This window comes from Callorhinus ursinus, unplaced genomic scaffold (genome assembly GCF_003265705.2).
Source record: "Callorhinus ursinus isolate GAN/ISIS: 27379988/994484 unplaced genomic scaffold, GSC_fseal_2.0 scaffold1, whole genome shotgun sequence".
Lineage (NCBI taxonomy): Eukaryota > Metazoa > Chordata > Mammalia > Carnivora > Otariidae > Callorhinus > Callorhinus ursinus.
In genome coordinates, this window is record NW_027397063.1 from 139285452 (window position 1) to 139414515 (window position 129064).

At 44.8% G+C, this 129064-nt stretch overlaps 2 protein-coding genes and 1 long non-coding RNA gene across 9 annotated transcripts; 2 read left to right on the top strand and 1 right to left on the bottom strand.

The window, feature by feature from the left end:
• Positions 1-27887: 27887 nt before the first annotated feature.
• On the top strand, positions 27888-33064 carry LOC112823189 (uncharacterized). The gene is made up of 3 exons (XR_003207959.2): positions 27888-28004; positions 28246-28404; positions 32289-33064. It is a non-coding gene; the product is annotated as an uncharacterized lncRNA (long non-coding RNA).
• A 39730-nt stretch (positions 33065-72794) lies between these two features.
• On the top strand, positions 72795-73292 carry LOC112823194 (small ribosomal subunit protein uS10-like). The gene has a single exon (XM_073892654.1). The coding sequence runs from the start codon at positions 72795-72797 to the stop codon at positions 73290-73292; it is 498 nt and encodes a 165-aa protein (XP_073748755.1).
• Positions 73293-76283: 2991 nt separating this feature from the next.
• On the bottom strand, positions 76284-120776 carry LOC112832942 (zinc finger protein 621). Of its 7 annotated transcripts, none has more exons than XM_073901681.1 (5): positions 115958-116305; positions 101317-101470; positions 100715-100828; positions 97635-98620; positions 76284-77885 (listed from the first exon to the last, which is right to left on the bottom strand). In XM_073901681.1, the coding sequence occupies exons 1-5, from the start codon at positions 115979-115981 to the stop codon at positions 77013-77015; spliced, it is 2151 nt and encodes a 716-aa protein (XP_073757782.1). In that variant the 5' UTR covers positions 115982-116305; the 3' UTR covers positions 76284-77012. The 7 variants fall into 7 exon arrangements, with proteins under 7 accessions (XP_073757782.1, XP_025739571.1, XP_025739584.1 ...); XM_025883786.2 differs by lacking the exons at positions 97635-98620; positions 100715-100828; positions 101317-101470; positions 115958-116305 and adding exons at positions 79686-79790; positions 80585-80711; positions 90227-90312; positions 91001-91102 and having other exon boundaries at positions 76284-78073; XM_025883799.2 differs by lacking the exons at positions 97635-98620; positions 100715-100828; positions 101317-101470; positions 115958-116305 and adding exons at positions 79686-79790; positions 80585-80711; positions 90227-90312; positions 90609-91069 and having other exon boundaries at positions 76284-78073.
• Positions 120777-129064: the final 8288 nt, after the last annotated feature.

Below are 129064 nucleotides of genomic sequence, written 5' to 3' on the forward strand. Positions count from 1 at the left end.
GGGAAAAGCTGAGAGCTTTCCCCCTAAGGTCAGGAACGCGGCAGGGATGTCCACTATCACCACTGCTATTCAACATAGTATTAGAAGTCCTAGCCACAGCAATCAGACAACAAAAAGAAATCAAAGGCATCCAAATCGGCAAAGAAGAAGTCTCACTCTTTGCAGATGATATGATACTTTATGTGGAAAACCCAAAAGACTCCACCCCAAAACTGCTAGAACTCATACAGGAATTCAGTAAAGTGGCAGGATATAAAATCAATGCACAGAAATCAGTGGCATTCCTATACACCAACAACAAGACAGAAGAGAGACAAATCAAGGAGTCGATCCCATTTACAAATGCACCCAAAACCATAAGATACCTAGGAATAAATTTAACCAAAGAGGCAAAGGATTTGTACTCAGAAAACTATAAAATACTCCTGAAAGAAATTGAGGAAGACACAAAGAAATGGAAAAAGGTTCCATTCTCATGGATTGGAAGAACAAACATTGTGAAGATGTCAATGCTACCTAGAGCAATCTACACATTCAATGCAATCCCCATCAAAATACCATTCACTTTTTTCAAGGAAATGGAACAAATAATCCTAAAATTTGTATGGAACCAGAAGAGACCCCGAATAGCCAGAGGAATATTGAAAAAGAAAAGCAAAGCTGGTGGCATCACAATTCCAGACTTACAGCTCTATTACAAAGCTGTCATCATCAAGACAGTATGGTACTGGCACAAAAACAGACACATAGATCAATGGAACAGAATCGAGAGCCCAGAAAGGGACCCTCAACTCTATGGTCAACTCATCTTTGACAAAGTAGGAAAGAATGTCCAATGGAAAAAAGACAGTCTCTTCAACAAATGGTGTTGGGAAAATTGGACAGCCACATGCAGAAGAATGAAACTGGACCATTTCCTTACACCACACACAAAAATAGACTCCAGATGGTTGAAAGACCTAAACGTGAGGCAGGAGTCCGTCAAAATCCTAAAGGAGAACACAGGCAGCAACCTCTTCGACCTCAGCTGCAGCAACTTCTTCCTAGAAACATCGCCAAAGGCAAGGGAAGCAAGGGCAAAAATGAACTATTGGGACTTCATCAAGATAAAAAGCTTTTGCACAGCAAAAGAAACAGTCCACAAAACCAAAAGACAACCGACAGAATGGGAGAAAATATTTGCAAATGACATATCATATAAAGGGCTAGTATCCAAAATCTATAAAGAACTTATCAAACTTAACACCCAAAGAACAAATAATCCATCAAGAAATGGGCAGATGACATGAACAGACATTTTTCCAAAGAAGACATCCAAATGGCCAATAGACACATGAAAAAGTGCTCCACATCGCTCGGCATCAGGGAAATCCAAACCAAAACCTCAATGAGATACCACCTCACACCAGTCAGAATGGCTAAAATTAACAAGTCAGGAAACGACATATGCTGGCAGGGATGTGGAGAAAGGGGAACCCTCCTACACTGTTGGTGGGAATGCAAGCTGGTGCCACCACTCTGGAAAACAGTATGGAGGTTCCTCAAACAGTTGAAAATAGAGCTACCATACGATCCAGCAATAGCACTACTGGGTATTTACCCCAAAGATACAAATGTAGTGATCCGAAGGGGTACGCGCACCCCAATGTTTATAGCAGCAATGTCCACAATAGCCAAACTGTGGAAAGAGCCAAGATGTCCATCGACAAGATGAATGGATAAAGAAGAGGTGGTATGTATACACAATGGAATATTATGCAGCCATCAAAAGGAATGAGATCTTGCCATTTGCAACGACGTGGATGGAACTGGAGGGTGTTATGCTGAGTGAAATAAGTCAATCAGAGAAAGACATGTATCATATGATCTCATTGATATGAGGAATTCTTAATCTCAGGAAACAAACTGAGTGTTGCTGAGTGGTGGGGGGTGGGAGGGATGGGGTGGCTAGGTGATAGACATTGGGGAGGTTATGTGCTATGGTGAGCGCTGTGAATTGTGCAAGACTGTTGAATCACAGATCTGTACTTCTGAAACAAATAATGCAAGATACGTTAAGAAAAAAGAAAAAGAAGAAGATAGCGGGGGGCGGAGAATGAAGGGGAGTAAGTCGGAGGGGGAGACGAACCATGAGAGACGATGGACTCTGAAAAACAAACTGAGGGTTCTAGAGGGGAGGGGGGTGGGGGGATGGGTTAGCCTGGTGATGGGTATTAAGGAGGGCATGTTCTGCGTGGAGCACTGGGTGTTATGCACAAACAATGAATCATGGAACACTACATCAAGAACTAATGATGTAATGTATGGTGATTAACATAACAATAAAAAAATTTAAAAAAATTAGACTTATAGGGGCACCTCGTGGCTCAGTTGGTTAAGCGTTTGCCTTCGGCTCAGGTCATGATATGGTCCTGGGATAGAGCCCCACAGCGGGCTCCCTGTTCAGCAGGGTGCCTGCTTCTCCCTCTCTCTCTGCCTGCCACTCCCCCTGCTTGTGCTCTCTCTCTCTCTGTCAAGTAAATAAATAAAATATTTTTTAAAAAAAATTAGACATATAAAAGTGTGTGTGTGTGTGTGTGTGTGTGTGTGTGTTAGGAACTGATGCAAAATTTATTTCTTACTGTGGGACACAACAAAAATCTTGAAAGCCATTGTAGTAAGCACCACGGGATTTCAGGGACAATGGTTTCATTTAACCCTGGTGAAATCTAGAAAGACTAGACCTTAAGAGGATTCAAAGGGGGTAGAGAGAAGACAAAGAAATATGAAAAATTGGAAAGTGCACTGTGCATCCAGAAACAGTGACATGTAAAACTAGGGCTGTTACTTCCTGAGTTCATTCCCCACTTGTCTGTTGGAGTTTTGTTTCTATCTGCTCGTCGCCCTACTTCAATGGGGGACTTCTGTCAAGATGCCCATATCCAGTCTGAGCTCCAGCCGAGCCTCATGCCTAGCAAATATTCCACACTTTCATGACGGAGAATTGCTCTGTAACCAAATTGTAGAGATGAAATGCAAAAAACTTCATAGCATTTGTGGGGGAGGAGGGAGATTCCCAGGAGTAAGCTAAGTCACTTGAAACAACTGTACATTTTCATACATTTTTCAAAATTCACTTTGAGACTGACTTTAGACAGATAGGTACCAAATGACTCTTGACCTCTAAGTACCCAAAAAATGCTCAGGAGAAATCAAGGCCTTCCAAAGCACTCAGTTGTGGGCCTATCAAGGACTGGCTAGAGGAGCTTAAATCCAAATTAATTACCCAGATAGCTCTACTTTAGAAGTTGGGCCACAGACAAACTCATCAGCATGCAATAGCAGCACCAGTCCCACGGTGAGAAGAAAAGGAAGCCGGATAATGAGGACAGTAGATAAAAGGGAGGCCATGGAGGAGGATCTTAATTGTATCTTAATTGAGTCACACACTTTCTCCTTCATGCAGATCCCAGCCTTCAAGTCAGAAAGAGAGTGTCCTCTCTGCTTGGGTGCTTCTTGTGTCCCGGCCATGACTCGTGTCCAAGGTCATCATACTGTGGCTTTCCATTAGGAAACAAGTGTATCAGTTAACTGTTGCTGCAATAATGCTATAGAATAAACCACTCCAAATCTTAGTAATAATCACTCATGTCACCCACATATCTGCAGGTCTGTGGGTCTGCAGGTCAGCTGGAAGTTGGCTGATTCAGGCTGGGATTGGCCAAGCAGCTCTGCCTCAAGCTGTGGATGTAGCTTGTGAGGGCTAACCCTCACTGAGGCTTGGCTCATATCTGCTCCACAAGTATTGGTTTCAGGGCCCAGAGGTCTAGAAGGTCTTCTCTGATGCACAGGGAAAGAGCAGAAAATCTAAGGCCTCTTAAGACCTGAGCTTGGGGGCGCCTGGGTGGCTCAGTCGTTAAGCGTCTGCCTTCAGCTCAGGTCCTGATGCCAGGGTCCTGAGATCGAGCCCCACATCGGGCTCCCTGTTCCACGGGAAGCCTGGTTCTCCCTCTCCCACTCCCCCTGCTTGTGTTCCCTCTCTTGCTGTGTCTCTCTGTCAAATAAATAAATAAAATCTTAAAAAAAAAAAAAAGACCTGAGCTTGGAATTGGCAACCTCTCACTGCCATCCATATATCACTGGCCCAAGGATGTCACATGGCAGAACTGAAAGGGGTGAGGGCCACACTCCACCCACAGTGAAGCCATGGCAAGGGTGAGGACATAGGGCAGAGTGAGGGATGCAGAGCCAACAATTCCATCTACCAAAGCTTGGCTCTGCCTCCAAACTCAAACTGAAGCCACGATAATTGATAGAGAGTCTGGAATTCTAATCCATTGGTTGTATTTCTGATAATTAGGAAGTATGAAAATGAAAATGACATGCTCACACACCTGGCCACCACAAAAACTGGAGGACAGTGATGGAGTACACTATGCACTTCATTTGCGCTTTGCAAGTAGTCATTGTAGACCATTGCACTCACGGGCCTACATTGTCAGGATTGGTTATTACTTGCTATCCAGAAAGGTGTGGTGTTTCCTCTGACATTGGAATATGAGGGTAATTGCAGGTTATGTGGTCATTCCCAGGAAGAGAAGAAGGTCTTACTTCAAAGACAGATGTGCTGCTCTACAATCATGAATGTTTCATAAGCATCTCATTCCTTTTACATTGGCTCTGGCCTGTGTGGTTGGCTGGCAAGGCTACTTCTGAGAAGGAAAAAAGTCCCCATTTCTTTTCTGAAGGTGGAGTCCAAAGAAATCCTTTTTTGAGTTGGATTAAAAAAAAAACAGAAAACTATCCCAGACTGTTCCAGCCTGCAGTGCTTGGAGTCAGTTGTGACAAAATGCATTCCCGGGCTTTGTGAGTCACTCCTTGGGTGGGTGCAGGGTCACGGCACCCAGACCTGCAGCTTGACCCTGCACGAAGGTGCCCACCCAAGGAGCAGGTGGGGGCTGAATTCCACTCCGTCTTCTACTCGCCAAGCCAAGCACCCAGACTAGGGACTGTATAATCCCAAAGGAAAGGGCAACTTTGATAACCTGCCCACAAAGGGCATATTTTGGTAATCCACAGAAAGACAACTTATTTGACACAGAAAGACAGCTATTTTGGATTACTCTTTCCAACTCTTCACTACTCCCACCACCGCATCTGCATCCACATCCTTTGCCATGTGACTCTGCACTGCCCCGTCACTGAAAGAGGCAGGAAGTACATCTCCATCCCACCCACGATGGGCTTGACCATGTGACCTGCTTTGCCCAGTAGAATGTGAGTGGATGTGAAGTGAGCAGAGACTTTAAAAGCACTTGTTTCATCTAGCTTGGCCTTTCAAGCCTCTGCCATCTGCCATAAGAAGGCCTTGCTCCCAGGAGCCTCTGGTACCAGAGGGAGGAGTCCCATGGTGACCCACAGTCTGAAACAGAGCCACCTGCACTGCCCCACAGATCAATAAGTAGAAACAATAGGTGTGTGCTGTTTGTTATGTAATAAAACCTGACTAATACACATGTTATGCAATTCATGCAACAGGACAAACTCTCCTCTCAAAGCAAGAAGCCTAGGTCATCCAGTTAGCAGAAAGCATCCAGGGGTGAACAGAAAATGTGAAAGCTCAATAGATAACCCACCAGAGGACTGGGCGGAGATGCACCTCTTGGTGGAATGGAAACTTGAGGACACCAGACGAGATTAAATGGGAATGATGCCTAGCTAGATTCTGGAGCTGAGTTTCCAGGACTTTCTGTGGCATGCCTGAGGCTTCCATTGTGAGTGAGGCGGGGCTGTGGGGAGCTCTGAGTGTTCCCAGGTACTGTGATGTCCATTTAGGGGGCCCCAGCCCAAGTACTGCTCTCTGAAGCAAAGGTCACCATGCTGGGCAGGATTGTCTGCTCTAGTGCCCGCACGGTGCTTTCCTCCGGGAGAGCTGCGACACACTCCAAGTTCAACCCTCTGAGGAGGGCAGACTTTTTGTCTGCAGGAGCCTTTCTACTGAGTCAGCCAGTTTTTAATGAGGGCTATACCCCAGACATTGCTGCCACCTCGCCACTCTTATTAAACCTTGATCGCAGCTCTATCCAGCTGCAGTTGATTTGCCTTTAACCAACGCGGACGCATTTCTCACCCTTCGTCGTAATAAACTGAAGAACAGACAGGTTTATTGGCGTGTGGGAAGAGACTTTGGAAAGGAGAAAGGAAGGGAATTCCTCTGCTATACTGCTTCCAGCCCCCAAAACAAATACCAGAGTCAAATGCTTCATTCTCAGAGGTCAGTTGGGAAAATGAGCCCATGTGCAACATGGGTCACACTTAGATAGAAAGAGACGCAAGACAGCCAAGCTCTGTATGGTCTCCTTTCCAGGTGTGACGGTGCTGGACTCCAGAGGACAATAACATCTGGGCTCACCCCATTTAAATCTGTTTAGTACAGTATCCAGAAGAAATATCTTTGCTAAGAACTTTTTGAATAAAGTTATGTGGTCATTCCCGGGAAGAGAAGAAGAAGGTCTTTCTTCAAAGAGAGATGTGCTGTCTTTGTAACAAAAAGTCTCTTAACTTTTTGTTAAGAATAAGTCAACCAAGGGGCACCTGGGTGGCTCAGTCAGTTAGCGCCCAACTCTTGACTTCAGCTCAGGTCACGGTCCTGAGATCGAACCCCATGTCAGCTTCTGCGCTGGGTGTGGAGCCTGCTTGGGATTCTCTCTCGCCCTCTCCCTCTGTCTCTCCCCATCCCCTCCCAACCCACACATGCACATGTGCTCACACACTCTCTCTCTCTCTCCAAAAAAAAAAAAAAAGAATAAGCTGACCAACACCATGTAAAGAAAACTAAGGTTTGATGAAACAATGCATGTTGAAAACCTATCATGGGGGCTTTCCCATGAATCACTGTTAATCCCTCAACAACTCTTTAGGACAAGTGTCATCATTCCTGATTCAACATATGCAGGAAGGAAGGTCAGAGACATGACATGATTAACCCACTGTCACCCAGCAACTAAGTGATAGGACCTGAATTCAAACCCAATGTTGGTCGGACTCCAGAATTTATATTCTTTCCCTCATACCAGACTGACATAAGTTAATCTTCATATTTTATATAAAGCAGATATAAAATCTCAGTCTACAAACACTGTTGTCTAACAAATGTAACTTTCTTTAGTTTTCTATTATTCAACTTAATTTCTCTTTCGAGCTCATTCCACAAGGGGGGCAGTAACTTAAACTCAAGCAATTGCTTGCCCCTGCCCTTCCCAGGTTTGTGCAGTAGGCCTTCGGGATGCTCCACACCACATCCCGCTGGGCAGTTGTGGGGGACAGGTCCACACAGGGCCATGCACACTGCCAGTACCTAAGTTAAGCATATGCCACCACACCTCTCTTCTCTGCTGCCTCAGTAGGGAGATAACTAGCCTCTTTGCCCTGTTAAAAAGAAACCACAGGTCCAAAATGGCATCACAGGCCAAGTCACCAAACTGGGGCTTAATACCTAATCTAATTGCAGTTCCAGCCTCCCCCAGAAATGTGTTAACCACTCCAGTCAGGAATTTTCTGATCAGCACCAATGAGGTACTCTGTCACATGGGCCCTCTCCATCCCCCAAAGGAAGATGAGGTAATCTACAGGATAAGATCCCTTGTCCTTCCCTCTAAGGGAAAGTGACCTTGCCTGAAACAATCCTTTTCCTTTGCTAATAACTTTCTTGCCCCACCCTCCTTTGTATAAAAACCTTCCATTTTGTACAACTCCTTGGAGCTTCCCTCTAGCTGCCAGATGGGATGCTGCTCAATTCATGGGTCAATTAATAAAGCCAGTTAGATCTGCAAATTTAGTTCGTTGAATTTTGTTTTTTTAACAGTCCTCTGGGAAGACAATTTTGAGGCTTGTTCTTCAGAGGGCCCCCTGAGAAACCGAGCTCTAAGTGCTTCCAGCAGCAACCTGATCATTAATGCCCTCTTTATTGGCTTCTCCTCCTTTCCTGACTCACTCTTCCCACCCATTCACTTCCACTTCCTGGGATCTCCTCCCAAATAAACTACTTATGCATGAATCCTTGTCTCAGGCTCTGCTTCCAGGGAACTCAAACTAACATGCTGTAAGTCCAAGTTCGTGGAAACTTCCACAGGGCCAAGGCATAGCAAGGGCAGAGCTGGATGGAACAACTGATCAGTAAGTCACCTGTTCCTTAGGTATCAGCTAAGCCAACCCCATCTTATCATCCCCGGTCACCAGGTTGCACAAACTGCTGCTGAGTTGTCCCTTGTTCCCATCCTCTGGCTACCTCAGGCCCAGTATCTCTCGTCCCTATTTCTATGCCATACCATGTGGGGGTGAGAGAACCCTTCTACCAGGCTGTCATAATATGCCCCATAGCCATTCCCACCCCTCCCCAGGGCTCTACCCAAGAAACAGAACACAGAACCCACTCTTGGGTCTCATCTGCCTGTTTCCCTGATGCTCCACTGAGAAACCAGAACTGCAGTCCCTCTCTCTAGGAACATCAGAGCCTGTGCTTTCATCTCTTTCCTTCTGGCTCCCTTCTTCCCCAAGCCTGGGAGAAGCCCTCTTGTCTCAACATTCTGCTCTCCCTTGTGCTGTGTCCCCTGAGTGTTCTGTCTATGCTGGGGTTCCCCCCGCCCATCCCCTGAGGGTTCTGGGGAATTCTCTCACGATGGTATCCTAGTTCCTTGAAAGGTGGGGAATGGGGGGGGAACCTCTGTGGTAAAAAGGAGTGAACTGAAAATATAAACCTCAGTTTACATCTTTTTCAATATCATTCTTCCACATTTATGAGACACATTACAAACAATCCATAGTACAGTGCAGTGCTGGTATGGAATCCCAGTATTTCTTCACCAAGTAATTGGAAGAAACCCCCTCGTTTCCTCCAGATGTTTCCCACATCCCCTACCATTCTGGGCTGGCTTCCTCATTTCCTGATGTTGGGGTGTCTGTACTACGAGAAGGGGCTCCCCCATCCTATTCATACTCTGAGTTCAGGCAAAACCAACTACAATTCTGAAGAGATCAGCTTTCCTTCTAGACAGCCTTTCTGTAAAATGACTGTGATAACAGCGAGTTGCCCCAGGACCATCTCCTCTCCCTCTGCTCCTGTCTTTCTGTTTTTGCCACGGAGGGCATTGGGATGGGAACATATTTTGGCTCCTGTGGCAGCTGTCCGCACGCCCTACCTGTCCTTCCTGTCTCCAGAACCTACCAGGCCCAGTGGAGTACACAGCTCATCCCCACACACATATTCTCTCTTTTCAGGCTTGTGTCCAGACCAAGAAGATTCTATCAGTTCTCAGGAGAAACTGAGGCACAGCTGCTACTGGAGATGGTTTTCAGATTCACAGAATCACTGACTACTCGAGGCCTTTGACTGTCTTGGGAAGTAGAATTCCTGGTCAAGAGGAGACATTGCCTCTGCCTCTTCAAGTGCCCTGACCTTGCAGCCCAGTTAGGGTTGGTGGGTGGTTTGTGGCTTCTGCTTTTAAGTACCGCTCAAACTCTCTTCCTTTCAGAACCTTTCCCTCATTCTGGTTTTGGGGATGAGAAAGATCACCACTTGTACTGAGCATTGCAAGCTGACCTCTTATAATTGACAACCCTCTTATAATTGAAAACCTGGGGGAAGCTGTGGCCAGCGCTATAATAACAGAGGCCCCAAAGGCTACTGCACCTGGCGATACAGCCCCCAGAGCCCCAAAGAACACTTCAGTGCCCTCTGATGAGGAAATGTCCCCACTAACCTGGCTCACTCTCTCTCTCTCCTCTGGAGGCTTCTCAGGGCTGAAAAATCAGACTAACTCAGCTTTCATGCTCATTTCCACCTATCCTCTCGATTACCAGGTCCCTGGGACAGGGCCTCTTTGCTCCAGGTGCTGCTCTTTCTGCCCACCTGGAGTGACAACCCTTTGAGGTAATGAGTTTCAGATGGCCCAGACTGGAAAGATGAAAGCATTGGCCAGTCCCAATGATGAAAGCCTTATGTTGGGCTAAAGCCCCCTTCTTGGGAACCCCTCCACCTCCCCATGCCAGGAGGTATCCCCTCCACTCACTGCCCTCCTAGTTCTTTCCTTCACCCCAGGGAGGAGCAGATGCTAGGTCAGAACCAGGATTGTAGACTGGACACCATTGCTACTGAGGCCGGCCAAGGTCTCAGGCTCCACTGGCTCCTATTCATTCTCCCAGTAGTAACCTCTCATGCTGTCATACCCAATCCCAAGTGACCTGGAGAATAAGAGAACCAAGGCCCTAGAGAACCTGCCTCTCCGCAGGCAGGCTCAAGCACTTGAGTATCACAATTTACATTCAGGGACATCAAGGAGTGCCAGATGTCATGGGGTGAACGGTGTCTCCTCCAAAGATGCATCCACCTGAAACCTGGGACTGTGAACTTATTTGAAAAAAGGGTCTTTGCAGATGTAACTAAATTTGAGATCGCAAGATGAGATCATCCAGGATTACCCAGGTGAGCCCTAAGCCCAGTGGGAAGTTCCCTTAGAAGAGTCAGGAGAGGAGGAGATACAGATGCAGAGAAGAAAGACCTGTGAAGACACAGAGGAGAAGGCCATGTGGAAAGGGAGACACTGGAGTGATGTGGCCACAAGTCTAGGAACTCCTGAAGCCACTGGAAGCTGGAAGATGCCAGGAAGCATTCTCCCCCAGAGCCTCCCCTGGCAGGGATAAGTCGAGGCTGATTGAAGGTTAGCTCACAGCCTGTCCACACCATCTCTGGAGCATTACATTTTCACAGTTCCCCACCACTGAGCTCCCTGTAAGGCTATTTCTTCATGGTGGGTCCCTGCCAGGTATGCCTGGTACTAGGGTCAGTGAAGAAAAGTCAGATATGAATTTCAGAGCTGGGACAACCCATGGGGATCTGCCAGTCCCCCCCACCCCCAACCCTCTTCGATTTTACAGATGGGAAATAGAGACCCAGAGAAGTTAAATGTGCCCAAGTTCATGTAGTAAGTTCGTTCCTAAATTCCCTGTTCCCCCGCCTCCTATTTGTATGCTTCTGTTGTTTAGCATCATCACAATGCTTTGGGGTACATGACACATCCCCAGCAGATGCAGCCGCAAATTCTCCTCATAGCACAGGTGCTCACTAAGTGTGCCCTGAAAGGAGACGTTGAGACTTTGCCGTGGCACAGTGTGCTCTGTCCTCACCTCAGCAGGGCACAGCTGAGCTGGGAGTGGGTTTGGGCAGAGAACACTCTGAGGACAAGCTAGCCCAGGGTTGGAAGCCTTAGGCTCCAGTTGGGGTCATGCCAACAGGGCACAGGCAGCTTCCATGGGTCCTGCATCCATCCTGGGCCATTCAGCAAGGATCTCTATTCCTTGCCTTCTATCAGCTTCTCAGCTGTGGGAGGCCTTCCCTTCCTCTGACCTTCCACATCCTCTCAGCCCTCTTCCTACTGCTGCCCACGCACTGTGTGTCTCAGTCTGGGCTCCCTTAAAACCAATCCCTGAAACAAAGACCAGGGTACAGGTAGTTTATTTGGGAGGGGAGCCCCAGAGAATAGGGTAAGAGGAGAATTGGAAGTGCAACGCAGGGAACGGAGGAAACCCAGTGAAGAGCACATTTCTGAGCAGTAGTGGGGCTTAGTCATGCTGGGGGCCCTCTGGGATATGAAGGATGTGCCTCCGAATCATCCCACTGGAGAAGTGAAAGACTGGGACATTTACACTGACTCCCGTCCCCATTGGTCATGCATGTGAAGGGCACAGCTCCCTCCAGGCAGGGCGAGGTTCTCTGGAGGCACATCTCGCACTCTGTGCCCGGCTTCCTATGAGGTTGCTGTTCAGCCCTACAGAGATTACACCTCCAGAGCCATCAAAACGGTACACTAGTAAAGGAATCCCTTCCATTTCTGAAGGCCTTATTTCCAAAGCCCTTTCACACATGTCATTCTATGTCGTCTTCACAGCAACCCAAGGAAGGTGTCACAACCCCAATTTTACACATGGGGAAACACAGGCTGGCGGGGGGTGGTGGGGCCTGCCTGCCAGGACGTGGCAAAATGTCAATAGAAAGATCAGGGTTGTTCTTGCCAAACCATATGGCAACATGCAATTCCACTTCCATTGTTTCCTCCCCCTGGAGAAAAAAAATGTGCCCATCAGTGTGTCCCCTTTGCCATTTACCTGACTCCTGGGGTGGTGACAAAGCCTCCTTAGAGGAGGCTACTTTGGATAAGATGAAAGGCAAAACAGAAGATGCCTGAAAACAGCAGCCTAACAACTACCGGGAATCACACCTGGTCAAAATCGCCGTGCACCAGGGGCTTGCAGATGCTTTGCCACACTAGGCAAGTCAGCTCATCTCTCCCATCCCCCTCCCCGAAGCAGAAGGCTTGGTGGGAAGGAGGTGAGCCCAGCAGGCCAGTCCCTGGGGGCAGGGGGTAGCAGGAAGCTCAGGTTTATATGCCTGAGAGCAAAGGGTAGCAGGGGAAGGAATGTGCTGAGCTTCACAGCAAATGAGTTGACAATGCCAGGGGACCAGGTTGGGAGCTTCAAGGTGGGGTCAGAGGAGGTGGAGTGGGGGCTGGAGGAAAGGGGACTCAAGAATGTATCCTTAATGGCTCAACCCCTAAGAAAGAATCTTAAGCCAACTGGGGCGCCTGGGTGGCTCATTCGGTTAAGTGTCTGCCTTCGGCTCAGGTCATGACCCCAGGGTCCTGGGATCAAGCCCCGCATCAGGCTCCCTGCTCGGCGGGGAGCCCGCTTCTCCCTCTCCCACTCCCCCTGCTTGGGTTCCCTCTCTCGCTGTGTCTCTCTCTGTCAAATAAATAAATAAAATCTTTAAAAAAAGAATGTATCCTTAAAGCACAGAATCAGAGCAAGGGGATGGAGACTTCTGCCGTTTCATCGTCTCCGAGATTGGGGTCTTACAGCCCTAACTGGGTTTTCACCCTCCCTGGGTGCATAGGTCTAGGTTCCCTGGGCCATTTAAAGAGGCCCCAGCATAGGATAACAAGGGGCCCCACCTCTTCCTTTGCTCATTGAAAAGGGATGTACCAGACAAGATGTTTACAAACTGCACCTACGGAGCCTGGCGGGGGACCGGGGCCTGTCAGAGGTGAGCAAGGGAGTAGGTGGGTGCAACGGGACCCCAAGGGAGGGCCTGGGTCGCCATCAAATTCCACTGGAGGAGCACTCCACTTTCATTTGACATCATTTGAACGTCATTCTCTTTAAAGAAAGGGTCCTGAGGCTAAAAATGCTTGAAACCAAGGAACTACACAATTTTTAAGAAGCTTTCAGATTCGAATGGCTAAAATGAACAAGTCAGGAAACAATAGATGTTGGCGGGGATGTGGAGAAAGGGGAACCCTCTTACACTGTTGGTGGGAATGCAAGCTGATGCAGCCACTCTGGAAAACAGAATGGAAGTTCCTCAGAAAGTTAAAAATAGAGATGCCTGGGTGGCTCAGATGGTTATTAAGCATCTGCCTTCAGCTCAGGTCATGATCCCAGGGTCCTGGGATCGAGTCCCGCATCAGGCTCCCTGCTCGGTGGGGAGTCTGCTTCTCCCTCTCCCTCTGGCTCTTGCCCTGCTCATGCTCTCTCTCTCTCTCTCTGTATCTCTCTGTCTCAAGTGAATAAATAAAATCTTTTTTTAAAATAGAGCTACCCTACAATCCAGTAATCACACTACTAGGTATTTATCCAAAGGATACAAACACAGTGATTCCAAAAGGGCACATGCACCCCAATGTTTATAGCAGCAATGTCCACAACAGTCAAAATGTGGAAAGAGCCCAGCTGTCCATCAACAGATGAATGATAAAGAAGATGTGGTATACATACATATACCGTGGAGTATTACTCAGCCATCAAAAAGAATGAAATCTTGCCATTTGCAACAACATGGATGGAACTAGATGCTATTATGCTCAGTGAAATAAGTCAACCAGAGAAAGACAATTATCACATGATCTCACTGATATGTAGAATTTAAGAAACAAAACAGAGGATCATAAGGGAAGAGAGGAAAAAATGAAATAAGATAAAATCAGAGAGGGAGACAAACCACAAGGGACTCTTAACTCTAGGAAACAAACTCAGGGTTGCTGGTGGGGGAATGGGGTAATGGGTGATGGGCATTAAGGAGGGCACGTGATGTAATGAGCACTGGGTGTTGTTTGCAACTGATGAATCACTAAATTCTATCAATGAAACTAATAATACACCATATATTAAATAAATTGAATTTAAATAAAAAAATATTTAAAAAGAACCTTTCTGACTCTAAAATCTAGGCTATTTTTGAAAAATAAATAAGGTAGTCTGGCTACTATGGAATCAAAGGGTTGGCTTCTCTCCTGATGGAAAGGATTTGCCTGGGAATCATTTTGTTCCCATTCTGGTGGCCATCTTGGTGCCATTTGGATTGGTCTGAATTTGACTTTGGTATTTGTAGAGAATAACATGAGTGACTTCAGGGACTGGAGCTCTGATTTGGTGATCTCGGGCAGGTTCTGAAGGACACAAGTTGCCTTCTTTCCCAGAGGGTCAGCTGTTATGCAAGAACAGTAGTCACCCACGTGCTGAGCTCTGAAGCCCTTTTTCCAAAACTGGAAATCACATTTAATCCTCAAAGCAATCCTGAGAGGTAGGTGCTACCAATCCCATCTTCCAGATGAGGAAAGTAAAGCTCCAAAAGCTTGAATGATTCAACTCACTCAAGGTCACCGACCAGTAGGAGCAGAACTAGGAATAGAATCTGTTTTTCCAGCACCACAGTTGCACTTTTTGAGTATAGAGATTAGTCTGGAAACTTTGGCCTTCAGTTGGGTAGCAACCTGCTGTTGGTACCGCAACCACATGCCTTTTCCCTTTCTGTCTCAGTGCCCACCTGCCCAACTTCTAGCATCTCTTTGCCTGAGATCTGCTTTCTCCGGACACTACAACCTGCCCGCCCAGAGAAACAGACCAGAAGTGCCGGGGAATTTAACACCCCACTTCCCACAAACAGTCAGTGGCGGATAAATACACCAGCTCATCCCCACTCTCCTACAGGTGTTGCCTGTGATCACCTCCCAAATAAGCCACCCACACTGAAATCCTGGAATCAGGGTCTGCCTTGGGCTAGACAGGCTACCCTAGGGTCTAAAGTAGGGCTCACAAAAACATCAATTGTCTCCCTTTCCCCAGGGGTTGTTGCAGATTTCTGAGGCAGAATTCTTATAGCCTGCGAAAAGAAAGGTGCCTGAGTAGGAGCTGACACCAGCTTCTATCCGAAACCCATAAAACATGCTACATCCCATACAAAATGCACTGCGAAGTCATTTTAAAAAATGAAGAAGATCTCAATGTGTTGATATGAAACCATAGCCAAGATATATTGCATCGTGAAGAAAGCAAGTGACAGAATGGTGTGTTTAGGATGCCACCATTTGTGGATTTTAAAGGGATTTATACACATATGTATGCAAGAATATCTCTGGGAAGATACACAAAAAAAAAAAAAAATGGGGGAGGAAGCCTGGAGACAAGGACTATTCCTCCTTTTCATTGTTTGAACCAGCCTCGCCGGATCCCTACGTTACTTTTAAAAGGGGGGGAAAGGTAAAGGAAACACTCTATTAAATTAAACAAAGAGGCTCATGAGAAATAATCTATGTGCATCATATTTACCTGAGGAACTTGTAGAATCCGGCAGCTCCAACCGGTCAGGGGATTCTAGAATCTGCTTTTCTAATCAATTCCCAGGTGATTCTCATGTCTGTGGACTGTGCCCCGAGGAAACCCAGCACAAAACGCTAGCGCATCCCAGGGCCTCTGAGGAACGGGTAGGTTGGAGTCGGGCAGTGCGGGGGGCATCTGTGCGCTGCCGAGGGCTGTCCCTGGGAAGGCAGCACCTCTGCTCACTGTGACACAACACTTCATAAGACAGGGCGGTACAAGCCACTGCCCTTCCCTGGCTCACCTCTCAGGTCCGTGGCGACCATCTCCCTGGATGGCATACCAGGCAGCTGGTTACTTTGCTTCCTCCTCTCCCTTTGTAGAGGATGCTCCCCTAACCCAGACGGTGAGCAAAATTAGATGCAGTTTAATTTAAAAGGAAAGAGGAGGATGAAAATCACAAGCTGCGTGAAAATAAACTTGAGCCCAATAGACTTTTGTAGCAATCTGCAAAAAACCCGAACAGAGACCGACAAAAAAGGCAATGGCAAATGATATCCAAAACTATTTAAAATTAACTGGATAAGGGGCGCCTGGGTGGCTCAGTCGGTTAAGTGTCTGCCTTGGGCTCAGGTCATGATCCCGGGGTCCTGGGATCAAGTTCCGCATCCGGCTCCTTGCTCGGCAGGTAGTCTGCTTCTCCCTCTCCCTGCTCATCCCCCTGCTTATGCTCGTGCTCTCTCTCTCTCTCTCTCTGACAAATAAACAAAAAAAAAAAGTCTTTAAAAAAAAAAAAAGAAAGAAAACAACTAACTGGATATCTGGTCATAAAGTGAGAGTCACCAGACTCCCAAACTTGAGGTGAGAGTGGACTTTTAATGAATCCTGGGGACTCACAAAATTCCAGTGACCACTGGGGAGTGAAGAAGTCCCCATGAAAGGTTGGCTGTGATGTAGTATGTGGTCCATTAGGTTGGTGTCCTGGGACAGGGTAGACTTGAGGAGCAGGCAGAGAAGAAAAGTGGTGGAACTGATTGTTTGCAAGCCAATCCGGAATTTTCATTCATATGAGCCCCAGATAACCGGGCCAATGTCGTTCTCAGGTATGGTCAAGTGCTTCACACACTATAGCAGGCACCAACTGTGGGACATCTAGGAGGCAAAGGCACCAGGAGCCCTGCCAGGCCCCAGCCTCCTGCATCTGCCACCACCCCCCCTCCCCTACTTCCCGCCCCCACACACCCGGGGAAGAACAGGGAAGGAGGATGGGGTAGCCAAATTAAAGATGCATGCTGGGAATCAGTGATCCAGCTTGGAGACAGGGACCCTGCTGGACCCCAGGCCCACAGCTAAAAGGAGAGCAAAAGCCAACTTTGCCACAACGTGATAATGAGCCAGCCTCATTATAAGATTAGCTGCCAGGATGAACAACACTCTCTTAATAATGCACGCATTGCTATGACAACCACCCACTTTGGTACCTAAAGATAACTTCATTGTGTGGCCATGTTTCCTTGTTTGAAAAGAAATGCTGTTTACTGTGAGCTGCACCATTCTGCTCGTCCCTCGGGCCTCTAGCTTTGTGCAGAGTGTGCGCCTGCACGTGTGCGCGAGCAGGGCCGCGTGCATGTGTGCACGTGAGTGTGCGGCAGGGGTAGGCAAGGAGCCCGGGGCCCCGCGGCAGTCCTGCCTACGAAGATATCGTCTGGGGCTCAAGGTTTGGTAAAATTTCTGTCGGGCCCAGGCACCCAAGCGTGTTGACATAATTATTCAGGAAGACAGGCTTGGCCAGGATTAATACTGTGATTAATTATGGTGGGAGCCTCAACAAGCAAGTGCATGCTCGGGAGGGTCGGGGAGGGACGTGACAGAGCCTGGCTCGCCAGCGCGCCGGCAGGACGGCCGACGAGGGTGTTGAGTGGGGAGCCGCACGGGCCTGACTGTAATGAGAAATGAGCAAAGTGCTGAAAAATTGATGGCGCCCGCAGATTGCTCAGGCTGGCACACAGCGGGGGCCCTGCAGCCGGCGCGCCGAGCGCGCTATGCTAATGTGGGCGCCGGGCCCGGGGAAAGGGAGGAAGAAAAGCCCGCACAAAGGAGAGAAATGCAAATGACAGGCACGGAGATCAGTGCCGAGAATCCCGGATTAACTGCTGGAGCTGGTGCTCGCCTGAGTTTAACCCCTTCCGGACTGTGTCGGGGCTGCAGGGGGGTTGCTGCCCCGAACTCCCGTCTGGATCTGGGTCCAGGCCGAGGTGGGGATGCCGGAAAGCGGAGTTGGGAAAAAGCAAGAAACTGGAGGAAAGAGGCTGGTTCCTCCACGGTGGTGACCTCTTTGGAAAAGGTCGCGGGAGGGCGGGGGGGGGGGGGCAGTTAAGGAAGTGGTGTCTGGGGTACGAAATGCAGGGGCCCAGCTAAGTGTTTCCTGGTTACAGGTGGCCCTACAGGCAGCCAGAAGAGCTTCTACAACGTGGGCAGAGAGAAAGGCGGGGAAGAGAAAGCACCTGCGCGTTGGACTGTCCGGCGCCCTGACCTGGGCGGTGGGTGTAGAGCTGGTTACATCATTTAGGGGATTTTGTAAGTATCAGATGTCAGTATCACCTGTCTCAGCTACTTCCAATCAAACAGGAAACGAGGAAGAAAAGAAAATGAGGCTGGAGCAGCCTAACAGAGACCTAGTTCAAAGCTTCCCAGACTGGCCTTCTCTGAGAAAGAACAACTGGTTGAAGTGTTTCATGAATAGTGGGGATCCCAAAACACAAATGGGCATCTTGGTGCCGTGGGGGCCCTGCCTGCTTTGGGGCCCACACTGTCTCAGAACGTCACTGTGGTTTGTGCTTAAGGAGAGGAGAAGGTGCTAAAACACAGATATACTTGTCCGCAGTCCCCAGGTAAGAGGTTAGGGGACACTCCACAGGGAGTCTTTGTGACATCAGGACCTTAGACCAGGAGCAGTAGGAAAGAGGATCCAAAATTCCAGGCAATAGATTCCATGCAAAGATGGGCAGATTCGGACAGATGCTGCTGATGCAGGTTTACACAGACAAGAGGGCCAAATATGTCCGTTACGAGAGAGAAAACAGAATTTGATACTCCATTTATGTAATAAAATTGAAGTTATTCACCTATCTTTACATTCATTTTCTAAGTCTGCTCAAAACAAGACAACAGGCCCAAAATGAAGTCCCTTATGCTAAACCTCCTGTCACCAAAGCAAGACTTCACTTAATTACAGTTTGGGTCTCCTGGAAATGGAATCTTAATCCAGTCGATCGGGAGTCACCTGACCAGCACTAGTCCTGTCATCTGCCTGATAGACCCCCACCCACCCCTACAGGACAGTGACCTTGCAACAACCAACCTAACCTTTTGCCTAGTATAACTTCCTTGTTCCTGCTCCCTTTTGCCTCTTAAGTCTTTCATTTTGTACAGCTCCTCAGAGCTCCTTTCTTTCTACTAGATGGGATGCTGCCGATTCATGAATCATTGAATAAAGCCAATAAAATCTTCAAATTTGACTCAGTTGAATTTTGTTTTTAACAAATCCAAATGCCTGTATACCCAGCCACTAACAGTAGTTCTCACCATGGGATGGGGGGATTTGAACTTTCTCTTTCGTGTTTGATTTTTTTTTTACAATATTCAAGTATTAAGAAAAATGCATATATATAGTCATTTTGAAATAAAAAAAAAATGGCAAACTAATTGGGAGTCATGTGAATCATGAGCACTGCCTTTCTGGTGGCCTAGTTCCCTAACATAAGAAGGCACTGTTCCCACCCCCCACCCACATATGCAGAGGAGAGGAAGTTTTAGTACAATCTTCCCCAAGGTCTCTCCCCTTTATGCATGGCACTGCTAGAAGAATTCTTGCCTGTGAGCACAGAGCTTTCCCATCTACCTCCACACAAAGCATGCCACTTGATCCCCATTATTTTTTTTTTAAGATTTTATTTATGTGACAGAGAGACACACAGCTAGAGAGGGAACACATGTAGGGGGAGTGGGAGAGGGAGAAGCAGGCTTCCCGCTGAGTAGGGAGCCTGATGCAGGGCCAATCCCAGGACCCTGGGATCATGACCTGAGCCAAAGGCAGACACTTAGCAACTGAGCCCCCCAGGCGCCCCTTGATCCCCATTATTAATCCATGTACACATGGAGGCACAAACCGGCAGGTCTGGGGGAGGTTTTAGAATAGCCCTTATTGGAGGCAAGGCGGGAGTGGTGTGACATGTCTCTACTGCCTGTTCCATGTCCACACTGGGCAGGACACTTCATAAACAGGACTTCTGCTCGGCTCCAGCTTGTCATTTTCCTGATCAGGGAACTTTGTGAGCCGTTATGACTCGCCTCCAGAAACCGTCCGGGGAGCGTGTGGAAAAGGCGCGCTCCACCACGGAATGGGGCCACACCATATGTGTCGCATCTCCACGGATCCCGGCCCACCTCCCCACCCCCGCTCAGAATCTAAAACAGCCGCAGAGCACCCACACCTGGGTTGAGAAAGGAATGAAATCCCCAGCCAAGGAGGAGTGGGTGAATGTGTAGATATGCACACACACAGCAGGAAAGGAGGCCATTTGGGGGGGGGGGGGTGGCTGTTGTGTTTTTTTCCCCTGGGACAAACAAAACAAGGCAGATTTCTCTGCTAGAGTTCCTTTGAACCAGAAATTACAATCTTTGCTCCAAGAGACAAGGGGATTACAGAACATCTTAAATGTCCTCCTTTTCTCCTTTTACTGCAAAGCTCCAATGAACTCCAAACCCAGGGGTATTCACTGTAACACAACAGATTAAGCAAATAGGACTGGAGAGTCATTTGGGATCTTTTTCCTTTACACAAGCCCCCCTGTGAGGGCAGGGCTTGTGGGGAGAGCGAGGAAGAAGCCGCCTTTGCTAAGGCGGGCACAGCTTCACTAGGAACAGCAATTAATTCTAAAAACATCTGGAGCATGAAATTTTAAAACGCCAGAATTACAGTGGGTCGAGTTGGTGCCTCGAATATTCTTTGCACGATGCCACAGGAGAGGCCGGGGAGCTTTCCCAGGAGGTAAGATTTATCTTCTTTCTCTACCGGTCCTGAAACAAAGTCTCGGGATTTGAATCCATTTGGTGCAGGATGCCCCCACCTCCACTCCGTCCCTCTGATTCCCAAACAGAAAGAAACCCAGAAATCACCGTGGATTGCTTATACATCAACCCCATGGAAAGGCTACCCGACTTTTGTGCTTTCTGTTTCACGGATGTGTTCAACTGACATTAAAAAGAGAGAGGGAAGAACTAAGCCATTCTCTGCTTTTTAGGAGTAATAGTTTACACCTAGTTAATGAGTAAAAAAAAAAAGAAAAAAGAAAAAGAAAAAAATCTTCTTTATACAGGAATGCCAGCTAATAGTTGTGGAAGGAAAGAAGAAATTGGAAAATCTACCAGTTTGCAGCCCGGAATGAAATAAATGCTTCAGACAAGGATCATCAGGGAGAGTTAAGCCATTCAGAATAAGAGTAGAATAAAGTCATTTTTAGTTCCGTGGAAGGGAGAAAAATTAGCTCCCATCTGTCTTTTCTTAGGAATCCAATAGGATGTGAGCCCCCACTCCCAAAATAAGGAAGTAGACATGTCCTCCAAGAGACAATAGAGCCCACAGAGAGGGGGAGGGGGAGAAGGCATGGAGAGACCCGTACCCCAGCCCAAGAGGAACAGGACAGAAGCCTCGTAGGCACTGGGGCAAGATTTGGGAGATCTTATACTTTCCATGAGAATTTGAAGCGAAGGAGGCAATGAGACCAAACAGTGGAAAAAGAAGAGGAAAGCTGTTTTTTCAACCCCGGGGAAAATAAAAACAAACCCGTGCAGGGAAGTTACCGTCATGCCCCGCACACTGGTGGGCTCTACAGTGAACAATGTTTATGTAGTCATGACAATGCAATGTCTGTTAATGACTTTCTCCATTTAAAACTGACCTAGAGGGGCGCCTGGGTGGCTCAGTCATTGAGTGTCTGCCTTCGGCTCAGGTCATGATCTCAGGATCCTAGGATCGAGTCCCCCATCGGGCTCCCTGCTCGGCAGGCAGCCTGATTCTCCCTCTCCCGCTCCCCCGCCTGTGTTCCCTCTCTCACTGTGTCTCTCTCTGTCAAAGAAATAAATAAAATCTTTTAAAATAAATAAATAATTAAAAATAAAACTGACCTAGAGGGGCACCTGGGTGGCTCAGTTGGTTAAGCATCTGCTTTCGGCTCGGGTCATGATCCTGGGATCCTGAGATCAAGCCCCACGTTGTCAGGCTCCCTGCTCAGCAGGGAGTCTGCTTCTCCCTCTCCCTCTCCCTCTCCCTCTACTCCTCCCTACTCAGGCGTGTGCTCTCTCTCTCTGTCTCAAATAAATAAATATAATCTTAAAAAAAAAAACTGACCTAGACTCCAACAAGGAGACTTCAGGATCGAAGAACATAATATAAACCTCCGCCAGCTTGATAACATGGACATTTAAATACAGACGATGGAGTGGAAGGGGTAGGAGATCTGTAGGGATGTAAAGCTCATCCTACAACATGAGGGAGAAGTTGCTATTATGGACCTAACAAGAAATAAAATCCAAGCAGATTGCTCCAAAAGTGACAAATGTAACCCAGAGAAAAAATAAAGAGTGATAGTATTATACTGGGACATTGGGGAGAGATGGAGAAGCAGGGGAGGGGAACTAAGTCTTCATCTGTCATGGCAGTAGGTCAATAATTAATGTCCAAAACTGATCAGTCTATAAATTGCAGCAAAATATATTTAAAAATATAGAGGTAACTTTCAGAAGAAAGAGCTAAATGTACTTATAGGAGCTGTCTCCGAAGAGTGGGGTCCAGGCTGGGAAGGGATGAAGAAAAAACAGTCGTTTCTCTTCATAAACCCTTTTGTACAATTTGATTTTTTAACCAAGAACATGTGTCACCTCGATTAAAAGACCTATCTTTGAATATAGTTACAGGAAATTCATGGAACCATTAATTTGGGGATGATTGTCTTCCCGTGTATATCCATTATCTTGATTGGAAAAACGTCGACATAGAATTAACAGAATGGCAACTCAACAATTAACATGGGAATGATTGGCATCCATCAGTATGGGGTCTTCCCACTCTCGTGTAGGTGTGTCTCCTAAATTATTCTTGTCTTCTTTCAAGTCTCTCACTAAGAATGTGGTTGTCTATATATTGTTTCTGTATATTTCTTGTTGGCTGAGACTTTAACATTTGTATTCCTGTTTTAAATAGGATTTTTAAAAAAATATTTATAGGTGATTATTGCTAATATAGAAAAATCATTGATTTTGCTATTTTAAAATATGACCCTCCTACTGTAATCTTGTATTGCTGTAAATAGTTTTTCAGTTGGATCTCTTGGGGGATTTTTAGTTACTAATAATATCATCTATGAGTAATGATTAGACGAGCTTTAATTCTGCTTATTCCTTTGCTCTGTTTACTCTATTCTTTAAGTTGTCAAATGGCAGTGGCAATGATAAACAACCTAAGCATCCTTATTCCCTCTCTGATGTTAGTGGAAGTGCATCTCGTGTTCCATACAAGCAAGGTTTTGAGCTAGCTGCTATCACAAGGTAACAATGCCCAGTGGTCAAGAAGATGGGCTTTTAGATCAGACTGCCTGGTCCTGGGTCAGATCTGGACCCCCCACTTTCTTAGCAGCATGACCTTGACCAATCACTTAACCTCTACACCTCAGTTCCCTTGTCTGTAAAATGGGATAACAGTGCCTACTTGACTGGGTAGTTGAGCTCACTAAATGCAAAACACCTCTGCGATGCATGGGCACGTCTACTGGACGTTACTTTCAAGAATCTGACTAATAATATATAACACACGTTCCATATCATCTTGTTAGATTTGGCCTTTGATTAGCCCCTTGTGGCTACTTTGGACCTGACTCTGCCATTAATTTTCATGGCTTCCATTAGCTCAGCAGAGCCTTGCTGATTCCCTGGGGTTTGGGTAGAACTTTGAGGTGGTGTGTGCATTCCACACGAAGAATCAGAAATGTCCCCCTAGAACCCTGTGGATGTTCTCTTCTGTCTTCTTTGTATCTTATTAAGAAGGGAAAAATCAGACTGCCCTGGGGTGAGGTCACAGCGCTAGCTCTCAATGTGTGGTCTTGGGCAAGGTCTTAACTTCTCTTGGCTTCTAGCTCCTCATCTCCAAGTGGAATGAGAATGTCTGCCTCCAGGGGCTTTTTTGAACATAAGAGGGGTGAGCAAAAGCACACACCTACCCTGGCATTTCTTTCCACTTCTTCACCCAGGGCCCCTTTGTCCAAAATCAGAAGTAGTGAGTGGCCTGGACATCGGGAAGAAACCAAGCTCCTTGTGATTAAGCCCAGCTCCACCTCAGGTGGGTATAATTCGGTCTTTCCAGGCTCAGCTTCTTTTTTTTTTAAAAGATTTATTTATTTATTTCGAGAGAGTGAGAATGAGAGAGAGAGTACATGAGAGCGGGGAGGGTCAGAGGGAGAATCAGCTTCAGTGGGAGTCAGAGGCTCCCAATCTTGATACCACAGCTGAGCCGCCTCGGGAGATGCTATCACCTCTGAAAAAGCAGTCCCTTCACCGTCCCTTCACCAACAGCTCTGAAACCCTCAGCCGAGGGACTTGGTGTGTGACACAGGGATATAGCTTTCTCCCCCACAGAGATCAATTCTCCCTCAGCCAGAACCTGTTCAAAGACCTCAGACCTTCCAGAAAGGCGCATACAGCTCTATGCAAAGTATTTTTATTAATATTTGGACAAGACAAAGGAATGCATTACCATGCAGCCACATCTGCAAGCAGCAAAGACATTCAAATCGCTCTGAGTCACCCCAAGCAAATGCCACAAAAACACAGATAAAAGCCCCCCTGCTGACCGTCCGGGTTACTAGAATACCAATTATCAGCATCTGTGGGCTCGTCCACTTGGCATATGTGTGCGGCTTTGCTCTGTCCTGCTCGCCAAAGCATCCTCATCCAGGACACAGAGAGGAGCGCAGAGGTTCCGATCAGCAGCTCTGCCCCAGCCTCAGATCTGCATTTTCATGAAGGCTAACCTTGGGGCTTTTCCTGACAGGCAGCTGGAGCCATCAGACCCCCTGTCAGGTGGACAGTGTCCTTTATTTGGTTCTTCCCCCTACCTTCCCCATCTGTCCCCACTCACTCAAGCCAGAGACCTGGTAACACCCTCAGATCCCTCTATGCATCAATCACCAAGTCCTATCGATTGGATTTCCTAAATCACATCCAAATGTGTTCATTTCTCTTTCCCTCCCTCCCCAGTGCTTCCTGAATTACTACTACAGCCTCCTTCTTGTCTTGGTGCTTTTAGCTTCTCCCTCGCCAATCCATTTGCTGCAAAGCTAACGTGATTGTGGGTCTCCATGCCACCACAAAGGGCTTGCCTCCAGATGAGTTCCAAATCCATGACATTCAAGACCCTGTATGATCTGCCCCCAGCCAGCTCTCCTTGCCGTCCTGTGCCCAGTGCCACACTCCACCAGGCTGAACATGGTCCAGTTCTATGGCGCTCGTCATCTCTTCCCTGACTGTTCCCACTGCCTCTAACCACCTCCTCCTGGTTCCCTCCCATTCACCCTCAGATTCCACTCAAGTGTCATGTCTGCAGAGGGCTTTCTTGGTCCCACCTACCCTGAGGGCCAGAGCCACTGTGATGATATCCATCTTCCTCTCTGATGCCCACCTTCCTCCGGACCATTGTCCAGGAGCCAGGAGCATGAGGTGACGTATTTCCTGATAGTTTCAGCCAGATAGAGACATACTCAGATGTTTCCTGCAGGAAACATTCCAACCGCTGTAATCCCTTTGCCAATTAAAGGGTTGGGAAGGACTCTACGGGAATGTCATGGGACCCCCAAAGGTGAGAGAAGCATAAGAAAACCCGAGCATCTTGGGAGGTTGTTTGAGGACATGAACTAAAAGTATATTCAGATCCCAGCAATGACATTCACAAGCTCTGCTATTGGGCATGTTACTTAATTTCAACTGTTTCATCTGAAAAATAGGGTAATAAGTCCTACCCCATGGGCTGGTTGTAAAGATTAAGAGATAATGCAGGCAAAGAACTTTGCACAGTGCCTGGGACACAGCCACTGTTAGTGGCTAACATTAGTAGGATGGTGGCAGTAGTAATGGTATTTAGTAGCAATAATTATTCCATGCACACCAAGTCCCCCTAAGACCTTCCGAGCCATCCTCTGCATTGTTCTGCCCTGGAGGGGCTGATGGAATTTAGAGCATGTGTGACTCAGAGTTTTGAGCTTATTGCATTTAAAGCTGAAACTTCAGCTCTCTGCACATAGATATTAATCTCCACTGAAATATTGGAGAGCTTTAATTAAGGCGATCGGGCTGATTAATGATTCCCTCTGGGTGAGTGCCGAGGCACCCAGAAGTGGAGCAAGGGCTTTCCTGAAACACATCCACCAATTTGCAAATGATGCCAGGTCTTCCCAGGCTGTTGGCTCTCAAGGCTGTACCCCCATCCAGGGTGCCCGTGGCTACTTTTGCGGTCATAAATATGCCCACCTATCAAAAGGAAAGACTGGGTCACCGAGCCTTGGTGATTTCTTTATTCTAACTCTTAATTCTTCCTCTGCAAGAACTGAGTAAATAGACGGGACTCGAAATGGCTGCAGGGCTTCGGGGTTAAGGAACTCCAAGTTCTCACTCCATTGCACTGTAAACTTGAATTAGATAAAGCCCTGGGACACAAGGTTCAACTGCCCCTGAACCCTGTGGTAGGTAGACCCTCCCCGGACCTAATTTTGCCCTCGGCAGTAATCTCCTCACCTTCCAGATGGGAAAAAGAGCAAAATGTATGTTTATTCAGGACCAGCACCTCAAGCCAGACCTTGTGCTGGGTGTCGGGACTCCAAGACTGGGTGAGGGCTTTAGAGTCAGGATTTGAATCAAAGAGTTGTTTTAAGGATTAAATAAATTAATTCATGTGCTTAGATCAGTGTTTCTCACACTGTAATGTGCATACAAATTATCTGGGGATCTTGTTAAAATGCAGATTCTGATTGAGCAGGTCTGGGGTGGGGCCCCAGAAACCATCTGGCTTACGAACTCTTGGATTATGCCAGTGGTGCTGGTCCAAGGAGCACACTTAGAGAAGCTGACAGCTTAGAAGGCTGCCTCACTTAGCAAATGTTGTATGTGGTAGCTATAATTGTATGTGCTCAATCACTGTTTGAGGAGCAGAACTGAGCTGAAATTTATACAGTCTAATGATAGTATATTCAGTATTTTCTTATCTCTTATTTTATTTAATCGCCATAATTCGGCAAGGCAGAAATCCCTGTCCCCATTTACAGGTAAGGCATCTTAGGTGTCGTTCATCTATCCTGGGAAGTTCTCTGCAATTGCTTCTTTGACCATTGTCTCTCCCTTTCTCTCAGACAAATTAGGACTCAAACCAGACTGTGTGTAACTTCATAATCGATACCTTTCTGTACCACATTCTTTGTGATTTCTTCATGTTTTTTCCAGTTCATTAATTCTTGCTTCAGCAGTCCTAAATATGCTGTTGAACACACCCACTGAGTTTCAAATTTCCATTGTTAATTGCCATCGGTTTGTAAATTTCCATTGTTAGGCTTTCATTTCATTTCCAGAAGTACAAATTGGTTATTTTTCAGTTCCTTCTGGCCATTTTTACTCTCTTACTCCTTTGTTCATATTTTCGATTCCTTTTTTTTTTCAATTCCTTCTTTTATTTCTTTAAAAACAGTAGGAATATTTCTTTCATATTCTGTATCTGATAATTCTCATCTCCGAGGATTTACTGAGTCTTTTGTCAGGTATGTCGTTGTGATATTATGATTCATAAGAAATGTATTTGATCTTCATCCCTTCCTGGCATGGATGGAGTTCCTGCAACCCTTGGAATTTCCCAGGTGATAAGAAAAATAAAGGTGTCTTTGTTACTCCTAACAAATTTCTTCCAACCACACCTGAGTTTACTAAATTAAGGAAATGAGTTTTAGAAAATCCCCAAGGATGGAGACTAGTTGCCAGAGGAACCACCAGGTGACTAAGGGCCTGGAACTTTCAGACCCACCCTCTCGCCTTCGCCAACCTCCGGGGAGCGGGGTGGGGCTGGAGACTGAATCAATCACCAATGGCCTATGACATAATCAAGCCTGCCTATGTAATAAAGCCTCTGTAGAAAACCCTCATGGAAAAGGTAGGAGGGCTTCTGGGTTGGGGTGTCAGGGGAATGGTGTAGATGTGGAAGGAAGCTCCACACCCTTTCCCCACACCTTGCCCTATGCATCCTTTCCATCGGGCCGTTGCTGAGTTCTATCCTTTTAAAATGAACCTGTGATCTAGTGAGTAAATTGTTTTCCTGAGTTCCATGAGCCACCCCCACAAATGATCGAGCCCAAGAAGGGGGTCCTAGGAACCTCCAATTTATAGTTGGTTGGTCAGAGACACAAGGGACCACCAGGACTTGCCGTTGGCGTCTGACCTATGTGGTAGGGGGAGGTGGTCTTAAGGGACATATTCCTTGACCTGTGGGCTCTGACGCTATCCCCAGGTAGACAGTGTCAGACTTGAGTTAAATTGTAGGACCCCCATCTGGCATTGGAGAATTGCTTGGTATGGGAAGAGCCTCACACCTTTGGTGACCAGAAGAGAAGTACTGAGGGCACTAAGAGTACTGAGAAACAGAAGAGATTTTCCTACACAGGTGTTCCTACTGACTTTCTCAAGGCACCTTGTCTCCTTGTAAGTTGTACAGTTTGTTTTTATCATGAGTCCAGAATCATAGGAATTACATCAGGGGGAATTATTTGAGTCTGGAGAGGATCTCCATTTGCTTCTTCAGGTGTTGGGGGCTTGACTCTCTTGGGCCTGTGTTAAATTAAAAATTCTCAGGTTGTTTATTTCAAACCTTGCATATAATGGTATTCAGGCACCATCCCCACTCAGGGGCCCGCCCAGGTCCACAGATTCACAGAGGATTCTTTCCCCCTGTACTCAGGATCAAGACTTAGCTGGGACAGACAAGTTTCCTTGCATTATCCCTTTGCAAGGAGGGTTTTTCCTGGTTTATGTTTTCACTGAGAGTGTAGACCTTTGTGGATCATAGCTTCACATGGAGTGGAAAGAAGACTCCAACTCTTGCCAAGCCCAGTCTCTTGCTTCCATTCATGTCTGTGGTCTCAGGTGCCTCCAGACAGCCAACAACATCCGTGCTCACTCACATACTTGCATTCCCTCTCCCACTTCGTCCCTAATGTCTAATGACCTCTTCATTTTCTTGCAAGGTCATCTTGCATATAAAATTATGTTTCTCATGTTTTATCTAGCATTGTTAGTAGTTTGTAACAGAAAGGTTTTAGAATGTCTGATCTCTCATTTTGCCAGCACAGGAATCTCCTCTTTTACTAAACTCACAGGGCTCAGTAACGATGATAAAGTGTGACACACACACCACACAGCAGGCAAACTACCAAGAGTCTTTGCCTTTTTAAAGGAATAAGAGATTGGATATTATCCACATTAAGGTGTCTTGGGGATAATATTGCTCTGGGGGCTTTACCAGTAAACAGAGGAAAATGGCATCACCGGGAAAGGTTCCATAAAGCATATTCCTGGGAGAATTTTCTTCTTGGAACAGTGATAAGAACTTGCATCCACCTGTCAGGGGGTAGTTTCTGTATACTCCATCTAAGATGAATAAAAACACTCCATTGAAGATCAATGTAATGATAATGGTTACAACAGCTTAAAGTTGCATAAAGGGCATTGTTTACAGGGTACTTCTATTATACTTATTTTGTGTCCCCTTCGACATATGTCCCAAATGGACCCCCAGGTTAAGGAGCTATGGGTGGGAGTACTAGGGCACCTCCTCTGGGATCGGAAACCCCCACACCAAAAACAGTGTAACAGAGCCTTTTTGAAGAAGACTTTGTACAAGCCACCTGGAATCCAAGAACCTCTGCTTTTTTTCTTCCTTGAATTTAGCTTCATCACATATGCTGAAATCTATCGGGAGACTGGGACTCTTTCAGGGTCACTGGTGTTCACCAAACTCAGAGTTCTCATAGTCTTGGCCATCCCATACATTTTGCCATAGATTCAACCCAGGTCCATTGGAGTTCATGTCCAGCACCCTTCCATTCCCATTAACTGCCCATCCCCCAGGGTCTTACCACAGGGGTGGGTTATTGGGAGACGCAATCCAACAGGGAAGGCTGTGAAACTCTCTCAGTTGCCCCACAATCCTACCACACAACACAGGACTTCTCAAACAGCAGGCTCTCCACAGCCTCAGGACACTGCTGGTGCAAGGACAGTGGCCTTGTGGGATCAAACTCTAGCTCTCAGCAGACTTGTCCTAGGCACCTGGCCATCAGTGGCCCCACTGTTGCTCCTTTTTTTTTTTTAAGTTTTATTTATTTAAGTAATCTCTACAAGCATGCAGGGCTTGAACTCACAAACCCTAGATCAAGAGTTGCATTCTCCCCCAACTGAGCCAGCCAAGGCACCCCCATTCTTGCTCTTTTTGAGCAACACAAGCATAGAAGGAGCAGGTCTGGGTTGGATGGGTATTCCCAGGACTGTGGAGAATGACGTGTTGTCATGCTGTACACTCCACATAGCGTGGGATCTTTATTCTTTCATTACTCTGATTCTTGATCTCAAAGGTAAGGGACATTAATTTATCTTTCCTTATCTAAAAATCTTTAGTTCCTCTCAATCTTGCCCAATATAAAACCTTAGGAGATCTTGGCCTTTTCCCTGACAGCCTGACATGACCCAGAAGATTCCAAGGCACGGTTATAAATAATGACCTAACATTTCAATGTTGATGATCAGTTCTTATTCACCTTCAGAACATATCACAATTCTAATTTCAACCAGGACAAAAATACTACAAAAATGTCAGGCATATACAAAAAGTAAGAAAACCAAGATCACTTAACGCATATGAGGAAACTAAGGCTCAAAGCAGGTCAGGAATTTATTGCAGGTCACAGGGCCAGGACACAAGATCAGGCCAACTGTACCTAAATCTGTTAACTTTACCAGTATGCCATGTTGCTGTCACATTGGGTAGCTCACTTCTTCAACATCATTCCATTTTATAAGGAAAGATGACCCTGATATAAACTTCACAGGTAGTATGGAAAAGCCAAGATTTTACCATGATGCCATAGTTGGAATTAGCACCAAGTTTATCTAAACAATGGAGAAATTAAAGAAGAACAGAAACAACAGAGACAGAGAGATGGAGAAGAGACTCTTCGTGAAGTGATTACTGTCTTTTTTTTTAAGATTTATTTATTTTAGAGATACAGAGAAAGAGAGATTGGGGAGAGGGGCAGAGGGAGAGAATCTCAAGCAGACTCTGCACTGAGTGTGAAGCCCGATGTGGGGCTCAATCCCACGAACCATGAGATCATGACCGGAGCCCAAACCAAGAGTTGGATGCTCAACGTGACTAAGCCACCCAGGTGCCCCTGATTACTGTCTCGGATTCATTTTCTTTTATGGGTTTTTCACTTTACAGACCTCCTATTAATCTGAATTAGGGGACACACACACACACACACAGGCGCACACACGCACACCCCTGAATAATCTAAGAGAAATGTGTCCTAGGAAGGCCAGAGAAGTCTCTGTAAATAGAGACATAGCATCTCCAGGGGGTTCTCTGTCCTGAAGGGAGTGCAGGAGAGACACAAGAGAACCAGGCAAGGACTCTGTGTCCAGATAAACCCATGGCCCAGATAAGCAGAGGTCAGATAAACAAGGCTGCCCCGTGATCAGCTGCCTCTCCTGAGCAGGGTGGCCAGGGGTCAAAGAACAAAATACATACCTGTCCCCAGGGCAGGTTCCGTTGCTCCAATCATTCGGGCAATGGTTTATCAAGAATCTGGCCCTTTCATTAGACTGAGCCATGGACCAGGAGCCAAGAATTCAACTCTCAGCCCCACCCTCCTACTGATTCACTCGCCACCCCTCACAGAGGGTAGAAATGGCTGCCCATCAGCCTTGCTCAGCGCCACAACCTGATGTGTGATAAAAACTGAAGCAACAAAAACAACTGACATTTACGAAGACTGAGTTTGTGCCATATTCTTCATATACATGATCTTGACCTGCCCACAACTCTGAGGTAGTTATGATTATCATCTCACACATATGGAAACTAAGGGTCAGGGCATGAGATGACTCATCTCCAGTCACGTGGCTGGTAAGCAGTAGGACTTGGACTTGAACCCAAGTGTGTCTGGCTCAAGCACCCCTATGCCACGATGGCTCACTGTTGTTCTCACCTTCCTCATGTCAGTTTCTTTTCCCAAAGAAGAGCAGTGGCTCCTCTAGGAGACTGGCGTTACCACTGTTCTCCTCCTTCTCTCTCCTACTGCCCCTCACCCCACTGCTTACTGGGCTTTTAATGGTGGAACCTGGGGAGTAAGACCCAAATTTGAAGAGTCAAGCCCAGCAGTCTCACTCACCCATTGTGGGTTTAGGAGACTATGTGATTATTTATTTTTCAGATGATACCCTTGTTTTCTGCAGAAGCACAGACTGAAGAGGATTCATAAGAAGATTTTCAGAGTGTATGTTTGTTATGTGTTTTGTTGTTTCCACAGCATGCAGAATTTATGAGCATTTAAGAAATCAGCCCTCACTGCAGAGTTCCTTCAGTTCTTCCAGCTGCCAGTTCCTTGTGATGCAAAGGTGTTTCTGCTAAATCAAAGGATATTTAGAACAAACACTCCATGGAATATTTGCAAAATCATGTGATAGGAAGCCAAGCATCCCAGCCTCGGCTGCTTTGAAAACCCTAGAGTCTAGAGTACCTGACACACCAGCAGGCTGATATCCCCTCTCACTTCCTCTCCTTTTCCAAGTCTGGCTACTGAGATCTTTCTCACACGCTCTCAGGGATCCTCAAGGGCGAGTCAAGACCTATATGTCAGTGCTGCCATTTGTACAAAACTTAGCATCTCCAGGACACACAGAGCCTTCTACTACAGAGTCCCAGATTGATAGTAAATTCTGGTAGATTAAATGAGACAAAAATGTACCATCCCCATTATTGGGTTTGGCCTAAACCAAACCCATCCCAGAGCCCAGAACAATTTCTGAGAATAAATGGTGCTTAAGGAAGGTCTAAATCTTTTGGCGGCATAACCACAACCACTCTCTAAAGGTTGTGGCAAGGCAAGGAGACTTCTTTTCACCCTGGTCCTTTTACCACTTCACCACCTCTTTCAATCCACCATTGAGGGAGAACAACCTAAAGGTTACAGAACACTTATCCAGAGTTGAGACCCTGCATTGTCAGTTAAAACCAGAAATCTCCATGGTGCAACTCAGAAGGAATTGAACCCTAAGAATAAAGCTATAATTGACAAGAAATAAAGTCAGCATTTTGTTTATGTAAGAAAGTCATCTTTTTGTATAACATTGAAGGAAATTAATTCTCACAGCGGTGAGATGTATTTAATTTTAAGTTAGTTTAAAAGAAAACAAGCAACAACCCAGGTTGGAAACTCTTCCCCTGCCAACATTCTGTATTAGGGGTTTCCAGAGAAACAGAACCAACAGAATGTGTGTGTGTGTGTGTGTGTGTGTGTGTGTGTGTGTGTGTCTAGACAGAGAGATTTTACAGAATTGGTTCACACAACTTAGGAGGCTTAGCAAGTCCAGAATCTGCAGGGTAGGCCAGCAGGCTGGAGACCCAGGGAAGACTTACAGTTTGAGTCTATATGTGGTTTCCTGGCAGAATTCGCTTTTCTCTTGGGGTGTGCAGTCTTTTTTCCATCAAGGCCAACATTACTACTTATATTTTTCATCCCCCACCACATCCTTCATGCAGAACCAGAGTACATTCCCATCTTTGACAGAGCTAAAAGGACCTGGGGAGAAGAAAAAGTCCTTTCTGATACTGAGCAAATGCCTGAGACTAGATTGCTGGGAATGTGTCAAGGGGCGGCGGGGGGGGGGGGGGAATTGGGCCATTAGGAAGGTCCAGAGCAACAATAGGACATATGGGTCTCAATAGGACACAGGCCCCAACCATAAACCTGACAGTGAGGGCTCATGGCGTGAGCAGTAGCTAGACAAGAAGCATGCCATCCAGTGCATACTGTTTTACATATATGGGATCACACTTTTCAGATGGTTCTATAACCATATAGCCAAGAACAATCTAGATCGGTTGATAGCTAACCAAACCCCCAGCCATGTGAATGAGCCCAGCTAACATCAGCAGAGCCTCCTAGCCAACCACCACACATGCAATTGCAATAAATGCTCAGTGTCATACACCACTGCGGTTTTGTGACTGTTACACAGAATTTTTGTGGCGATAGCTAACTGATACACCAACTTTCCAGGTCAAGAAATGGGCTGACAAATTCAAATGTTGACAGGGAAAGTCAGGTAGTATAACCCTGTAAAGAGGTAAAGTGAAGTCTACATTAAACTGGAAAATATATGCCCATCTGAAGGGGATAGCTGGTACTCAGCTCAACTAGTCATGCCACGTGGAAATGTTGATTTGGTACTGCTGAATTAATGTTTCAAGAGAGATGGAGACTCAGATGTTCCTCGGAAATGTGTTATTTTATATGTTTTCAATACATTTTATTTTTCTCAGAAAACTGAGCAGTAGTAACAAAAATGCAAATTAAAACTCAACTGAGATATCATTTCTCTTTCTATCCAAAAGACTAATAAAAATCTAGAAGTTCAACAATATACTCTCTTGGTGAAGCTTTGGCCAAACAGACCCTTTCATATATCACTAGAGGGAATGCAAAATGGTGTATGTAACCCCTATGGAGAGAATTTGGAGATATTTAGTAAAATCGCATATTCATTTACCCTTTGATCCAATAATCATACTTCTTGGAATTTATCCCAAACATATATTGCCAAAACTACAAAAGAGATATATGCACAAGGTCGCTAATTGCAGTACCAATTGTAATAGGAAAGGCAGAAAACAACCAAAATGCCACAATCAGGGACTGATTGAAAAAATTACGATACATCCATATGATAAGGAATGAAGACTATTTCTATCATCTACTCTGGAGTGAGTTCCAACTTACATTGCTAAAATGATTTTAAAAAAAAAAAACTAAGGTGCAGAAAAATGTGTATCATATTCTACTATTTCTGTAAGAAAGGAGGAGATATATAGATATATTTTATACAGATTAATTAAATATTAATTAAATTTTTCAATGGAAAATAAGCCACACAAACATTTTAAAGGGTTGTCTATAGGGGAAAAGAAGGTACAGAATAGGTGAGAGAGAGAGAGAAGCTAGACTTATTTGAACATATTTTGGTTTTTAGATATATCTTTAATGCTATGTAATTTTTTATATAATTTTAAGACAATTAAACTTTAAAATATTAATCCCCAGATATGAAAAAACAAAAGGAATTAAGTGAGCCTAACTGTATATCCACTTGGGTGACAAAACAACACAGAAGCTATAGTAATTGGACTACATACTTTTAGTGGAATATATCCTAAGTACAAAAAGAATTATAAAAACAACAACAGAAAGTAACTGTTTCAATAATAATATTGCTGGTGGGAGTGTGTGGGTTTGGAATTCTAAGACTGATACATGAGTAATGTAGGATAAAATTGTTGAATAATTACATAATATTCCAATTCTATCATCCATGCTATTTTGGAGAACAAAGATTTTGGGTGTGGGAAGAAGGAAATGCAGACGTTGGAAAAGTTTAAGTAAAAACCATGTAATCTTGAAACTGAAAAGGAAGCATTAGTTCAAATTCATAATGTATTTTATGATGATAGATAGATAGATGATAGATAAATGATATGTAGATAGATAATAGATGATAAGTAGAAGATAGGTAGATAATAGATAGATGATAAGTAGATAGAAAATAGGTAAATGATAGATAGATAAATATAGATAGATATAGATAGATAACTATCCATATTTCCTAGTTCTTTCCCCCTGAGACACAAGACGCTGGAAACAACAATGGGTCATGGTCCAGGTGCTGTGTGCAGGTCCTCTGTGCACACCTGGCCCTCTCGGGAGGGCAATGAGTTCCCTTAGTGCTCATTTTGGGGTCTGTAGATACCATTTCTCACCAAAAAGAACCAAATGTGCTTGGAGGAATAGCTAATTCCAAGTCTGGTACAGGAAACAAACGAGGAGCCTAAAACATTTAATAGTATCAGAAAACAAGAAAATTTTCAGACTGATGGGGTTATCCCAACTTGCAAAGGTTCCCATCGGCCAAAGATGGGGCAATCTGAGCATCAATAATAATAATCTTTAAAAATAATAATAAAATTAATAAGAATAATCATTGCAATAAATTTAAATGCATTGAATATGTTTAAATTCATGGGTTCATAATTTTTTAAAAAGCTAATTGGAAAAATGCAAACATTGACTAGATGTTCAATAATACTAAAGAATCTAGAAGTAATCATGGTAATGGGGGTTATGTTTTTAAAAGAGTCCTTATATTTTAAAGGTATATATCATGACCCTAATTATCCACAGATTCTATATTTATGGATCCCCTTCTCACTAAAATTTATTTGTAACCCCAAAATCAGTGATCTCAGCTTTTTTGTGGTCAATCACGGACATGGGCAGAGTGGCAAAAATCTGAGTCACCTGACATGCACCTTCCCAGCTCAGGTTGGACAAAGGGATGCTCTGCCTTCTTGTTTTGGTTCTCATACTGTAAAAAAATATTCTTTCTGTGGTCCAGTTAATGTCACATTTTTGTGATTTTTTTTTTTGTAATTTCACTGTTTAAAATGGCTAAATCAAGTGCTGAGGTGTAATCTGGTGTTCCCAAGGGCAAAAAGGCTGTGATGTGCCTCATGGAGAAAACACACCTGTTAAATAAGCCTCACTGAGGTTCAAGGCATAGTGCTATTGGCTGTGAGTTCAGTGTCAATGAATCAATAATATATATTAAATAAAGTGTCTTTAAACAATGTAAAACAAGGTTATGTATTTATTGGTTGATGAAAATGTGGCCAGAGGCTTGCAGGAAGGAACTTCATCCTCACGTCCACTAGTAGTAATACTAATTCAGTATTCACAGAGACTATATAGAACATAACAAATAACAAGACTCGACCTACTAAAATAGTAGTAGATTATACAGGGCAAAAATACTGTGCAATAAGAATAAGATATGTCTGCTGGACCGGATTAAGTTTACTGGACCCAGTTCTTTGTCTCTGGTCTATTTCATTCCCCTTAACTAGTGCACAGAACAGAATCTTCTCCATTTCAATCATTCCCCAATTGACAGACATTTGAGTTGTTTCCAGTTTTTCACTGTTAAGATCAGTGCTGCAGTGAACATCTGCACAGGTGGAAAAGTTTCTCTTGAGAAGACATGCAGAAGTATAATTGCTGAATCACAGGGTATGAACATTTTACATTTTAATAGACACTGCCAAATTGCCTTCAAAGTGGCTGTACCAATTAATACTCCCACCAACAGTGTGTGCAAGTCTGGGTTTCCCACACTCTTGCTAACACTTAATTCCACAAGTATTTTTGGAATCTAGATCCTGTGTGAGGTTATGGGGGGGGTGAAAAGGAAGCAAAGCAGGTAGAAGCTGCAGGAGACATGGTGTCATAGGCCCAAAGACACACTGCTCATCCTCTCCAGAGAGTCACAGAACAGGATGATGGAAATAAAAAGCAAGCAAAGGATTTTCAAATCTCATCCAGTGGCTTGCTTATCTTAAACAATAATCCACAAAAATTACTTAATTAGATTTGGAGTGTTAATTTGTGCTAAGATGTGACAGGTAGGTCTAGCCCAAGGCTGTATCAAGGGCAAATCCTGTTTGCTTAATTTTACAAATAAATTACCGATATGGATATACATTTGGCTGTGTGCATCCAAAAACTAAATAAGTAGCCCTTAAGATGTGCATGCTACTTAGCCAAGCAATTATTTCCTGCATATATTTTAGGGAAATGAATCTGAAAAATGTACAAAAATGTAAGTGCAAGGATATTCATTCACAGCATTGCTTACTATCTCCCAAAATGGAAAACTACCCGACAGTACAAAAATAAGGAATTAAATAGTTAAATATTTTAATGATAAAATGTTCAATAAACTGAACTATTAGTAACTCTTACGCAACCATCAGAAATGATTTATTTGTCGCCATGGAAAGACATTTGGAAAGTAGTATTGTTAAAAAAAAAAAGCCACCAGCATCCACGTATTTGTTCATTCACTCACCAAATATGTGCCGTGCACCTACTGTGTGCCAGGCACCATGCAGCCAAAGTCATAACAACTGCAGATGGAGTCCCTGCTCTCCAAGCTAAGCTGTCTTTTGCTTCTCTTGCCTCTTTTGTGAACTACATAGGTTTCTCCAGCCTGGATCTGAGCAAACTACTGATTGTTTGCTATTAAGCTCCTTGTGATTTCAGAAGCACTGATGGATTGCTTCTAATTCTTACACCATGTAGGATGATGCCCCACTTGGTTAAAGTGTCTGCTTTGTAATATCGTGTGTAGACCAGTGGGAAGAGAGTCTATCTTACCCACAGAACCAGCAGAGCAGAGTTCCTTCTCCCGACACCATTCTCTGAGGGAAGGTTCTAAAGCATTCTAGAACAGTGGAAATACCATAGCTCAGGGATATCACAGTGCTGACTCGGGGTCCCTGTTTTGCTTTCCCAGCACCTGACCTAACATCTTCCAGTTTCAATGCATCCACCCGCATGATGAGCGCCACAGGTTTGATGTGAAGTGAGTCCCGAGCATACAGATGATGCCGGGTGCACAGGTGCCGCCTCCAGATATTAGGTCCTTTCTCATCCCCTATTCTCTTGTCAAAGATTGTTTCTTTACAGAAGTCATCAGTATGAAAAGCAGAAGGAAGCAGTACTTCAGCTGGGATGGTTATTTTCTTATTTTTTAAAAAAGATTTATTTATTGGGGCGCCTGGGTGGCTCAGTCGGTTAAGCATCTGCCTTCGGGTCATGATCCTGGGGTCCTGGGATCGAGTCCCGCATCGGGCTCCCTGCTCAGTGGGGAGTCTGCTTCTCCTTCTCCCTCTGCCCCTCCTCCTGCTTCTGCTCTCCTCTCTCTCTCTCATGCTCTCTCATGCACATGCTCTCTCTCTCAAATAAATAAAAATCTTTTTTAAAAAAGAGTCTGTTTTATGGTTTGCCATTTCTTCTTCTCTGTTCATCTGTTTCATTTCTTAAATTCCACATATGAGCAAAATCATATGGTGTTTGTCCTTTTCTGACTGACTTATCTCATTTAGCATAATACACTCTAGCTCCATCCACATCGTTGCAAATGGCAAGATTCCATTCCTCTTGATGGCTGAGTAATATTCCATTGTATATGTATACACCACATCTTCTCTATCCGTTCATCAATTGATGGACATTTGGGCTCTCTCCATAGTTTGGCTATTGTATATAATGCTGCAATAGACATCAGGGTGCATGGACCCCTTTGAATCTGTATTTTTGTATACTTTGGATAAATACTTGGTAGGACAATTGTTGGATCATAGGGTAGTTCTATTTTCTTTAAAGATTTATTTAATTATTTTAGAGAAAGAGTGGGAGCAGCAGAGGGAGAGAAAAAGAAGCAGACTCCCCACTGAGCACAGATCCCAACAGGGGATCATGAGATCATGACTTGAGCTGAAACCAAGAGTCAGACCCTAACGAACTGTGCCACCTAGGCGCCCCAGGGTAATTCTACCTTTAACTTTTGAGGAACTCCAAACTGTTCTCTGGAGTGGCTTCACCAGTTTGCATTTCCACCAGTTTTGGTTCTCATACTGTAGTCTAGTTGGGAGAAGGTAAGCCTAGTTGGGAGAAGGTAAGCCTGGGTCTGCTGGGAGCCACTGTGCTGAGAAATTCCTCCTGGAGAAAAAGCCCAGCCAAGTAATGGGAAGAGAGAGACCAAGTCCTAATAACATTGGATGAGTGCACTGGGTCCAACCTTACCTGAAACCAAATCTATGCCTGGACTCCAGTTATATGAGGCTAAATCAATATCCACAGCTTCCCTCTCTCCTTCCTCTTTCATTTGAGGCTACCCCTAAAGAAGACCCTGAAATAAGGATTCATATGCAATAAAGAGTTTATGTGAGAAGCAAACCCAGAAAACACCAGCAGGGGAATGGGGAAGTAAGACAAGGAAGAGAAGCTACATTATGGAGCAGATAAAGGCCAGCTTGGGCCGAGTCCCATTCAGGAACTTCAGGACACTTTTTTTTTAAGTATTTTATTTTTAAAGATTTTATTTATTTATTTGACAGAGAGAGAGGGAGCGAGAGAGCACAAGCAGGGGGAGTGGCAGAAGGAAGGAGCAGGGAGCCTGATGTGGAGCTCAATCCCAGAAGCCTGGGATCATGACCCGAGCCGAAGGCAAATGCTCAATTGACTGAGCCACCCAGGCACCCCAGGATCTCCAGGACACTTTGTGGAGCACACAGTTCAGAGCCATCCTGCCCAAGGGGCAAGGGAGCTGGGGTATTGGCACACCTCTCCTGCCTGTCACAGTGTCAGGCTACTCCCACAGGGCATTGACGACCCTTCACTTCCAGCCCACATGAGAATGCACAAAGCAGGCCCCTCAGGCAGCCATGGGGGCTGGCAGTCGGCAAACTGGTGTGCACTGCACCAAGGGGCAATGGGGGGGATACAGTACTTTTTTTTTTTTTTTGCAGGGGTGGCTGGGGTCTGGGGCAGGTTAAGCTAGGCTTCCCGCCATTTACAAAGGAAAAATATCCTGACTCATATATGTGATCCTTCCACCCATGTCGGAGGAATCCTAGAAAGTGGGATGAAGTAGCCCTGGATCCCTTCCTTGACCTAACCCCATCCCAGACATGACACCATCCTGGTTACAGAAGAAACTCTTACCAAGGATAACATTGACGGCCTGCACCGCCACTGGCATGGCCAGCTTGTCCACTGAGACACCACAGAGTGGTAGAAAGGGTCAAACCTGTACGCTTCCAGAGTCAGTAGGCCCTCCGGGAAATTGTACCATGTCCCATGGCTCTCTGCCGCATCGGATGTCCTACACCCCAGGCCCGGCCCTGGGCTTGGGTGACCACCCACAGCCACTGCAATGGGCCACCAGCAGGCCCAGCAGTCCCTTGGCACCTGCCCAGAGCAGTTGTCATGAGCTTACATCTTCAACATGCTTCCCACCAAGAGAGCCGGGGAAACCCCGGCCCCCAGCCCTCCCGTGGCAAAGCCGGAAGGGTGGGGGCCAGGAACCCAAGCTGTAGTCATAGCAGGTCTCTCCCCCAACATAGAGGGACGCCTGGGATGGAGGGAGGAAAGGGCAGCACGTTGTCTTCTCCTATCAGTTTGCTTCAAGGTGATAAATACCTTTTGTTTCTATTGTAAACGAGATCTTTCTTTTCCATTATTTTTTCTAAGTGGTTACTGTTGGAAATAGGAAAGCTATTGATTTTTGTACATTTATTTTGTGACTGGTTGCCTTACTGAACTCTCATTATTTCTAATAGTTTTTCAGTTCAATTCTCCCAAAGGAGAAAAAAAATTGTAGACGATGTGACAAAACTGACAAAAACGTGTGAAATCGGCCACCATTCTATTTGTTCTGAGGCGTGTAAAAAATCAAGATAGAAGCAAAATCCCACTGGTGCTACACGAGAGTCATGTGTCCCCCCACCCCACCTTCCCATACCATTTCAGTGCCCCTCCACCTCACCGCCCCTGGGGAAAGGCCACACTCCCCTGTGGTAAAGACAGTCTTTGAAAATCAGACTCAGAAAAGTCCCTGTCAGCCAGGGGCAGGTGTCCTGGCTGGGCGGAGAGGCCCAGGACAGGGCTGGCTCTCTCAGACTACCCCCAGGCTGGGGTCCCTCACTCCAGTCCCTTGTCCGGCTTCCAGTCAGCCCCCCTGCAAGCAGCCCTCAGCCCTAACTGAGCAACTACTGTGTGCCAGGTCTGGGAATGTCCTCGGACACAAGGTTTAGTCACTTCCTCAGTTCTTCCAACTAGAACATTCTGGCAGATGCGCCAGTTTTGTTTTACGAGATCGACCGTGGGTACTCTTGGATAGACATTTTGTTACCGACTCAGGTTTGCCTGTCTGAGAGGTAGCTACACAGCCAATGCCTTGCCAAGGTGGCCTGCCATTCCCTTTATGCGTGCTGTGTGGCCTTCCACTGGCTTCTGTGTGATTTTGCTTCTGGAGGGACTGCCCTCAGGCAACCAGAGCCGCCTGCCGACACTGGCAGAGATAGGAAATGCCTGGGAGTTAGCCTTGCCCCAAGGCGGCCCTTAGCCAGTGCCTGACAGGTGCGGAGTCTCAGGCTCCCAGGGCTGCCCTGTGGGGCCAGGACGAAGCCAGCCCTGGGGTGCTGCGCCTGAGCTCTGCCCTGCCCCTCGTGGGCTCCCTGCCTCCCTGACCAATCCTCTGCCGAGCATGTCTTCAGTGCATCACATGCACACGGTCCTCACCTCAGGGTTTGTTCTGGGGAATCCAGCCTAAGACACAAGAGTGAGCATCTGACTCCCATTTCCTCATCTGTCAGGTTGGCCATCATCAGAAAGTCTCCTGAGAAAATGAGTAGGATCTTGTCATGGACTGAATTGTGTCTCCCACCCAAAAATTCCTATGTTGAATCCCCAACCCCCAATGTGACCGTATTTGAGACAGGGCCTTTAAGGAGGTATTCGGGGCTAAAATGAGACCATTAAGAGTGGAGCCTTGATCCAATGGGATTAGTGTCCTTAGAAAAAGAGACACAGGAGAGCTCACACGCTCTCTCTTGGCCCTCCGGGCACCGAGGAAAGGCTGTGTGAGGACACAGAGAGGTGGCAGCCACCCGCAAGCCAGGTGAGGAGGCCTCAGCCTAAATCTGAAGTTGCCAGCATCTTGATCATGGACTTCCAGCCTCCGGAGCTGTGAGAAAATAAATATCTGCTGTTTGTCTGTTGTTTGAACCACCCAATCCGTGGTATTTAGTTATGGCAGCCCAAGCTGACTGAGGGAGTCCTTCACCTGCGGTCTGGCTGGGATGCTGGAACGGCCTCCTGCCCCTCATTCAAGTGACCCATCACCGCAAAACAAAATTACGAGGCAAGTGAAATAAAACCGAAGCCATAGACCAGAGGCTGGCACGTTTCTCCTGTAAAGAGCCGCACAGTAAGTACCTTGGGCCTCACAACTATTCCCTTCTGCGTGGCGGTGCAAAAGCAGCCAGACAGTATGCAAATAGTGGGTGTGGCTCTGTGCCAATAAAACTTTATTTAGAAAAACAGACCACCGCGGGGCAATAGTCAGCTGATGGCCCCCATGGTCTCTTTGAGCTGGGAGTCTAGCAAACCTCGGATCCAGCCTCAGATTGCAAAGATGAGGATGAAGGCAGAGGGTGGAAAGGACTTGCCCAAGGCCCCACAGGGAATGAGTGGCAGGCAGACCCGAAAGAGACACCCCACTCCCTGTGTCCTTTCTGTTGTTCAGAACGGAAGCTTACGTGGGTGAGCTGTATCCCAAAGGCTTCTGCAAGTGTTGGTGATAGAAGGTGACATGATGCCCTCGGAGGAGAAGGGAAGGGCAAACGTCAGCAGAAAGCCTGGAGCAGGGACAGCCAACAACCTTCCCTCCTGTGGAGGGGCCTCGGAGCCGGCCCAGTGAGCCGTGGGGCCCCTGGCCCACCACGAGGCCGCAAGGATGATGCTGACCCAGGAGCTCCAGTAGCCCCATTGCTCTTCAAAGGAAGATGAAAGGCCAGCCCCTCTCACTGCCAAGCCAAGGTGAAGGGCCGAGAGAGAAATGTCCCACTGGCTGAGCACTGCAGAGCAATGGGTGAGGAGAGACCCCGGTTCACACCACCGTGACGAGAAGGCTCACCTGAACAGGTGCGACTCAGTTCATCCACTCCGGGGCCTCCGCTTTAGGCAGGAAGCCGTGGACCTACTTTGAGACACCAGTGGTGCAAACTCTGACCCATCGTTTTACATTTCACAGAGACAGCAGCAGGCTTGTAGCCTCAAGAAGTGGGGCCAGGGGCCCCAGGGTAAAAGAGACTTGGCATATCAGGATCTGTGCCCCCCCGCCCCCCCTCCGTCTCCCTCTCTGTCTCCTCTTCATTGCCACTGACCCCTGGGCTCAGATGACAGCATCTCAACAGATGCAGGAAAGAGAGCAGCTGGTTCGCAGCAATGACCTTCCCAGAGCCCTGAGACTCCCTGCGGAGCCCCAGTGGTTCCTCAGGGCCCACTCAGCAGCCTCCGATCTTAAAATCTCCAAATCAAAGCCTCAAGTTGTAAAGAAAGAAATTTTCCGATTCAGAAAGAGAAGGAAAAGGGGGCATTTGGGGCCTTACTGAGGACAGATCCTATTTGGGATTCTGTTTGACCATCTCAACACCAAGGAAAAGTGAACCAAACATGCCACCAGCACCCTAGAAGCAGATTTTTTAGAATATTCCTATCAACAAGATTTCAGTCTTCAATTATCCCAAATTAAATAAAACCTAAGCAGCAGGAGTTATTGTAGATACGCGGGGTAAAGAAAGAAAGGGAGGTGGGGGGAAGAGCTTTTTATCACGTGACTTTTATGCAGCAGAAACTTAATGAGAAACACACCACATTTCCAGAACCCTCTTTCTAGTCAGAGCTCCCGCTGAGATAAAAGGTCACACAAGAAGAGAAGGAGGGAGAGCGGGTGGCGGAGCAGGGAGGCACTTCTACTAGAAAGATGGGCCCGAATTTCACAGAAGCTGCTATCAGGCCGGAGAGTCTAGACCAATGATTTTCTTTGAATGCCAGATGTGAAGCGCTTTCATAAAGGAATCTCAGACATCACCCATTTAAAAACAAACCGACCCAAGCTGCATTCACCGATGCAAAGGAGAACTTTCTATCCCAGGCTGCAGAGAAAGCCAGCTGGCTCGCCTGGGAGAGGCCCGGCCCCGGTCTCGTGTCCCGTTGCTGCCCCCTGCAGGCCGGGAGCTGCAGGGCGCCCGGGACGCCGGCCGAGGCTGGGTCCGCAGGCTCCGCCAGGCCTCTGCCAACCGGTGGGTGGAGGCTCTGTGTCCCTATGGCCCAAGGTGGCAGAAGAATGGTCCTCTGTGCCATGCCAGATCGCAGCTGGAAGGACTGAGCTGGCTTGCGGCAGCGTACCACATATCGTCTCGCTCAGTCTTTAGCCCTGCAGGGTGGACACATGGACCCCTTTCTACAGGTGAAAAATCACAGGTCCCAAGAAGCCCAGTGCTTTGCGCAGTGAATGCAACTGGTTGATGCTGTATCAGCGTTTGCTGCCAGTGCCCCTTCCAGGGCCCTGCGTGCTATGGCCGCCAACGCCAGGATTCCCATCTCAGGGAAGATGAAATGGTATTTCCAGACCAGACCAGAAAGGAGGAAGCCCTGCCTGTGAGCCCTGTGGCCTCAGGCTGGGAGTGACCAGGATGGTACACCTGCTGTGAGGCTGGAGGGAGGCTCCGTAATTCCCATCCCCCATCCCAGGGCTCAGGGAGGGTCCTGGCCACTCTCTGGCCACTGGAATCTCCTGCTGGCCCTGCGTTTCTCCCCCTGTTGTAGCTGTGTTGGGCTGCGAGCGGCCCCCCTCGCCCCTAAACAGGGACTGAGTCTGTAAAAATCATTCTGAGATGACCAGAGACTTCCCACTTGGCAGCCGGTACAAATCACATTGCCAGACACTCGGGATCAGTGAACTTTAGAAGGGTCCGGGCATGGCAAGGAGCCCCCAAGTGATTCATGTTTAATCTAGTGTGAAAGGACCTCTGCCCCCATTGCCCTGGGCAGCCCAGCCCTGCTCTGCACCCTCTGACCTGCCTGTTCCCGGCTGTCGCGGCAACCAGACCGGCGCGCTGGAGAGCGTTGGGTTCTCGGACGGTGCTGTTGACTTAAGACTCTGTAGTGCACCCTTTGGCATTCCTTCCCTTTCTGGACCCTCCTAAAGGGGCCCACCCACCTCTCTGACCTCATGTCTCCCCAGGGCTCCTTCTTCAAGGCCAAGCTGTTTGCCCCGCCCAGGGCACGCCCCATTTTCTTCCATCTCCGGGCTTTTGCACAAACGGTGCCCCTGCCTGTAAGCCCCCTCTGCCCCTCCATCACTTGCCCGATTCTGACTTAGCACCATGTGAGCGTGTCCCTGCTGCAAACAGTTCTTCCCAATACCGCCCCCCCTTCCCTTGCCACCCACTCCTGCCATTCCTGATGGCAACGTCACCGTGCGATCACTTGACCACCGGTTCATCTACTTGAGTAGGCTCTGGCTGGAAAGCACTTAGCAAATATTTCACCGATCCCCTAATCTCTTTGCATCTGGATGTGACTCCCCTGTGGGGCCACACTTGCTGAATTGGAAGCTGGGACATGGGATCTGACCACAGGACAAAATATTTGCCTCTGGGATTGGCCTGGGAAGAGAAGAGGTTTCCTTGGGTCCCCACTCCCTCCACAGAGCCCTCCAGGCAGCAGGGAGAGGAGCCAACTTTGTCATTCCAGTATGAGCGGGCCAGATGTGCCATCGTGCCCATGGAAGTGGCCAACCCAGGAAGGTGTTCCTCAGCCATGGTTCCAGGTCCATCCCTAGCCTGTCACCCACTGGAGGCACCTCCCCTGCAAGGGTTGGCTGAGGTTATTTGAGAACACAGCTGGGACCTGACGAAGGAGCTTCCCACAGTGGTTCAACTCCTTTTGTTTGCTCCTGGAACTGCTCTCTGGAGAATCTGGCTGAAAGAAACCTTGTTTACAGTTCCAGTGTAAAATCTAAGGATAATTGCATCATGTATCAGTCATTTACACTTTAATAGAAACAAATGAGTACAATCTGGTCAATGAATCTCAGCATCTTGGGGGGACCGGGGGTCTTAACCACCAGTACCCTTCAGCTGAGCCGACCTCCTTCTGCGGCTTCTCTAGCTTGGTACACTTACAAAACACATCCCCCAGCTCCCTCTCCTCACACCCTGACTCTTAATGAATTTAAGTTCAAATGCTAACCGTGAACCTTGTGAAAACAAGCATCGCTCCATGAAATTGCAAAACCCGAAAAGGCACAAGGTCCAATGCCCATCTGGTACAGACCCTTCCTCAACTCCTAGATGCTGCCTGTGACCTGGCAGGCTCCCAGATCCCCTGGGGCCTTCGAGAGAAGACAATGGAGGGAAGCTCCATTACAGGCAGCCTCATTGGCCCGTGATGGGAGGTAACAGCCCTGAGGCGGTGAGGAGGCTGCCAGCCCGAAGAAAAATGTCTTGTATTCTCCAATTCTGATGCCTAGTGTGATGCCAGCCAACAGGGCCCGAAGAGGACAATGACAGCCCACCTGGGAAGGGTCCCTCTCCCTAAGAGCAACCAAATGGTGCCTGGAAGTAGGGGGGGACCCCTCACCCTCTTTCACCTTCCCCGCAGCAGGACCCAGAGAGCAGAGCACCCCTGTCCTAGCTTTTCCAGTTCTCCCCTCAATCGCCCTCCCCTCTTCCAGTCTGCCCCAGAAGGGAGAAGTCGATGGGGAGTGAATCGGGACAGCAAGACCCAAAGAGGAGCCTCGAGGCTGCAGATGTGTATAAACAGAGGTGAGAACCACAGGGAAAGTACTTCTAAGCCTCCATCTGGTCATAAATGCAATATGGAAAATAAGGCACATGGTTTTCCATGGCGGCAATTTGTCTTTGATCAGGAGAGGCCATCTAGGGCAGTGGTGAAGGGTAAGTTTTGTAGCCACAGCTTGGGTTTTAAGTCCCCCTTCCCCATCACTAACTAGCCTGGTAGGGATAGGGAAGCACTGCCTTATGGAGCACTGGGGAGATGTTTGAATGATGAAGCACTTTGAACCTTGCCTGGCACATGATAAATGCTACCCCAGAGTAGGAAAAGGAAAAATAGCAAACTAAAGAATTAGTTTGACTACTGACTGCTGACTGCGCCAGCAGTCGGGCCACAATGAGCATAGAGAGAGCCCTTCACGGTTTGCAAAGCTATCTTGGTTCTGTTCTTTCATGTGATGCTCACAACGGCCCTGGGAGGTGCAAGCTGTAATTATCCCCACATCACAGATGAGAAAACTGAGGCTTCAAAGTGCCAAGAGGCTTGCTTGCCATCCACACAGATTTCCCAATGGATAGCAAAGCAGAACACCGAAAAAGGAGAGTAGGTCTGCTGTGGCCATTTGGAAGGTCGCCATCAGGAAACCCAGAAATATCGTCCTTGCTGATTTGCATGCAAGCGCGTCTGGGGTCTTGTGGGCGCAGGATTGTGTCTTACACATGTGGGGGAGTCCAGCTGCTTGTGGTCCCCGTGAGTAAATGTAGACAGGGCAAGGACGAGAGCCCACTGCCCCTACTCCCAGTCTCCTTGCTAGTTTCAGGGCATAGAGACCTAGTGAGGCCAACAGGGACATTCAGCCGTGGGGCTTGTAAATGGACGAAGGCAGATTTTGGCAAGGCTGCAAGGGGAAGTGGTCGCCCTGTGTGTGTATCCAAGTCTCCCTACTCGTCCAGATTTCTGTTACAGACATCAGCACCTTCACCTATTCTCTGTGCAGATGCGGGGAAGGCAAAAGCCTCCAGTGGCCTGTTTACGCCTGCATCTGAGCTCCACCTAGCGGCAGATGTTGGGCATGGCGTCCAAGGGCACATTTCCTTCCAAAGCCACCTTCCTACATTTAGCCATTTTGTGTAAAGTAAAATGGACACTATGCTCTCAGCATACCTGTGGCCATGGTCCTCTGTAACCCTGTCCTATAATCTGCTGTGTGTCAGTCCCTTAGGTTTAACCGTGCTAGGCAGACGGAAGGCGCTAACTGGCTCATTGTAAACCTGGCCCATGGCTGTTTGGAGCATCTTTGAAAGACCCTTGTTCTCAAAGCCTACAGGGCTTTCTGATGTCCCAAGAGCTTGGCCGGGGCTGAACCGGCAACCACTTGGCATAGTGGAAAGAATACAAAAGTAGACATCCAAATACCTGAGTTCTAATTGCACCATCCCCACTGGAGCACTAGGTGGACGTGGATAAGTCACCCATGGGCTCCAAATCTACCTGTCCCTATCTGGGCAACTAGGATCAGAGCCATCCTGGATGTTGCATCACGTCGTGGTGAATGTGCTAAGCAAATAAGTGACATTTCTCTGCAATAATCCAACAGATGAGCCAAGAGAATTTCTACACACTATAAAGAAATGGATAGCAATTCTTGTGCCCTGCTTTTCCTTGCCTGTGTAGATGCTGGTTTCTCCACAGGGCATGTCCTTTCCCCCACTCCTCCTGGCCAACTCCTCCCTCATACACCATCACCTATTCCAGAAGACCCTCTCTCCTTCCACCCCAGGCTGAACTGTCCGCCCCCCCACCACCGCCGGCCCACATCTGGGCCCACACACACACCGCTATGGCTCTCGTCACACTTTGGTGTTGTTCCTTGTCTCTTACCCCAGCTAAACCATGTGCTCTTTGAGGGCATGGACTGGGTCTTTTCGGCTCTTGTATCCCTGCTGCCCAGCACAGAGTCCAGTGTACAGTAGACTCTCAATCCTGCTTTGTGTTGCAGGACTAAAAACAAATGAACTAAATAAACCAATACTACTCTAGGTCATAAGGATGTTCTCCTCTGTATTCTTTCAGAGGTCTTCTGAAATCCACCTGGATTGTGCATGCATGAGGTAGAGGTAAACATAGACTTTTTTCCCATATTCATAGATAGTTGACCCAATGCTTTTATTTAAAAGGACCATCTTGTCCCCACTACACTGCAGGGTTACCTTTGTCATAACTCAGCTGACTGTATATGCATGTATATGTCAGTTTCTAGACTCTCTCTTTTGTTCCATTGGTCAATTCATCTTCCAGCTTCCTGAGCCAAAGACCCTGTTAAAGATTTACTCTATGCAAATAAGTAACAAAATTTAAGCCAATAACAACCTCAAGCAGCACCACGCCTACCTGAGAGCCTGAGCAGTGAACAGAGCCAGCGTGAGTGGCCAGGCTGCCGGCTGGGGCTGCCATCAGGGAGCTGCAGGTGAGCAGCCAGCAGAAGAGCCCTCTCAAGGAAGGGAAAGTTACACCAGCCTCGAGAGTCTGTGCACCTCGAGGGACCAAACAAGGCGGGGACTGTCCCTGTAACAAGCACAGAAGCAGAAAGCCAAGCCAGGACACCAAGTCAAGAGGAAGCCAGGCATTGCCTGAAGTCCACAACAGGAGCCCAGAGAACTTGGGCACCGGCCTGAGCTGAACTCACAGATACCTGCTGCTGTGGCATCTGGCTCCTAGTCCTGCAGGCAGCTCTTAGGGAAGCTTCCCTACCAAGCAGCTCAGGCATCAAGAGGCTTCTGACAGCTGGGGCTGGGAAGACGCAGAGAATCCAAGAGAGAGAGATGAGAAATGCCCAGTTCCTCTTTGCCTTTGCCTAGGCAACTCAAATGAATGAAGAGGCCCCCTATGGGGACAGTGGGGATCTGACACGTGGCCCTCCCGAGGGGCCCCAAGGGCTGGCCACAAGGGAATGGGGCCCAGAGTTACCAACTCTTCCAGTTTTCCGAGAAGCTGCAAATCCAAATTCGTATGCAAGATGTCTAAGTGTTGGTAGCTAATTTTTTTAAATTATAAAACCTGTGAACCACCTACAACACATAGACAGGCCATATCTGATTTAGTATCTGATCGTTCTCTGATTAGTATTTTTGGAATCAGTAGAGGAAGAAACAAATTATTTTACCCTTGAGTCCTGGGTGTTGTTCTGATATTAGGAATAGAGTACGGTGGGGGCGTCCCCTATACACTGAGAAAATTTATTGTGAAAATGAGAAAAAAAAGAAACATGGCCCCCTGCCGGGTTACTTTTCCAAGCCTAATTGCATTTTAATAATCTGGAGCTAATTCTGAAGGTAATAATTGTTTGGTTCTCACATTGGGTTTGTGTTGATTATTTTGGAAAATGTGTTGAAGCTTATTTTATTTTCCAATCTTGTACTACTTTAATGAAAATTCATTACCAACAGAGCTTTCTGAACTGGGAAGGAAGAAATTGAAAACAGTCATCTGTATATAAACAAAATAAACGGGCATGCTAAATAAATTCTTTTTACATGAGGTATCTGGCCCGTACTGATGAAATACGAATAAGGGGATATTTAAGGCCTAGAAAGAGAATAAAAAACTATGGAGCGAGTAAGTAAATGAAACAACATTATTTCAAGGATCATTTGGGACACCGAGGTGGGGGTGGGAAGAAGTGTTAGGTTTGGAATCATAAGATCCAGCTGAAATCCAGATTCGGCTCTTTCAAGTAGTTTAACCTCTGGATGATAGGATTATATATCCCTGCCCTCTGAGTCATTCCTTTGGTCAAAAAAAGAGAGAGAAGCAAATACATTACCCATAAGTGAACTTGTTCAAGTTTACCAAGCTTTCTTTTCCCTCTGACGCAGTGATCAGCAACATCCCAGGTGGTGGACACTTTGTCACCCAGAGTTCTATAATGAAAACAACAAGGATGCAGAAGAGAGTCCCAGAACAACACACCACGGATGTGCATATAAGCAAGAAACAAACCTTTATTATTTTAAGCCGTCGAAATATGGTGGCCTGCTTATTACTACAGCAGCACCTAGCCCACCTCAACTGATACCAGTCTGTAAGCCTGATTTCTTGTCTTAAAATAAAATTTACAAGCACCCACCTTAGAGCATATTGGCACGTTACCTCCCCCAGCAATGAGTACGCCGAATTACTCATATTTCTCCCCATACCACATACCTTACATCCTCTAGTCCCCATTACACTTTCCACATGTAATTCCATGTTGATGTTTTCATTATAAGTTTCCTGAAGATAGGAACCCTGTCTTTTCATCTGTATATCTCACATAACAACAAACAAGATGTGTTTCTTGGAAGAGAGACAAAATTTGAACAGGGTGCTCAACTGGTTAAAACAGGTTTATTTTTCACTAGTCATCAAGTAAATACAAATTAAAAACCACAACGAGAAGTAATTGCATGACCATTAGAATGGAAAATCAAAAAGACTGGTGACAAAGTGTTGCTGACCGAGGCTGTGGAGCAGGCAGAACTCACACCAGCTCATGAAAGTGTCAAATATACAACCACTTAGGGGGCACCTGGGTGGCTCAGTTGTTAAGCATCTGCCTTCAGTTCAGGTCATGATCTCAGAGTCCTGGGATCGAGCCCTGCAATGGGCTGCTCTGCCTCTCCCCTCTATCTCTCCCCTCTGCCTCTCCCCTCTGCTCGTGCGCTCTCTCTCTCTGTCAAATAAATAAATAAAATCTTTAAAAAAAAAAAAAAGAAAAGAAAAAGTTCAATGTACACCCACCATGTGATCTAGGCATTCTACTTACAGATATTTATCCAAGAGAAATAAGAGCATATGCCCACCCTGTTAGTTGTCTATTATTGTGTAATATTACCACCAGCTTAGCAGCTCGAACAGCACACGTTTATTATCTCACAGCTTCTGTGGGTCAGGAGTCTAGCCACAGCTTAGCTGGGTCCTCTGCTTCAGCACGTCTCACAAGACTGCCATAATGGGGCCCGCCCGGCGCTGGGGTCTCATCTGAGCCCTGACTGGGGAAAGACCCCCTTCTGAGCTCATGGGGTTGTTGGCAGGATTCAGTTCCTTGCAGGCCCCCAACTGGGAGCCTCAGTTTCCTCCTGGTTATTGGCCAGAGTCTGCCCTCAGTTCCTTGCCATGTGGGCCTCCTCATAGAGTGCTTACTTCATCAAAGCCAGCAAGAAAGTCAGTAGAGTCTGCAAGCAAAATGGAAGATATGATCATAACGTAATCACAGAAGGGACACCCCATCCCCTTCGCCATATTCTATGGGTTAGAGGCAAGTCACAGGTCCCGCCCACACCCAAAGGGAGGAGACTGTACAAGAGTGTGAACCCCAGGAGGGGAATGTCGGGAGCTATCTTAGAGTCTTCTGCCACACTCACGCAGACTCATTCACAAGTGTTCATAGCGGCTTTATTTCAAACAATCCCCACCATGCAACAACCCAGCAACAGGAGAAACAAACTGTGTAAATACACAAGTGTTACTATTCAGCTATTAAAGGGAATGGGCTATAGATACAATATGAATGGATCTCAGAGATATGCTAAGTCTAAAAAAGAAAAAGAAAGCCAGACACAAAAGCACACATACTGCATCTACACCATGGTCAAGAACAGGCAAAACTAATCTATGCTGATAGAAATTAGGAGAGTGGCTGTGTCTGGGTGCCAGGAAGTGACTGGAAGGGGCAGGCGGGACAATCCAGCAGATGTAAATGTTCAATACCTTGTTTTGGTGGTGGTACATGGGTATACACAATTGTCAAAACTCATCAAATGCTTAAAATATATGCATTTTACTGTGTGCTAATTATATTTCAATAAAAGCTTTAGTCTCTTACTGTCATAATAGATTTTTGGTTTGGGGTTTTTGGTTTTTGTGGGGTTTTGGGGGATTTTTCTAGCTTGAAGAACACTTATCCTGGTCATCAGCTACAACAATTCTAATTTTTAAATTTTCACTTCTAGGGAGGGGGAAAATTATTCAAAATGTGATAGCAAATGGAAAAAAATGTTAACAGAACAGAATATTCACGAAGATATTTTGCAATATAATCGACAGACCTCTTGGAATATTATTGCAAAATAATGGCCAAGGGAGAGGGCTCTGCTCAAAGATGGCCCTAAAAGTATGTGGCTTTTTCTAGCATCATCATTATCATTAAATACAGAGCACAGACAGCATTTCAAGTTGGTATGGGCTCTTGCACTCAAAGCAAAATATATCATTCAAGGCACAGTAAAAGACATCCTAAGCTCATCCTCCTGCTACAGAAAGCGACAGCATTTGGTGGGGGCTGGAAAGAGTCCAATCGCTGAACAGCCCAACCGCAGTGCAGAACCACAGCCCAGCATGCAGGGCCAGATGCGAAGGGTAGGCCAAAATGAAAGCTATCAACAGAATAAAAGAACACACAGGCAGGAAAACAGCAGGAGGGCAGCAGAAACAGAGGCAAGCACAGGGAAATATACCCAGAACATGAAATATGCTGTTAGTGATTTGCATGTTGGATTGGGCTGATACACACCATTTTTGGAATAGGAAATTAAAATGGGAAAGAACTGGTTTTAATGAACAGGGAAAGACAGTATGCAGGCAATGTCACAATAATCTGGGAGAAGAGACCAATCTCTTCCAGTCAAATTAAATCCCAACAAAAAGAGGGGGTGGGTATGTGAACAGACTGTTTTAAACAAATGGGGAAAGAAAGGTATTTGGGGTTGAGAGATACTGTATGTACTAAGGCAAGCTAGTTGAATCTTTAACCGTAATAAACACACTTATGGGGAATAAACGCTTCTTAAGGTATATGGTTTGGCAGCTGGAAATCCAAAAAAAAAAAAAAAAAGGCAAAAGGAGTAGAGAACAGGGTGTCTTGTCATCCAAGGTCACTGACGTTGTCACTCATTTATTCCACATGCATTTAGCAAGCTCCCAGCCCTCAGGATTCCTGACCCATCCTGACCACAGGATTATGTCATCTTCCTCCTCCCTCTTTCTCTGTGACTTTCCCTTCCCCAGCACCTCACTAAGGTTCATAAATGCTTTCACCCCACTCCACACCCCTCTGCCATGGGCAAGCTCCCAACTCCCTGTGTTTCAGATCCAGCCTGGACCAAAACACCCAACATCCCCGCCAGACAGAGAATCAGAAGCCTGTCAGACCATTTGTGCTAATTTCTTTTAGATGTGATAATGTAGGGTCTTTTGAAACTACTTGCCTTTTAGAGTCATCAACTGAAATACTTATAAATGGAATGATAGGATGTCTGGAATTTGCCTCCAAATAATATTGGGAAATAGGACACAGCAACTTAAGAAACCAATTACAACTTAATGGATGCATCTGGTGAAGAAACCAGACCCCCGAAGAATACATGCCGTATGATGCCATTTGTACGAAGATCAAAGAGAAAACCAACCTTTCGAGATACAGGTTAGAATACTGAATACCTGGAAGGGAAGAGTTGTGATAAAAATCAGAATAGTGGCTGCTCCTGTGTATTCACTGGAAGAGAACAGGAGGGAAATTTCTGGAATGACTGAAATGTTCTATGCCTTGGTTTAGTGATGGTACCTGGGTGTACACAATTGTCAAAACTCAGCAAATGCTTCAGATATGTACATTTCATTGCATAATAATTATATTTCAATAAAAACTAGGTTTCATCTCTTGCCATCATGGTAGTTATTTTTTTAGCTTGAGGAACATTTATTCTGGTCAGCAGTTTTCTTTATGACTAATGCTATGGAGACTCTCCTTGTATGTAAATCTTCATGCAAGCCCATAGGTATTAATTCTCCTTGCCAGTGAAGAAATGAATGAAAATAACTGTCTCATTATTTAGCCATGAGAATAATTCCAACCTAGAGCCACAGATATTTGAAAAGCCCAGCAGGACTTTGTCACTGACAAATCACCCAGTTTGGGATCTACTTTCTGAATCACCATTTTTTTCATACGATGTATGTCAAGGAGCCAATGAATATAAAACAAGTGTTCTCATCTGAGGTTAGTAAATGCCCTGTAAGCAGTGAGGCAGAGAAAGCCTTAAGCCACCTCTCCGGGTGAAGCCAGGGACCTCTCTGCCCTTCAATGGCAGGCATTGGAGGGACACCGGTGTGGGCATGGCCAGCACACCTCCTTTACAAGTCTAAAGATTCTCCATGAAGAACTGAAGCTTCCCCCTAAGAAAGAACCTCAGCCCTGGAAACTAAGTACATTTTTAAATAACCGTTCCGTAAATCAGTGGAGGAATAAAGGGTCTTCCCAGTCCTAAGAATAATGGCGGATCATCTAGAGGGTCATCCTTGTCAAGCTGTACCTGATTCAGAGCAGCAGGAAAATCATCACCTGAGGACTTAGAGGTTCCAGTCTCAGCTGGAATTGATTCTCTCTTCCCCTGGTGTTGTTTATAGTCCATTTAAAAATATCTGGCAGCTTTCACCTGATTGGCTTGTCAGTCTACTGAATAAATAGTCTGAAGTTTGCTTCAGATATGGCGTTCTGCAGCCATTTCACCTGCCAAGGATAATTTAATAGAATTATAAAACTTGATTAAAGTTCTGTCTTATGCTCCACAGACTATATAGACAGGCATATATCATCTATATTTAAAAATCAGGGTGATGACTCAGGCAAGAATAGATGAAAGTTTGATAAGGAGCAGGATATTTCCATAAACCCAAAATATCTCCCACAGAAGTACTTATTAACTACAAAAGGAAAAAATGGTATTTTAACAGTGGAAAGATCCAATGGACATCAATTTAACAAATGACTGATGTGTGTATCAATAATGAAATCAGGGCGCCTGGGTGGCTCAGTCGGTTAAGCGACTGCCTTCGGCTCAGGTCATGATCCTGGAGTCCCGGAATCGAGTCCCGCATCAGGCTCCCTGTTCGGCAGGGAGTCTGCTTCTCCCTCTGACCCTCCCCCCTCTCATGTGCTCTCTCTCTCTCATTCTCTCTCTCTCTCAAATAAATAAATAAAATCTTTAAAAAAAAATAATGAAATCAGCCCACGATGTATGCCTCATGGTAAGGTGCACTGAGAAGGACACAATATCACTTCTGGGATATTCTGGCCAAAATGGATAATCAGACTCTAATAATGAGAAAACTTCAGAGAAACCCAAGCTATGTCAAATGTTAAAGTCATGAAAGACAAAGAAAGGCTGGCTTCTTTAAATTAAATTAAAAATTTTAAAAAACCCTAGAGAGGGGGCGCCTGGTGGCTCAGTCAGTTAAGTGTCTGCCTTCGGCTCAGGTCATGATCTCCAGGTCCTGGGATCGAGCCCCACATCGGGCTCCCTGCTCAGCGGGGAGTCTGCTTCTCCCTCTGTCCCCTCCCCCCAACTTGTGCTCTCTCTCTCTCTCAAATAAATAAATAAAATCTTGAAAAAAATTAAAAATTTAAAACCCTAGAGGGGCATGAAAATGAAATGCAATGTGTGATCCTGGGTTAGAAATAAAAATATGCATAAGCAACTCTAATGAAATAATTGGTGAAATTGGGATGTAGACAATAAATTAGAAAATAGTATTGGCTCAATGTTCGATTTCCTGAATTTGACAACTATGTTGGGATTACATCAGAAAATGTTCTTCCTCTCGGATATACCCATGGAAGTATTTAGGGGTGAAGGGATGTGATGTCTGCAACTTACTCTCAAATGGTTCAAGAAAAAAAAAAAAACACCGTGGGTGTATATATGTATGTATGTATGTCTATCTAGAGAGAGAGAATAATCAAATATGGAAACTGTTAATTGTTGAATCTGTGTGGATCTCACTTCAAGCAGTGTAAAAATGAGGATGGAGATCTGAGCGGGAGTCAATCCCCTCTGTGGATGCTGGCATACCAGAAAATTCAGACCTCTCAGTTGATCCTGACAGCAATAAACTGAACTATTTTTTGGTCTGTCTGTGTGTCCAGCTGGATAAACTAAAATGATTCAAATCATTTTTGCTTTTTTTCCTTTATTTCTATAGCTAATGTTGTGCTCACTCACATGACAATACCACTTTTTCTTAGAAATATAACTTGCTGAAAATCTGGGTGCAGGTAAAATAAAGTTGTAAACAATGCCTAATATTGCCCCCGTTCCCACCAATAAAGAAAGAATAAACTCGGGGCACCTGGGTGGCTCAGTCGGCTAAGCATCAGACTCAGTTTTGGCTCAGGTCATGGTCTCAGGGTCGTGAGATCCAGCCCTGCATGGATCAATTCTCTTGCTCCCTCTGCCCTTCCCCCCCCACTCGCAATCACAAGCTCCCCCCCCACTCAAATAAATAAATAAATAAATAAATAAATATTTTTTTAATAAAAGAAGAATAAACTTGCTGCTTCTCACACTGTTCACTTTCCCTTTGCTAATGACATTTATCTACCAATATACATTTCCTTAATGTTTTAAGATAATTTTTGCTCCGTGTTCTGAAAGTAATCCTATAATTATGGGAAAGGTTCATTCAATTTCAAACAAACTAGGCTCTGTAGATATCATTTATCTGTATTTTAATATGTTGTGAGGCCTGTTTTATAATTTATAGCTCTGAATCTCTATATATTTACTGCTTAGCCTTCTGGTGACGTTAAGCTACAGCTTGAATTATGATGAAGGCAGTAACTATTTGTACAATGATGCTTTCATAATTTATTTCTTCAAAAAGCACTTATTGAAAGCCTTCAACACATCAGGCACTCTGTCCGTTATTTGGAATAAGAGAGCTGTATGAATTAGATATGTCAGATAATCATAGATTGTTTACTCTTTTCTTATACAAAAACAACAGTAACAACTACAATGAAACACCATGATGGCTACAAGTTCAAATGAGAACCAACAGTCGATGCCTCTTGATCACCACCTTTCAGCACCAAGATTACAGAAATCTGCTTATTCAGTTTGGGTTTCCACATGAAGAGAGTTGGAAATCCAGCTAAAAAGTCCAACAGCTCCACATCCATGAACTGGACTAAACATATCAAATTTCAACTTTGCACAATCCATGTTCAAGATAACACAAGACATCTAGTTCCCAGCTCTTGGTTTCTAAATACTACCCCCATACCCGGGCTACTCGGAAAAACAGTTGATTTCTGGGCTGGGGCTCAAAAGTACTCAATAAGCATGGACATTGTGTTGGGCCAGAAAGCATAAAAATGCTCAAAGACTAATAGGGACATGGCCAGAGGACATAGTAGCCAGATGGAAAGGGCTCCCAGTGGCCAAATGTGGGACAATTTAAGAATAATAAGAATAATGACTGAAATTGATTGTAACACACTGAAAAATATTTTTTAAAGATATGAGTCCACAGTGATAATCAAAGTAGAAGGAGATAAAAAGATATTTACAAAAATGTCAGCTAATAAATGCAGAAGAAATGATAGAATTGGAAAAGCACTCTCTTACTATCCCCAATGATCAGTTCAGGCAAAAATCATTAATGGACACTAAAACCATGAGATAAAAGGTTGTTGGGGAATAAGAAATTAGCATGATGCTAAAGTATCATGCCATAAATTACATAGTAACTTCAAAGAGAAAAATTCACCTTTATAATAAAAAAGATCTAGCAGTCACCACCTTAACCAAGTGATCAAACTTAGCATTATCTTGGTGTTAAGTGCCTCCTGAAATGCAGTATGAAAGATAAAGCATCACCATGAAGTTGTTTTGTTTTGTTTGTTTTGTTTTTTAAGTAAACTCTACACCATGCACGGGGCTCAAGAGTCACATGCTCTGCCAACTGAGCCAGCCAAGCACCCCACCATGAAGTGTTCTTGCCAGAGATATTACCAGAACCTAATCAAACCTCTAGACAAACTTCCAGGATACAGGAAATACAGAGAAGGAAGGAAAAAGTTAATACCCTGAGTAAGTGACCATACAAATCAACACTGGGGACAACCTTCCTTTTGGAGGGGGTACTAACTACCCTTTATTAGCACAAAACAACATTATTTCACAATATATGTAAATAAAATCATCATACTCTACACCTTAAACTTATACAGTGATATATGTCAATTATTTCTCAAAACTGGAAAAAATTAAATTACGTTTAAAAAATTTTAAATTCAACTATAATCATTGGAAACTTCAATACTCCACACTCAGTAATTGATAGAAAACCAGGCAAAAAATCAGCAAGGACAAAGAATTGAACAACACTATGAACCAACTTGACCTAAAGACGTCTATCCAACAGCCCACTCAACAAGAGCATAATACACATTCTTTTAAAGCACATATGGAACATTCTCAATGACAGACCATATGCTAGGCCATAAAACAAGTCTTAATGAATTTAAGATAATTTAAATCATGCAGAGTTTGTTCTCCAACCATAATGGAGTTCAATTAGAAATCAACAACAAAAAGGAATTTTGGAAATGCAAAAATATTTTGAAATTAATGAACACATTTTCTAACCCATGGGTTAAAGAAGAAATTACAAGTGAAATTAGGAAGTATTTTGATCTGAATGAAAATAAAAACACGATATATTAAAATGTATGGGATGCAGCTAAAGTGGTGCTTAGAAAGAGTTTTAAATGCCTACATTAGAAAAGAAAAAAAGAAAATGCCTGTATTAGAGAAGATCTCAAATCAATGATCTAATCTTTCATTTTAAAAATCTGGAAAAAGGGACACCTGTGTGGCTCAGTCAGTTGGGTGTCCAACTCTTGATTTTGGCTCGCATTGTGATCTCAGGGTTGTGATCTCAGTGTCCTGGGATGGAGCTCTGTGCAGGGCTCTGCGCTCAGCAAGTAGTCTGCTTCTCCCTCATCTTCTCCTGCTGCCCCTCTCCTCTACTCGAGCACATGCACTCTCTCTCTCAAATAAATAAATAAATCCTTTCAATTAATTAATTAATTAAAAATCTAGAAAAAGAGCAAACAAAAATGGAAGGTCAGCATAAGGAAGAAAGTAATAAATATTAGAGCAGAAATTAATTAAATAGAAAACCAAAAATAGAGAAAATTAATGAAACCAACATTGATTTTTTTAAAAGATCAATGAAATCAACAAATCCTTACCTGCACTAAGAAACTGAGATGATACAGATCACAAAAATTAGTAAGGAAAGAGGGGACATTACCACTGACCCCTCAGAAATTAAAGGGAATACTACAAATGACTTAATGCTTATAAATTTGATAACTTGGGAGAAATCTGTCCAAATTCCTAAGAAATACAAAAACCAATTCAAGAAAAAAAATAGAACATCTCAATAGATCTATAACACATAAAGACAATGAATTAGCCACTCAAAATCTTTCCACACACATAAAAAAAAAAAATCCCAGATGGCTTTCACTTGTGAAATTCATACTGATATTCTACAAATTCAGAAAATAAAGGATAAAAGAACACTGCCTAAATCATTCTACTGAGGCTAGGATCATTCTATACCAAAATCAGACAAAAATATCACAAGAAAAGAAAACTATAAACCAGTATCCCTCATGAATATAGATGTAAAAATTCTCAACAAAGTATTAGCAAGCTGAACGTAACAACATGTATGAGATTATATACCATGACCAAGTGGGATTTATCCCACAAATGCGTGTCCATTTAGCATCCAAAAATCAATATTAGTAACACCATATTATATGTTTTTATATTACATGTTATAATTAACACCATCTTAACAAAACAAAGGACAAAAAATTACAGCATCCCAATAGACACAGCAAAAAATTTGACGAAATCAACCACCTATTCTTGATAAAAACTCTTAACAAACAAGGAAGGGAAGGGAACTTCCTCAACCTGATAAAGAGCATCTACCCAAAACCTACACTGATTTCACTCAAATTAACTAAAAATGGACCAATGACTCAAATGTAAGAGCTAAAGCAGTAAAACTTGTAGAAGAAAACATAGGAGTAAATTTTCAAGGTTAGGAAAAAATTAGGTTAGGAAAAGATTTCATAGATATGACACTGAGGGACGCCTGGGTGGCTCAGTCGGTTAAGCGGCTGCCTTTGGCCCGGGTCATGATCCCAGGGTCCTGGGATCGAGTCCCACATCAGGCTCCTTGCTCAGCAGGGAGCCTGCTTCTCCCTCTCTCTCTCCCTCTGCTTGTGCTCTCTCTGTCAAATAAATAAAATCTTTTAAAAAAAAAGATATGACGCCGAAATGATAATCGTATAGGAAAAAGTAATAAATTAAATCTCACCAAAATTCAAAACTTTTGCACTTCAAAGGACACCATTAAGAAAATGAAAGAACAAGCAACAAACAGGGAGAAAAGATTTGCAAAACATGTATCCAATAAAAGACTTGTATCCAGAATACACAAAGAATTCTCACAACTCCGTAAGACAAATGACCCAGTCAAAAAATGGGCAAAAGATATAAACAGACGTTTCACCAAAGTAGATACACAAATGACTAATGAGCATGTGAAAAGATGTTTAACCTCAGTCACTAGAGAAATACAAATTAAACTCACATGAGATACCATTTCACACCTGCTAGAATGGCTAGAATGAAAAAGACAAATGACAGACTTTGTCAAGGGTGTGGCAAAACAGGAGCCCCCAGACATTAATGGTAGAAATGTTAGTTGGACATTTCTTTGGAAAAGAGCTTGGCAGCTTCTCAAAAATGTAAATCTAAAACTGGCATCAGAGCTAGCAATTCTACTCCTAAGGATTTATCCAAGAGAAATGAAAACATACATCCATACAAAGACTTATACATGAATGTTCATAGCAGTTTTATTCATAATAGCCAAAAACTGGAAAGAATCCAAATGTCGATCAACTAGTGAATGGACAAAATTCGGTATATCCATACAAAGGAATATTAATTCAGCAATAAAAACGAATGAACTACTGACATATGCTGCAACATGGATAAACATTATGCTTAGTGAAAGAAGCCAGATATACAGGAAATGTTAATAAAAAGCAAATTTATAGAGACAGAAAGTAGATTAGTGGTTGCTTGGGCATGAGGGATCTTATTGGGAGGAGGAAAATATTGTTAAACTAATTAAAGGCCATGTTTTCACCCCTCAGTAAAGTTTCAAAAAATCATTGAACTGTATAGTTGAAATGGGTGAATTATGTATATGTGAAATAGACCTCAATAAAGCCATGTTTAAAAATCAGTATTTGGGAGTGCCTGGGTGGCTCAGTCACTTAAGTGTCTGCCTTCGGCTCAGGTCATGATCCCAGGGTCCTGGTATCGAGTCCCGCATCAGGCTCCCAGCTCTGCGGGAAGCCTGCTTCTCTTTCTCCCTCTGCCTGTCGCTCTGCCTACTTGTGCTCTCTCCCTATCTCTCTGCCAAATCAATAAATAAAATCTTTTAAAAAATAAAAATCAGTATTTGTTGAATCACTATATCGTACACCCGGAAATAATGTAACACTGTATGTTAAATACACTGGAATTTAAAATAAAAGTGTAAAAAAATAAAAAGTCAATATCGCTTTTTTTTTTTTTAAGAAGACTATTCCAGAAGAGATATAGCCACCAAATCCATGCAAAAACCTAATTTGGTCCTGGATTGGGGGGAAAAAAATAGCTTTAAAAACACATTTGGGGGCGGGGCACCTGGCTGGCTCAGTCACTATAGTGTGTGACTCTTGATCTCAGGGTTGTAAGTTGAAGCCCCACGTTGGCTGTAGAGATTACTTAAAATTTTTTTAAAAATTAAATCATTAAAAGACACACACATATTTTGGGGAAACTTTTCAATGGACTATAACGTAGATGATAGTACCAAATTGTTGGTACATTTTGTTGGCTTTGAGAATGATATAAGGTAGGTAGAATATCCTTAAATTCTCAGGAGATACAGCTGAAGAAGTCAGGGGTGAAACATGATGTCTACAACTTACCTTCAAATGATTTAGGGAAACATATACATACATACGTATGAAGATAGACCATATAAATGTGAAAAAATGTTAACAATTGTTGAATATATGGAAGGTATACAGGTATTCATTGTACCATTCTCTCAACTTTTCTAGAGCTTTAACAATTTTCAAAATAAAATATGTGGGTAAAAACAGTCCAGGCACCACACTCATCTGCTTTAGGATAGATCTTCAAAAAATCTTTACTTAATAAGCAAGTTGCACTAGTAAAATGACTCTATACTTTGTGTTTCCTCCATTCCTCACATATTACCCCAGCCACACTAGATTTCCTTCAGTATTTCAAGGGAATTTGAACTTTTTTTAGGAGTTATTTACTTAAGTAATCTCTGAACCCAACTTGGGGCTTGAACTCACCACCCCCAAGATCAAGTCTCATGCTCTTCCAACTGGGCCAGCCAAGCGCCCCTCAAATGAGTTTGAATTTCATGTGCCTTCCTATCTCAGGCCCTCCCCTTCCCCGGCTTCTCTCACAATACCCCATAACTTTGCTTCAAATGCTTGCCACAATTATAATAATTCGTTCAATTATTTGTCCCACGATCTGTCTCTCACAAAGGATTGTAACATTCAGGAGGGTGAGGACTTGTCCACATCATGTCTCCAGTCCTGTGCAGGGCTTGGTATGTAGTAAGCACCCAGTAAATATTTTTAAGAGAGTGAATGAATGAATTTAATAAATCTACCAATCACTAGTGTTAGGGAAGCACCACTGCACCTTAAAACAGATCTGTCTCTAAGGAACAGTTATCATTTTAGATCCAGTCTGGTTGATATTCCCTGGAGGTCTGTGCTCACCTGTTTCTCACTATGTCTATAATGGACCTCCATTTGGGAGTAGGTAGAAAATCAAACAGACCGAACACGCAGTCATTTAGGGGGGAAATACATTGTAAAGAACGTGGTAAATCAGTCAAGGACAAGGCAGAAAACATTGCTCAAAGGCTGCCCCTATGACAGACCAGAGCTTACTGCAGCATCTGGTGCATCATGGATGTGGCAGGCTGATTAAGAAAGTGGCTTATGATTCGTTTTCTCAGTTTTGCTGCTGTCAATCATCAAGGAGTCAACATTTTTTTCCTCTCCCAGGAGAGTAGCTAGATATCTTGGATACTAAAATCTGAATTTTCCTCTCCCTGTGAGGGCAGTTAATAAGCGCTTATTTCTTTAAAAAAAAAAAAAAAAGACGGCAGCAAATTGGAGTCTACTGCCGCGTAAAACAATACCTTTGTTTAGAAGCAGGGATTTGCTATTAATTTTTTTAAAGATTTTATTTATTTATTTGAGAAAGAGAGACTACAAGGAGAGGAGAGGCAGAGAGAGAAGCAGATTCCCCGCTGAGCAGGGAGCCCGATGCCGGACTCGATCCCAGGACCCTGGGATCATGACCTGAGCTGAAGGCAGACGCTTAACTGGCTGAGCCACCCAGGCGCCCCAGGGATTTGCTATTAAAAGTATAAGTTTATTGAGAGAATTAACTAGAATGGGGAGAGAATGCAATGCAGGCTTTGTGTTTTTCTGGATGAAAAGGGGGCTTCTAGAATGAAGACAGCTGTTCCCCTATGAGGAGGAAGAGAAATGGGAGGGATAGGGACATGAGTCATGCATATTCAGAGGGTCTGAGGTGGCAGAACTCCAGATCACTTATCCACTAGTACTTGGGAAGACTGAGCTATCATCCTTGCAATGTGGCAATCTCTGAGGACAGCACCTAGTAATCTGTGTTTAAGAAGTCCTCCAGACCCAAAAATCAAAGAATCCAAATAAAAAATGGGCAGAAGACCTGAACAGACATCTCTCCAAAGAAGACATCCAGATGGCCAACAGACGCATGAAAAGATGCTCGACATCACTCATTATCGGGGAAATGCAAATCAAAGCTACAACGAGATATCACCTCAGTTCTGTCAATATGGCTAAAATCAACAACACAAGAAACAGCAGGCGACGGGCACCTGGGGGTTCAGTCAGTTGAGCGTCTGCCTTCAGCTCAGGTCATGATCTCAGGGTCCTGGGTTCAAGCCCCTGTCGGGCTCCCTGCTCAGCAGGGAGCCTGCTTCTCCCCCTGTCCCTCCCACCTCCCCCCTGCTCATTCTCTCTCTCTCTCTCTCTCTCTCTCTCTCTCTCTCTCTCAAATAAATAAATAAATAAAATCTTAAAACACACACACACAGCTGGTGTTAGCAAGGATGTGGAGCAAAAGGAACCTCATGCACTGTTGGTGGGAATGCAAACTGGTGCAGTCACTGTGGAAAACAGTATGGAAGTTCCTCAAAAAGTTAAAAATAGAGCTACCCTAAAATCCAGTAATCCCACTACTAGGTATTTACCCAAAGAATACAAAAATACTAATTCAAAGGGATACATGCACCCTGATGTTTATAGCAGCATTATCAACAATAGCCATACTATGGAAAGAGCCCAAATGCTGCCCAGTGATTAGTGAACAGATAAAGATATGTGTACACACACACACACACACACACACACACACACACACACACACACACACACACACAATGGAATAGTATTCAGCCATAAAAAAACAATGAAATCCAGCCGTTTTCAATGACATGGATGGAGCTAGAGTATAATGGTAAGTAAAATAAGTCAGTCAGAGAAAGACAAATAAATACCATATGATTTCACTCATATGTGGAGTTTAAGAACAAAACAAATGAGCAAAGGGGGGAAAAAAAGAGAGAGAGAGAGGCAAGCCAAGAAACAAACTATAGATAACTATAGAGAACACACTGCTGGTTCCCAGAGGGGAGGTGGGTGGGGGGATGGGTGCATTAGGTGATGGGGATGGAGGAGGGCGCTTGTGATGAGCACCAGGTGATTTAAAAAGTCCTCCAGATAATTCTTAAGCACATTTGAGTTTGAGAAGTGCTGATCTATAGTATGATTCCATTGGGAGTTATAAAAAATTGTGTGTATGCATATATACACACACATGCATATATTTAAAAATCATACAAACATACAGAGAGACCTGAATAATGTACAGTAATGTCTGGATGAAGAATTCAGATGGCAATAAGTAGTTTTCTTTTAACTTTATATTATGTTATGTTAATTTTATCTTTAAAGATACTTCCAAAAGAAAATATAAAGTGTAGTGTGATCAGGACTCCACCTTTCTGGGACTCTCTGGGCTCAGCCCTGTCACCTTGTCTGACTTCCCACTGGCTCAGAAGATGGGGGCTGCAGGAGCTCTCAATACCACATCCAGATATGACAATGCCTAAAGGCCACTTACTTGTGTCTCTTTTGTAAGAGTAAAACTCCTTTTTGAATAGAATGTACTCTATTTTGGCTTTATCTCATGCTTCCTTGTGAGATTCAGGATATTCAACCCATGCTAGAATACTCATAAGTAATGTGCCTTTCTCAGGTTATCACCTACAGAGGATGTAATTTCCATTGGCCCCCTCATTGGTGGTGGTATTTTTTTTAAGATTTTATTTATTTATTTGAGAGAAAGCAAGAGAGCGCATGAGGTGGGGGAGGGGCAGAGGGAGAGGGAGAAGCAGACTCCCTGCTGAGCAGATAGCCCAATGCGGGGCTCGATCCCAAGACCCCAAGATCATGACCTGAGCCAAAAGCAGACACTTAACTGACTGAGCCACCCAGGCACCCCTGGTTGTGGTAATTTTGATTATCCAGTCAAGGTGTCGCACAATTTCTAGACTCTTACTGTGCTTTCTCTTGCAACTTACAATCTTTCCACGGTTAAACATCTTAAGACTATACAAATAATCTAATCCTCATTACATCTTACCATTGAAGATTCTTAACTGAACCTATCTTCATTATAATGGTTGTAAAATGGTTTTCCAACTTCAGCACTACCAGTACGTTTATCAGTTAGCACCTGACATTCTACTTGCATTAACTTATTTTTTTTTTAAGTAAGCTCTACACCCAACAAATGGCTTAAACTCATGACTCCAAGATCAAGAGTTGTGTGCTCTACAAACTGAGCCAGCTAGGTGCCCCATATTAATTTACTTTTAATGGATAGTTTGGCTAGGAATGGAATCCTAGGTTGAAAAGAATTTTCCTCAATTTTAAAGGAATTACTCCACTATCTTGGATCATCCCATATTGCTAATGAGAATCTGATGTCATCCTGATACCAGTTCCTTGATGTCCCCCATCACCTCCCACCCCCAAAAGCTCTTAGGATCTTTTCTTTATCTTTGACATTCTAACACTGTATAATGATGGACCTGGAATGAGGATTTTTTTTTCCTTTTTTCCTAGAGGCCTCCGACAATTTTTCAACATCCTACTCCAAGTTGAACTGGTTGATGCCTAAGATAAATGAATGACTGTCTTTCCAGCCCTTCACTATTCTATGAATGTTGGATCTTCCATCCCCTGGACTCTAAATATTTTTTTAGATTTTTTTTATTTATTTATTTATTTATTTATTTATTTATTTATTTATTTATTTATTTATCTGAAAGAGAGAGAAAGCACACACAAGTGAGGGGAGAGGCAGAGGGGGAGGGAGATGGAGAGACAGAATCTGAAGCAGACTCTGTTGCTGAGCAGGGAACCTGACAAGGGGCTCAATCCCATGACCCTGAGATCATGACCTGAGCTGAAACCACAGGTCAGACATTTAACTGACTGAGCCACCCAGGCACCCCTAAATATTTCTTTTGGTTCACTCCCTCATTTTGCTGAACCACAGTCCTCTAGTAATATCACTCAAGCAGAATGTTAAGAGAAAAAAGGCAAGTTGCTGAGTAAGAGACTAATAACCCACAGAGACTAACAGAGAAGCACGTATGTGGTTGTATGCGGCATAACTCTCTCTAGCATTCCTGGGACACTAACACCTACATCAACTTTTTTAAATGTGCAAAGGATTGCCATTTATTATTCATGGATTAACTCTGGAGAAATAATGGAAGAGGCAAATAGGAAAGAGAACAAAAGGGACCCCTACCTTATTGAAAATATTCCATTTTTCTTCAAAAAGTATGCAGAAATAAACTTAAAAAATAATGACTGTAACAATTACGTATGTACTCGACGTTCATCACAGTATTTAAGAGATTCGAAATGGAACTATCCTACATGTTCAATAATAACGGGTTATGTAAAGAATATAAATCCAGGCAATGTAATATTATGCAGCTAATACACATAATATTAATAGTTGACTAGGGCATGCACATGATATTCTGCTAACTGAAAAAAGGAGTCTGTGATAGAATATGCATTTTATAATTTGTGTATGCATGCATGTGTGCATGATTGTGTGATTGACTGGGTGCATGTTTGTGTATATACCAAAGTATTAAAAGTGTTGAAATTCAGGACAAGGTGTTTTCTAGGTAAGATTTTGGTCTAAGTATGTATTTCTCCTATAATTAGAAAAACAATGTTTTTAGTTTTAAGAGATACTTTATATGCAGGGCACCTGGCTGGCTCAGTCGATTAGTACAGCACGTGGCGTGAGTTCAAGCTCCATGTTGGGCACAGAGCTTACTTAAAAAAAAAAAAAAAAAAGTGTAAAACAAAACAAAAAAAAACCTGCTTTATATGATCAAGAAGTTAAAAGTGGAGAATTTATACAAATGATGGAGACCCTCAGCGTTTACAAAACAACTAGCCATCCTGTTTATGGAAAATGAGAGACCTGAGAAGTACAGGAAAACTGACCTATTCCCAGAACACAGCACCTGTAAAGAAAGAGAATCTCTCTTCTCAGAAACAGGCACAACATGGCTTCAGATTTCTGCTGCGTCTACGGCTAAGATTCATTATTTACACTTTGACAGTCTAATGGACATTGCTCCTGCAATTAATTAAGCCATCTGCTAGTAGTCACTGACAACAAACAAATTAGAACTGAACTGCTAAGATAGCCTGCAAAACAAGGGCAAAAAAAAAGACCTCTGCCCTGTAACGATCACTTGATAGACTGAAAAGCACTATACTTGTGATGTTTCCTTCACAAGTTAATGTCAAGAGCTGAAAGTGGGCATCAAAATATTTCACTTCTGTCCCCAACCACTGGGACCTTGAGAAAGGCCCTTTACCATCTCTGGAGCTTCTTTTTATACAGACCTGAGATAGGAAGCCTCATATGCAACATACTGTGCTTAAATATTAAGTGGTAAACCAGGAAAGTATCTATCATTATTGAAATCCAAGGTGTCCTTGTAGAGGTAACAAAAAGGAGTAGACTGAAACTTTTGGGCCAATTAAATTTCCTGTAACATCATAAATTCACTGTAATTAGCAAGTAGATCAGCAGAAATAAAGTTATAACATTGATTACTGATTCATTTAAGAGAAAGACATGAGCCAGTCTTATAATTGGGCTTCAGGTAATAAAACTAACAAAATGTTTTCTTTAGGGGCGCCTGGGTGGCTCAATTAGGCATCTGAATTTTGATTTCGGCTCAGGTCATGATTTCAAGGTCGTGAGATTGAGCTCCAAGTCAGGCTCCAAGCTCACTGGGGAGTCAGCTTGAAATTCTTTCTCTCCCTCTCCCTCTGCCACTCCCTGCTGCATGCACGCTCATGCTCACTCTCTCTAAAATAAATAAAATCTTTTAAAAAAATGTTTTCTTTACACATTCAATCATCTGGCTTTTAAAATTGTACGATTTTTTTTTTTAGTTTTTTTTTATTATTTGACAGAGAAAGACAGTGAGAGAGGGAACACAAGCAGGGGGAGTGGGAGAGGGAGAAGCAGGCTTCCCGCCAAGCAGGGAGCCCGATGTGGGACTCGATCCCAAGACGCTGGGATCATGACCTGAGCCGAAGGCAGCCGCTGAACGACTGAGCCACCCAGGTGCCCCTGATTTTTAAAGATTTATTTATTTGAGAGAGAGTGCTAGAGCATGAGTGGGGGGAGGGGCAGAGGGAAAGAATCTCAAGCAGACTCCCTACTGAGCATGGAGCCCGAGTGGAGGGCTAGCATTAGGGTGCGGCTCAGTCTTCAGCTTTGGCCTCAGGGTGATGCTCCTAGTGGGGCTGAGTTTCAGGTGTTTCACTAGAATCATGTTCTCCAGCAATATCCATGGGTTCCAAGGGGCATGGGTTCCTTCTCTGGCCCTGACAGATGCATGATCTCATGACCCTTGAGATCATGACCTGAGCCAAAAGCAAGAGTCGGACACTCAACCGACTGAGCCACCCAGGGACCCCTAACATTGTATGATTTTTAGTTACATAACTTCTGGAGAGCCATGAAGTAAGATACTAGTACTGCTCTACTTACAGAGAGATTAAAAGACCACATTTCATACTTTGAGAATTATTAACTCAAGATATTTTTTTTAAAGATTTCATTTATTTATTTGAGAGAGAGAGCACGTGCACAAGCAAGGGGAGGGCCGAGGCAGAGAGAGAAGCAGGCTCCCTGCCGAGCAAGGAGCCCGATGAGGGACTCAGTCCCAGGACCCTGGGATCACGACCCGAGCCGAAGGCAGACGCTTAACCGACTGAGCCACCCAGGTGTCCCTAACTCAAGATATTTTAGAAATAAAATATCTGACTCATTTTCAGACAAGAAAGAGGTGGCAACAGTGAAGGGTGTTGGACAACTGGTGAGCAGCATTTGGGATTGGGTTCCAGACATTTGGGACAAAATGAGAAAAATAGTAAGAGAGAAATGAAGGTGGATCTTTTATATTTTCCCAGCCTATGCCACTGATGCTTGTAGATTTCATTTCTCTATAACTTTGTATTTTGTATGTGTATTTTGTATAAAATGTATATATTACTAAATAGTATATTTTTGGCTTAGACTTGTTTTTAATTTATGCAAATCATATTACAGTGTATCTATTTTACAACTTAGATTTTTGAGGGGTTTTCTTTGTTTTGTTCTTTTCAATGATCGTTATATTTAATATCTGGAAGAACAAAATCTCCCACCTTGCTCTTCAAAATTGTCTCGGCTAGCCTTTGTTCTTTGCTCTCCTATATAAACTTTAGCATCAGTTTTTCAGGTCCCATACACAATCCCCTTTGCAAATTTGGTTGGAATTGCTTTTAATCTATAAATTCATTTGGCAAAAGTTGAAATCTTGACGGTACTGATCTTCCCCACTCAAGAGCAGAGTGCATCCCTCGGTCATTTAGATCATCTTCTGTGCCTCTAATGGATATCCGATATTTTATGACTGCCCAAAATATTTTGAAAACCCTTTTCCCATTTTAGGACTTCTCAACCTTATAAATCTCACTTCCCCCAGGTAAAATCCAAAAAGTATTTCCCAGAAGCCCTTGCTATGCAGATGTACACATATAACCGACTTCAGTGGCAGGTACACCCTTGCAGAAGATGGAAGATCACAGTGCCCTACGGTCTCCTACCAAAATAGTTGTGTGGGTACTTGCTTTTTCTCCAGAATATGTAGGAACCTCCTGGTGGTCCAGTCCCTCTATTCAATGCGGGTAGAGGACAATCCAGTAGCAGACACCAGCTGCTGCTGGGTTTCCACTAGAACCATTTGGTACTGTCATTGTTGGTTATTTTTCTTGGCTTCTGCCTACGTGACATTCTACGTTGGTTCCCTCTTGGAAATTCTGCAAGTTAACTAGGAATATGTACCAAATCTCTTTGCACTTAAACTAGTGAAGGTGGATCTGCAGTCAGCAACTGAACACTGGCCAACAGAGAATTAGGAACCAGAAGTGGGTTGCCAAGTGGGTGAACCTTGGATGTGGAAGTGTCTTGGTGTACGTGATTGAGAATATGGCAGTGGAAAACCAGATACTGCAAGCTGGAAGGCAGGTGGGCAAGACAAGGTGGCCGCAGCAATCCCGGGCCCACTTGGCTCCACCTGACGTCTACACGTGTCACCCAGGCTCTCTGGAGCCTAACTGTTCTCCCGGCAGAGGAGAGAAATGATCATGAGCCCGAGGACTGAGAAGGAGACACCACAGAATTGAGAAGAGAGAAGCTACAGAACAGTGGTCCAAGGGAGTGGGGGGGTGCCGTGGACCCCAGAAATGTAGTATGACTGTCGGGAAGCATCAGGGGCCCACTTGCAGTTACTGGTCATGAACTTCAGGTGAAACAACTGAGCACGTAGTGTGTTTTCCTGGTCGCCTTCGGTAGGGAAGGTGCAGTCACGGAGGAGGCAAAGAACCGCGTTCAGTCTGAGGTGGGGCAAGTGAACATGACAAGGGAGTTAAGGGAGACTGTGAAGGGACTGTTATGATAGTTGAGCATGGAATCCATGCCGGGCGAAGGAGAAAGGACAGGCACGAAGGAAGTGAAGGACAGTTGACATCAGGATTCTAAAGAGAATGAAAAGAGCTAAGAGGGCAGGATATTTAAAGTGCTGAGGCCACGGAGGAGGTGAGGTGCTTGGTAACAACAAGGTCTAAGATCTGATCAGAGGAGAGCCTGGGATAAAATGGAGGGCCAGGAAGGAAATGAGAGGGCGAGGTTACTGGAGGGATCAGCTATTGAAATCACCAAGAACTCTGACAAGAATAATGTTGAAGACAGTGCAAGCAGGCCAGGAACTAAAAGCTTCTAGAAATAAATGGGTGTGACCCAGAAGCCTAGCAGTACAGCCTGATGACCTGAGATTCAAAGGTGGTTTTTAGGAAAGGGGAGGAGAGGCAGAATGGTCTGGAACCGGCTCTTTTTGAGGAAGACGCGGTCGCAGCTACAGCGGAGGTTTGGACGCCCCACTCCTGCTTCTGACTCACCGCTGTTCGCTCTCACTGAGGAACAAGTCGGTCGGGAAGCCGCGTTGCAGCCATGGCTTTTTAAAGACACCGGGAAGACACCCGTGGAACCGGAGGTGGGGATTCACCGAATTAGAACTACTCTCACCAGCCGCGACGTAAAATCTTTGGGAAAGGTATGTGCTGACTTGATCAGAGGCGCAAAGGAAAAGAATCTCAAAGTGAAAGGACCAGTTCGGATGCCTACCAAGACTCTGAGAATCACTACAAGAAAAACTCCTTGCGCTGAAGGTTCTAAGACCCGGGATCGTTTTCAGATGAGTATCCACAAGCGACTCATTGATTTGCACAGTCCTTCTGAGATTGTTAAACAGATTACTTCCATCAGTATTGAGCCAGGAGTGGAGGTTGAAGTCACCATTGCAGATGCTTAAATCAGCCTTTTTAATAAATTATCAGTTGTTAAAAAAAAAAAAAAAAAGAATGGTCTGGAACTGGCAAAAAGAAACAAAGAGGACCCAGGCGATCTGGAATCAGCCCTGTGTGAGAGGGGGACCACCCTGTCAGAGGGCGCTGGGGCAGCAATATCCTCAAGGGACCGGCAGGTTCTGATTAGAGCACAAAGGTAAAGGCAATGTTGAGAGGTTCAGCACACAGGCGACTTCGCTACCAGTGGACTGGCCACTTCAGAGAGCAGAAGGAAGAAAGGTATGCAGGAGCTGAAGAGGGAGCAGATGAAGACAAAGGGGGAATGCAGAGATGTGGAGGATTAAATTTGCAGGAGACAGGGGTTATCCTGGGAGGTCAGGGCTCCTCATGGTGACTGAGGTAAACGTCTGATGCAGGCAGAGACTATCCCAAGGCTCCGGACTAGAAGGCTGGGCAGGCTGAGGTTGGAGCATGGTAGGTTGGGGTATGGGTCTGGAGTCCCTCTTTATTCCTGCCAGGAGGGACATGAAGGCCTGCAGCGGGGTAACTTTACTCCAAGTACTTAACACATGCTGATGACGGCACGGAACCCTAGGCTTCCATTCTAGGAAATCGCCTGGCAGCGTTTCTTTTAGGATTTGCTTCTCTGTTCCCCTCTCTCTAACACCTGTTAGGTCACCTACACTGCACCTCTTTTGGTCACTTTCACCTCTTTTTGCCATGCTTTCTAGGGGATTCCCTTGCCTTTATTTTTCAGTGCTCACTCTCTCATTTCTGATACCAACTTTTAGTTTTCAAGAGGTTTTTCCTGTTCTCTGAGTTTTCCTTTGTTTGGAGCAGCCTATCATTTCATAGATGTGAACCTCTTCTCTCTAAACTCAGAATAAATTCTTCCCGCCATAGTCTCTTTCAAGTGGGCTTTTTCCTTGCTCCAGCCTCTTTCATATCCTTGGCTATTGGTTTATATCTAAGAATGGAGCATTAAAAGGCTGGCTAAGGGAGGGGCGCCTGGGTGGCTCAGTCGGTTGAGCATCCAACTCTTAATTTTGGCTCAGATCCTACTATCCAGTCTCATGTTGGGCTCTGCGCTCAGCAGGGAGTCTGCTTTGGATCCTCTCTCCTTCTTCCTCTGCCCCTCACCCCACCGTTCGCATGCTCTCACAAAATAAAATCTTTAAAATTTTTTTTTTTAATTTAAAAAATAAAAGTCTGGCTAAGAAGCTCTACATGCACAGTTGGAACATCGCCGGAGAGTCAAAAAAGACATTGTCTTTTCTCTTGATTCATCCGATCTCCCAAAGAAAGTTCTTCTGATTTCTAGCTGAGAAGGTGCACAAGTCTAATTGGCAGCATTCTGGAATAGAAGCAGGGGCAGAAGGGTAGAGGGTGGGGGAGAAGGACCTGACATTCAGCATGGTACCCCTGACCTCCAAAACTCCTGTTTTACTGCTCCACTGAACAGAGGGATAGGGGAGGTGACCTGAGAATCTAAGTGCTTCGTAAAGGCTTTGTAAATTCTATGTTTAGCTCCACCAGCATCCTCTACTTCCACAGAAATCTAAATCTTCAACTCCTAAGCCTCTGTGCGGAATCTGCCACATAGGATGGCTGCTTAGCTTCCCCTGGTGGCTGTTCAAAGTTATAACTCTTCACCCGCCTTCCAGCTTCCAAGCTCTTCACATCATATTTTCATTGTCCTTGTCAGCGGGTGTTTAATTTTTAATCTTTTGCTATTTTAGTGGGGTTTCAGGAGGGCACGAATGCTAACATGTTTAACCACCATTTTCACCAAAAACTCTGTTGTGTATCTTATTTTTGCCAACTGTGTTTTGGATTTTTTGGTCTGTTTTCTTTAGTTTGTGTTTAATTTGTTTCCCACCACCAGACAGCATCCCCAGCTCTCTGAACTGCAAAGCTTCAAACTCGTTTTGTGAAGGATGCATCCAAGCCCGTCAATACTGCTCTGAGTACCGCCGTTTGCCACATCCCCCTGCTACATCCTGTTCTTACTGTTGTTCAGTTCCCGATCATCTGTAGCAGGCAATTTGTGCTTGCTTTAGCCCAAGAGCTCCCTGGAGAACTAACTTTCTAATACGAAAATATTTCTTCATTATTTCACCCAACAAGAAAATAGCAAAAGGTAGCCAATGTCAGGCCCCACAAACCTCTGGCAGTGGAGACCTCTAGAACGCCTCATAGCCACCTCAGACCTCTTTGCCCCTTTCTTTCGTTCCCTACCAGCCATGTTTTAATTGCTTTTATCTCTTCTAAACCAATGCCACCCACACTGCTTTTAGAGGTCTCTGTCTTGAAGATCCACTGTGCAGGAAGACAGTGCCCCTCCCAAACCCTGTATCAACACACACCTCCAACAGCCCACAGCCACTTTGTGCTCAGAGTTTCTCTCTCAGTGTATGTCTAGCCATCACCACAGATATCCAAAATCAGAAGTTCTGGGAGTTAGGCCAGAAAATTACTCTTTTCAGACCAGGTTATTCAGACACACAGGAAAGTATAAGTACCATTAATTTAAAGGTTTTTCTGTGAATTGATGTGCAGAAACACCTAGGTAGCAAAAGCAACTTAGAAGAATAAAATGTACGGCCCCTTTCATCAATGTTTAAGGAGTTACTTTATATTAATGCCGATAATGCAGGACTCAGATTCTTTTTCCAGAAATTGCTTCACGTGGTCCTTTGCACAGCTGTAAAAGATCCCCACCAAGGTCAAAACTAAGAGCAATCCAAAATTCCACTTCACTGACCTATCACAGAAATTTAGCCACTGACCCACCACACAGCTCCCTCTACTCCTAAAAAATAATTTTAGAGACTTATTCAGATTTCCCCCACGTTGGCTTTACACAGATGCTATTTCTTTCATAATTCACCAAATTCATATTTACAATTCATGCTATCTGGAGAACATAAAATGTAGAAGCCAATGCTTGCAAACAGAAAACCAGAATGCCCGAGGAGAAAAATGTACACAACACATGGAAGAAAGATGACTACTTTGGTGTGTATTTACTTAGGAAACCAAAGTTAAAAAGAAACATCTAGATATCAAGAGCAAAACTAAAGAAAAAAAAAACACACTCTGTGTTTAAAAACATGATTGCTATCAATCACATAAATGATTGTGATCACTGCATCCATTAGTTTTTCACTGGTTATCTCACATGATCTTTTGCATAGACATAGGAGATCCTCAATGATCCATGCCAAGGGCAACATGACTTCGATTGCTTTGATGGACCACCTTAGCCCACTGAACAAGCTGCATTAATTTCTGAGTCTGCTGCTGGAAGTGGATTCCAGCGCCCCCCCCAACCCTCACCCTAGTTCCTATGCGCCTCTTCTGCCTCCCCCAAGCCGCGTGGCTCTAACCACAATGGCCCAGCGCAGGGGAAGCCTCTCTCTCCCAGACACTTAAAGACAACCAAGTGTCCTGCCAGCCCTTCTAACACCCGCACCCCCACAGTACACATACAGCCATTACTGTTCAAGCCTGAAAGAGACCAGTGCTAAGGTCAGGTAGTTTCACTTTCTCCCTGGAAGAAAATACATAAACAGTCTTTCAATATAAGATAGATTATAATGGAGTTTATGCTGAAACAGTAGTAATGCGTGTAAAGTTAAAAAAAAAAAAAAACATACAAATGAAACTCAAGTGAAGCTGAAGATCTGCTGGGCCTAAAAGCCGATAGAGTGCTGAAATAAAGCTCATGAGGCATGAGGGGAAGGGACCAGCATAACTGGAGACGGCTTCACAGTGGGAGGAAGGCCCTGGAAGACACGCACTATTTGGACAGGTGAAGAAGGCATTCCAGGTGCAGGCAGTAGCACGAACAAGGGCCCAGAGGTAGGAATGAGCACGGCATGTGGAAAGGTCAGTGAAGGTGCGGCCACGGCGGGAGCAGAGCACGGGCCCTGGACAGGAACGGCAGATAAGGCTGGAGGGGCACACGGGGGACTCATCAGGGATGGCCCAAGAACCTTGGTGTGTTTCTTCTCCAAAGGGTGCAACTTCTGGTGCTGAACAAAACTGCCATACCACTTGAAGGCTTTGCCACACACCTTGCACTCATAGGGCTTCTCGCCGGTGTGCACTCTCTGATGCTGGATGGAGGCTATCTTCTGAGTGAAGGCCTTGCCGCATTCCTCACACTGGTAGGGCTTCTCCCCCGTATGAACCCTCTGATGGACGATAAAAAGTGACCGACACCCAAAAGCCTTCCAGCATTCCTTGCACTTATAGAGCTTCTCTCCGGTGTGCAATCTCTGATGCTGCAGATAGGCTGCGCTTCTTCGGAAGGCCTTCCCACACTCCTTACATTCGTACGGTTTCTCCCCAGTGTGGATCCTCTGATGCTGAGTCAAAGCCGTGTTGGAACTCAAACCTTTGCCGCACTCCTTACATTCATAGGGCCCTTCTCCGATGTGATTCTTCTCGTGTACGATACAGTCATAGCTGGACTTAAAAGCTTTGCCACATTCCTTACACTTGAAGGGCTTTTCCCCAGTATGACTCATCTGGTGCCGAAGCAGCTTTGAATTATATCTGAAGATTTTCCCACATTCTTTACATTCGTAGAACTTCATCCCACCCCGAAGTATCAGATTCGGATTCAGACTGAAAGTCTGCCATGTCGCCTTGCTTTTAAAGTCAAAGTGCTGGGAAACGTTTCTGAGAAGTCCTCCTCCTGGCATTCTGGGCAATTCTGCCTCCTCAGAGGTTTCCTGCTTTACAGCTGGCTCCTCCTCCTTGATCCAGAACTCACCACCTGCCCAAAGAAACCATAAGTGTTCTGAGTTACTGAGCTGGGAAGGGAACAGGATCCAGGGCTCCTGTTTTCTCTTGTAGAATATGATTTTGAAAAATGTACTCATGAAGTGGCTACAGGCATCCAGACAGATGGATCATACTCCATCCATACATATGACATCTCGTATGTCATCCATGAGAGAAAAAGATAAATGATAATCTACTAACTGGAGGGAGGATGACACTGGAAATAGGAGGAAGTGCCTCCTATGAGGAAGGCTGGGAAGCAGACTAAGGCAGATGAAAGGAGCACAATGAGACCTTCCAGAATGGAAAGGAAAGAAGACAGGAGGGGGGAAAGGAGAAACCAGAATGGGAGAGATAAGAGGATCAGCAAGAAATGGAAAATTTTTGAAAGAGAAAGAAAGAGAGAGAGAGAGAGAGAGAGAGAGACCCCAAAAAGGGAAGGAAATCCACACTCCTGGGGAGAAGAGATGGGCAGAGCTCTCGCACCAGCAGGGGTCTAGTGGGCTGCAATCCAAACTCAAGAACACTGCATTTCAACGTCCCCACCTGCAAGCCAGGAAACCATCCTAAATTCTAAATAATGGCCCAATGAGTCTATTTTTAAATATTCCACATTGGGGCACCCGGGTGGCACAGTCAGTTAAGTGTCTGACTCTTGATTTCCACTCAGGTCTGATCTCCGGGTTGTGGGATCGAGCCCCGCATTGGGCTCCGTGCTCAGCATGGAGTCCACTTGAGGATTCTCTCTCCCTCTCCTCCTCATTCTCTCTCTCTAAAATAAATAAATCTTAAAGCAAATAAATAAATATTCCACATAATCTTCTGGGATAAAAGATTCTTCCAGAAAGTCAGCTGGAACTCAAATTGAACTGGAGAGCTGTAGGCCACAGGCATAGCTCTGATAAAAGAACTGCGATTTACAAAATCACAGCATATACGGAAAATTTCTTCCAAAAGAAAGAAAACCCAAGTAATCAAGAGCTCCCAGGAATGGTGAGCAGTCTCAGGGAAATTTTAGGCTGTGTGTGTTGGCTGTGTGTGCACATGTGTGTTCATGTATGCACGTGTGTGTGTGTGTGTGTTGGCTGCAGTGGTGGAGAAACAGTCCCTGCCTCTCCCTCTACAGCTATATATAAAACAAATATAATGCAGACCTAAAGATTCTGGCATATAGAACTTTTAGGTAACTTAAACACTAAAAAGGCAAATTAAAGGCATTTATTTCATTGCTGAAGGCCTAGAAACAAAATTCATAGCTGTGGCACAAATAAATTAGTCTGACCTATAGCATCATACTTTCCTCAAAGTATGGCTGAAACCCATTTCTTTACATAAAATTGGCTTAAAATTAAGTATTTCCACTGGTAAGTGAGAAAAGAAGTGGTTTAAGAGCACTGGGTCACAGCTTCTCTGCGGGAGGTGAGTAGCCACACACTCCTGGGGACTGGTCTTCCCAGGCTCAGGGCTGGAACTGGGCGGAGGTCATAGAGTGCACTGAGTACTGCCTTATAAACGACAGGGAGCCACGGCTTCCCTGCTGTGGGAGAAACATTTCTAAGAAATTGGGAAGGCAAAATCAGAAACCACTATGTTCTCTTACTCACCTGGACAGGTGCCTTTCAAAACCTCTGCTTCCCAGGGATCCGGGCTCCATGGCGCTTCCCCTCTCTCCAGCTGGGAGACCAGATCAGGTTTGGGGAATGGAAACGCTACTCCAGCAAGGAAAAGGAAAAACAAGTTGAGGGAAGACTTCCAGAGCTTTCCTGAGATCTTGCTCGGCCCACCTCACAACAGGCTGACAGGGGGAGGGAGGGAGGGATGAGATGAAATGCCCAGGAGACCAGCTGAGCTACCAAGGGGTGCTGAGGGGGTGCCTGGGTGGCTCAGTAGGTTAAGCGGCTGCCTTCAGCTCAGGTCGTGATCCCAGGGTCCTGGGATCGAGCCCCACGTCTGGCTCCCTGCTCAGCGGAGAGCCTGCTTCTTCCTCTCCCTCTGCCTGCCACTCTGCCTACTTGTGCTCTCTCTCTCTCTGTCAAATAATAAATAAAAATCTTTAAAAAAAAAAAGGGGGGGGTGCTGAGGAAGAGCTCCAAACTATGCTCCAAGGCAAGGCCAAGGAGATAGCCACTCTCCTCAGGAAGAAACTGCAATCTCGCCCTGACCTAAAGGAAGAGATGCCCTCAGGAAGAACATAGGCACTGATTCCCATGGGGGGAGAACAACATCTCCAGAACACTGGCAGCATGGAGGAACAAAGGGCTCACCTAGGGCACAGGGAAGCATCCTCCCCGCCAGGGCCCAGAACCAGGCTCTTCCGGGATGTAGGGAAGTCTGATTTCAAAACCAGAGGGAACCAGGGATTTGTTTCCTCACCCAGCATCTCCAGAGGCTGAGGACTGCAGAACTAATCTCTGAAGTCATCAAATCCAAGGACTTCTAGAAACCCTAAAACATCTGAGGAAGATGTCAAACTATGACAACGGACCACGGAGAGAGTCCTTACCCAGGGAAGCCACACTCGCATAATTCTCCAGCATCACCTCCCGGTACAGGGCCCTCTGCATGGGGTCCAGGCTGGCCCATTGATTCTGGGTGAAGTACACAGCCACATCCTCAAAGGTCACTGGCTCCTGAAACAACAGGTTCCTGTTCAAGCCCTGTGTGAGGGCAGAGGAGAGGCCTGAGCTGCAGGGAAGAGGCGGACCTGCCAGGGTCTGCAACTCTGAGCCTCTTGGAAGGTTTGCTCTAGTGAGAAGAGCACCCAGCACCCAAAGGGGCAAGCCCTCAGCGAATGTTCCCACTTCCAAATGGAGAACCCCAACACTCTCCCATCTGCATGGCTCTGAGGCCCCAAACTGTCATCCCCATCTCACAGCATGGCAGCTGGGGCTCTCTGCCTGGTCACTACATCAACCCCCATGTTCCTGACTCTGTCTCTCCAGCACACCTCCTGCCCTCTTGTGGGCCACAATCCTGTCACCCTGTTTTCTATACACCAGCCACTGCAGGCTGCCGCCACTCACCCTGTCTCCACCCACCCAGAGTACACATGCACTCCCCGTTTGTTCCCTGCACCCTGCATCTCCTTGGTCTTCCCAACACTTCCACTAGTGCAGACAAGCCACTCCTTAAAGATATTTCCAGCATTCTGCAAATTTCTTTTTATACCTTCTTACCTTATCAGAAAGCTCTCTTGAAGGAAACCTGCAGCCTGCCTGTTCTGGCCTTTTCTCTGAACCACCCATCTTCAAAGAAAACTTGGGATTTCCTGTCTCTGGACACAGATCCATCCCCTAGTCTTAAGCTCCATCCCACCTGCCAAGATGGGCCCTTCTCTGCCTCCCCCTGGAGCCATCCACGTTCACAAGGATGAAGGGAATTCATACTTGTTAATTAAGACCCTAGGCACCAAGTTCTTAGGGGGGTACCTTTAGGACATATATTTCATTTAATCTTTTCTTTAAAGATCCATTCATTCATTCATTCATTCATTCATTCGACAGAGAGCACACAAGCACACACAAGCAGGAGGGGCAGAGGCAGAGAGAGAATCTCAAGCTGACTCCCTACTAAGCACAGGACCCTGAGATCATGACCTGAGTTAAAATCAGGAGTCAGACGCTTAACTGACTGAGCCACCCAGGCGCCCCTGTATGTCCTTTAATCTTAAAACATCCATATGAAGTAGGAATTATTACTCCCATTTTCACATGATGAAACTAAGGTTTAGAAAGATTAATTACTTTGCCCAAGACCACACAGACAGGAACTGGTTGCGCTGGGCTCCATCAGATCCAGATCCATCAAACAGCAGACCTGGGCTCTTCCCACACACCAAGCTGCCTCCCATACTGGGCTCACGAGCTTCCCCTAAAACATGGCTCGCCCCTGATCCTCATCATTACCTGGTGCTGTCCCATCTTTGAAGAACAGTTTCTCAAACTCCTAACTCCCAACAGCACCTGTCAATCTGTCTTTACCATGTTCCCTCCAAGCCACAGGGACTCCCTCCCCGAGTGTGGACTGAGGGGTCAGCTCTTTCAAAACCTCAATACCACCCCAGGAGCCAGAGCCTCTGAACCTTCCATGAGGCCCAAGAGCAATCCCTAATGGTGTCCACTGGCTACTTTCTCTGCTTCTACAGTGGGGTGGCACAGACCACAGAGACTAGATTCTCACATGGGAGGTTTCATGACTCCTGCCTTCTCACCTTCTTGTGCCGCCTCCCCCCAAGTCCACATCCTAGGAGACATGCAGTGCCCTATAAAGCAGCCTTGTTCTTCCAGTCACCAAAAGTGAAAACACCTACCCAGAGGGGCTCAGCTAAGCCCGTCTCTCTGGGTAGCGGCCTTGCACTGGGGGCAGCACCGGGGCCGGGGAGAAAGGAAGGCTATTGTAACTGCTCTTGGAGGAAGCCTGGAAGAAATGTATCCCAAGGATAAATGCTGGCACACTGTTCATGGCCTCTCTACACTCAGGTCCTTATGAGGGTGCCCTTTTATTTTTTTAGGGAGAGAGAGCAAGAGCGTGAGTGGGGGTTGGAGCTGGTGGGGGAGGACAGACAGAGAGAGAGAATCCTAAGCAGGCTCCACGTTCACTGTGGCGCCCGATGAGGGGCTCAATCTCATGACCCTGAGATCATGACCTGAGCCGAAACCAAGATCATGATCTGAGTCGAAACCAGACACTTAACTGACTGAGCCACCCAGGCGCCCAGAGGGTGTCCTTTTAAAACAACAAGTAAGGAACCCAGTTCAAAAGGAGACACTGAAAGAAAAAGAACAAATGTGGACACTCCTCAAAGCAAGAAGTGGCCTTTAAACTGGGCAATGACAAGGTCCAAAGGGCCCCCAAAATAATCTGAGCCAAAAAAAAAATCCCAACACTAGACAGAACCACAAGGTGGTAAGGCCTCTGAGGACACCAACCACAGGACCACAGGTGAACTAAAGTTCACCTCCACGTAGAGCAAGTCAGACCTCACTTCCTCACTTCTCCAGGGCTGCTCTCACAACCCCCTCCTCCTCCTCCCAGCCTGCGGCCACCAATCTCTTCCTCCCCCACTGTCCCTCCCACCTGCCACCAAATATCCCCAGGGTTCCAGAGTCTGGAAAAAGGAAAACTTACTGCTTTAAGGTAGTTGGGTTGTGGATATATCTTTTTTTCTCCCATGGACGGTCCCCATGTACCTCACCTTATTTTTCTCCACAGCCTTTCTCATCATCCAACAAATCAGACTGTTCATTATCAATCTCCCTCCAAAAGAACATAGAGGCAAGGACTCTGTTTTGTTCATAACCGGTTCACTAACACACAGTCCAGTGCCTGGCAGATACTAGCTGCTTAATATAAATTTGCTAAATGAATCTCAGAAATGATTTGACCATAAATAATTTTTTTTAACTTATGAAGAGGGCCAGAAAACACCAGCAAGGGGCACCTGGGTGGCTCAGTCGTTAAGCGTCTGCCTTCGGCTCAGGTCATGATCCCAGGATCCTGCGATCGAGCCCCGCATCGGGCTCCCTGCTCTGTGGGAAGCCTGCTTCTCCCTCTCCCACTCCCCCTGCTTGTGTTCCCTCTCTCGCTGTGTCTCTCTCTGTCAAATAAATAAATAAAATCTTAAAAAAAAAAAAAAAACAGCAAATACCACCCTGAGTAAAATGCCAGAGCATATCCACTCAAATTGATGGCTGGTACTTTATCATGAGCAGAGATTTCCCTTCTGTAAAAAACTAAAAGAGGAGGGCGCCTGGGTGGCTCAGTCGTTAAGCATCTGCCTTCGGCTCAGGTCATGATCCCAGGGTCCTGGGATGGAGTCCCACATTGAGATCCCTGTTCAGTAGGGAGCCTGCTTTTCCCTCTCCCACTCCCCCTGCTTGTGTTCCTGCTCTCACTGTGTCTCCGTCAAATAAATAAAAATCTTTAAAAAAAAAAAAAACTAAAAGAGAAGCATAAATGCAGGAAATGCGCCTAAACATCTTTGCTTGCAGATGAAGTAACTATCTGCCTAAAAATACCCAAGAGCCAAGGTAATAAATTGAAAATAGTTAGAACTGACAAAATAACTCATTAAGTTGGCTACAGATAGGGTAAGTAAATGGAATCACTAGCTTTTCTAAATACTGTAACAATTAGAAGATAAAATGGCGGGGGGGGGGGGAGGTGCCTGGGTGGCTCAGTTGGCAGAGCACAGGACTCTTGATCTCAGGGTGGTACGTTCTAGCCCCCTGGTGAGTGTAGAGATTACATAAAAATAAAATCTTTTAAAAAAAAAGAAGATAAAATGGGAGAAAATAGATGCCATTCATATACAAATAGCTAAGACTAGACCTAACAAAAATGTGCAAGAGCAAGATGAACACACAGAAATAAAGGAGAAACAGTGTTTCTGAGTGGGAAGAACCAAATTTGTAAACAATTATAGCCAACTGTGCCTCGGAATTCAATAAAACCCATGCTCCCACCAAAAGAGTCAATGACATCTGTGCAGAGAAAAAAGATCATTTAAAGTCATCTGAGGGGCACCTGGCTGGCTCAGTCCATAGAACACAGAACTCTTGATCTCAGAATTATGAGTTCAAGCCCCACATTGGACATGGAGCCTGCTTTCAAAAATAATAATAGGGACCCCTGGGTGGCTCAGTCAGTTAAGCGTCTGCCTTCAGCTCAGGTCACGATCCCAGGGTCCTGGGATCGAGTTCCACATCGGGCTCCCTGCTCAGCGAGGAGCCCGCTTCTCCCTCTCCCTCTGCCTGTGGCTCCCCCTGCTTGTGCTCTCTCTCTCTGACAAATAAATAAATAAAATATTAAAAATAAATAAATAAATAATAACAGCAACAACAACAGTGTCACCCGAAAAGTAAGTGTGGAAGACTACCCAAAATGTTTTGAAGAAAAGAAGTTTTGAAAGAAAAGATGAGCAGGAATTAATCCCTACATTGAAAGGCCAATACTTCAGGGGTGCCTGGGTGGCTCAAGTTGGTTAAGCGTCTGCCTTCGGCTCAGGTCATGATCCCAGGGTCCTGGGATCGAGCCCCGTGTCAGGCTCCTGGCTCAGTGGTGAGTCGGCTTCTCCCTCTCCCTCTGTGATCTCTCTCGCTCCCACTCTCTCTCAAATAAATAAAAATCTTTTAAAAAAAGAATAAAATTAAATTAACGGAGAAAATTTGAGATACTTTAGGATTTTGGTCTTGGGTGTTTGTATGAAATTCTGAGGCCTTGATTTAAATCTTTCATTGTATTGTGATTTCCTTTTAGGTGTATTGCACTAAGTGAAACTTGTCAAATATATCTTCCTTTTAAAAACTAAAAGAAAAAAAATAGGATATAAGAAAATGAGAAGGGACACCTGGGTGGCTTAGTCAGTTAAGCATCTGCCTTCGGCTCAGGTCATGATCCTAGGGTCCTGGGATCAAGTCCTGCATCAGGCTCCCTGCTCAGTGGAGAGTCGAGTCTGCTTCTCCCTCTGCTTGCCACTTCCCCTGCTTGTGCGCACGCACATGCTCTCTCTCACTCTCTCTCTGACAAATAAAATCTTTTTTAAAAAAATGAGAAAACAAGCCACCACAGGGAAAAAATAGTTGAAAAGACCTATTTGATAAAGGACTTAACCAAAATACACAAAGAACTCTTAAATCTCAAAGGTAACAAACAACCCCATTAAAACATGTGCAAAAGACAAGAAGAGACACCTCACAAAGAAGATACACAGGTGGCACACAGGTATATGAAAAGAGGCTCTACATCATATGTCAACAGGAAAACATACATTAAGACACTGAGATACCACTAGAATGGCCAAAACCTAGAACACTGAAAACACCAAATGCTACTGAGGATGTGAAGCGACAGGAAATCTCATTTGTTGCGGACAGGAATGCAAAATGGTGCAGCCACTCTGGAAGGCAGTTTGGTAGTTTCTTACAAAACTAAACATACTCTTACCATATGATCCAGCAACCATGCTCTTTGGGATCTTCCCAAATAAGTTGAAAACTTATATCCATATAAAAACCTGCACACAGATGTTTATAACAGCTTTATTCATAACTGCCAAAACTTGGAAGCAAGCAAGATGTCCTTCAACAGAGCTGAATGGATAAACTGTGGTATATTCAGACTATGGAATGTTATTCAGCGCTAAAAAGAATTATGCTATAAAGCTATGAGAAGTCATAGAGGAAACTTAAATGCATATAACCAAGTGAAAGAAACCAATTTGAAAAAGCTACATATTGTACAATTCCAACTACGTAACAAAACTTTGAAGACAGCAAAAAAAAAAAAAAAAAAGGTTTCCAAGGAGCTACAGATGAATAGGTACAGCACAGAGGATTTTTAGGACCATGAAAATACCCTGTATGATACTATAATAATACTCTGTATGATTCTATAATGATGGATACATGTCATTATATATTTGTAACCCACAGAATGTTCACCAGCAAGAATGAACCCTAATGTAAACTACGGACTTGGGGTGATTATGACGTGTCAGTGTAGGTTCATCAACTGTAACAAAAGTACCACTCTGGTGGGGGATGTTGATTATGGGGAAGGCTAAGAATAGCCAAAGCAATCTTGAGAAAGAAAAACAAAGCTGGAGGTATCACAATTCCAGATTTCAAGATACACTACTAAGTTGTAGTAATCAAAACAGTATGGTACTGGCACAAAATAGATACAAAGATCAATGGAATAAGAAAGAGAGTCCAGAAATAAATCCACACTTATATGGTCAATTAATCTGTAGCAAAGGAGGCAAGAATATACAATGGGGAAAAGACAGTCTCTTCAATAAATGGTTCTGAGAAAACTGGACAGCTACGTGCAAAAGATTGAAACTGAACCACTTTCTTACACCATATACAATAATAAACCCCAAATGGATTAAAGACCTAAAAGTGAGACCTGAAACCATAAAAATCCTTAGAGAGAACACAGACAGTAATTTCTCTGACATCAGCCATAGCAACATTTTTCTAGATGTGTCCTCTAAGGCAAGGGAAACAAAAGCAAAAATAAACTACTGGGACTATACCAAAGTAAAAAGCTTTTGCACAGCAAAGGAAACCATCAACAAAACAAAAAGACAACCTATTGAATGGGAGAAGATATTTACAAATAATATATCCAATAAGGAGTTAATATCCAAAAATATATAAAATGTAAGAACTTCTACAACTCTAGACCAAAAAAACAAAGAAAAAAATCTGATTAAAAAATGGGCAGAGGACTTGAGTAGGTATTTCTCCAAAGACCTACAGATGGCCAACAGACACATGAGAAAAGATGCCCAACATCACTCATCATCAAGGAAATGCAAATCAAAACCACAATGAGGTATCACCTCACACCTGCCAGAATGGCTAAAATCAAAAAGACAATAACAAGTGTGGATGAGGATGCGGAGAAAAGGGAACACATGCACACTACTGGTGGGAAGGCACAGCGGTGCAGCCGCTGTGGAAAACAGTATGGAGGTTCCTCAAAAAGTTAAAAACAGAATACCATGTGATCCAATAATTCCACTACTGGGTAGTGGAATTACACTAATTCAAAAAGATACATGTGTCCCTATGTGTAATGCAGCATTCTTTAAATAGCCAAGATATGGATTCAACCTAAGTGTCCATCAATAGACAAATGGATAAGGAAGATGTGATACACACACACACTGAAATATTCTGCAGCCATAAAAAGGATGAGACTGTCTCATTGGTTTTTGTTTGGTTGGGTTTTTTTTAAGATTTTATTTATTTATTTGAGAGAGAGAGAGAGCGAGCGACCAAGCACGAGCGGGGGGAGGGGCACCAGTTCGCATTCCCACCAACAGTGCAAGAGCATTCCCCTTTCTCCCCATCCTCCCCAACACTTGTTTCTTGTGTTGTTGTTTTTCTGTTTTTTCTTTTTTTAAGATTTTTATTTCTTTGACAGAGAGAGCGAGAGAGCACAGGCAGGGGGGAGCAGCAGAGGGAGGCGGGAGCAGCAGAGGGAGGGGGAGAAGCAGACTCCTCGCTGAGCAGGGGCTCGATCCCAGGACCCTGAGATCATGACCTGAGCTGGAAGCAGACGTTTAACTGCCTGAGCCACCCAGGAGCCCAGAGATTGTTATTTGCAACAACATGGATGGACCTAGAGGGTATTAATGCTAATGAAATAAGTCAGACTAAGAAAGACAACAGCATATAATTTCATTCATATGTGGAATCTAAAAAAGAAAAATGAATAAACAAAAAGCAGAATCAGATTGGTAAATACAGAGAACTGATGGTTACAGGGAGTGGGGAGGATAGGCAAAATGGGTGAAGGGGAGAGGGAAACACAGGCTTCCAGTTATGGAATGAATAAATCATAGAAATAAAAGGTACAGCATAAGGAATATAGTGAACGACATTGTAACAGTGTTACAGGGTGAAAGATGGTAACCATGCTTGTGGCGAGAGTAGCATAATGTATAAACTTACCAAATCACTAGGTTACACTCCAACTAATGTAACATCGTCTGTCAACTACACTCAAAAAAAAATTTTAGGGGTGCCTGGCTGGCTCATTCCTTAGAGCATGTGATCTCAGGTTCATGAGCTTGAGCCCCATGTTGGGGGTAGAGTTTACTTAATAAACAAAAATTAAAAAAATAAAAAGATAATAGGCTATGCATGTATGGAGGCAGGGGGCAGGGTGTGTATGGAAACTCTCTGTGCTTTCTATTTCACTCTATTATGAACCCAAAACTTCTCTGAAAATAAAGCCTATTTTTTTAAAAAGGACAATATTTATCTCTTATCTGGACTACAATATGCTTCTAACTGACTCATACCCTTCTACAACCAACTCACCACTGGGCTGGAAAAATCTTTTTTTTTTTTTTTTAAGTAATCTGTACACCCAACTTGGGGCCATGGGGCTTGAGCTCATGATGCTGAGATCAAGAGTCACATGCCCTACCGACTGAGACACCCAAAGTCTGCTGGAAAATCTTTTTAATACATATGACCAACCATATCACCTACCCTGCTTAATAATCCTTCAGCTCCTTCCCACTGAACTCAGAATAGAAATCAGTCTTTACAGTGTCCTACGAGACATGTGCCTACTTCTCCCACCTCACAGTAAACTATTTTCTTTGACCTCTCCCTGTTTCTAGAGTACACCAGGTTTCTCCCAGATACAGAGCCTTTGCATTTGCCATCCTTCTCTCTGGAAAGCTCTTCGTTAGCTCTCTCTTCAGTGCTTCCCAAAACTGTTTCTAGCTCATTCTTGGGATCTCAACCCCCATGTTACTACCTCCACGAGGGCTTCCCTGACCACCACCTTGAGAGGGAGCTTCTTCAAGCCTTCTCAGATTTGAAAAGGTATGGGCATAAGAATCACCTGAAGAGGGGCGCCTGGGTGGCTCAGTCAGGCATCTGCTTTCTGGTTCAGGTCATGGTCCCAGGCTCCTGGGATCGAGCCCCACAGCAGGCTCCCTGCTCATGGGGGGGGGGGGGGGGGGGGGTTCTCCCCCCCCCCCCCCCCCCCCCTTTTTATTCCTTTTTTTCAAAAAAAAAATTTTTTAAAAAAAAAAAAAAGTCACGTGAAGAGCTTGTTACAAGTGATTCCTGGCCCCACTCACAGTCCTCCCTGATTCTGGGTCTAGGGTGGGGCCCAAGAATTTGCAATTCTAATGACCTCCCAGGGATATGGATGCTGCCCATGTAGGGACCACACTTTGGAGAAGCACTGCACTTTAGCAACATGTAATTAACTTACTAGTTTGTTTATGGACTATCCACTTTGCTAGCAGGTACCTTCCACGAGAAAAGGTCTCCCTGGGATACCTCTACAATTTGTGGAACAATTTCTTCAATACAGAATTTCTCTGATCTCAGTAGGCAACTTTTATTTGCAGAACATGATCTGGATTTTCCACATTCTGAGAGAATTCCTTAGCTTGGGTGCCTCTTTTCCCACTTAAACCTACACATCCACACTCATCACTCTCATACACACAACTCTTATCTCCTCCATCACTATTTACAGCCATAGCTGTGGAGATAAACTTAAGGGGGAAATCAGAGCGTGGCCAAATCAGGCCTTCTTGGTCCTTTCCTAATTACCTGATAGCTAACTTAATTTTAAAAGACTGAAAGGAAGCTCAGCTCACCTGAGGCCAAGATGTTTGGAGCATGGCTGATGTCCCCTGGCTTCGTGCACTGTCTTCTTGATTTGGAAAAGCAACAACCTTAAGAGCTAAGAGAAGAAGAGCGATGAGTGCTTTGCACCCTGTCCTACAACACCCACAGCCGCCTATAGCCTTCCCAGTCTCATTTCCAGCACTGGCAGGAGACTCTCTCAGACCCCTCCCCCGCCCTGGCTGATGGCCCCCAACAACCTCATGAACTGCTCTGCCTGGTCCTCAGGACAATCCTCATCTTCCTGCTCAGTCCAAGAGTGTTCCTGAACCCATTCACACGCAGTGGACGGAGGGATCTAAGACAAATCCTGTCCCTAGTGTTGGGTCTGAACAAACCTAAAAGCGCACTTACAGTAACCATGACGTTGACCCAAAAACGGGGCCAGTGGAAAGGAGGGACAGAGATGGCAAGATGCGGATTAACAGTTACTCAGTGTTCCAGTGGGTGATGCTGACCGGAGACCCGACCAGGATCTCCACCCCCTAAACAGAAACGTCAGTAATGGACGCGGGAAGCTGTTGGGCCAAGTTCTTTAGGACAGAAAAGAGGATCACGCCTCGGTGGGCAGGGGGCTGGGCCAGGGCTCTAGAAGGCCGCGCGGCCACCTCGGGCGGCCTCTGCCAGGCCCAGGCGCCCGAGCTCCGAGTCAGGGAGGGGGGATGAGCCGACACCGGGCCCGAGTTCAGGGGTGGGGGGCGCTGACGAGCCGCTAGGGAAAACGAGGAAGCCGATGCCGGGCGGACCTTGTACGTAGACCTCGCTGGAACCCACGCTCTCCCTCTCCGAACACCGGAAAGCTGGCAGAGGCAAGCCGATGCGGAAGCGAGCGCAAGCGCCCAGCGCCCCTCTAGGCCGCGCGGAGGCAGCCCGTCTCTGTGGTCCCCGCGGCCCGGACCACGTGACCCGGCCGGCCGCGCGGAAGAGGCGGGGCCGCGGCGGGCCGCTGCCGGCCTGCTCATTGGCTGGTGCCTCTCCCGCGGCCGCCGCTGCAGCCTCTAGGGGTCAGGCACGCTGCGGCTCTGGTGCCCGGTCCGGATCCAGGTGGGGCCCGGGTTAATCGAAAGCCCGTCAGCGGTCGGCCGCCTTTATTCCGAGCGTCACCCGGCCTGCGCTGCTGTGGGGAGAATGGCTCCCGGTGTTTCACCTCTTAGAGACCCAAGCACCCAAGCCGACACTGCTTGGGTCCCCCAAGCTAGGCCGCCCTTAGGAAAACTGTTCCCATCCACCCGTGTAAAGCCCTCTCCCTTACTAGAACATGCACGTGTGGGTCCTTTTAGGACAGACTCATTTAGCTACCAAAATAATGGTGACTAAAGTTGCCAGGCATCCTGTATATACAGGACATGTCCTATGTCAGATGATTTTGTTCTGTATTGACTTAAATGTCCTGTTTAGCTTTTCCCAATAAATTTACCAACAAATCTGTAGTTTAGAGCTATTTTTCCACCCGATAACTGGCACTGAAATAATTGGCTAAAAAAAAAAAAAATCATACCTTCCATAAATAAAGATCTGGATAATCCCTTAACAGTCTCTCCTGCAGGTTTGGCTGTGTGAAGTTAAAACAGATTAACAGATTAAAGTTACCTGTTTTTCATATTCAAGTAATTGCCGTTAATTTGCACAACTTTGGGTCAGTACACATGTTCTGCAAATTAGCCAATAGAGTGACAGTCTCACTTGGGTGGTCCCAATTTGCTTCTGAAAGTTAGCAAATCAATGGCAGCCCAAGCTTCTGAACAGGAGCCAATTAGTGGTAAACACTCCAAAAGTCAGCCAATCAGTGCCCTCAATATAGCGACCAAGACTTTGGAAATCACTGAGTCCCCGTGTTCCAGTGATCACGGCGGGCCGGTGTGGTTGCCAACGTGAACGGACTTTACGCCTCCTACTCACCAAGAACTTCAGTGCTATGGAGGGGAATTGGCCTCCGACTGCTATAAGATAGAATGATCCTTGCTATCTGGATGTATGGCTCTATCACAAGAGTTTCTACTCCTTTTGTTACCAAACCCATTTGGCTGTCTGTTACCTGAGAGGTCACTCAAGAGACGAGTTTTGTTGGAAAGGAATCTGAGCTTTATTCAGGAGGCCGGCAACCGAGGGAGAAGTTGGACTCTTGTCCAAAAGCCCCCTTTGAGATTTCTGCCTGGCCCGGGGGGCTTAAAGGGGTTTAGGGTAGTTAATCGGCAGAGTGGGCAATGGCCTGTAGCATTTCTTGATCACGTGCAGATTTGGGACCAGCTAGAAACATTTTCAGTGCTGGGGTTGTGCATGGGGGTCCTGTTCTTGTGTCGTGATGTGCCCGAGTACTCCTTTCTGGAAAGCAGGGCAAGGTCTATAGATACACAAAGGGAGGTTAGTAAAATCATTTGTGTAGCCTAAAAAAATATTTTGGTTAAAAAAAAATTTGCTAGACTGATCAGAAATCCGAGGTGGCTTCAAACAGACTTGCTAGCCTCTGGGACCTGGGAAGGTTCTGGTTCTTCTCAAGGCCAATGGTCTGCAAATCTCAAAGTAAAATAGTTCTGTTACAGACTGAGGCCTTAGGTCAGCAAGTAAGGAGTGTTAACCCTTAAGACCCGGCTGGAGTGCTGTTACACTTCCACAGGAATTAGATTAACAAAACACAGCTTAAAGTCCTGTCATGGAGAGTACAATAGGTATCTCCTGCTGCATAATCATCCCAAAACTTTGTGGCTGAAAACAATATACATTTATTATTGCTTAAAGTTTCTGTAGACCAGGAATTCAGGAGTGGTTTGGCTGGAAGATAGCAGCTTGGGATCTCTCATGAAGTTCCATGCAGGTGTCACCTAAGGCTGCACTCATCTGAAAGCCTTGACTGAGTCTACAGCTTCTGCCTCCAAGATAACTCACGTGACTGGCAAGTTGGTACTGGTTACTGGTGTGAAACTTCAGTCCCTTCCCACACCGGTTTCTGCACACAGCTGAGTGTCCTCACATGGCTACAGGATTCTACCTAAGGTAAGCAATCCAAAAGGCCAAGGCCAGGGGCACCTGGCTGCCTCAGTTGGTGGAGCATGTGACTCTTGATCTCAGGGTCATGAGTTCAAGCCCCACACAGGTTGTACAGATTACTTAAAAAATGAAAATCTTTTTTAAAAATAAAAATTAAAAAAGGCCAAGGCCAACTAGGGTTATGACCTAGTTCAGAAGTCATGCACCATCATCACCTCAATATACTACCAACACAAGCCAGTCATAATACAGTATTAGATGAGATACATAAGGGCATGAATGCAAGGATTAGAATCACTGCGGACCATATGGAGGCTGCCTAACACTGAGATTTTGCCTATCATAGAAACCGTGTATTTTATAAAATTTCCAGTATTTTTATTGTAAAGCTTCTGTACAATTGTTTTAAATAAATGAATTAGATTGCCAAGAACAATAGCGTGATGAGGACTTTTATTTTCATATTGCCCCTTCTCTAAACCTATCAAAATGAACATCTACCATGAATCTAGAAAGATGGGCACACATATATGGGTGCACACACACACATATACACATCACAAACCCTTAAAAAGTACTAGCCAGAGGCGCCTGGGTGGCTCAGTCAGTTAAGCATCTGCTTTTGGCTCAGGTCATGATCCCAGGGTCCTGGGCTGGAGCCTCGTTTTGGACTCCCTGCTCAGCAGAAAGCCTGCTTCTCCCTCTCCCTCTGCTGCTTCCCCTGCTTGTACTCACTTGCTCTCTCTCAAATAAAATCTTTACAAAAAAAAAAAAATAGCCAATTATCACAATCAGGTCTAACTTGAAGGGGTACAATATTGGACACGGAATTCCTCTATCTGGTATTATACCAGTGCAGGGAGAATATGAGAATTTTGGGTAGACCCAGATAAAAATCCCCAAGTTGTGAGAATGAGAATTGGAATCATGGGTAGTCAGAGGAGAAAACTGGGAGCATGCAACAAGAGTCCCATTCTTTCCCAGAGCATCCTCACCAGAGGGACAGAGTACAGGCAGTGCTGACCTACAGGCAGCTAGAAAGCAAGGTGAACCAGGACATGGGACACTTGAGCTGCTTTTACAGCTGTCAGTGAGCCTGCTCATGTATCAGCAAAATTGAAGGTCTAGAGCTGGATGTCCCTCACCTGGCCAATGCCACAAGGACTGGCTCTCCCTAACACACTATCCCCAGCCACTAGCCAGTGCAATAAGGCAAGAAAAAAAATCCAGAATTGGAAAGAAGTAAAATGGTTATGAACATGATTCTCAATGTTAGAAAAATGTTATTAAAATAAGTGAGTTGTGCAAGATTGCAGGATACAAGGTCAAAATACAAAAATCAATTGCATTTCTATATACCATCAATGAACATTTAGAAATTTGCTATTATATATGGCATCAAAAAATGATATATTTAGACAAATCTGAGAAAAGGTGTGAAAGACATACAGTAAAAATCACAAAACACTGCTGAAATGAAGATCCAAAGGAGAGGCTTACCATGTTTTTGAGTTAAAAGACTATACAGTTAAGAAAGATGTGAATTCTCCCCAAAATTAATCTAAAGAGTCCATACAATATCTATCAAAATTTGAGGATATGTTTTGTAAAAATCTGCAAACTGATTCTAAAATTCCTGTGAAATGCAAAGGAATTAGAATGGCCACAACTTTGGCAGAACACAAAATAGGAACACTAACACTGTGTGACTTCAACACTTAAACTACAGTAACTGGGGCGCCTGGGTGGCTCCATCGTCAAGCGTCTGCCTTCGGCTCAGGTCATGATCCCGGGGTCCTGGGACTGAGCCCCGCACCAGGCTTCCCGCTCAGCGGGGAGTTTATCCTTTTCCTGTCCCTCTCTCCCGATCCCACCCATGCACACTAAATCTCAAATAAAATCTTAAAAAAAAGAGAGAGAGAGAATGAAAAGGCAAGCCACATGCTGGGAGAAAATGTTTAGAAATCACGTATCTGGAAAAGGACTTGTATCCACTATATATAAAGAGCCCCCCCACCCCCCAAAAGACCTCCCAAATATCAATAAAAAGAAAACAACCCAATAAAAACATAGGCAAAAGATACGGACACTGGCAAATAAGCACATGAAAATATGTTCAACATCATTAGTCATTAGGGAAATGCAAAGTAAAATCACAATGAGACAGCATTATACTTTATAAGAGCTAAAATTTAAAACAATATTAAGCATAGCCAAAGATGTCTTGGAAGTATAACTCTCATACAATGCTGGTACGGATATAAAATGGTACAACTTCTTTGTAGAGGTTTAAGATTCTTGAAAATGTAAATATATACTGGGGCGGGCACCTGGGTGACTCAGCCAGTTGAGCATCTGACTTCAGCTCAGGTAATGATCCCAGGGTCCTGGGATCGAGCCCTGCGTCGGGGCGTCCAGGGTCCCTGATCCGCAGGGAGTCTGCTTGTCCCTCTCCCCCCCCACCCCGCACCTGTGTGTGCACATGCTGTCTCTCCCTCTTAAATAAAATCTTTTTTAAAAATGTAAATATAGGGTGCCTGGGTGGCTCAGTCGTTAAGCGTCTGCCTTCGGCTCAGGTCATGATCCCAGGGTCCTAGGATCGAGTCCCACATCTGGCTCCCTGCTCCGCGGGAGGCCTGCTTCTCCCTCTCCCACTCCCCCTGCTTGTGTTCCTGCTCTCGCTGTCTCTCTGTCAAATAAATAAAATCTTTAAAAAATAATAATAAATAAAAAATAAAAAAATAAAAATGTAAATATATACCTACCTTATGACCCAGACATTCCACTCCTCTTAATTACCCAAGAGAAATAAAAGCATATGTCATTACAAAGACTTAAACACAAATGTTCATAGCAGCTTTATTTGTAATAACCAAAAACTGGAAACAGCCCAAATGGCCATCAAGAGATGAACAGACAAATTTGGTATTTCCATAGTGGACTACTACTCAGCCAAAAAAAAAAAAAAGAACCACTGATACAATGAATATGTAACATAGGTAAACCTCAAAATAATTTATGCTGAAAGACACAGACCAGAAAGAATACATATGATGGGATATTTATATAAAATCCTAGAAAAGCAAAACTCAACCAAGTGACAGCAGATCAGCAGTTGCTGTGCAAAGCTGTGAGAGAGGGATTACCAAGGGGCATAAGCAATTTTGGGGGGTTATGGCTCTGTTTATTATCTTGACTATGGTGACTATTTCACTGGTGTATACATAAGTCAACACTTAGCAATGGTATTATAATAAGTAACACTTTTATTAGGTTCCATTGTTCTAAGCACTCCTATGTGTATTAATGCAATTAATCCTCAACACAAACCTGAGGTAGACTGTCATCCAGATTTTACAGATAAGGAAATTAGTAGGGTCTGTACTTAACCAAGGTAACACACCTGGGCTCATACCAAAGTCAGCCTGGCTCTGTAATATTATCCACTACTCTGCTTCCTGCAGTGGCCGAAGTCAAGCAGCTTGCAAAAGGGGGATGCTAAAACAGAACACGTTTATATCTCCCCTCATCTCTACTGGTAACAGAAAATAACGGACACTTCTTCCATGGTAAAATAGAACTAAATGAAGTTGCGAGGAAATGCTTCCTGCTGTGAGGGTCACTTGGAAGAGCAACGAGATGGATGAATAAATAGGGCCTTGCATTTGACTCAAAGGGTACATATATACCCCAACTTTCGCAAAGGCACAGACTACAACTGAGCAATAAGTAACTACAGAGTAAGTAGTGGGTGGGCACTGCACCTGAGGTAGGTCTCTGAAAACTTGCAGCCTACTAGGAATATCCTCCAAAATACAGATGGCTCCACATGGACAAGGGCCCTCTGTTTCTGAGTCTAGAAGACTCCTAATATAGATTGTGATAGGGTTTCCTTTCTGGTTGACCCCTTGTGTAGTGTTGCACACCTGAGAATGGATGCATGGGAGATAAAGGTTCAAAATCTAAGTTTATACTAAGCTCTCACTTGAGGGTACTAAACACTGGGTGGAACTTATTTTCCCTTAGAATTTTGCAGGAATACACCACTGTCCTCTAACTTTCAAGACTGCTGTTCTGAAATCTAATGCATTCTTATACCTGATCTTTTGTTTTCTCTAGAACCTTTTTAAGATCTCCTCTTAAAGCCTGGAGTTTTGATAATTCACAGCGGTGTCCTCTGATGTAGGCCCTCCCACACATCCCTCATTCATCTTGCAGGGCACTCAGGGACACCACAAACTCCACAGAGTATCAGCCAGTTACATTTCCTTGTACATCTGAGTTTGGGGGTTTGTTTCTTCTTTTCTAACTGTAAAGAATGTGCTGGCGAAGAACGGAGTGGGGAGAAACAAGGAGGCACAGCACACCCAGCTGCAGACAACCCTACTCTTGCACAGGTATCTTCTGTGTGTGTAGTTTCCGATGCAGAGTGAATCGCCCACACCAACTGAAGGTTTTCCCACACACCTCACACTCGTACGGTTTCTCACCAGTGTGAACTCGCTCGTGCTGGACCAGGGTGATTTTCTGACTGAAGGCCTTCCCACACTCCTTACATTCAAAAGGTTTCTCCCCGGTGTGAATGCGCTGATGCTGAGTCAAGGCTGTGGGGGAGCTTAACCGTTTCCCACACTCTTTACATTCATAGTGCTTCTCCCCAGTGTGCACTCGCTGATGGACGATAAAGCTTGAGCTACAACTGAAAGTCTTCCAACATTCGTTACATTCATAGAGTTTCTCCCCAGTGTGGAACCTCTGGTGCTGGAGGAAAACAGAACTGCTAATGAAGGCCTTGCCGCACTCCTTACATTCATAGGGCTTCTCTCCAGTGTGGATTCTCTGATGCTGAATCAAGGCCGTGTCTGAACTTAAACCTTTCCCACATTCTTTACATTTAAATGGTTTCTTTCCAGTATGAATTACCTGATGCCGAATAAGTAATGAGTTGTATCTGAAGGCTTTTCCACATTCTTTGCATTTGAAAGACCTTTCACCAGTGTGACATCCCTGAAAATCCGCCACTCGACTGAAGTATCTGCCACATTTTCTACATTCGTATGATAGCTGACCACTAGAAACTGTCTGATCCGTACTGAGTTGCGTGCTGACACTAACGTTTTCCCCAGATTTCTCACACTGCTCCCCACTCCCGACAGTGCAGGCCTCGTGATGGCTGGCTGGCCCATCTGTGAAATCTCTCCGGTTTGACTTGGCCTTCTTAGCTACCCAGTGACCATGCCGCTGCTCTGGGCTGCTCCCAAAGTCCAGGCGCTGGGGAACATTCCCTGGCAGCCCTCCTAATGTCAGTCCGTGGGACTCCGTTTCTTTAGAAATGTGTTCCTTTGGAGTTGATTCTTCCTTCTCAGCTCTGGTCTCACCCCCTGAGATCACAGGGAAAAAAAAAAAAGGTGTCAGCCTCTGATAGTGCTGAAGGGGAAAAGGATCAAGTGGCTATTTTCCTATAGGCACACAAAATGGCTACCGAAGACCACCACACAGCAGAGCCCCACAAGTGAAATGAAGACACTATGGGTGGGTGGCAAGCAAGGCCGAGAGGCATTCCCATAAAGAGTGTAAAGATGGGAAAACAGTCAAGACTGTTACCTACTAGGGTGGAAAGACCAACCGCTTTCTCCCAAGTGAATGGGTGAGGTAAGAAGGTATGGAAAAATGATGACTACAGACCCCAAGGTCAGAGGAAGACCACCAGATTGAAGAAGGGGCAGGTCAAGCAGCTCGAACTACAAAGGGTCCCACAATTGATTCCTTAAAAGCTGCTTATTTTTTACATTATCCAAGTCATAATCTTTGAAAAGAGAATGGTCTCTGTCATCAAGCTGATGCTAGTAAAGCAGCAGCCTCCAATGTGATGGCTAAGAGGACTATGGTGGGCTAACACACGACAGCAGCGGCAAAGAAAGGGGAAGACATGGAGGCTTGCTTCTAAAAAGAAGAGCACTCACTGCACGTGTGAAGAACCCTTCCAAGAACGGACATAAGCCTCAGGGAGGACCTGGTAATGACACTTGTGCTTTTCCTAAACTGCTGCACACTGCATATAGTTTAATATGACAGCAGGAATGTGAAACAGAGAAAACCAAAAGCTATTTTCCCTCTCCTATTAAGGCCTTTTGCAGGTTAATATAATCTTCAGCACTGGGCCGTGGCAACCTCTTGTGTTTACAAGCAAACTGTTTAAAAAATGCTCTTTACCCAGATAGGCTGAAGTCCTGGGAAAGGCAGAACTTTAACACAAGGCTTGGAGTGGGGGGAGTTGTGCATTATTTATGGACATTCTCTGAGAAGAGTCTGAAGAGCACATGAAATTTTTCCAGGCAGAATAGGGGTGAAACAAAGTAAAAAAGGCAAAAAAAAAAAAAAAAAAATACACTGTTGTTATTTTTAATTCTCAGATCAATACCTTTCAAAATGAGGAAGCCATTGACCTTTCTTTTATAATAAGTTTTGTTTCAAAATTTCAGCTGTTAAAATCAAAGTTTTTTTAAGTGTCTGTAGGGGAAAAATTACAGGCTTCAGGTGGGTGTTGAGGCAAGGGAATCATGGGGTGTGTTGTGCTGGTGTCTGCCTATGTGTGAAAATTTCCATTACGAAAAAGAATTTTTTTATTTTTTTAAATAATTTTTTAAATCATAAAATTTTATTTTATTTTTTATTTTTATTTAAGGAAGTGTTTGGGAACTCATAACTCAGTTTCCCAGAGAGGAGCCTGGCTGGCTGAGTCAGTAGAGTATGCAACTCCTGATCTCAGGATTTTAAGTTCAAGCCCCACATTGGGTGTAGGGTTTACTTAAAAAAAAAAAAAAAAATTCCCAGGGGTGCCTGGGTGGCTCAGTCATCAAGCGTCTGCCTTTGGCTCAGGTCATGATCCCAGGGTCCTGGGATCGAGCCCCACATCGGGCTCCCTGCTCTGCAGGAAGCCTGCTTCTCCCTCTCCCACTCCCCCTGCTTGTGTTCCCTCTCTCACTATGTCTCTCTATCAAATAAATAAATACAATCTTCAAAAAAAAAAAAATTCCCATAGAAATAATATACTCTGTGAATATGTGGATGGCTAGATAGGCCCCAGAAGCCTATTTTCCTTCTAAGGTGGTAGACATCCTCATCTCTGCAACAACAAACTGGCAGAAAAATAAACTTTCCACAAGACAGGGCTCAAAAGAGCCTTCATGGTTCAAGAGCTGCTCGCTCAGTCACACAATGGTGTCCCTTAGCAGGTGGTGAGGTGGAGAGGCAAAGATGAACATCCACAGAAACCTTGCAGCCATGCCTTTCCTGAAAGAGACTGGCCCTTCCTCATTTAAGAGGGGCTACCACCATGAACGCAGAATCACATGTAATGATTCCAGAAGAAAGAAAACAGCCTCACAAGAGAAGAAACACTTCACACACATTCAAATGTGAAAATAGGAAAGCAGGCTAAGCAAAAAAGACAGCTGGTAGGTTCTCATGCTCACCTGGACAGATGCCTCTGAGGGCTTCCCTGCCTGCAGGCTCCCAGGGTTCCAGGCCCCATGGCAGTTCCCCTCGCTCTAGCTGGGAGACCAGAACAGGTCTGGTGAATAGAAAAGCTGCCCAGGAAAAAGAAACAGGAACAAAAAGTAAAGGGAATCAGGAAGCGAGGTCTCCTCTTGGCTGTCTGTACCTTTCTTCACTGAGCCAGGGAGGGAAATGAAGACAAGTCAGCCTGTGCTATCTTAGAGGACAGAAAATTCCCACAAACAGGGGCAGAGTCCTGGAATAACCCCCCACTCGCATGAGGGAGTCCCAGATCTTCTTCAGGGAACTTGGAAGACAGAGGCAAAGGGCTCTGCCGAGCTCCCAAGAGCTCTTCATTTCCCTTCATGCATGGGGCAGAGCCCCTCCCAGGGCCAGAGGGACAGCAGATTTCTAAACCTGGGAACCCAAAACTCTCCCCACCCAGCAGCCTCTGAGGAGCTCAGCCTTTGGAGCAACTGCCCATGAGGGTTATCAGAGAGGCCACAATATCTAAGGAAGAAAGTAGCCAGGATGCACAAATGGCAGAGGCAGACAACAGCAGGGAGAAGAGAGTCCTTACCCAGGGAAGCCACATTTGCATAATTCTCCAGCATCACCTCCCGGTACAGAGCCCTCTGTGAAGGGTCCAGGATAACCCATTCATTCTGGGTGAAGTACACGGCCACGTCCTCAAAGGTCACTGGCTCCTGAAACAACAGGTTCCTGCTCAAGCCCTGTGTGAAGGCAGAGGAGCCTAAGTATTGGGGCAGAGACCTACCGGGTGTGGTGGTATTGCCAAGGACAGTTCTCCAGTGCCCCGAACTCCCCAAGGGGGCCAGCCCTCAGCCAACATCACCCTCATCTACAGGAAAAGTCCAAGACCCACTGCACCCCTTTGTGGTCATCCCCACAAACAGCCCTTCTTTCCCCTGCTGACCTCTGTGTTGACTCTGCCGGGCCCTGCTCTATGTGCCCGTTGGTCACTCTGGCTCCTTTCCATGGGTTTTCTGTGCACACGCACAGGGAACATCTGTATAAACACAGCCCACCACACTTTTGTACTAATCTCCACTCCCGCCCTGATCCCACTAAAGTGACACCAATATAATGGCCCAAGAGGAGAAGAGTCAAAGCAGACCAGGGAGTTCAGAGAATTTTAGAAGGCAGAAAGGATGAATGTAGATAACTAAATGAGAAAAGCAGAGAAAGCTGAATGTTAACTGCTGGCAGAGGGGGAAGCAAACAAAAAGGAGGCTGATCATCATACAAAACCAAGGATGAGCCCAGGATTTTTTAAGTGTGCTCTGCTTATTAAAACTTGGCAAAATATTCTATCTGTTTAAAAGCACCAAGGAGGAGAGAGGACCCACAAGTATTTAGGGCAGTAAATGAAAAATACCTACACAAAGGTATATCACTGAGAAGTCTCGGAAAAATGAGAACATTAAAAAAAAATCCTAAACACTTTCAGAGCAGGAAACACACACACACACACACACACACACACACACACACACCCACCCACCCACCCACCCAGACTGGGGAGTCAAGATGACAACAGACCACATGGTGAAAGTAAACGGGGAATTGTTTTTCAAAATGCTGAGTGAAGGGGCACCTGGGTGGCTCAGTCGAAGCCTCAGACTCTTGATTTCTGCTCAGATGGTGATCTCGGTGTCATGAGATCAGCCCTGCATCGGGCTCCACACTCAGTAGGCAGTCTGCTTGGGATTCTCCTCTCTCAAGTAAATAAATTAATTTAAAAAATAAAAAACAGGGGCGCCTGGGTGGCTCAGTCGGTTAAGCGACTGCCTTCGGCTCAGGTCATGATCCTGGAGTCCCGGGATCGAGTCCCGCATCGGGCTTCCTGCTCAGCAGGGAGTCTGCTTCTCCCTCTGACCCTCTTCCCTCTCGTGCTCTCTATCTCTCATTCTCTCTCTCTCAAATAAATAAATAAAATCTTTTAAAAATAAATAAATAAAAAATAAAATAAAAAATAAAAAAAATAAAAAACAAAGGGGCGGAGCAAGATGGCGGAGGAGTAGGAGACCTGGATTTCGTCTGGTCTCAGGAATTCAGCTGGATAGGGATCAAACCATTCTGAACACCTATGAACTCAACAGGAGATGGAAAAAAAGAATAGCAACAACTCTGAACAGAAAAGCGACCACTTTCTGGAAAGTAGGACATGCGGAGAAGTGAATCTGAGGCGATATTCAGGAGAATAGACGGCAGGGGAGGGGACCTCCGTCGGACGCTTCTGGCAAGTGATAGAGCCGCGGAGCACAAAATCAGAACTTTCAGAAGTCGGCTTCGCTGAGGGACGTCGCCACAGTGGCTAAGTGGGGGGTGGAACCCTCGGGGGACAGTGTGGTCTCAGGACCCTCGGGGTCACAGAAAGACCGGGGATGCCTGAGTGCGGCAGAGCTCCCAGGTATTGGAGCGGGGAAGCCGGCTGCAGAGACAGAGCCGAGGCGCGGGCTCTCAGCTCGGGGTTGCCATAAACCGTGATCCTCGGCACAGCTGGGCCACTGCTCCTCCAGCAGGGACCCAACAAGCGGCAGATCCGGGGAGACTCCCCTTCCTCCCCCGGGAGGAGCGGCACGGGAACGCACTGCAGGGATCTGCTGGGTTTGGAGACTCCACACGGGGTCGGGTGCCAGAGACAGAAATGCTCGGTCATAGGCCGGGTGAGCACGGAGTGCGGCCGGACACCGGGGGAAACCAGAGTGACTGCTTTTCTCTGCGGGCGCACTGAGGAGCGGGGCCCTAAGTTCTAGGCCCCTCCAGGGCAGAGATTGGGAGGCCACCATTTTCACTCTCATCCTCCAAAGCTGTACGGAAAGCTTGCAGGGAACAAAAGCTCCCGGGAGCAAACCCGAGCAGATTATTCAGCCCAGACCAGGCAAGTGCGGGGCAATTCCGCCTCCAGCAAAGACATTTGGGAACCACGGCAACAGGCCCCTCCCCCAGAAGATCGGCAAGAACAGCCAGCCAACACCAAGTTTACCGATCAATGAGAATGGCAGAACTCCAGCGCTAGGAGAATACTGCACATAGAATTCATGGTTTTACCATGATTCTTTAGTCTTTCAAAGTTAATTTTTTTTAACTGTCTTTTTTTCTGAATTTTTTTCCCCTTTTTGAACCAACATCTTATCAATTCCTTTTTTAAAAAACATTTTTATTTTTCATTTTTAGAGTCATATTCTATCCATTCATAGTTACCCTTATTTTTGGCATATATATAAGTTGTTCTCCCTTTAAAATTTTGAGATACAGTTCCTTCTAACAGATCAAAATATGCCCTAAATCACTAGTGTATGGCTTTGTTCTAATTCCTGCCTGATCGCATTCTCTCCCATTTTTCTTTTTTTAAAAACTCTTCCTTCTTTTTTCAAACAACTTACCAATTCCTTTCATAAAATTTTTTATAATTTTCCTCTTTACAGTCACATTCCATTCCTTCATAGTATCAACCCTTTTTTTGTACATATATAAGTTTTTCTTTAAAATTTTGGGAGGCACTTTCTTCTAACAAACCAAAATACACCCAAAATCTAGTGTATGGCACTGATCTATGCACCAGCCTGAACATATTTCATCATATTCTGGTTTTTTTTGTTTTGTTCTGTTTTTGTTTGTTTTTATCTTTTTTTTCTTTTTCTTTTTTCTTTCTTTCCCTTTCGTTTCCCCTGGTTTCAGGTCTTTTCTGATTTCTTTAGAGTATATTTTCTGGGGACACTATAACCCTGTTAGCCTTTTGTTCTCTCACTCATCTATTCTCCTCTGGACAAAATAACAAGACTGAAACAATCACATCAACAAAAAGAACAAGAAGTAGTACCAACTGCCAGGGACCTACTCAATACGGACATTAGTACAACGTCGGACCTAGAGTTCAGAATCATGATTTTAAAGATACTACCTGAGCTTGAAAAAAGCATGGAAGTTATTAGAGAAAGGCTTTCTGGAGAAATAAAAGAACTAAAATCTAACCAAGTCAAAATCAAAAAGGCTATTAATGAGGTGCTATCAAAAATGGGGGCACTGGGGCGCCTGGGTGGCTCGGTCATTAAGCATCTGCCTTCGGCTCAGGTCATGAACCCAGGGTCCTGGGATCGAGCCCCACATCGCGTGGGGGCCTGCTTCTCCCTCTCCCACTCCCCCTGCTTGTGTTCCCTCTCTCACTGTGCCTCTCTCTGTCAAATAAACAAATAAAATCTTTAAAAAAAAAAATGGGGGCACTAACTGCTAGGATAAATGAGGCAGAAGAGAGAATCAGCGATATAGAAGACCAAATGATGGAAAATAAAGAAGCTGAGAAAAAGAGAGAGAAACAACTACTGGATCACGAGGGCAGAGTTCAAGAGATAAGCGATACCATAAGACGAAACAACATTAGAATAATTGGGATCCCAGAAGAAGAAGAAAGAGAGAGGGGGGCAGAAAGTATACTGGAGCAAATTATAACAGAGAACTTCCCTAATGTGGGGAAGGAAACAGGCATCAAAATCCAGGAGGCACAGAGAACCCAACTCAAATCAATAAAAATAGGCCAACACTCCGACATCTAATAGTAAAACTTATAAGTCTCAGAGACAAAGAGAAAATCCTGAAAGCAGCTCAGGAGAAGAGATATGTAACCTACAATGGTAGAAACATTAGATTAGCAACAGACCTATCCACAGAGACCTGGCAGGCCAGAAAGGACTGGCATGATACATTCAGAGCACTAAATGAGAAAAATATGCAGCCTGGAATACTATATCCAGCTTGGCTGTCACTGAAAATAGAAGGAGAGATAAAAAGCTTCCAGGACAAACAAAAACTAAAGGAATTTGCAAACACGAAACCAGCCCTCCCAAGAAATATTGAAAGGGGTCCTCTAAGCAAAGAGAGAGCCTAAAAGCAGCATAGACCAGACAGGAACACAGACAATATACAGTAACAGTCACTTTACAGGCAATACAATGGCACTAAATTCACATCTTTCAATAGTTAGCCTGAATGTAAATGGGCTAAATGCCCCAATCAAAAGACACAGGCTATCAGACTGGATTAAAAAACAAGACCCATCGATATGCTGTCTGCAAGAGACTCATTTTAGACCCAGACACCCACAGAATGAAAGTGAGGGGGTGGAAAACCATTTACCATGCTAATGGACACCAAAAGAAAGCTGGGGTGGCAATCCTTATATCAGACAAATCAGATTTTAAACCAAAGACTGTAATAAGAGAGAGGAGGGACACTATATCCTACTTAAAGGGTCTATCCACCAAGAAGATCTAACAATTGTAAATATCTATGCCCCTAACATGGGAGCAGCCAATTATATAAGCCAATTAATAACAAAAGCAAAGAAACACATTGACAACAATATAATAATAGTGGGGGACTTTAACACCCCCCTCACTGAAACGGACAGATCATCTAAGCAAAAGATCAACAAGGAAATAAAGACTTTAAATGACACACTGGACCAAATGGACTTCACAGACATATTCAGAACATTCCATCCCAAAGCAACGGAATACACATTCTTCTCTAGTGCCCATGGAACATTCTCCAGAATTGATCACATCCTAGGTCACAAATCAGGTCTCAATCGGTACCAAAAGATTGGGATCATTCCCTGCATATTTTCAGACCACAATGCTTTGAAACTAGAACTCAACCACAAGAGGAAAGTCGGAAAGCACTCAAATACATGGAGGCTAAAGAGCATCCTACTAAAGAATGAATGGGTCAACCGGGAAATTAAAGAAGAATTTAAAAAATTCATGGAAACCAATGAAAATGAAAACACAACTGTTCAAAATCTTTGGGATACAGCAACAGCAGTCCTAAGAAGAAAGTATATAGCAACACAAGCCTTTCTCAAGAAACAAGAAAGGTCTCAAATACACAACCTAACCCTACAACCTAAAGGAGCTAGAGAAAAAACAGCAAATAAAGCCTAAACCCAGAAGAAGAGAAATCATAAAGATCAGAGCACAAATCAATGAAATAAAAACCAAAAGAACAGTAGAACAGATCAACGAAACTAGGAGCTGGTTCTCTGAAAGAATTAACAAGATTGATAAACCCCTGGCCAGACTTAACAAAAAGAATAGAGAAAGGACCCAAATCAACAAAATCATGAATGAAAGAGGAGAGAACAGAACCAACACCAAAGAAATACAAACAATTATAAGAACATATTATGAGCAAGTATATGCCAGCAAATTAGATAACCTGGAAGAAATGGATGCATTCCTAGAGATGTATCATCTACCAAAACTGAACCAGGAAGAAATAGAAAACTTGAACAGACCTGTAACCACTAAGGAAATTGAAGCAGTCATCAAAGATCTCCCAACAAACAAAAGCCCAGGGCCAGATGGCTTCCAGGGGATTTCTACCAAACATTTCAAGAAGAATTAATACCTATTCTTCTGAAACTGTTCCAAAAAAATAGAAATGGAAGGAAAACTTCCAAACTCGTTTTATGAGGCCACCATTACCTTGATCCCCAAACCAGACAAAGACCCCATCAAAAAGGAGAATTACAGACCAATATCATTGATGAACATGGATGCAAAAATTCTCACCAAAATACTAGCCAACAGGATCCAACAGTACATTAAAAGGATTATTCACCACAACCAAGTGGGATTTATCCCTGGGCTGCAAGGCTGGTTCAACATCCACAAATCAATCAACATGATACAATACATTAACAAAAGAAAGAACAAGAATCATATGATCCTCTCAACAGATGCAGAAAAAGCATCTGACAAAGTACAGCATTCTTTCTTGATCAAAACTCTTCAGAGTATAGGGATAGAGGGTACATACCTCAATATCATAAAAGCCATCTATGAAAAACCTACAGCCAATATCATTCTCAATGGGGAAAAGCTGAGAGCTTTCCCCCTAAGGTCAGGAACGCGGCAGGGATGTCCACTCTCACCACTGCTATTCAACATAGTATTTGAAGTCCTAGCCACAGCAATCAGACAACAAAAAGAAATCAAAGGCATCCGAATTGGCAAAGAAGTCAAACTCTCACTCTTTACAGATGATATGATACTTTATGTAGAAAACCCAAAAGACTCCACCCCAAAACTGCTAGAACTCATACAGGAATTCAGTAAAGTGGCAGGATATAAAATCAATGCACAGAAACCAGTGGCATTCCTATACACCAACAACAAGACAGAAGAGAGAGAAATTAAGGATTCAATCCCATTTACGATTGCACCCACAACCATAAGATACCTAGGAATAAATTTAACCAAAGAGGCAAAGGATCTGTACTCAGAAAACTATAAAATACTCATGAAAGAAACTGAGGAAGACACAAAGAAATGGAAAAAGGTTCCAGGCTCATGGATTGGAAGAAATATATTCTGACGATGTCAATGCTACCCACAGCAATCTACACATTCAATGCAATCTCCATCAAAATACCATCCACTTTTTTCAAAGAAATGGAATAAATAATCCTAACATTTGTATGGAACCAGAAAAGACCCCGAATAGCCAGAGGAATGTTGAAAAAGCAAAGCAAGGCAAAGCTGGCGGCATAACAATTCTGGACTTCCAGCTCTACTACAAAGCTGTCATCATCAATACAGTATGGTACTGGCACAAAAACAGACACATAGATCAATGGAACAGAACAGAGAGCTCAGAAATGGACCCTCAACTCTATGGTCAACTAATCTTTGACAAAGCAGGAAAGAATGTCCAATGGAAAAACGTGTCTTCAACAAATGGTGTTGGGAAAATTGGACAGCCACATGCAGAAGAATGAAATGAGACCATTTCCTTACACCACACACAAAAACAGACTCCAAATGGTTGAAAGACTAAATGTGAGACAGAGTCCATCAAAATCCTAAAGGAGAACACAGGTAGCAACCTCTTCGACCTCAGTCACAGCTACTTCTTCTAGAAACATCACCAAAGGCAAGGGAAGCAAGGGCAAAAATGAACTATTGGGATTTCATCAAGACAAAAAGCTTTTGCACAGCAAAAGAAACAATCAACAAAACCAAAAGACAACAGACAGAATGGGAGAAGATATTTGTAAATGACATATCAGTTAAGGGGCTAGTATCCAAAATCTATAAAGAACTTATCAAACTCAACACCCAAAGAACAAATAATCCAATCAAGAAATGGGCAGAAGACATGAGCAGACATTTTTCCAAAGAAGACATCCACATGGCCAACAGACACATGAAAAAGTGCTCAACATCGCTCAGTATAAGGGAAATCCAAACCAAAACCTCAATGAGATACCACCTCACACCAGTCAGAATGGCTAAAATTAACAAGTCAGGAAATGACAGATGTTGGCGGGGATGTGGAGAAAGGGGAATCCTCCTACACTGTTGGTGGGAATGCAAGCTGGTGCAACCACTCTGGAAAACAGTATGGAGGTTCCTCAAACAGTTGAAAATAGAGCTACCATACGATCCAGCAATTGCACTACTGGGTATTTAACCCAAAGATACAAATGTAGGGATCCGAATGGGTATGTGCACTCCGATGTTTACAGCAGCAATGTCCACAATAGCCAAACTGTGGAAAGAGCCAAGATGTCCAACGACAGATGAATGGATCAAGAATATGTGGTATATATATACAATGGAATATTATGCAGCCATCAAAAGGAATGAGATCTTGCCATTTGCAACGACGTGGATGGAACTGGAGGGTGTTATGCTGAGCGAAATAAGTCAATCAGAGAAAGACATGTATCATATGACCTCACTGATATGAGGAATTCTTAATCTCAGGAAGCAAACTGAGGGTTGCTGGAGTGGGGGGCGGGTGGGAGGGATGGGGTGGCAGTGTGATAGACATTGGGGAGGGTATGTATGGTGAGCGCTGTGAATTGTGCAAGACTGTTGAATCACAGATCTGTACCTCTGAAATAAATAACGCAATATATGTTAAGAAAAAAAGAAGATAGCAGGAGGGGAAGAATGAAGGGGGGGGAATCGGAGCGGGAGAGGAACCATTAGAGATGATGGACTCTGAAAAACAAACTGCGGGTTCTAGAGGGGAGGGGGAGGGGGGGATGGGTTAGCCTGGTGATGGGTATTAGAGGGCACGTTCTGCATGGAGTATTGGGTGTTATACGCAAACAATGAATCATGGAACACTACATCAAAAACTAATGATGTAATGCATGGCGATTAACATAACAATAAAAAATAAATAAAAAATAAAAATGCTGAGTGAAAACTTCTGCTTCTCGTTCAGATGGAGTTAAAGGGATTGGGTTTATTCTGCCCGAACCAAGACAAATTACACAAAACAAGTTATCAGATACTGGGTGACAGCAATGAAGGACAACAATCCCAGAGGGACGGGAAATAAAGAGGTGAGCCCTATGACTTGCCAAGTTTACTACCTTGAAAGAGTTTCCAGGCTGCAAGACAGGGAGGGGGAGATGAGGCAGAGCCCGGCCGATTCCCTGGTGTATTCTGAGGAGACCAAGACAGCCGAGTTCGGGACAGAATACCATAGAGAAGAGAGGTGCACAGAGAAACCTAATTCCCTGCAGAGGGCTCCCTAGAGTATTCAACAGAATGACCAGGGCACAGGTGTGTGGTAACTACCCAAAGCCAGAGAAAGGATCATTTGAAAGGACTGAAGGGCACAATGCCTGGCGTTCACACAGGGCCAGAAACGGTGCCTATTTCCACTATCCACACTGGAAAATTTCATAATTCATAGGCCATTGGACAGAGCTCTCAGGAAACTCTTGCCTCAGTAGTGGAGAATAATTATTCCTAGGCTGAGCACCACTCCAGGTTCTACTAGCAAATCATAAATATCAGGGCCAGAAAGGATCAAATTGTTTCCAAGTAAACTGAACCTTATTCCAGAGAAGATCCCAGAATACTTGGGGGAGGGGCATCTGGCTGGCTCACTCAGTAGAGCATGCAACTCTTGATCTTGAGGTGTTTCTTCTTTTTTTTTAAGATTTTATTTATTTATTTGACAGAGAGAGAGAGAGAGCGCGTGCACAAGTAGGCAGAGAGGCAGGCAGAGGGAGAGGGAAAAGCAGACTCCCCGCTGAGCAGGGAGCCCAACGTGGGGCTCGATCCCAGGACCCTGGGATCATGACCTGAGTCGAAGTCAGGTGCTTAACCGACTGAGCCACTCAGGGGCCCCTTGATCTTGAGGTTTTAAGTTCAAGCCCCATGTTGGGTAGAAATTACTTAAAAATAAAATCTTAAAAAAATTTTTTTAAGAATATTTTGAGAGAGGCGCCTGAGTGGCTCAGTTGTTAAGCGTCTGCCTTTGGCTCAGGTCATGATCCCAGAGTCCTGGGATCGAGCCCCACGTCGGGCTCCCTGCTCAGTGGGAAGCCTGCTTCTCCCTCTCCCATTCCTTCTGCTTGTGTTCCCTCTTTCACTGTGTCCTTGTCAAATAAATAAAATCTTTAAAAAAAAAAAAAAGAATATTTTGAGGACTATAAAAAAAATCTAGAATCAAACAAGGTAAAATTTACAATATCTGGCATTCAATCATAGATTACTAGGCATTCAAAGAAGCAGGAATATGTGACCTATGATGAGACCAGTCAATCAAAACCAACCCAGAACTGACAGATGTTAGCATTAGCAGAGTGGACCTTAAAGCAGTTATTATAAATGCACTCCAAATGTTCAAAAGTTAACTAGAGACAAGGAAGATATATATTAAAGATTTACTTATTTGAGAGAGAGAGAACACGTGTACGCACGTGAGCTGGGGGGGATGGGTTGAGGGAGAGCGAGAGAATCTCAAGCAGACTCCCAGTTGAGTGTGGAGCCCTACACTTGGCTCGATCTTGATGCATCTGGATCTCACTATCCTGAGATCATGACCTGAGCAGAAATCAAGAGTCCGACACTTAACTGCCTGAGCCACCCAGGCACCCCAAAGATGTATTTTTTAAGGCCCAAATCAACCTTCTAGATATGAAAACTGCAATGTCTGAGATGAAAAATATAATTCATGGGATTGACAGCAAATCTGACATTGCAGAAAAAGAAAAAAACAACTTGTGAACTTGAAGGCTTAGCAATAAAAACCAACCAAAAGGAAACAGAGAAAAAGCCTGAAGGCCAAAAGGACAGAGCCATCAGGGAGCTATGAGAGAACTTTGAAAAGCCTAATGGACAAGTAACTGAAGGTAGACTGATAAATTAAAGATGCACACTACAAACCCTACAGCAATCTCTAAAACAGTAACACAAAGTTATAGTTTATATATAGCCAACAAAGAGTAAAACATGGAACAAAACACACCATTAGTCCTAAAGAAGGTGGAAAATCAGGAGAAAAGGGAACAAAGAAAGGACAATTAGAAAACAATTACAAAGATGACAGACTCAAATCTAACCATATCAATAATTATGCCAAAATACATAAATCTAAACATCCCAACAGGTAAACATTATCAGATTAGATTTTCTAAAAAGCAAGGGCCTACTATATGCTGCCTTCAAGAAATGCATATTACAGGGCGCCTGGGTGGCTCAGTTGGTTAAGCGACTGTCTTCGGCTCAGGTCACGATCCTGGAGTCCCAGGATCGAGTCCCACATCAGGTTCCCTGCTCAGCAGGGAGTCTGCTTCTCCCTCCGACCCTCTTCCCTCTCGTGCTGTCGATCTCTCATTCTCTCTCTCTCACAAATAAATAAATAAATAAAATCTTTAAAAAAAAAAAAAAAGAAAGAAATGCATATTACATGTAAAGACAATAAGTTAAAAGCAAAAAGATGTAAATAAAATATATACTAGTCAAAGAAAAAGCTGGAGTGGCTATATTAATTTAAGGCAATGTAGATTTCAGAGCAAAGAATATTTTTTTAAAGATTACTTATTTCAGAGAGAGTGCGGGGAGGGGGAGGGGCAGAGGGAGAGGAGGAGAGAATCCTCAGACTCCCCGCTGAGCTCAGAGCCCAGCACAGGCTCGATCCCAGGACCCTGAGATCAGGACCTGAGCTGAAGTCAGAGGCTTAACCAACTGAGCCACGCAGGCGCCCCAGAACAAAGAATATTAAGAGATAAAGTCATTTATAACCATAAAGGGATTAGGTCATCATGAAGACATAACAATTCTACATGTTTATGAAGTTAGTAACAGAGCTTCAAAATACATGAAGCAAAAAATAGTGAAACTGCAAGAGAAACAGACAAATAAATCCATAATTATAGCTGGAAATTTCAATAACCCCTCTCAACAAGGATATAGCAAACATTAATAATACTATTACCCAACTTGACTTAATGGACATTTACAGAACACCCAACAACAGCAAAATCCACATTCTTCTCAGGTGTCCAAGGAACACTTTGTAAAGCAGACCATATTCTGGATCATAAAAGAAGAAATCAAGTCATACAAAGAATGTTCACTAACCACAACAGAATTAAATTAGAAGTAACAGAGAAAACACATGGAAAATTCCCAAATATTTATAAACTAAAGAACACACTCTTAATTAACACATAGATCAAAGAATAAAATAGAAAGGAATGCAGAAAGTGTTTTGAACTGAAGGAAAATGAAAACACAATGTACCAAAATTAGGGATGATGCTAAAGCAGTATTTAGGAAGACATTTATAGTATTAAATGCCTGTGTAACAAAATTTAAAAGTAAAAAAGGTCTTCAATCAGTGACCTCAGATTCACCTTTAGAATCTAGAAAAAGAACAGCAAATTTAACAAAAACTAAGTAGAACAAAATAAAGATCGAAATGGAAGCCAGTGACATAAAATAGACAAGAAACAATAGAGAAAATCACCAAAACCAAAAACTGGTTCTTTGTGAAGATAAATGCAACTTATAAATCTCTGGTCAGATTAATCAGAAAAAAGAGAAGAAATAAATTAGCAAAATTAGTTCTAAAAAAGGTGACATCACTGCAGATAATAAAAGGATAATAAGGAAATATTCTGAACAACTTTATTTTTTTTTTAAAGATTTTATTTATTTATTTATTTTTGAGAGAGAGAGAATGAGAGATGACAGCACGAGAGGGAAGAGGGTCGGAGGGAGAAGCAGACTCCCTGCTGAGCAGAGAACCCGATGTGGGACTCGATCCTCGGACTCCAGGATCATGACCTGAGCCAAAGGCAGTCGCTTAACCAACTGAGCCACCCAGGCGCCCTCTGAACAACTTTATACCATTAATGTCTACAACTGAGATAAAATAGACAAATTTCTTTTTTTTAAGGTTTTTTTTTTTGTTTATATTTTTTATTAGAGAGCCAGAGAGCACAAGCAGGGGGAGTGGCAGGCAGAGGGAGAGGGAGAAGCAGGCTCCCCGCTCAGCAGGGAGCCCAATGTGGGGCTCAATCCCAGGACCTCGAGATCATGACCTGAGCTGTAGGCAGATGCTTAACCATCTGAGCCCCCCAGGCACACAAAATAGACAAATTTCTTGAAAGAGACAAATTACCAACACTCATTCAAAGAGAAATAGAATAGCCCTGTATCTACCAAAGGAACTGAAACTCTATTTTAAAACTTAACAGAAAGAAAACTCCATACCTAAGTGGTTTTGGTAAATTCTACCAAACATTTAAGGAAGAAATGTAATCAGTTCTACAAAAGTTCTTCCAAAATATTGAAGTGGACAGAATACTTCCCAACTCATTCAATGGGACAAAGAGATGACAAGAAAAGAAAACTGCAGACCCATACCTCTTACAAACATAGATGCAAAAATTCTAAACAAAATTTTAACAAAAGAGAATCGAAAATATAGTAAAAGAATAACACATCATGACCAAGTGGTTTTTATCCAAGGAGTACAAGGTTGGTTGAACATTTGAAAAATTAATGTAATTCACCACAGTAAGAAACTAAAACAGAAAAATCATATGATCCTCTAAACCAACATAGAAAAAGCATTTGTCAAAATCCAACAACCATTCTTAATAAAAATCCTCAGCAAGCTAGGCATTGAACATCCTCAATCTGATAAAGGGCATTTACAAAACAAAACAAAACCTATGATGGAGATCATACTTAATGGTAAAATATTGAATGCTTTCACCTTAGGATCACAAATGAGATAAGGGTATCTGCCCTCACCACCTGTACTCAACATTAAATGAAGGTTCTAGCCAGTGCAGTTAGGCAAGAAAAAGAAATAAAAGGTATCCAGACAGTAAGAAAGAAGTAAAATGTCTTTATTTGTAGATGGCATGTCTACGTAAAAAATCCAATAGGGTCTACCAAAAAAAATACTAGAATTACTTTACCCAAGGAAAGACTGCTCCAATCTTGTGGACAGAGGTGAAAAAGGTCTTCGCTGTACGCAGTGATGCAGATTTCTACTTTTCAGCCTTGATTTCAACTCTATCCCAATCAATCCCCCACACCTGCCTTTCTATCCTGACTGTATCTTAGTTTGGGCATTCTCATCTCTCCATCCCTCTCAGCTCCTCCTCCCACACCTGATAGTGACAGCCACACAATGAAAGCCACAAGCCTGTGAAACAGGAACCTCGGGAACAAGTCCCACGTGCACCTCTGAAACTCCCTGCTGCCTGCTGGCCTTTTCTTTTTTTTTTTTAGATTTTATTTATTTGACAGAGAGAGACACAGCGAGAGAGGGAACACAAGCAGGGGGAGTGGGAGAGGGAGAAGCAGGCTCCCTGCTGAGCAGGGAGCCCGATGCGGGGCCCGATCCCAGGACTCTGGGATCATGATCTGAGCCGAAGGCAGACACCTAACGACTGAGCCACCCAGGCGCCCCCTACTGGTTATTGTCACTTAACTTGCAGAGCAAAGCACCGGCTAAGGAGAAAGCCCCGACCGGTCCAAACCAGTCTCCTCCAAGATCGACCCGAGCGCTGAACTTTCACGACCTTTTCCCTCATTACAATACTAAAAATCATGCCCAGGGCTGGAGATTTAACAAATTCATTACGCAAGTGATGCATGAAGAAACATGACCTCTAAGTGTGTAGGTGCGAATAAATCCCCGCCTCTACTTGCTTAGACCGCACTCTCTTCCCACCTAAGGATCTTTACAAAATTCTCCTTGACCTCTCCTCGGAGAGTAAGCCTAAGGATTCTTTCCTTTGTGCTGCTCCCCTGTGCTCGAGCTTAAACCCCGATAAAGCGACCGACATCTGCTCTCTCTTGACATCTAAGGGTGGGAGGGCGGGTAAGGAGGGCAACGGAGCAGAGAGGATGCTCGCTCACCTGGCACCACGTGATCTGGAGCATGGCTGGGGTCCCCACTTCACAGAGCGCCGTTGGGGTTCGAGGTGAGACTGAAGAGAAAATAAAGAGGCACGGGTAGGGCTGCTGCGGCCGGGCACCCGGCAAATGCCGTCTGTCCGCCCGGGGCCCCCTCTGCCCCGGTACCCCCTCACCCCAGAGGCACAGGGATTGGGGAACCGGGTACTGGAGAACGCCGACGGGATGTGACCCCGTTAGCCGGACCCGGAGCCCAAGCGACCGCTAACGCGGCGCGCCGCAGACGCTGGGAACGCGTGGAAAGGCGGCGAACTAGCGCTCCCGGGAAAGCTTAGGACACGCTCCGCCGGAAGCCCGTAGGGCAGTTTCCCTTCCTCTCTAGGAACCTGAAAACGTGCTCGTCTCTGTGGTTCCCTAGCCCAGGTGCTACAGCCACTATCCCTACTCTCCGAGACTGCGCCAGAGTTGCGGGCTCTAGGCTCGGGTCCTGCAGCGCCCTCTCTCGGTAGCCCCTCCGGGGGATGTCGCCCGGCCAGCTCAGGCCACGGAACGGTCGCAATCCCTGGAATCACCCAGGGTTCCCTGGCGTTTTCCCCTCCTGGCTGCTCTTCCAGGTCCTAAAGGGACCACTGCCAAAGCTGCCTAGGTTCTGTGGCTGCGCGGCAGTGAGGGGGTGTGGGGCCCATCACCTGAGCAGCCAACTGTGTATTGGTGGAGAGCATGGACTACGTAGGTCCGGAAACCTGGCTGTACCACTTCTTAGCTGTGTGAGCAGAAGCAAGCTTCTTTGCCTGTTTCCTTCAACTTAATATGAAGGACCCACTATTCACAGGGAAGGCTGCTGGGCCCTTAGCTGAAATCTGTTTCCAGGCTGGGCCTGGAACACATATCCAGGTATAGCGTGGGAAAAGGGTCTAAGGCTAAATGTTAATAGCCCTTTCCCTAAAGTGTGCCACATCTTGGAAGTCCCAGCAGCACTTGTATCTTCGAAACCAAAAAACACAATTAGAAAACAAAACAACCCGCAAGCACTTAATGTGTGCCAGGCACTACTGTAAATACTTTGTTAATCCGTTGACTCATTTAATTACTAAGCCTCAACAGTCCTTTGAGGGTGGTATCACTATTATACCCACTTAACAGACACGGAAACAGGCAAAGAAGCTTGCTGAATGGAATGTTGAATGTTTCATTTAGCTTCTCCTCTGCCAGTCTTCAGAACCACTCTATCCTCAAAGACTTGTCAGAGCACCCCACTACACAGCTAGACCTGCCAATGGGATAGCCACCATGATTTGCCTTTATTGCATGTTTGCAAGCCAAGCAAATGTCTCCACCTTATCCCAAGAGGCTCTTCTTGGAGGTCGCCAGTGTGGGAAGGCTCTGTTTTACCGTGAAGGTTCTAATACTCCTGAGAATAGCTTCAGAGGCATGGCTTCTACTAGCCAAGCTAGTAGCTTCTTTGTATCAAAGCCAAGCTTTGATACTGTTCTATGTAAGAACTGTCCTCCTGAAAGAGGACTTTGGCTGCCTCCATTCTGACCTCAAACTTTTTAGTTGGGTTCTTCTTTCCAGCTTTCCAGCTCAGGAAGAAGATCCATAGAGCCAAGTATCCCCTGATGGGAACCAAAACTACCCCTTCAAGCAACAAGAACTGCCCTGAGGCAGCAAGATCCTACCGGTGATTGATTCCAAGACTTTGATGGCTTTTAACCTTCACTGCCTACCTGCACGTACCCACCGACTTTGTCCCACATTTTCCTCACATAAACCTGGAAGTATTTTTGGCATTTTGGAGACAGTCTTTGAGACATTAGTCCGCTCACTGAAATAAATTCCTTTCTTGTTTCACCACCACTCATTTCTCTGCCTTTGGGTTTTGTCAGTCGCAGAACCTAGTCTGTTTGGGACCCCAGGATCCAGGGGCTCTTGAGCTACACTCCCTCTTCCCCAGGATTAGGAAGAATGATTGGAGCATTCTAGACGCTGAGCAGGGAGAGGAGCCTAGAGATTCGGTATGCGTCCTTTGATAATCCCAGTTTTCTAGAAACTGGGTGGCTCACTCATGCTCCCTCAGCTTTGCATGAAAAACATCTATGGTTCACCAGTTCAAGAAAATGCACTTCCAGATTTCTCCCTGGGTAGGGGAAGGAGAGTCTCTAGGCTACATGGAATCAGGAAAAGGATTTGGGATCAGGCTGAGACAGGGAAACTAAAGCGATCCATGAAAAACTCCTTTTTCATTCCTTTTCCTGCTTCTATTCTTGCCAGGACCTACACCCCTCCCTTACACAGGTGTTATAGAACAGATAGTGTGTGTCCTCCTTGTAAAGGTCAAGGATTTAATGATTTCGTTGGAGTCTTCCAACGCAACAGATAATATCTAAGGACCGAGCAGGGTCTTCATGAAAGTTTTCCAAGACCAAGACCAATGACTCATCAAGATCCCTGGCTCCAGGGCATAAGTGATTTATGGAGGACACCTAACACTTTGTTTCTGGATTACTGAGAAGACAGGTGCACCAGACAATTGTCCTCAATAAAAACCCCAGGTCTCAAGCAAAGACGACACTCATTTTCCTTCCCTTTCCTTTCCAAATCTCCCAGATGCTCTGTATCTATAGTTGTCTGCTCTTACTTCTCTCAGATTGTGTTTGATTTCCATCCTATGCGAAGCCAAGGACCCTCTTGGCTGGGCCTGCAGGACCTCTTCTGGGTCCTTGGACCCAACTAACCTGCATCAAGGCTGTTTCTTTTAAGACTTTTAAACAAGAGCACCTTCCCGCTATTATGAGGGCAATGTGTTTATTTATTTTTTTTAAAAGATTTTAATTATTTGACAGAGAGAGACACAGCGAGAGAGGGAACACAAGCTCGGAGAGTGAGAGAGGGAGAAGCAGGCTTCCTGCCAAGCAGGGAGCCCGATGTGGGGCTCGAACCCAGGACCCTGGGATCATGACCTGAGCCAAAGGCAGACGCTTAACGACTGAGCCACCCAGGCGCCCCGAGGGCAATGTGTTTAAAAACAAAAAACTTTAAGGCCATTTATTATAAGTCAATTAAACTATTATACTATTAATCTCCATGGGAAAGATTTTACATATTTCCAAGCTCTAAAATTGTAAATTATGCCAGAACACAAATTTTATTAAGATAAACACAATTGGAGCACCTGGGTGGCTCAGCAGTTGGGTGTCCGACCCTTGATTTTGGCTCAGGTCATGATCTCGGGGTCATGGGATTGAGCCCCACATCAGGCTCCACACTCAGCATGGAGTCTGCTTGTCACTCTCCCTCTCCCCACTTGCATTCTCTCTGTCTCTTTTTCTCTGTCTCCCTCTCTCTGTGTCTAAAATAAATATATAAAATTTTTTTAAAGATAAACAATTATTTCAACATCCGACAGAGCACAAAAATGTCATTTCTTTAATTAATTACAATATGGCTCTGTGACCATCTTCATTCAGCATTGTCTTAGGAAGGTGTTATATACAATACACTTAAGACTTTACAAAGCACACATATAACATCTAATGTCCATTTATCTGAACATTTATGCCGAAAAGGAAAAAGAAATATGAAACTAATGGAAACGATGCCAAATTATCACTGCTTATAGCTTTGCTAGTTTATAACTAGCAAACAACAAATGCCTTGAGAAAACTTCATGCAACATTTACATATGGTTGAGTAAGATTTAATTAGCAAAGTTTTACAAAATTTTATTGGAAATGAGGTAACCAAAGAAAGCAGAAGCAGGGGTGCCTGGGTGGCTCAGTTGGTTAAATGTCTGACTCTTGATCTCAGCTCAGGTCATGATCTCAGCATCCTGAGATCAAGCCCCACATTAGAATACTGGAGTGGGTCCTTCTATATCATAGCAACTCATCTTTTGTGAGCCATGCTTTTATACTCAAGCTAATCAGAAGAATTTACACACACACACACACATACACACACACACACACAAATGTATGCACTGTTGTGTAAAGGAATGTTTATAAATTCTGGACCCTTTGGTCATCCCTACAATATAGCCAGAATCTGTCAGGTGGCAATAATGATTGCAGTGCCCAGATGTCACCCAACAATATCTCTACCTCCAGTTACTCCAGCAACTCAGAAAGACCTTTTCCCTTACCATGTAAATAGTGCTCACTATAGAGCCAAATATACAAAGTATACAAAGATTATATTTCTTTTATTGTACAAATTTTTAAAAAATTCCTAGTTGCCCTTGTATTTTTCCACTGCTTGACTTTATGATACCCTAGGGTTTTTTTTTAAAGATTTTATTTATTTATTTGAGAGAGAGAATGAGATAGAGATGGAGAGCACATGAGAGGGGGAAGGGTCAGAGGGAGAAGCAGACCCCCTGCCGAGCAGGGAGCCCGATGTGGGACTCGATCCCGGGACTCCAGGATCATGACCTGAGCCGAAGGCAGTCGCTTAACCAACTGAGCCACCCGGGTGCCCCCCCTAGGTATTTTTTTACAAACCCTCCTTGGTATTGTTGCTGGGTGAACTGGGGAGACCTCGGGCCCTGGGGCCTTGACCCAGCCAGACTCAAAGGAGTTGCTGAAAGTTCTTGGACTTGTCATGAGAATGCATTCAAGGACAGTGGACAAGTGACACAGGTGGGAAAGTTTATTAAAGTGAAAAGTACACTCTCAAGATATGAGAGCTGTGAGCTCGAGAGAGAGAGAGAGAGAGAGAGAGAGAGAGAGAGAGAGATGCATGCCCAGGGGGTTGGGTTTCTTTCTTTTACTGACAGTTGTTAACCAGAGGGCAGAATATTCATTACCTGGGGTGTGAAGCGGGGTTTCCTACTTTTTCTTCCCAATTTGGTCAGGAGTTTCCTGTTGTGGCATCCACCATCTTGGACTTGTCTGGTTTGATCCGGCTTATTGTGAAGTGCTACCAGGACAGGACTCTGACCTTCCTGATAGCTGGCCACGACTTCCTTCGTGCTGGCCTCCAGGTGTCCTGTTAGAACCTATATGTCTACTCTTAACAGTATGAAGACACAAATTTCCAGCCCTGCTGCTGAGCATGGACAACTGTCATGCTGAGTCCACCATTTCCCCACAATGGACCCATGCTTTTCGGGACACGATGTCCTCCTCATTCTTCCTTCTTTTACACCCTCCAATAATGAAGATGTTTAGTCATATCTTCAGGGCCAGTTATATATAGGAACGTCCTGCTCCCTTTTATATCTGCCTGGCTTGGCTTTTATGGACTCAAACTTTCTTCTAAGGAAACTCTCCCTCCCACTCGGCTTATCTTCTTTCATTTTGCTACCACTTGCCCCATGTTCCTGCCCTGACAATATGCCTAAATCCTATTTCCAAAACTAATTCCATTAGTTGTTGAGTATCTGAGAAAAACTTTTCTGTTAAGTGTTGGAAAAGCATTTACATTTTTTTTCTTATCTGTACAGTTTACAAAGGTTTTTCTCTCCATCAGAATGTTATCTTTCCTGTACTGTATATAAGGCATTATTCTAGATGGGCTTTTATTCTGTTTTATCTTGTTATTGGAAAAAAAAAAAAAAAACTAACCTACTGCAGATTAGGTGTCTGAAATCTACTATGACGATCAAGTTCTTTATAAATAAACTATCTGCCCACCAAGGACTATTACAAACAATTTAAGGCATGCAGTCTCAGCCTTCCCATGTTCCTGCCCCCATATGATGGACTATGAGAACAAATTCCTGTCCATCAAATAGGACCACAGAGATCCCATATTTTTCTCTCCTGCTCTAAACTGCTATAATACAATGGTTTTTCAGAGGTTTTCATCCTAATTACTACTGGAAAACACAGTTAATAAACATAATTTCCAGAAATCAAAATCATTGTCTTTTTTCTTATAGGTTTTCTTAGAGAGGATCTGGGATTCACTCACAGTGCATCTGGATACACTAAGCTTGAATTCTGATTTTTTTTCTCCTGAGTCCTACCTATTGCCTACCTATTATAAGAGAATGAAAGAAAAGTTCCCTGAATCCCCCTGTGAGGGTCATTAACAGGCTAAACAGGCAACCCATAAAGAGAATTCCCAGTAGATGCAGGGAAGTTTTCTCACCAAAATAGTCTTAAGTCCTTCCTTGGGTAGAGCTCTTCCTGAGAAGGCACCACCTCAAAGTAACAGTAGGACTGAATTAGAAGGGGAAATGCTATATAAAAACTCTGTATAGTTTGAGAAATTGGAACAGGCTGAGAAGAATAGGAAAGGACACCAATATACTCTTCTGGATTTTTAAAAATCTCACTTAATGGACTTCTTTCAAATGAAGAAAGCTAGTTTCCATCCCAGTTACAACCACGAATTCCTTACAAAGTTTATTTTTAGGTCACTGTTTAGAAACATTACATTTTCAGGATGCCTGGGTGGCTCAGTCACTTAAGCGTCTGACTCTTGGTTTCGGCTCAGGTCATGATCTCAGGGTTGTGGGATCAAGCCCCACGTGGGGCTCCACACTCAGTGTGAATCTGCTTGGGATTCTTGCTCTTCTCCCTGTATCCTTCTCCCAACTCATGCATGCTTGCTCTCTCGCTTAAATAAATAAACAAAACATTAAAAAAAAACCAAAAACATTTCCTCATTGAAACAATGAGTAATAATGTTATGTATGTTCCCCCAGGCTAGTTCATGGAAGCCTAAATTCCTCTTATTGTAATTAAAATGCATCTTTGTATTGAAAACAGTAGAAAATTAAATTATCCCATTACATGAACAAAAGGTGTGTGGCTGGAGGAGGGTGGTAACACAAATAAGTGGCAAAATGTGCAGAACCTTTGCAGGCAGGATACCTGGGGAATATCCTTTCTGGTTCAGGGCTGGTGCTCCACTGAGCCTCCGCCAAATGTCCTACAATACTTTAAGAGTGACCATTTTCATCCCCGACAGCAGCCATTTGAGAAAGAAAACCCCTTTGTCTGATAAATTATTAAAACAAAGGGAGAGTAGAAGTAGGAAAGGAAGCTCACAGGTTCTCTTACTTACCTATACTGACACCTCTCAGAACCCTTCTGCAAACCTGTGCCCAGGGATCTGGGCCCATGGGACCTCCCCTTGCTCCAGCAAAGCAATCAGAACAGGAGAGTACTCGGAGAGTCGATTCTGGAGCTCCTTTCAGCTCCAGCTTTCAGTTCCTCCTGGAACACCCAGGAGGACAAAGTTGGTGGGTCTTAGGAGCCCTCTAAAGAAGGAGCCCAACCGTCCTACTCAGGAGGATCATGACCTGAGCCGAAGGCAGAGGCCCAACTGACTGAGCCACCCAAGGGCCCAGAAACTTAAGAAACTTACCTTATGAGGCCCTATCTGCATATGCGCTAAAATAGGGGTAGCAGTAGAGGACCAAGGTCTCAAGAAAACAAGGATGAGGTAGGGACCAAGGGCTTAAGAAGGACATCAGAAAACTTTTCATTTCCCATTTTGCCCAGAGCAGAGCCTCTTCTAGGGAATTGGGGAATGTCTGTTTTCATACCAAAAAGAACCTAGGGCTCTTCCCAACCAGGAATCTCTGAGGCTGATGACCCTGGGGAACTCAGCTCACAGACTTATGAAAACTGAGCTGAGGAGAGACACCTGAGCCTATAAGAGGAAAGAAACTAGGAAGTTCCAGAGTACATTGGTTGAGTCCTAGAGGAAAGAGAGGCCTTACCTAGAGAAGCTACAGTCCCATATATCTCCAAAATTGTGGAGATTCAGGGTAGGGTGTTCTAAAGAGGCATCAGACTGGCCTGTTGCTTCTGGGTGAAGTACACAACCATGTCCTCGAAGGTCACTGGCTCCTTAAACAAAAGTTTCCTACTCAAGCCCTGAGCTAGGCGCAGAAGGGGAGGAGGCATGAGCTGTCAAAAATTAGATGGCCAGATGAAGATCGTGACAGAAAAATAAATAGTGGGGTACCTGGGTGGCTCAGTCATTAAGTGGCTGCCTTCGGCTCAGGTCATGATCCCAGGGTCCTGGGATCGAGTCCTGTGTTGGGCTCCCTGCTCAGGTCCCTCTCCCTCTGCTGCTTCCTCTACTTGTGCTCTCTTTCTCTCTTTCTGTCAAATACATAAATAAAATCTTTTAAAAAAGGAAAAAAAAATACTCTGCCCCGAAAATCAATTAGAAATTGGACATGATCTATAGTTTAGACACACACACACACACACACACACACACTCCTTCACTGAAGAACATAAGAGCTGAACAAATGACAACAGAACATGTTCCTGAATGAGAAGCATTCATTTTATGAAACTGTCATTTCTCAAATTAATCTATAAGTCAAGGCAATCCCAATAGAAATCATTTTTCTTCTAAAATCCCAAAGAATCTGGATTCTGAAATTTATATGAAAGAATAGATGAAAAGACTAGCTAAGAATATTTTGAGAAAATAAAAAGAAAGGGAATTTGCTCGACCCAGATAGCAATGCATCCTATAGCAAGAGAGCAACCATTTCTTCGGTGGGCTCCTACAATAGTCTAACTAGCCTCTTAAACCCCAACAGGGTCTTTCTATGCAGTAGACCCAGTAATATCATAAAATCTGCACGAAGCACTCAAAAACCTTTCAATGGCCAATTGTTGCTCTTATGATGAAATCCAAAGTCTTTCCCATGAGTAAAGGTCCTATATTATCAGGCCCCTGCATCTCTCTACAACTTCAACCAGCGCCATACTTTCCTTGGGTTCTGTGTGGTCTGGCCACCCAGCTTCCCTTTCTCTTCAACAAATCCAATTCTCTCCTACCTCCTGGTTTGTTCTCCCACTGGCCTGGCAGTCTCTCCCCTGGTTCTTCCTTTCCTGTAGATCTCCGAGCAAACATCACCTATTCAGTGAGACCTTCCTTTACAACTCCAGGTAGAGGAGGCTGTGCCCAAGTACACAATATCAAAGCCACACAAGAAGTGGCCCGCCTCTCTCCCTCTGTCCCTCTCCCTGTCTTTTCTCTTTCTCTCACGTCATCTCTAACTGCCCTGACTAGCTCATTGCACTTATGAAATATTTGCCTTCTTTCTGTTGCTTAAAAACCCAAATATTTTAAGACAGTTCACGCCTTAGGACCTTAATGCTCCCTCTGCCTGTTTTGCTCTGTTGCATTATTCTGCTCAAATATCATTGCCCTGAATTCAATGCACTATTGTCACTTTATATTCCCTTCCCCACCTTTCCATTTTAACATGTATCACTCCCTTATAGTGTATTATACACTCACTGGTGTGCTGTCTGTGTCATTCATTAGAATCAAGAGTTCTGTGAAGGCAATTTTGGTGACCATTGGCACAAAGTAGGAACTCCATAAATATTTATTAAATGACTGAATCTATCAAAATAAGAACTCAGTACATTATGTAACTATTAGTAGTGTTCCCCTGATACTTCCAAAGCCTCTTTCACAGCATGGCACACACAGAGCTCAGTATATACCTGTTAACAGAGAAGTCCTAATCTTATGCTATTCTGCATGCACAATTTACAGAGCGAACATATTCCCCTAAAAGGCTTTTCTTGCCTGTTGGTAGACTTCATCTGTTGAAAGTGATATGGATTTATAGTTCCCAGAAACTTTTACTGGCAGGTGCTTCCACTTCACACATTTAAATGGATCGTCTGAATATCATGTCCTCTCTTTAATACAAGATATTTCCCTGGATAATCTCATCTCACCTCAAACCACCTTCCCCAAACAAATACATCCTCATGTGCAGAGACACACGTATACACCTTCCGTAACTGCGTAGCAAGGGGGAGCCCTGTCAGGCCTGAGTCCTGTATGGATTTCTCTGAGAGCTCATCTAAAAAAGGTTATCAGGATCACCTAAGACCACACTTTCTGGAGCACAGCTGCTGAGTCCCAGCTTCCCGCTTGGCTCCCTCACTTTGGAAAAGTAAGAGCCTAAGACAGAAGACCTCCGAGTGAGACTGCCCCTCTCTTGCAGCCCATAAGCGCATTACTCCCCTATCTCTCCCCACCATCCTTGGACTCCTGGACTCCGAACAATGACTATCCTACTACACCAGGGCAGCCTGGCCCCTACCCTCACCCACAGTTAAAATTACTCGGTTTATTTTCCAATCACTTGCTGGCAAGGGACAAGGCTTCTCAAAATAAACCACTACAACACTCCATTGTCCAGAACTGAGCCTTAGCTGGAGGAGAATCCTGGCTTCAATGACTGCTTGGGTTCGAGGAGAAATAGTCTTTACTGAATGTGTTCAGTGACCCTACGATTGACAAAGATTCTGTCCTTGGCCAAACTCTAGCCAGGCTCTCCTGAGCCCTTTCTCTACTAAGCCTTAACCTTGGCCTGTGAAGACGAACAAAACATTAATAGCTCAAGGCCACATCTCAAGGGGCCACATCCCAAAGATGACCGTAGCCCCTCTTAGAGTGTCAGAAAATTCAGGGCTGCCAAAAGAATTTACTGTTTCTTCCAGCCAACACCTGAAGACAGGGCCCCTGTCTCCCAGTCTCTGGAGGAGGGCAGGAGTCAAACTTCCCTAAGCTCGGTCAGCAAACTCATATGGGTTTCACGAACTCTACGGAGCCCCCACTCACCCCGCTCCCTCCTCCTCCATTCTCCCTTTAAAAGGTCCAGTCCCTTCTGTACCAGTCAAAACTGCGTCCAGTTCACCCTGGACTCTTTTCCCTCCTGCAATAATTATTACTGATTAAAACCTGCCGGCTTTGTTCATCTTTGACACCATGACTAAGAGAGGCCGCCTCCGGAGAGAAAGAGGGCAGAGGACGCCTGGACCGAGAAGGGCTACGGGACAAGATGCAGGTGGCGGCTCGGCCGCGGATCAAAGCTGGAAAAAGATGCTCAAGTGCGCCGCTGGGTGGCAGTGGGCACAGACCCGCTCGGACCTCCAGGAAGCCGGCGACGCCAGCCAACACCTCCAGCTGCAATAGGAAGGCGGGCCGGAGGCAGGTGCGCACGAGAACCAAGGAACCCTCTCCGCGGTCGGGGCACAGGCGCAGGTATCGGCCCTCCTCGGCCAGGCACTTCCAAGTCAAGGCTGCCAGACCTTGCAGAGGCCGAGCGGCCGCGCTTCACAGCAGCCGCTCTACGGTACCCAGAGCACCCGCAACCGAGTTCCCCTCCCACGGGAGCGCCCGGCTCCACCAACCAGCGACGAGCCGGAAGCACCGCGGGAGCCCGCCTTCCCTTCTAGGAAGCCTGGAGGTTTCCCTCTCGGTGGTGCGCTGGTTCCGGACGCTCCCGCGGCCGGCTTGCAAAGCCGCGCCCTCTCGCAGCAGGTGTCAGTGTTGCAGCTGTCTAGCAGCGGCATCGACCGACCGTCTGGCTGCAACCCTGCCTGCACAGACGATAGCAGCTAGCTGCAGATGGGGCCGCAGCAGGGCCAGGAGCCACGCAAATGTTTGGGGGTTCCACGTGCAACTGTGATGGGAAAGCCAGACTTCTTGGCCTGCAGGGCACGTCATACAGGAGACAGCTGTTTGCATCTCTTAAGCCCGCACTATTGCTGGAACCCAGTCCAGGGGCTGGACTGGTAAAAATGGTAGTGTGGAGTCTTTGGTCCAACCTCTGAGGTCTTAATAGGGCCAGACTTGACATAGTGAGTGCTAACCTGAGGACGAGGCCGGAAACTAGAGAATTAGCCAGATTTCACACTACAAACACTGAGGACAGCTGAGCACATTACAATTTAGACTGGACTGTAGGAGGAGGTGTGCCACCTCCCTTACAGTAAAGGATACAGGGAGTGTACACAATGAGCTCTCTGACGGTGCTACTTAGAAATCTCAGCTTCAGGGGATGAGGACTAGGGTAGGATCGGTTAAGGGAGATGGAAGGAGTACCTGCTGGAGGCCTATTACTTCGGGAGGCATGGCAGTGGTAGCTAGATTAAAGGAGAAATCATGCAGCCATATTGTTTTTATCACCAGCCAACTTCCATGTTGGAGTGGCTGTGGAAAAACAAAGAAAATCAAGAACTATAACAAGAAATGAACCAGATGGAGAGCTCTAACCAGGGAGCCAGCCTTGCAGCTGTTGAGTGAGCTATATACAAAGACCCCAAAGAAAAAGTTCCAAGAGCCACAGAGATTTACCCTCATTCAGCCCATGGCCAGAAGTGCCTGTTTACCCCAAACAGAGCATATGGAAATCAGAGGGGACCATAACCTCACTTCCCATAACGCCACCAGCTCTTCCACCCGAAGACTAGCCAGTCACAAGTCATCAACAAAAGAAGATCTGAATGAAGACTGAGAGCTCACTGTGAACCAAGAAACATTAATGGAGGATGATCAACACCTCCCACAGAGGGCTGTCAAAGCTGAATTGCTAAAAGCTTCCAAGCATTGGGGAAAAAATATCCTGAAGCTTCTCCTGTTATCTTAGTTGCCAGGAGACCTGGAATAACAAAAACGAGAAAAGTTTGTGATCTCAGAAGTCCGCAAGATACCTCTCGGGTGTCTGATCAGCCCCGTTAACTCTCCCGTACCAGAGTGGGACCCCAGCAGCCTCATTCACACTGTGTGATCTAACCCTTCAGCCAGGGGAGAGTAGACAAGTGAACACCTCACCTAAATTGGGCAGATCAGATTCTCTCTCCCAGATTGTTTGGGCTGCTCCCTGGATGGAGCTGTAAACATGAAACCCATGGCAAATTCTTTTATTTTTAATAATTTTTATTGTTATGTTAATCACCATACATTACATCATTAGTTTTTGATGTGTTCCATGATTCATTGTTTGTGTATCACACCCAGTGCTCCACGCAGAATGTGCCGTCTTTAATACCCATCACCAGGCTAACCCATCCCCCCACCCTCCTCCCCTCTAGAACCCTCAGTTTGTTTTTCAGAGTCCATCATCTCTAATGGTTCCTCTCCCCCTCCGACTTACTCCACTTCATTCTTCCCCTCCTGCTATCTTCTTCTTTTTTTTTCTTAACATATATTGCAGTGTGTGTTTCAGAAGTACAGATCCGTGATTCATCAGTCTTGTACAATTCAGTGCTCACCATAGCACATACCCTCCCCAATGTCTATCACCCAGCCACCCCATCCCTCCCACCCCCCACCACTCCAGCAACCCTCAGTTTGTTTCCTGAGATTAAGAATTCCTCATAT

Coding starts and splice junctions, on each gene's coding strand:
- LOC112823194 (XM_073892654.1), top strand. CDS start 72,795: ATGGTCTGGAACCGGCTCTTTTTGAGGAAGACGCGGTCGCAGCTACAG.
- LOC112832942 (XM_073901681.1), bottom strand. CDS start 115,981: ATGCTCCAGATCACGTGGTGCCAG. Junction 100,829..101,316: donor TGCAAATGTGGCTTCCCTGG/GTAAGGACTCTC, acceptor TTTCCTGGGCAG/CTTTTCTATTCACCAGACCT. Junction 77,886..97,634: donor TACACACACAGAAGATACCT/GTGCAAGAGTAG, acceptor GGTGGGATGAAG/TTCTACGAATGTAAAGAATG.